The sequence below is a fragment of the Vulpes lagopus genome, chromosome 12, assembly GCF_018345385.1.
Source record: "Vulpes lagopus strain Blue_001 chromosome 12, ASM1834538v1, whole genome shotgun sequence".
NCBI classification, from domain to species: domain Eukaryota; kingdom Metazoa; phylum Chordata; class Mammalia; order Carnivora; family Canidae; genus Vulpes; species Vulpes lagopus.
Window position 1 is genome coordinate 56246023 of NC_054835.1, and position 141233 is coordinate 56387255.

At 54.2% G+C, this 141233-nt stretch overlaps 1 protein-coding gene across 2 annotated transcripts; it reads left to right on the plus strand.

Moving 5' to 3' along the window:
* The first annotated feature begins 18767 nt into the window (after positions 1-18767).
* On the plus strand, positions 18768-89948 carry MGAT5B (alpha-1,6-mannosylglycoprotein 6-beta-N-acetylglucosaminyltransferase B). 2 transcript variants are annotated; one of them, XM_041726433.1, is made up of 18 exons: positions 18768-19191; positions 22927-23039; positions 31271-31418; positions 45264-45379; positions 45887-45960; positions 46971-47141; positions 47893-48057; positions 48873-49042; positions 66194-66325; positions 67778-67911; positions 71663-71793; positions 72246-72251; positions 79495-79650; positions 80798-80944; positions 81094-81210; positions 86384-86458; positions 87675-87931; positions 88407-89948. In XM_041726433.1, exons 1-18 carry the CDS (start codon positions 19124-19126, stop codon positions 88603-88605), a joined length of 2379 nt encoding a protein of 792 aa, XP_041582367.1. In that variant the 5' UTR covers positions 18768-19123; the 3' UTR covers positions 88606-89948. The 2 variants fall into 2 exon arrangements, with proteins under 2 accessions (XP_041582367.1, XP_041582368.1); XM_041726434.1 differs by lacking the exon at positions 72246-72251.
* Positions 89949-141233: the final 51285 nt, after the last annotated feature.

A 141233-nucleotide genomic window follows, 5' to 3' on the forward strand; every position in this document is an offset into this window, starting at 1 on the left:
CACAAGGTTGCCTGCAGGATTCAGCTCCTTGCCGGCTACCGGTCAGAAGCTGCCCTCAGTTTTCTGACACACGGGCCTTTTCATAGAGCGGCTCACAACACGGCAGCTAGCCTCCCTCAGAGCGCCAGAAAGGATCAGGCAAGACAGAAGCCGCAGATTTTTTTTTGTAGCCCAGTCTTGGGAGTGACATCCCACCACTATCATATATTCCATATGTTGGAAGCAGGTCATTAGGTCCAGCCTACACTCAAGCAAAGGAGATCCCAGTAGGACGCAGAGGTGAGGGTCGCTCGGGCCATCTTGGAGGCTTCCTAGAGTCTCCACTATTTATGGGAACGCGCACGTGTCAGGGGAGCTATTAACACCCACACATTAATAGATCGGGAACATTCTCTTTCTGGCTATCTGGAAGGGATAGGCCTCCTCTGCGGTCTATTAATTTATTTGACTTTATCAAATTTTACACTTTGTGAACAACTTGCTTCTGTCGATGATAGAGCATCCAGTTAAAAACCACAAATTACAGCTATATGTAACAGCAGGTAGCAGCGTGGATATGAAAATGCCAGCTCTATCATGTCAGCATGAAAAGATGTTTTGCCAAAGGTTGTACTTTGCAGATGGGGGCTGTGCCTGAGAGGCAAGGGGAGCGCGACTGTCTTCCGAGGCAGCTGGGCCGGACCTGCGTTAACGCTTCCTCGTGATCACACTTCCCCTAGTGTCATCAAGGTCCTAGGACATAGCGTGCTCTCCACTTCCACTGCTGGTGAAAACAACGTGGCAAGCCTCAGCTCTGGCCCAAGGGGACGTCCTCACCGAGCGGCCCACGTCAGTTCCTTTGGCCACCGAGGGAGGGTGAGCAGGAATTAGGCCTCTTCTCTTTCCTAAAGAAGTATGTACTTTAAAAAAAAAAAAAAGATTTTACTTATTTATTCATGAGAGACACAGAGAGGGAGGCAGAGACACAGGCAGAGGGAGAAGCAGGCTCCATGCAGGGAGCCCAACATGGGACTCGATCCCGGGTCTCCAGGATCACGCCCTGGGCTGCAGGCGGCGCCAAACCGCCGCACCACCGGGGCTGCCCGACAAGTATGTACAACTTAGAATCCAAAGGATTCACAGGCTGTGCTAAATTCAATTTAACTAAAGCCCCCCCGCCCCCAAGAATGACCACTTCTGGTCAGGACCATCAGCCAGACTCTATGTCTGTTCCCCTCCCACCTCAATAATCTATTGCCCCTTGGGGGAGCCCCCCTCAACGTGGGGAAGTCTCTGGTTCTTCTGGGAGTGTGATGTGGTGGAAAGGACGTGGTTTGGGGGTAGGACAGACCCTTTAGGGTCCTGGCTTCTTGACATCCCACATCCCAGCTGTGAGAACTCAGTTTTCCTGTCTATAAAGCAGGGATCATACCACCTACTAGTGAGGTTGTGTGAAGATTAAATGATTTATGCAGAGAGCCTGGCACGATGACAGACACTCCAGGGTCACATGGAATATCAAGTCTCTCCTCTCTTTTCCCCAGCCCCTGAAGCAATGCTTCCCGATAGGGAAGGAACCTAGGACGGTCAGGACCTCCTGTTGCAGGGGGCCTGCTGCATTGATGGAGCCCCCTCCCCGGTGACAGCCCTGGTCCCTTCCTCTGCAGTGAGTTTTACGGTCTGGCCCTCTGTGGCGGGGGAAGTGGAGAAGGAGCGTCACAGAGTGTTATGGACTGCTTGTGTCCCCCCGACTTCATAGAGAAGTGCTAACCCCCAGTGTGACGGTATTGGGAGATGGGGTTTTGGGATGAATTAGTTAGATGAGGTCATGATGACGGAGCCCTCCATGATGGGAGTACTGTCCTTGTAAAGGAGATACCAGGGAGCTTGCTTTCTCCCCCGTCATGTGAGGACAGCGAGAAGGCGGACGTCTACAAGCCGGGGCGAGGACTCTCATCAGAGGTCCCTGACTGCTGGTACCCTGATCTCAGACTTCCAGCCTCCAGAACTGTGAGAAAATATCTTTCTGTTTAAGCCACTCAGTGTGTGGTATTTTATTATGACAGCTGAGCAGAGAGCCTTCCAAACTGTCCCTCTGGAAGCTTCTGCCTTGCATGGCGGGAGCTACCATCCAGTGTAGTTACAAAACGTCCCTTTCCGCTGGAGGCTGGGGCCCAGAGTCTTGGATGGAGGAGAAGCATCCTTCTTGTCGTCGAGCAGGGGTTAGAGGTGGTGCAGGGACAGTAACTGATTGACATTTGGTGGCCTCTTACGATGGAGAGCAAGGCACCAGGTCCATTCTGAGCCAGGGCAAGACTAAGTGTCTCTGGGCAGTGATTGGATTATGCTCTTCCAATAGCCAGTTGCAAATTCTGTTCCTGCAGAGATCTTGAGGGCGGTTTGGGAGGACACTCACCCATCCCTGACCAAAAACGGGTCTTCTCTAACCTGAGGCTGCCCCACAGATCCCTGCAGCTGCAGCAAGAACCCCCCCCTCGCCCCGAGAATGGTTGGATTCCAGCTCATTGCCTTCAGGTATGCCCCTACCCCACCCAGCCTCTGTCATCCCATGGCCTTTGTGGACCCAGGGGTTAGGCGGGTGGGCACCCCAGGGTGCTGCTCCCTGGGGGAAACTATCCCCTACCCGCAATGTGGCCGAATCATCTCTGAACCTCCTTAAAAGATAGTCTCTTTGTTGTTAAACTTAACTTTTGTCTCATCTGTGCTGAATTGCGCTTATTTTCTTCCTTTGCTTGCCTCTGAGCAGGGATAGGGAAGGAGAACAAAAAAAAAAAAAAAAAAGGGAAAAGGATTTGCTCTCATTGTGTCCGCAGAGCACACATTTTCTTTGTGTGTTTGAAATGTCTGGGAGTCTGAGCTTTGAAAGCTTGTCTTAAATGGTCTAATTGCACGATCTCAATCCTGGCTTGGCGCCTTGCATTTGGCTTTTTTTGTGGATTTGAATTGGGAGGGGCAGCTGCGGGGGGCGGGGGGCAGCTGCCTAACCGATGGATATTTTTAGTAAATCAAAGTTTGCTTTTCTAGGTCGATTCTATCCTCTCTCATCAACCTCCCGACCCTCCCGTTGTTTGTCTCTAATCTTGTCACTTCCCTTTGTCTCTGGGACCTGGTATAAGGCCACCTCTGTGCGGCTGAATTAGCAACAGGGTCAGTGTCCATGAGGGACCCAAACCCCAGGGCACCCGCCTATTCACAGCTCCTGTTTTTGCTGGACACTGGGTGCCAGAGCCTTCATGCACCAGCACTTCTTAACCTGGGGTCCCCATGAGGCTTTCTTTTCTTTTCTTTCTTTTCTTTTTTTTTTTTTTTTTTTTTTAAGGTTTTATTTATTTATTCATGAGAGGGAGAGGCAGAGACACAGGCAGAGGAAGAAGCAGGCTCCTCATGGAGCCCGATGTGGAACTTGATCCTGGGACTCCAGGTTCAGGATCACACCCTGAGCCCAAAGGCAGAGGCACAACCCCTGAGCCACCCAGGCATCTCACCCATGAGGCTTTCTTTACACGCTTCCTTCGAAACTGGCCAAATGCAGAGACACCAGAATCCACCTGGCTTCCATTAAGCCAGACATAGAAGGGAATCGCATGAATGTAAAACAATACCTTTCTTTTCACTAAAATTGTGTTTTGGAAACTAGAATTTTTTTCACTAAAAAATGTTACTTATGGTAACATACACTAGTTTATTGCGTTGCACTTACTATTTTTGAGTTAGACAAAAATTCACAATTTCTCAATTTTATTTTCTTATATAGTTGATCAATACCATGCATATAAACAAAAGCTCTTTGGGATCTTCAATCATCTTTAAGAAGGTAAAAGGGATTCTGGGAGAAAATGGTTGAGAACCGCTGACATAATATCATATAATTATGGGGCAGCCCGGGTGGCTCAGCAGTTTAGCGCTGCCTTCGGCCCAGGGTGTGATCCTGGAGACCCGGGATTGAGTCCCACGTCGGGCTCCCCGCATGGAGCCTGCTTCTCCCTCTGCCTGTGTCTCTGCCTCTCTCTCTCTGTCTCTCATGAATAAAGAAATAAAATCTTAAAAAAATATATCATATAATTATCCAGCCACTTATCTGGGAAGCAGTATTACCCTGATTTCACAGATGGAAAAAGGAAGCCCCCGACAAGGGGTGAGAAGGTGACACCCTGCCCGCGCCTGGACCTTGGACTTGCAGCCTCCAGGAGCTCAACAGAATCAAGGCCTGGTTAGGCAACCCCAGGCCGCAGGACTTTGTGCAGCAGCCCCAGCAAGCTCACACACTGGGCCTGATCCCCACTGTGGGAACAGGGGTACGAGTGCGGTGGGGCCTTCGGCTGACCCGGGCTGCTTCCCCGGGGCAATCTGTGGGGTGATGGCTCTGATGCCACAAGAGGCAGCAGGGGCCCAGCCTTAGAACCCCTGCCCAGGGCTTGCCCCTACCCTCCGCTCGGCCTGCTGGGGGATGGGGACCCCCTTTGCCCTGAGCTCAAGCAGCTCAGAGCCTGCCAGGCACGGGGCCGGGAGCGGGTCCTCCGCAAGCCCTGACCTTGCACAAATGGCTCCGGTGGCCTAGACCCCTGGGAGCAGCTGTGTCCCCACTGAAGAGCTCAGCCTGGCCTCGGGAGTGTGCCAGTAAAACCTGGGTCCGGGATCAGCAGAAAGCAGAGCAGGGCAGCCAGCCCGGGGGTGGGACAGGGTGCCCCTGCCCTTGCTGACTCCCAGCCTCTCGAGGACACCTGGGAAAAGGCACCGTCAGCTGCTGGACATTGTCCCTGCTCCCCGTCCTGCCTCCTTAATGACCACATTGACCGGAGCGTCCTTCCTGCCTCCTGGCGTTGCGCTCTGCCCATTTCTTCCCCCTTCTGGCTACACTGCTGCGTCTCCCACTCTCTCCCCAACCTGCTGCAATCCACTTCGGGGGCTGGCCTCTGGCCCGTGGACTCCTGCCTCTAGGGCACCACGTTTTCTGGGTTCCCTTGCTGGCCACGCCCTCCTTCCGTGGTCCCCAGGGCTGGCTGCCCCAGACTCGGCCCCTGGCTGTCCCCTCCACCCCCCAGCATTGCCCCATAGAACTTTCTACAATGGTGGGGAGGAGATGTCTTCTGTCCACACTGTGGGGTGCGGGACGTGTGCACCTGCTGAGTGGCCGGCCGCTGAGGTTTCCTTCTCATTTCATTTGAATTAATGTAAATGTAATTAGCCACCGTGGCTGTGGCTACCCTGGTTCTGGGCTGTGCTACCCTAGGGCTCTTGAAACATCTGCTGCTGTCTCCGAGATCTCGACTCCCTGCACTGACACCTGCTCTGGGCTCCAGAACCATCTCGGGCTGCCTTCCTGGCAGCCCAGCAGTGTGCCTGGCAGGCACACCCTGTTTACTGTGCCAAAACTCTTGATCTCAGCCCCCTGTCTCAGATAAGCCACCCAAGCACCGTACTGCTCAGCCCCCACGCTCAGGAGGCATATTCGCTTCCTTCTCTTGCTCTAAACATCTCAGCCCTGAGATGGGCTCTTCCTTCCAGACATTTCCCCAAGCAACACCTCCGGCCACCTCAGCTCCCCAACTCTCTTGCATACTCTCCTCTACCCAACAGCCTGAGTGATCCATTTAGGGCAAGAATCCTAGAACCTTGCTCCCTGCAACTCCAAAGGCCCCAGAAAATCCACCTTTGGGCCATGGCCTCCAAGCCCCACCTGTGATCCTGCTTGCCTGCTTCTCACCCCACCCCCACCTCCTTTTAAGCCCCCCTCTGGTGCTGTGGCCTCTCTGGGCCAGCTCAGCCTCATGGCCAGGGCTCCTGCTGCTCCTCCCACCTTTGCATGGTCTCCTCCTCTCACTTGAGTCTGAGTTCACCTCCTCAGGGAGGTCTTGTCCTCCAAACACAGCCTATGGCCTTTAGAGAACACACAAGGCTCTGAGATGGGACGTGTGCCTGGCTGCCCTCTGGGAACCTAAGCCTGAGCTCATCTGGCTCATCTTTGGGCTCCCAGTAAAAATACTTGAGTAGCCTTGGGTCCAGCTCACACACTCTCACGCCTGCTGGCTTGGCTCTGCTCTCACCACCCCTGGACACTCCCCCTTTCCCCCCCTCTTTTGGGCAGAGGGTAGGAGGAAGCGCAGCAGCTGGGATTCCTGAGTGAGAGATGTCCATGTCACATCATTGGTGTCCCAAGCTGAAGTTGGGACTTGCTGCTCATGTCGGCTCCTGCAAGGGGGTCCCACTCTGCTCGATTACTTGGCCTGGTCCCACCCCCCACCAGACACATCCTTGGGAGTATTTCCTGCTAGACCCAGGGGGTCCGGGGTGCCTGGATTCGTCCTTTGGTATCTTTAGGTTTCAAACGCCTCCTCTTCAAACTAGAGGATCATAGGGGAAGAGAGGAAAAAATAGAACAAGACGAAATCAGAGAGGGAGACAAACCATAAGGGCTTCTTAACCATAGGAAACAAACAGGGTCTCTGGAGGGGAGAAGGGGGCAGGGGACGGGGTAACTGGGTGATGGGCGTTAAGGAGGCTGCGTGATGTAATGAGCACTGGGTGTTACATGCATCTGCTGAATCATTGAACTCTACCTCTAAAACCAATAATATATGTTAATTAATTGAATTTTAAAAAAATTAAAACACAAACACCTCCTCTTCTGGCTCAGAGAGCGAATTCAGCTGTTCTTGGGGAGCAGGGTTGACCTGCCCTCACCAGGTTGGAGCTGGTGCCCAGCTCTCCTTTGTTAGAAGGCAGAGGGAGGATGCTTTGACCAGGGGTCATCCAGGGGCTTCGGGATAGTGTCTCCCCTTGACCCAGGTCTGTCCTGAGCCAAATGTGAATGTCTTTGGCTGGGGTCTGCCTACTTCTGCTGCCCCCTCCCCTTATCACAGAGCCCCGTAGCAGCAAACCCAGACTTCTCTGTGAGCACAGCCTCATCCTAATTATAAGGCAAGAGAGCGCCTGCTCTCGTCAGCCCTGACTTTAATTTCTCTAATTATAGCTGAGCCTCTGAGCAGTATTTCCCCCTTAATCTGCTTAATGCAGGCACACACTCCCCCCTCCCTAGCCCCCATCCTTGGCTTCTCACTTTAACCCTCTGCAGCTGAGTGGGGGGAGGGGGAGTTTCCCCGAGTGGGCACCTGTTATGGACTGAATGGTGCCCGTCCTCCAACTCACCTATTGAAGCCCTAACCCCCAGCACTTCGGGATGTGGCTGTATTTGGCGATGGGTTGTTGTTTTTTTTTTTTTTTTTTTAAAGAAGAGATTAAGTTAAAATGAGATAATTAGGGTGGGCCCTAATCCAATATGACTCATGTCCTTGTAAGAAGAGAAATTAGGACAAAGACACAGAGAGCAGAACCTGGGAAGGTCCTACAAACCAAGGACAGAGGCCTTAGAAGAAACCAACCCTGCCCACACCTTGATTTCAGACTCTGGCTTCCAGAAGTATGAGAAAATAGATTTCTGTCATTTAAGCCGCCTTGTGTGCAATTCTTTGTTAGGGTGGCCCTAGGAGACCGATCCAGCCCTGGATCAGGCCCAGGAGGGGTCAGGCTTTCAGGACCCACCTGTGGCCAGGTGGTCAGATGGAGCTGGGCTTTCTCCTCCGGCCTGGCCTCAAAGTGTTGGAACATCCAGTGGCATCTGGGGGAGAGGTTCAGTTATGCAGCCCCGCTGGTCCACGCGGGTGGGTGTGAGGTGTGCCCGCGGGAATCCTCAAACAGCGTGTGTGTTCCTTTGTGCGTCTCATGTTGGTCTGTGTACAAACGGGAAACATCGATCAGGCTTAGCGTTAAGACTGAATTACACCCCCTCCACCCCATGGAGCACACAGTATGCTCTTGCTTTCTTAAAAAAAAAAAATCAGCTTTATTGAAATATAGCTTTCAAAATGTAAATGCACAACTTGTAAGTGTGTCGACCAATGTATTTGCCTTGTCACTGACACCATAATCAAGACATACATATATATATTTTTTAGTCTTATTGAGGTATAATTGCCAAATAAAATGGTGATATTTTTAGAGTGTGTAGTGTAGTGATTTGATGTATGTGCACATTGTGAAAGACTTCTCATTATCCAGTTAATTAACAAATTCATCCCCTCACGTTTACTTTCTTTATTTTTATTTTTTTAAGTTTTAAAAAATCTAATTATTTGACAGAGAGAGTGAGAGCACAAGCAGGGGATGGGCAGAGGGAGAGGGAGAAGGAGAAGCAGATTCCCCACTGAGCAGGGAGCCTGATGCGGGGCTCGATCCCATGACTCCGGGATCATGACCTGAACCAAAGGCAGATGCTTAACCAACTGAGCCAGTCAGGTGCTCCTGTTTATCTTTTTAATGTAAGAATCCTTAACTTTTAATCTTCCCATAGCAATTTCAACTACACAAGACCGTATTATCCACCATAGTCACCAGGTTATACGTTAGATTCTCAGGCCTTATGACTTACTCATCTTACCACTGGAACTTTGTACCTTGTACCAACCTCTCCCTGTTCCTCACGCCCTAGGCTCTGGCATCCACCTGTCCCCTCTCCCTTTCTATGAATTCAATTTCTTGCTTGTTCTTTTCTAGATGCTACATATGAGCGATACCATGCAGTATTTGTCTTTCTCTGTTTGCTTATGTCATTTAGTGTAACGCCCCATAGGTGCATCCATATTGTTGCAAATGGCCTGATTTCCTTCTGTTTTAAAGGCTGAATCATATTCCATTGTGTGTGTGTGTGTGTGTAGATATATTTCCTTTCCCTTCATCCGCTGATTGACACTTAGGATGCTTCCATACCTTGGCTATTGTGATTAGCGCTGTGGTGAACATGGGAGGTTCGCTATCTCTCCCAGACAGCGATTTCATTCTCTTTGGGTAGACACCCAGAAGTGGGATGCTGGATCATGTGGTAGAAATGTTTAACTTCTTAAGGACGCTCCATCCTGTTTTCCACAATTGGCATTCCCACCAGCAGCGCACAGGGCTTCCTTTTCCCCACCTCCTGCCCAGCATTTGTTATCTCTTGTCTTGTGGATGTTGATCATCCTAACAGGCCTGAGGCGATGTCTCATTGAGGTTTTGATTTTCGTTTCCTTGATGATGAGGGGTGCTGAGCACCTTTTCATGTACCTGTTGGCCATCTGTGTGTCTGTTCGGGTCCTTTGCTCATTTTTAAATTGTGTTATTTTTAAGTTGAGTTTTAAAATGTTCTTTTTTGCTCTTGAGCTGTCGGAGTCCCCTGTGTGTTTTGGATGTTAACTCCTTCTCCGATGTGTGGTTTGCAAATATTCTCTCCCATTGTCTAGGTTGTCTTTTCTCTTTGTTGACGTTTCCTTCCCTGTGCAGAAGCTGTTTGGATTGCTGTGGGCTCCCTTGCTTATTTTTGCTTTTGCTGCCTTTGCTCTGACAGCATGGCGTTCTACAGGGATGTCAGAAAATCAATCCATCTCTGGTCAGGGCCGGAGCGGCCGAGCTTGGCTTGCGTTCCTTGCGTTTCCTTGCCTGTGACTGTCCCAAACAATCTGTGCTGTGCTGTGATGAGAGAGTGAGGAAGCAGAGATTGGATGGACGAGCTCCAGCACCCTGCAGGCCAGGTGCTCTCTGGGACTCTGAGTCACACTGTGGCCACCATTCCCCATGGTCACAGTCATGCCTACCGGGTACTCTCATTGTCGGAGACCTTCTGGAGGTCGCTGCCAAGTTGTGATGCCCTATGTGCATTGTGGGTCAAGAGGAGAGGAGGTGAGTCTCACCCTGGACAGTGCACTACCCAGTGGAGTCCCCCTGAAGAGGGATCACAGGTGACCAAACATATTACAGAGGCAGGAAGGGGTACAGCCGCAGAGACAAATTACCAGAAAGATCTTCCGTGGGACAGGTTGGAATCCACAGCCGTGGAAGAGGGTGGCAGGGAAGGCCCACAGAGAATGGCTGTGGTCAGGCCCCGTGGCCTGGAGCTGCCCAAAGTTACCATTGGGGGGGGGGGTGGATGACACAATTTCTGACCTGGGGCATTCCTATCCTAACAGTGGAGAATGGCTGGGTGTCCCCCAAGAATAGACTGTCTCCCTCATGCCTGACAACTCACTGGGGCGTTGGACAGTGCTGTGAGGGCTTGATTCCCTATGATGCCCTTCCTTTTTTTTTTTTTTTTAATTTTATTTATTTATTTGAGAGAAAGAGAGAGAGCACATGAGCTGGGAGGAGAAGGAGAAGCAGATTCTCTGTTGAGCAGGGAGCCCCACATGGGGCTCGATTCCAGGGCCCCAGGATCATGACCTGAGCCGAAGGCAGATGCTTAACCGCCTGAGCCCCCCAGGCGCCCCACTCTGATGCCCTACTGAGGTGCTACTGTGCCTTCTGCCGCTGCAGCCCTCACCTGGACAGCCCCTTCCAGTTTCCATGACGGTTCTGCTAAAGGAGTTCTAAGTTTTCAGACCACTGGCAGCCAAGGCAACCCATAAATATAGCACAAACCTATTCCTGTTTTGGATCCAGACAGTTTTTATTGGGTTCCCATTTAGTCTTCTTCTTTCTCCATGAGTTCCCTGGGGTTTTGGGGTCCCTGAGACTGCCCCCACATTTGGCGATTCACTGGAAGGACTCGCAGGACTCAGCACGTAGTTGTACCTGTAGCTAAGGAATTTTTATAGCAAAAGGACATGCCACAGCATCAGCAGAGGAAAAAGATGCAGGCAGAGTCCCAAGAAATGTGTGCACGGGCTTCTGATGCTCCCTTGCTCCTGTGAGGGGCACAGAGCAACAAAGGACGCAGTGATGTATGCGATGTGTCTGCCCAGGGATATCTGTTAAAGACTCAGCTCCAGGGACTGGTCACGTCAGCATCTCTGCTGAGCAATTGCCAAAATTCCAGGCTCCTTTAAGCAAAGCAGGTGTTCATGATAAACCACATTGTCTGGGACACCTGGGTGGCTCAGTGGTTGAGCATCTGCCTTCGGCTCAGGGCATGATTCCAGGGTCCTGGAATTGAATTCCGCATCAGGCTTCCGAGGGGAGCCTGTTCTCCGTCTGCCTGTGTCTCTGTCTCTCTCTCTGTGTCTCTCATGAATCAATAAATAAAATCTTAAAAAAAAAATAAACTACATTGTACAAACAAGTGTAGGCACATTAAAGCATCCTTATGAGTTAGGGAAGGAATGGTTCAAGGGCTCAGTGCCCAGATGCCAGCTCCAAACCAACTTTGCAAGCAGGACCTTCTAGAGATAGCAGCCAGGACCTAGTGAGACGTCTCAGATGGCTAATGTCACCTGCCCTAGTCTTCTTTCCCTAACAACTTACCGAACCTCAGTTCCCTCTCTTCTTCGACCAGCCGGGACCCCGGCTGCCCTGCTCTCTGCCAGAGAAACTTCCATCGTACTTCAGACAGAGCTGTTGAATGGGGATTGCAGAATCTGCCTCGAAACGCTCCTCCTTCACTAGTTATTCTTCTCTCTTCTCTGCCGGCTGTTAACTTACAGCTGTATTCATAACATTTCTACCACCCTGGATACATTTTCCTAACTAATCCCCCATAACAGGGTCTTTGCTTTCAGGGTTTGGAGTCTTTCTTGAGGGAGGTTCTAGCCTGTGAGAGAATGCCCCCTTTCTGGCTAAATACTTCTTCCAATTACCTTCTGCAAACCTTTCAGAGATAGATAGAGTTATAGGTGCCTGTTTTCAAAAAAAAAAAAAAAATAGGTGCCTGTTTTCTATTGCTGTGGTTACAAACACTGTGCAGAATGGAAGGAGACACAAGAAACTGGTAACAATAGTTGTCTCCATGGAGGGCAGAGGATGGCTAGGGGGCAGGGGAGGAAGGGAGACAATGTACCATATGCCCTTTGAGATAGTTTTAAATTTTGTACCACATGCAAGTATTACTTTTCCAAACAAAATCTTAAGTACAATAAATAAGAGGAAGAGGAGGAGGGAAAGAGGAGGAGAATAAGTAGGGGAAGGGGAGGAGGAGGAGGAAGAGGAGGGAGAGCCAGAGCAGCACTATTCTCAGTAGCCAAAAGGTGGAAGCAGCCCAAGTGTCCATCAACGAATGAATGGATCAGCAAAATGTGGTCCATCCACACAATGGCATATTTTTCAGCCGTAAAAAGGAATGGCATTTTAATACATGCTACCGTATGGATGAATCTTGAAAACATGGTGAGTGGGACAGCCCGGGTGGCTCAGCGGTTTGGCGTCGACTTTGGCCCCCAGCATGATCCTGGAGACCTGGGATCGCGTCCCACGTCAGGCTCCCTGCGTAGAGCCTGCTTCTCCCTCTGCCTGTGTGTGTCTGCGTCTCTCACAAATGAATAAATAAAAAATATTTTTAAAAAAATGGTGAGCAAAAGAAGCCAGTCACCAAAGACCACGTGTTGTATGATTCTGCTTATATAAAATATCCAGAATAGGCAAATCCACGGAGACAGGAAGCAGATCAGTGGCTCCCAAGGGCTGGGGGAGGACAGGATGGAAAGTGACTGCTTAGTGGATACGGGCTCTCCTTTTGGGGTGATGAAGTGTTTGGGAACAAGGCAGAGATGGTGTTTGCACAACAAAGCGCATGTGCTAAGTGCCACCGGATTGTGTATTTGGTACAATTAGAAGTGGCTGATTTTATATTATGTGAGTTTTCACTTTGATTTCAAAAAGAAAAGAACATAAGCCAGAAAGATCCAGCTCAGCAGGAAGGGCTCTGTCCATATACTGCGGATTCTGGAAGGTCAGGAGTCCTGGGTGCCCTGGCCAAGTGCACGCTGCTGTCCCGTGTCTCTGTTCATTGCCCGTTGGGGATCTGGCTTTCCTGGGTTCCAGGGGCAAAGTGGGGGGAACGTCAACAGGACACCTACCCCGAGCAGGTCAGCGGTACACCACAGTCAACGAAAATAGCACCTAGGGGCAAACTCTGAACAATGCCTACAAATAACTATTTTCGAAATGCGCGAGGAAACGGCAAGGTCTGTCATTAACCTCAGCCTTGCGGCATCTTCAGGCTGGGTGGCTCGCAGATGAGGAGGTGCCAGCATCGCTCAAGGAGCCCACTGCAAGTCTGAGCCTACCTCTGGTCCCCCGGCTCAGTGCCTGCTTTCTCTAAGAGACAGGAAGAAAGAGTATATTCATCTCCATTGGTCAGGCTTGAGGACTACGCTGAACCTGGCTGATAAATGGATCAAATTAGGGGAACGGGGCCATCAACGCCAGGTGGACAGACCCTGTTGGCTGCAAGAAGGTCTCCTGCCATCTAGGTTTAGGTCCTAGCTGTTCAGGGGGACAGATGGCCCTAGAGCCCTGGGGCCCCATGGTCATGTTGACTCCTCCTCTGGCCAAGGACAAAGGTACTCTCAGGACACCCTGGGACAGGGCTACATTTTTTTGTGGGGGCTCTGGGGAGAGTCCATTTCCTTGCTTTTTTTAATCTTCTAGAAGCCACCTGCATCCCTTGGCTCGTGGTCCCATCCTCCATCTGCAAAACCAGCAATGGCCAGTCCGATCTTTCTCATGTCTCATCACTGCCTCCCCCTTGCATATTTAAGGACCCTGATTACATTAGGTCCACCCAGATAATCCAGGATGGTCAGCTGATTAATAACCTTAATTCCATCTGCAATCTAAATCCCCCTCTGCCCTGTCATGTGACATAATCACAGATTCTGGGGATCAGGACGTGACCATCTTTGGGAGACCACGGTCCTGCTAACCCTGCATGGCTGCTCCCATATTCCTGCACTGATCTGGGGTCTAGGGGGAAACTGTCTAGAAAGACAAAGGGTCTTTTTTTTTTTTTCCCCCAAGTTGCCCTATTAAAACAAATTTAAGTAAAATAGCGACTTCAACTTAGTAACGTATTTAAAATCCCCGGGGCATTTCCTGGCACATAGTAGATGTTCGGTCAATGAGATCTCATGACTATGTTCAATGAAGAGGTCGCCTGTGCCCCCAGTTCTGGGATGGGGCCACATGGGAGGGTCCCCTGTCTCATCTGTCCCTGGCTTCTCTGCCGCCCAGCCCCCACGCACACGTGCGCACACACTCACACACGCACATGCATGCAAAACACAGACACAGACGCAGACATTAGCCCCTAACTTCCCTGCAGAACAGGGAAAGAACCATAGCTGTGCTTCCAGCTCCCACAAGCTGTGTGGCAGAGTGGCCTTCTGGCATAAATAAAAATAAACCCCAGACGCTGCTTTTCAATCAGAGGATTAGCCTAAATGTTGTGAAACAGAAAGCATGAAATATGCATTGGAGAAACAGCTCTCCCCACTTCTCGGCCTCCTTGCATGGCTCCAGGCGGCTGGCGTCTGTGTGGGGCTGCTTGTTCCCACCCGGTGAGGCCGTTGATGATTTGTGCCCAGTGTCAGTAAATGCTGTTATGACATTATTAATGCTCCGCACTCCGGCGAAGGACAATGGCCTATTGCCTCTTAATGTGCTGTCTGCGGCGGCAATCGGAGCGCATTAAGTGAGGATTTCAAGCACCGTAAACGGTTTCCTTCTTTCCTCTTCCCACCCAGGCCCTGTCTGTGAGCTTCAGAAGCAACCTTGAACCTTGAGGAGGTGGGGATGGCAGTCAAGGCTCTGATGCCCAAGAGGCTTCAGGGGGGCTGGTGAGGGGGTGGGGGCCCTGTGGGGGGGCCCTTGAAGGCACCTGGAGTGTTGATCTTCCTGGCGGGGGGGGGGTTGGGGGGGGGGAGTTGTTCACAGTGGGGGCTGGCCCAGAGAAGCTGGGCTTGCTGGGTGGGCAGGGCTGGTGGGCTCCCTGCTTTGCCCTGGGCTGACACCCCAGGGGACCCGGATGGCTGCCCTTCGGTGGATTTTATTGGTCTTGCATAATGTTCTAAAAATATTGTGTCCACATTTTACAATTATGTGACTGCACGTGGGAAGTCCAGATTCCTGATTCTTGAAATAACTGGGCCTGTATTCACACAAAGCAATGGTGCATGTCCCCTTTGAGGACCTCTGGTTCTTGGCACTGCCTGGCCACTGTGGCCCCTTCCCACTAGGTCCCTGTAGTAGGCTGAACAGGGTGCCCCTGCCCCCCCCACCCCCAATTCAGGTCCACCTGGAACCTCAGAACATAATCTTGTTTGGAAATAGGATCTGTGCAGTAGTTTGTTCAGATGAGGACATATTGGAGTGGGGTGGACCCTAATCCAATGACTGGTGTCCTTCTAAGAAGAGGAGAGACACACACAGAGACACACAGAGACACACACAGAGAAGGCCACGTGATGATGGAGGAGATACTGGGTAATGCAGCTGCCAGCCAAGGAAAGCCAAGGATCACTGGCCCCCTCCGGATGCCAGGAGAGAGGCCTGGGCCAGACTCTCCCCCAGGGCCAGCACAAGGAACCGAGTCTGCCAAACCCTTGATTGAGAACTTCTGGCCACCAGAACCGGGAGAGAATTAATTGTTCTTGTTTTAAGTGCCCCGCCTGTGCTGGGCCTAGGAGACTACTAGAGCCCCTTCCCTTCTGTGCCTGGCCTATCCCTGGGTATTTTGAGTATGACATCCCTGCCAGGGAGTGCATCACCCATTTTCCCCAAATCCCTTCCCCCTGAGTCCTACTCCCCATTTTTGGACAGAGGCCCTCCAGCCTGGTCAGGGCCTCCTGCTGCTCTGGGCTTCTGAGCCTCCGGGCAGGCCTTGGGCTGAGAGCCAGGAAGTGCCACATTCAGAGTGCCCAAGCTAGGGCAGTCTGTGCCCTGATGCCCAAATGGGCTGGCCCGTGGTTCTGTTTGTAGCCTCTGAGAGAGAAAAAGAGTGGAGAGGGGATGTTTCTGGAATCTGATATGACCTGTCGCGTCATTCCTTGGATGTGCCCCCCAGCAACATGCCCCCAATTCCTGCTCCCCTGATCTCTTCTAGCTTGCTTAGGGTGACTCTGGTTCCTTCTCAGAAGGCCATGGGTATTATTCTAGAACAGTGGTTCCCCATCCCAGCCGGTTATGTTGGCATCCCACCTGAGCGACAGGGAAATGGGTATCTGTTCATTCCTCAAGGGCTGCTTCTGGAGCACCGATTCCTGGCATTTCTGTCTTGCTCTTGCGTATCCTAGCGTATTCCCACAGCCGGAAACAAAGCCTCAGGCAGTGTTGCCTGTATCGTCAGCAATCTGCCTTTTGGCCTGCAGAGGTGGATGCCCAGAGAAAGGGTGGCATCCGCTGCAGGTAGACAGTAACAGGAAAAATTGTAACTGCCGCACCGTGAGGGCTCATAGGCGCCAGGCAGCGGGCTGCTTATGTGCATCAACGGGCTCATCTTCACGTCCTCCTGGGAGACAGGCTCTAAGGGCCGGATTGACTGTCAAGGAAACTGAGGCACGCGTATCCGAGGTTGCAGGACTATGGATTCAGAAACTTCCTCCTCATGTCTACAACAGACAGCAAACAGGACCACTCACGCGGATCTCTCCTGTAGACGAGAGGTCGTCAAGAGGGCGACAGTCTGAGAGGAGGCGGCTGGGTGGTCTGGCTCGGAGAGAATCTTCCACTGTCTGCGCCACGCCTCCCTGCCTGGCCACAGCCTGCTCATCAAATGGCAGGGGGCACTTTCCCCTGCCGACCTCAAAGCGCGCGTGTTAGAGGGCAAGGCCCAGAGGGGATGCAGGAGACTCCTACCTTCTGAGCCAAACCAGACAGCGCTGGGTCTCTCTTCCCCTTTGGCCTGAAGTACCAAAAGCACAAATGCCCCGAGCTTATGGGGGGGACACGCAATGGGAAGGGCCACTTCATTCCCAAGTGTAGATAGATAAGGCTTTCACCTCCACATCAGGGCTTATATTAGTGTCCGGGTTTGTGGGCCTGGTCGAGACCCCTGCCCTCGCAGGGCCAACCTGCCACGGTGCCTTTTCCCACCACCATTCGTCACTTCTCTGCACAGAGGCACAGTCAGCATGTCCTTGTTCAATGCAAATTTGTTACCTAGCCGGAGTAACGCATTAATCCGCCAACACCAATTCATCATCGGTTTTCACATTAGCAGAGAGCAAGGCGAGATAATGGAACACAGGACAGGTGAATTTTGATGAAGAAGGAGCAAGAAAAGCAGAAGCATGAGTCACCGCTGGTGAGAAATGGCTCAGCCGTGGGGCTGGGAGGTGGGGTAGCAGAGGGGATGCGGGTGAGGGCCGCAGGCGGGACAGGACCTGGGCCGAGTGGCTGAAGACAAAGGTTTTCTCCTCTTCAAAGCCAGGCTGCAGAATCACTGCCAGGGGTGGAAAGATCCTCGGGGTCATCCCCGTCCTCATACACATGGCCTGAAGCCTGGGCCTCTTCCTAGCAAGGTGCTTCCATGTCTGTGTTGGTCAATGTCGGGTCCAGCAGGTGCTGTTTCTGTCCAAGTGCTCTTTTGGGTCTGGCTCAGGTGGCTGCCCTGGCTTGGTGCGCGGGGAGGAGCCGCTGACCGCCTCTCTCTGCAGTGGCAGACACATGTCCAAAGTCAAGAAGAGGAGGGGGTTGGGGAAAGGGGCGTGTAGATGCTTTGGCCTTAGCCTTAGCCAGCTTCAGGTCACTCTCATTTCACAGTGGAGAAATCGAGGCTCTGGAGTGTCCGCCACTTGCAGGTGTCAGTCACTGGTTAATGGAGGATCTGAGACTGGGACCTCGGTCCACACCGCGCGCCCAAGCTTCTGGGCCCAGTGGGTTCTGAGACTGGGACCTCGGTCCACACTGCGTGCCCGAGCTTCTGGGCTCAGTGGGTTCTGAGACTGGGACCTCGGTCCACACCGCGCGCCTAAGCTTCTGGGTTCAGTGGGATCTGAGACTGGGACCTCGGTCCACACCGCGCGCCCAAGCTTCTGGGCTCAGTGGGATCTGAGACTGGGACCTTGGTCCGTGCGCCCAAGCTTCTGGGCTCAGTGGGATCTGAGACTGGGACCTCGGTCCACACCGCGCGCCCAAGCTTCTGGGCCCAGTGGGGTCTGAGACTGGGACCTTGGTCCGTGCGCCCAAGCTTCTGGGCCCAGTGGGATCTGAGACTGGGACCTCGGTCCACACCGCGCGCCCAAGCTTCTGGGCCCAGTGGGATCTGAGACTGGGACCTCGGTCCACACCGCGCGCCCAAGCTTCTGGGCCCAGTGGGATCTGAGACTGGGACCTCGGTCCACACCGCGTGCCCGAGCTTCTGGGCCCAGTGGGATCTGAGACTGGGACCTCGGTCCACACCGCGCGCCCAAGCTTCTGGGCCCAGTGGGTTCTGAGACTGGGACCTCGGTGCACACCGCGCGCCCCATCGCAGGAGGCGGAGTTGGAACTCGCTCGGCCAAGGGGAGCCAGGGCAGTTTGCGCCCCAGAGGGCCACAGGAGGGGTGAGGGCTGCGGGGCGACATCAGAGCTCCCACCGGGAGAGGGGCCGAGCGCGGCGGCCAGGGGAAGGGGCGTCTTGGCGCAGCGCCCCCTCGCCGTGGCCCTCGGCCCTGGGGGGCCCGGGGCTGGCGGAGGCGCAGGGACCCCGCCCCCGCGCACCGGGCCGGGAGCGCGCGCTGCGGGGCCGCAGCCGCGAGGTGGCGCCGGCGCCACGAGGAAGCGCGGCGGCCGCTCCCGGGCCGCCCCAGCCGCCGCTCGGCCGCCTCCTCCGAGGACAATGCGGCGCCTCCCGGCGTAGCGCGGCGCGGGCCGGAGCCCGCCTCCCTCCCTCCCGCCTCCCTCCGCCTCCCGAGCGCGGGCCGCCGGCGAGCGGGCGCAGAGCGGCGCGGGGCCCCGCCGAGAGCCATGGGCGCGGCGCGCTGCGGGGCCGGGGAGCGGCGCGGCCCGGAGGCGCGGGGGGCCGGGGCGCGGGCGCGGGCGCGGGGCCGCCTGTAGCCGGCACCGGGGGCGCGGGCCGGGGATGAGGGCGCCCGCGGCGGGGAGCCCGTCTGCGCGCCGCGGCGCCGTCCCGCCCAGCGAGCGAGCCCCAGCAGGCAGACGCGCGGCCGGCGGTCGGGGGGCGCGGCGGCCCCGGGCCCCGGGGACGTGAGGCGGGAGGGCGGAGGCGCAGCCACGGCCGGCCCCGCGCCCGCGCCCTCGGCCCCGCCCGCCCGCCCGGCCTCGGCCTCGGCCCGCAGCGGGTTCGCGGCTCCCACGCGGCTCCCACGCGGCTCCCACGCGGCGGGAGCGGGGCCCGGGACGGTGCGTCCGGCCTCGCCCGCCGCCCGCCCCCAGACAAGTTTGCACGATGCTGACAGTCAGCCCGGATGGGAAGATAATGGTCAGAAGATGCCTGGTCACCCTGAGACCCTTTCGGTAAAGTTCTCTCCCCGGCGGCGCGGGCGGCTCCGTCCCTCCGAGGGGGCGCGGGGCAGGCGGGGGCGGGCGAGGTCACCCCGACCCCCCAGGGCGCCTTCCCGGTGGCCGAGGGGGCGTTCGCGCTCGACCCTAGTGACGGCCGGTGGGGCCGCGGGGCCGGAGCCGAGGTTCGGGTTCGGGTTCGGGTTCGGGTGCGCGCGCGAGCAGCCCGGACACGTCCCGAGTTGGTCTGGCGGGGAGAGGACTCGGGATGCGAGGGTGGGAGGGGGCAGAGGCACCCAGGCTGTGATCCTGAGCCCGGGAAGTCGCCTCGGCCAGGGCGCCCCTTTCCTGCCCCTCGGGGGCCTCCCCACTTTGCAGACGCCCCACCCCCGGGGCCAAGTGAGGGCGCCGAGCAGGGAGCAGGGCGCCGCGAGCCCTGGGTTCAGTCCTGCACCCGCGCCGCCCGGTTGCCGCCGCCCTCTGCTCGCACCCCCCTCCTCCCCACGGGGTGCGGGCCTGGCTCCAAGGGAAGGTCCCCAGATTGGAGCAAGGATCGCCCCCCCCCCCACCCTTCAGCTGGGAATTGGACCCTCGGTCACCGCCAGTGGGGAGTTGGTGGCCCGGGAGGCGCTGTGGAGCACAGGGCAGCGGAGCCCGGACCTCCCGGAACCTTGGGGCAGGATGGAAGTGAGGACTGACTCCATCACCCCAACCTCCGGCGGCCAAGGCTAGGCAGGGCTGGGGCCAGGCAGGGCTGGCTTGTCCGCTGACCCCAGTCCAGGGACCCCCAGAGCCCAGCAGGACCGGGGCAGCTCCCTCCTCTCCCTGGAGCCCATGGAGCCCACCTGCTGCCCCGGTCGGGGAGGAGATGCTAAGTGACGTGTACCTGGCAGGGTGCTGGGCAGCAGGCAGAGGGCACCTAGGGAGGGGCGGGGGTCGCACTCCGGATGTGGCCACAGGTGGGGTGTGGATGCTGCTGTGCTCCGCTTGAGAAGGAACTGGGCAGACAGAGGCCCTCCCCCCCCAGGCTTGGACTGCCAGAGGGAGCAGGTGTTGAGCCACCGCCCCCGCCAGGCCCTGGCTGATCCCCCTCCCAGCCCCTGACCGGGAGACCCTGGTGTCTCCGGGCCTCCCAGCACCTCCTCGGTGGGCCTGCCTGTTGTGTGGAGCTGAGGAGACCGCTTTCCCGACGGCAGGGCTCAGGATGGACCACCGCCTCCGGAGGACGTGGGAAGGGAGGGTCGTAGAGCTGGCGGTGCCAAGGGTAGGGCCTTGGGCAGGCGACAGGGAGGTGGCTGGAGCCCCGACAGAGGGTTCCCATGGGAAGCAGGGGGGTAAGCAGGCGTCTCTGGAAAGGGCCTTACTCCTCCAGGGAAATCCTCGAGTCCCTGGCTGATGCTGACCGGTCAGAGTGTCCCCTTCCCGTGTCGAGCCCGCCGTCCACGTCAGGGGAGGACCAGCCAACTGACCGAGCTGTGGCTGGACATTTTCTGGTGCAATTGGAGGCGGCGGGAGCCAGCACCACGGACAGCGCCCGCTCCCCGTGCTGTGTCCCTCTGGGGTCCTGGTTCTTTCAGGCTCTTATCTGAAGGCGGGATTTTGAGGTGGGATTGCAGAGGTTCCCCTGCCCTCAAGTTGTGTATCTTCACCTAGGGTGTCCCTAGGCTGCCCAGAGACCCACAGCCACCAGTGGAGTCTTTGTGTCCCCTTCAGATGGAGGGGGGCTGGCCTCCAACCTCAGCACCTCTACTTGTTAGTTTTTAACTAACAGGGGGCCCTGTTCCTTCTCTTTTTCCAGAGCCTCTGGCAGGACCCTTATTCTGTAGTTGCTCCTGGAATGTTGCCTCAATAGATACATGGGGGACGGAACCATTTTAACTCGAATCTGCTCTAAATGGCCCTAGGATTGAGGTCTGGCAGAGAAGTTTGTCGATGATGTGTGTCGAGGACTTCAGATTCTGGCCTAAAAGTATAAGATCCCTTTCTCATAACAGGTGTTCGGACCCTGCGGCCCAGGCCTCTAGCTCTAAATATGATTCCATAGCTGCAGAGGGGGTTTGGGGAAGTGAGGGACAATAAATTTGAGGCTTCTGTCCTTGTCGTCAAGCTGGGAGGACAAAGAGCTGATTCCCTCAGGATCTTCCTGGGTGTGCAACCACCGGCCTCCTCCACCGTTTCTCTGGCTGCTGTCCTGAGACCAGCCTGGCTTCATCTGGGGATCCCAGGGCCCCAGCCCCGAGCTTGGTGGAATTCAGTGAGAGGTCCCTCGGAGGTGAGGGAGCAGTGTCTCTCGTGCAGTCTCTCCTGTCCTCGCTGTCATCTCCTGGGGAAGCCCTCACTGCTTTCTCTACTTTGGGGTTCAGCACCCTCTCTGATTTAATCTCTAACAGTTTCATTTAAATACGGGGTGAGAATTTTTGTTGTGCTTTTATTTTCTTTTGCAATTGTGTGTTTTCTTTAATGGGCCAAGTTTTAATTAAATACTGCTCTGCCAGCTTCAAATAATGAAGATTAAAATGCATAAAGCAAGTCTTGCGTGGAGATAAAAATGAATGTGGGGTTGAGGGTGGTGGGGGGAGGTGAGAGGGCTGGAGGCCTCTAGCATGACTTGTGGGGCTCTGTGGGGTGAGGCTGGCTCCACAGGAGATGGGCTTCTTCATCCTGACCAGGGCGAGGGGCTCCCCATTCAGCCCTGCCAGTTCTGCAAGTCCTCTGACACATTCAAGGTTCCAGAACAGCTCCCCAAAGCTGGGCTGGTTAGCTCAGTTCTCCTGTTTGGGGCCCAGAACCTAGTATGAAAGCAGTAGGAGCCTGGGGTTCCCTGCTGTCTTCCTGGGGCTACTCCCGTGCCTGGCACCTGGGAAATAAGCAACTATGTGTTGAAGGAATGAGCAAGAGTCCTGTTTGGGCCCGTGCCCCAGACGGCACCCCATGCACAGGGGTCCACTGACTCTGACCAGTCCAGTGCTGACAACTATTGTGTGCCTGCCTGGTGAAGATATGAGTTAGGAAGAGTCTGGGCATGGAACGTGGCCACATGGCCACACGGCCCTGCGCTTGTAGATCTTACCCTCTGGTAGGGATGGGGGCACATGCCACACCCCCTCGAACATGATAAGGAGGTGTTCAAGCCAACTCATGACTGATTGTGGTGGCAAGACCTGTGAGCACAGCGCTGAGCCGGGCCCAGGTGATTGATGGGATCCAGGTGGGTTTTGTCTGGACCAATTCCTTGCCCTCTGGCTGGCACCAGCTCCTGCTGTTTCCATCTATACCAGCGCTTCTCAAACTTAAGCATGTATCAGGATTGCCTGGAGAGCTTGTTAATACGCGGTGCTTGTGCCACCCCCAGAGTGTCTGATTTGGCAAGCCTAGGATTGGAGCCCAAGATTTTGCATTTCTAACAATTCCGAGGTGATGCCGGTGCTGCTGGTCTGGGGAATCACACACTGAGGACCTCTGCTCATGAGCCAGGCTCTCTCTGAAGGCTAGAACTTGCCTGAGCTATGCCTGTGTCATTGTCCCTTGGGGTTTTGTGTGAGGCTCACGGCCAGCCCCTTGTAGTCGAGCTCTCTTTATTCTGTAGCGATGAGGGACGTGGTCCAGGAGCTCAGCCCTGGATCTCTTGTTCCCACATCCATCCCTTCCATCCTCACTCCCTCACCCATTCCTTTGTACAGAGCCCTTGCTGGTTGGGGGCGGGGGGCATTCCAGTGACCTGTTTCTGACCTGCCTTGTTGCTCTCCACAGGCTCTTTGTCCTGGGCATCGGCTTCTTCTCACTCTGCTTCCTGATGACGTCTTTGGGAGGCCAGTTCTCTGCCCGGCGCCCGGGGGACTCCCCCTTCACCATCCGCACAGAAGGTATCTTGGTGGGGAAAGGGGAGTCAGGGGTGGATGCAGGTGTTTGTGGGTTGAGGAGAAGGAGGCCTCTGAACCAAGCGACTCAAGAAACTCTCTGGGACTCTGTCCCAGGGATCCTGGCCACCTCATCAATGGATGTGTGAATGGAGAGGGGCCTTGGCTTAGGCTGTGTGACCTTGAATGGTGCTTTGCCTTTGGTCCTGGCTATGATCATCAGGCTTCTTCTGGCCAACTGTCAGTCCAGGGAAGGGCCTTGAGTCAGGGCTTCCCAGGCATCAGAAGAGGCTGCTTGAGTGGCTTCTTTACTGTGTGTGTGTGTTGGGGGGAGTGTCTCTGAATACTTGTCCCTCTGAGACACACCCACTCTGTGCTTTTGACTCAGGCTGCGGCCACAGCCAAGGGGGCAGAGGGGAAAGTCAGAGGGCAGTCCTGGCCATGGGCTCACATGTCTTATCTCTGAGCTTTTGGGACACAGTTCAGACCTTTGTGGCTCCTTGCCCACATGATACTTGTGAGGCGGTGGAAAGGGGTTCAGAGCATGGGCTTTGGGGGCCGGATGGACCTGGTTTGTACCCTGGTTCATTACCTACCAGCTGTGTGCCCTTGGCCAAGTCACTTAACTCATTCACAGAGAAGAAAAGTAATGACCATCTTCAGGCATGGGATTGAATGAGCTCCCAGCAGGTGGTATGGCGGGGTTCAGACCTAGGAGACCTCCTAAAAGATGGGCCCTCCTCCCTTCTCTTTCTACTCAGTGAAGAATGGCAAACGGTGCAGAGTCCTGGTCAGTGTGTCGTGGGGGCTCTTCTGGTAACAGTGGGAAGGAGGACCTCAGGGTAGTGGGGCAGCTGAGGCACATAGGGTTTCTGGAGCTCTTCAGCAGGCTGGCTCGATGGGCTTTCTCCTGCTGCTCTGGGGAAGTCTCTGTTTGAAGTCCACTATCTCAAACCCCCACAGCTCGGCTGTGTGGCTCCCCTGTTCCCAATGGCAAATATACCGTCAAGTAGAATGGGCTGTCACCTAGGGTGGATGCTCTGAGGGGCACTTGTTCTGCCATCTGGCATCTCATCATTAGGTTTATTCCTTTGGTTTCACATGTACTCTAAACTTGCAAAGCTCCTGGCAGCAATTTCACATTTATTAGTCATTCAAGCCTACATGTAAATGAACGTATCCCACCTCTGACTCGCAGAGATGCTTTGGTCTCTGAGCTCCTGTTTTCTCCTCTGATAAATGGGGATAATACCTGTGTGCCCAGGATTGTCACGTGTGGTGTTGCTATAACACATATGAAGGGGCTTGAGCAGCATCTGGCAAATAGGACAAGCTCCATCAATATTTATTGGATGTATTCAGTCTGAGATGGGGACACTGCAGAAAAGGCTGTTTTAGGGAAGAGGGTGGAGGAGATGCAGGGATTTCTGCACAGGAGATGGGTGTGCATTGAGGCTAGAAGAGGGGGTGGGCTAGTTGTGGAGGTGCACTTGCGGGGAAGCTCAGGGAGGGATACTGGAGGTCATGGTGGGGGGATGATGGGGATGTGGAGAGTACGGAGATGGGTTGTAGGGAGCGATACTCAAGCTACCTGGTTGCCACTCCTGCAAAGGGGATGTGTCTGCATGGGTGACTGCTACGGGGGGCTTAAGGAAGCTGGACCTTCAGAAAGGTCAGGGATCCAAGAGATGGGAACTGGGGGCTGGAAGAGGAGGAGTGTGGTTCTGGTTCTTGCTCATCTCCCTGGCATGACCTTGTGGGAGCCCTGCCGTGCCATGCATTGGGCATTTCTGTCTGGAGAGGTGGTAGGAGTCCAACTCCAACCAGATCTGTGTCTTAGTGGTGGGCAGAGCCCTAAAGGGGAGGGGACTTGCCCAAGGTCATGCAATTAGATTAGAGGCATGTGTGTGTCTGTGTGTGTGTGTGCGCACGCAGTCATGCACACGCTTAAGCTTTCTTTTTTTTTTAAGATTTTATTTATTTACTTATGAGACACACACACACACACAGAGAGAGAGAGAGAGAGAGAGAGAGAGGCAGAGACACAGGCAGAAGGAGAAGCAGGCTCCATGCAGGGAGCCCGACGTGGGACTCGATCCCAGGTCTCCAGGATCAGGCCCTGGGCTGAAGGCAGCGCTAAACCGCTGAGCCACCCAGGCTGCCCCACGCTTAGGCTTTCCATTGGAGCGTAATATCCATAAACTGAATGCATCCATGCAACCAGCATCAAGATCAAGAAACAGAACGTGATCAGCCCCCAGAAGTGCCCTCATGCCTCCTCCCACCCATTACTTCCCCAGGGATGTCAGGACCCTGACTTCTCATAGCACAGGGTTTTGCCTGTTTTTCAGACTTTATGAGAATGGAATCACATAGTGGATATGGTTTTGTGTATGTCTTTTTTTCCCTCCCATTATTACATCTGGGAGAGTCATCCGTGTCATGGTGTGTGGTTGTAGACATTTGTCTTCACTGCTGTGAATTCCATTGTGTGAACGCACCACATGATGTTTATCTCTCTAACTGGTGGTGGACATTGGGTTTCTTCCAGTTTGGGGCTGTGTGGATAGTGCTGCTGGGAACATTCTGGTACCTGTCTTCTGGGGGACACATGCAGGCATCGCGGTTGGGTACACACAGGGCGAGGTTGCTGGGTCTCCTGTCTGTTGTGACATCAGTTCTCAGAGCAAGTTCAGCCAAGTCAAAGCCTTTTCACATTTCCTGAGCCCCTGGGCTGGAGACTAGGCACCTAAAATGTGGAACTAAAGGTGGGGAGGAGGGGACGGATGAGGAGGGAGGCCTCAGAGCTCTGGAAAACTGACCCGGACTCCATTCATATCCCAATTCTCTTTGTCCCTCCCCGTTTCTTTCATGTCATTGGATTAAGTTGATTCTTTTGGAAAGACCCAAAGCAGGGACTTGGAGGAGCCCCAAGTTTACACTGTGGGTTTAAAATCCTGATCCTGCAAAACACACCTCCTCAAAAGACACCCCCACACTGTGCCTGGAGGCGCCCTGCAGGAAGCCGCCCTGCAGGAAACCTAGGAGGTGCCAGCGTTTCTGCCTAGGAGCCACCTGAGCCATGCACTGGGGCTGGAAGGGGGGCAGGCGGGAGGGGCCTGGGGAGGGATCCTGGAGGTCATGGGAGGGGGTTGGGTGTTTGCATTGCAGGGGCATCCCCGTGTCTGTGCAGCCCTGGGGCAGAATCTGGAGAAGGAAACTCAGGAAGGCAGTGCCATTTAAGGAAAAAATAAAAATCCTTGCTTTGGTCAACAAAACCATGTGAGCACACAAGCGGGAGACAGTCTGTCCTGTCCTGGCCTGTCAAGCCTGTGGGGGAAGGAGGTCCCCCCAGGATGAGGCTGCGGAGGGGTGAGGAGAAGAAGGAGTGTTCTCTAAAACGAGGAGGGCCCTACTGGAGCCTCTGTGGGCTGTGGTCTCTCGGAGGAGGCTCTGGGCTCCCCTCTGGGCCGGTTTATATTTTGTGATAAAGTTCTCTAGTTTGGGGATCATGTCCTTCTAGTTCTGAGCACTCATCTTAAGATTCAGGAGGGGGAAGGAGGCTGAAGGAAGCACTTCATGGAGAAGTCTAACCTAATACCCTCTTGCTTCAGGTGGGCCTGACTTGGGCCTTGGGGGAGGGTTGCGTGCTCCCTGCAGACCCCACGCCCTCCTCCCTGCCTCCTGGCTCCACTTCCCCTCTCTTGTCCTAGGGACAGTGGGGGGTGGGGGGTGAAGTTGTAGCTGAGGCCTCTCTGCTGATGCTGCTGTGGCTGCAGATTCCTCAAGCGTGTGTGGCTGGCTGTTCTCCGCTGTTCCCCAGCTCTCTATCTTGTCTTGAAGAAGTAGAGGCCAGAGGCTGTCTCTGGGGAGAGGCCTGGAGGCAGAAGGGCCTTGGTTCAGCTGCCTGTAGCCGCCCTGAGGTTACCCTGTGGCTTGGCCCTGCTAGACCTTCCTGCCCCCCAGCTGGGATTCGATCCTAGGGAATATCAGAAAAATATTTCCCTGCTCCGTGGCTGTCTCTGGCCTTGGACCTGGGTGCCAGGAGCCCTTCCTCGCAGAGGCTGGTGATGGCTGGGGACCCAGGGCCTGCCCTTGTCTCCTCCCGGCCACCCAGAGCCCAGAGCTCCAGGGGCCTCAGCTGGTTTCTGCGGGGCGGCTGTGTGCGGAGGGACAAATGTACTCGTGTCTCCAGCTGTGCAAACACGAAGTCACAGTCTCTGTCTCAAGGGCCGGGGGTGGGGGGGTCTCTTATCTGGCGAGGTGGGGGCTCCTTCAGTTTCGAGGGACCAGGGAGAAAGGGTTGGGGTGGGGATAAGAAAGGAGGACAAGGCGGGGACAGGGAGGATGGGAGAGACAGACACGGAAACCGTGTGCTTGTGGGGGGGGAGGGAAAGGGAGGGGGGAAGGGAAGGGAGGGGAGCGGAGAGCAGGGGAGGGGAGAGAAGGGAAGGGGAGGAGACAGGAGGGGAGGGGTGGGGAGGGGCCTGGGTGGGTAATAAAGCGCCTCTGTCTGTAACCCTGAGAAGCCATTTGTATCTCTCGCATCCCGCATCCCCACGTTCCTTATTTATATGGAAATATGGGGGACCTCGCCTGAGACGGGTGTCGCTGGGCCTTCACATTAAATACATTTCAACTGAGCCCACACCCGGAGCGGAGCAGTGAGGTGACTCAGGGCAAGCTGGCGGGAGCTTGCTCGCTGCCAGTCCCCGGGTGGGTGGGGGCAGCCAGTGTGTGCCACCTGCAGGCAGCAGGGCCAGCCTGGAGCCCGGGTCTGAGTCCAGTGTGATGGATGCTTCCTTAGGGACCCATCTGGGAGGGGCCATGTGTCTCCTTAGCCACGTCCCTAAGCCCTGCGGTCTTCTGGGGTCACTCTGTTGACATTAAGGAATTGGCTAATCCTTCCTATGAGGCGCCATCCAGAACCCCCCATCTCCAAGGACTCTCTGGGGTGGGGCTTAGGTCTCCCCGGCCCCCTCTTGGTCTGATCTCCTGCTTCTGCGAATTATCCTGCTCCTGCGTGCGACACTGACCTAGCGGGAAGGGCACCTGCTCCCCTGAGTCCCTGCCCAGAGTAGGGTGATGGCGTGGGGGCTGGGACCGCTGCTCGGGCACAGTAAGTGGATGACAGTTACCTCTGGCCTCCCTGCAGCTGGAGCCCCCCCTCACCCCACATCACCCGTCTGGCTGCCCTGCCGCCCCCGCCTCTGAGCCCCTGGGCCTCCTTCTCTCTCCTCTTCTCCCAGACCTAACGAGGAATCTCCAGTCTCCTTCCTACTTGAATATGCAGAGTCATTTAGCTTTCTCTTTGTCTCACTGCTCTGGGCACCTCACTCCTCTGCTCTGGCCCACCCAGGGTTTAGGAAAACAGAACTGAGCTCTCTCCCCAAGGGGATTGTGGCAGCTTCTAGAGGAACAGTTCTTGCCTCTCCTGGTGCCCTAATCTCGAGAAGCAGGTTGCAAGCACCAAGCCAGGAGTCCCAGCCCACAGAACCTCAGGGTGCAGTAAGTCTGACACCCTCATTTTATAGGAGGAGAAATTAAGGCCCAGAGAAGGACGCCGACATGCCCACCCATCCCGTGTCCATGTGGCCGGTGACGGAGCAGGTGGAGGGCGGGCTTTGTCACCCCCTCCCAGCCTGTCCCAAGCCACGGGGCTGCCCCAGCTCTGCTTGGCTCCTGGGGTCTTGCAGCTCTTGGCCAGATGGTGCAGTTTTTCCAGGAGGGGCTCAGGCAGTGAGGAGGAGCAAAGGAAGCTTGAGATGAGCTCAGACACAGGGGCAGCAGTGTGACAGGGCAGGGTGCCAGGCCTGAGGCATTCCGGGGAGCAGAGCACTGCTCCAGGAGCCGTGATGTGGGCTCAGCGTCGCTGGGGCGCCGCATCTGCACGAGGCAGCTGCTGCCTGGGCTCTGTGGTCCAGGTGGCCCTGGGTGCCCTGGCCAGGTCATGGTTGGAGGGCCTTGTTAACAGGCTCTGACTTAGGGTGTCCCCAGCTGTGGTCTGTCTCCTTGGTTTCATCCCATGCTTTTGGGGAAGGGGCCACCCCAGCCTGAGCTGTGAGCATTGGCTCATCAGGGCTGCCCAGGGAGGGCGGGCAGGCTGTGCACCGCACAATTCCAGGAGTAGGTACCAAGCAGCGGCCCGGTCAGATCCTCTGATGTTCCCCTATTTTTCTAGCTGAGATGATGGGAACCTTCCCCTTGTTCTACTCTGTGCTCTAAGCACCAGTTGAAAGTCGGGTATTACATTTGGATGGATGATGGGCTTGGGTAGGAGGGTGGGGGGTCCCAGGGATGAGAATGATTTGAAAGACCCACCATCACCCCAGCTCTATGGAGTTGAAAAGAGAGCGGGAGCTATTTATATCTTCTTGGATTGATTGACTAACCCATGGAGTACTGAGTGAGTGGGGTGGAGCAGAGCGGGGGGAGAAACCTGCTTCGCTTGACACAGCGGTGAAATTTCCCAATCCCAACTGGTTTGTTAAAAACCCACCCAGTTTTCTGGGAAGGCGAAGTGGGAAGGCTGCTCGTTACTTCAGCGACTGGTGTGGAGATGGGGTAGAGGCAGTTTTTCTTTCTTTCCTTCCTCTAGATGTGCATTTTTCACCAACACCCCACCCCGAGCCTTCTCATTCTCAGGCGACTCCGTGTGTGTGAGCATGCGTGTGCGCCTTGGCCCCCCTCTTCAGCTCTGTCCTAAGGTTGGAGCAGCCCCTCCTCCAGCCTCCTCTCTTCTCCCCACCTCTGCCCCTGGTTCTCTGCCATTCTCTGTTCCGCCCCCTCCTGGCTCTGTGACCATGGATGGCAGATGGGACCCGGTACTGTTGACTTGAGTTGGGGACACCGAAGCTGATAGTGTTGCCATGACTGTCCCTTGGCCACATGGCCACATGGGTGGGGGTGGCAGAGGCAGGTGAGAGCCTCTCTGAGCTCCCTGGGCCTTGGCCCTTTCTTTCCTGAGAAGCACATGCTGCTGGTGCCCCTTGGCCTTCGGGATTTCCATGCTCATGTGCAGACTTGCACCTGCTGGTTTCCCCAGTGTGGTGGCTCACCCTCTCTGGGCCGCCTCCCCTCCCCTGTGTCACCTCCTCACTCCCTGACCAAGATTTTCCTACAGCTCCCAAATAAACGACTTGCCCTCCAACCCTTGTCTTGAGGTTTGCTTCTGGGAAACCCAACCCAAGGCCCTCCTGTGCCCCGGAAGCCCCTGGAAGCATTCAGGTCTCCGTGACTTGGCTCATTTGCTGTGAGAGGTTCAGAGCCAGCCCTTGGGGGTTTTGGGGAGCCAAGTTGGGGATTGCAGAGCCTGGAACCTGAGTATCTGTAGACCTCTGGAGGGGCTGTTAAAACCTTCATGTGATTTGATTGAAAAGAGAGGCAGGAACCACTCTCCCCTCCAGCATGTGTGGCCCCAAAATGCGGGAATCACTAGAAGGGAAATCTTGGGGAAGCCCAGCTGGTTAATGGGATCTTGGGTGAAGTGCCTTGTTTTCATTTAATTTTATTCTTCACAAAGTCTCCCTTGCCCCTCAGCCCAGGAGTGGATCCTCGGGAACCTGAAAGCCAGCTGAGAGTCGGGATTAATTCACGATGGTCTCCTATGGCGGGGTCTGGGAGAGTGGAGTGGGGCAGGGGTCTGCTCGGGCCCCGAGCCCCTTGAACACAGGCTCACAATGTCTCATGTACATGCACACCACGTGGGGGGCAAGCAGAGTGCAGGTTCCTGGGCCGCCCTAGAGGTGTGAATCAGCTGATCGAGACTAGGGCCTGAGAATCTGGATTTTAACAGCCTGGCCAGGAGATTCAGGCATGGAGTGGCTGGTTGACTGCACTTTCGAGAGGCCTGATCCACAAGACCTGTCTGGAACTCGGTGCTGGGGGGCCCTGGGGTTCCGCACCCCCACCCCTGGCCTTTTCCTGTCTTTTCACAGACTTGGGATTAGGTCTAAAGCTCCATTTTGAATGTAACCAAACAGAGGCCCAGAGGCATTAGGATGATCTCCGTGTCCCCCAGCTGGTAGGGAGCAGAGTCGGCCCAGGGCTCTGTACCCCCACACAACGAAGTGAGGGGATTTCCTGTCCTACAGGGGTGAGGGGTGAGGTGGGCTCACTCTCCTGCCCAACTCCTTTGCCTGGGAAGTGCGCGTGGGGCTGCAGTCTGAGCCACCAGGTGGCTTCAGGTGGCCTGCAGGCTGCGGCTGAGCCTGACGGCGCCCGCGCTCTGTCTGCAGTGTTGGGTGGGCCCGAGTCCCGCGGCGTCCTCCGCAAGATGAGCGACCTGCTGGAGCTGATGGTGAAGCGAATGGACACGCTGGCCAGACTGGAGAACAGCAGTGAGCTGCACCGGGCTGCTGGCAATGGGCACTTTGCTGTGGACAGGTAAGGGGTCCGTGGGGGCGGGGGGGGGGGCGCGGACCAGGCGGCGTGCCCGGCACTGGGGCGCAGCCTCAACGTGCACTCCCGGAGCTGGCGGGGGCACTCTCGGTCAGCCCCCTTCTCTGCTAACCCGGACAAAACTTAGAAGCATGCAGGAGCCACACAGTAATACAACCCAGAGCTCATTTCCACCCCCGGATTTCACAGCTGCTAACGTTTTGTCATATCGATGGCCTGACGTCCTTTTTCCTTTTTAATAAAAATCACAGATGAGAGCTGGAGGGCCCTTTACCTGCCTCCCCATGGAGACAAGTGCCTTCCTGAGTTAGGTGTCAGTGCTTCCAGTCCAGAGTAACCTTTTGCGTAGACGTATTTTTATACGCACACGCTGTCACTACCCGGCGTGTGGCGTTTGCCGGCAGCACACGAGTGGCATCCCGCAGGGCATTTCCCCCACCTGCTTCTCACTCAACCTGGCAATTTGAGCTCTGTCCACGTGGATTGTCACATGTGGATGTGCATATGGACAGGATGACCCCAGTGGTGGTTACCTGTCCTCTGCCGACGGGCCTGGACCATTTTTGCCTTGGTTTATTCATTCTAAATATTCCCCTACGGAGCCTGGAATGTCCAGAGGCCTCCTTCCAGGTAGCTCAGGAGCGGCCCCCCGGAGCCCACGCTGTGAAACCGAATCGTGTGTGTTAGGTGCGTAAGTGATCTGGAACCCAGAGGAGGAGGGAGTGTGAAGTCAGGCCCATCCGGACGGGGGGTGTTGGCCCTCAGACTGTGGAGGGAGGTGCTTGCTGCCCACCCGTCCCAGGCGGACGAGCGCCCCCTGATCTCTTTTCAACACTGAGGTTCTTTGTGAGGTGGATTTGCTCGATGCTGTTCTAACTGCTAAAAACTAAGTTTGAAACCCACACTTGACACAACTTCGGAAAAGCTGTATATCTTGGCCAGTGTGATTTGCTGAAAGCGTCCTGCTGCTGAAAACTAGAGTTGTGATCCACACTTCTAGACAATTTGTAGGAAAGCGGTAGCTCAGCCAATACGTGAAATGTAAAAGCCAAGGCTCCAGGCATTTCCTGTTTGGAGTTTGGCAGAGTCAAAGTCAGAGTGCAGGCGGTCAGTCCTGGTTATGGGGGCGCCCCGGCGGCTGCAGGAAGGGGTGTGTGTGACGGACCCCTCCTTTGGACCGCTGTGGGGTCCTTTGCCCCGTAGCCCGCCTAGGCTGGGCTGCTGGCCACGGCGCCCGCCTCACACTGGCCTTGCTGATCGAATGTCCTGGATGCCCAGTCGGGTCATCTGGTGTCGGCGTGCCTGCTGCATATTCAGTGGCATTTATGGACAGCTCACCGGGTGCCCGGCATCGTCCTTACCGCGTCCCCTCAGTGGTGGGGTCAGCCCCACCTTATGGGTGCTTCAATCTCCGTCACATTGAGGAGGACACCGAGGCACAGAGAAAATCAGGAAGTCACCCCGAGGTACGCAGCTGTTCGGGAGCTGGCCTGGCTCTGGGCCTTGGCCAGCGAACGCCGGAGCCCACGCTTTTCTTTTTCTTTCTTTCTTTCTTTCTTTCTTTCTTTCTTTCTTTCTTTCTTTCTTTCTTTTCTTTCTTTCTTTCTTTCTTTCTTTCTTTCTTTCTTTCTTTCTTTCCTTCTTTCTTTCTTTCTTTTTTTTCTTTCTCCTTCTTCTTTTTCTTCTTCTTCTCTTCTTTTTAAGATTTTTTACTTATTTATTTGAGAGAGAGCACATGAGAGAGAGAGGGAGAAGCAGACTCCCCGTTGAGCAGGGAGCCCGATGCAGGGCCCGATCCCAGGATCCCAGGATCAGGACCTGAGCTGAAGGCAGATGCTTCGCTGACTGAGCCCCCCAGGCGCCCCTCAGAGCCCACGTTTCTCACCACTGCGCACTTGGTAGCCATTCATTAAACATGGGGCTGCGTGCGGGTTAGTTTTTATTCCTTTGCAAGACTTTTCATATCAATTAACTCACAGCTCAGGGGAAGAGTATCCTTCATCAGATCTCTGTCTTGATGTTTTTGTTTTTGTTTTTTTGGTTTGGAAAACGTAGGCAGTAAAATGACAGTCCTGGAGTCTGGGATTACACGTGATGGTAGTGCAAGGAGCCTGCCACAGTGCTTGGCTCCTGAGTGGGCTGCGTGGCCGTGTGCTGGGTGCCCAGTTGGATGCCCTCTCGCCAACCCGGGATCAGTATCTGACAGAGCAAACGAAACGGATCCACTCATGAAACATGTTTTGGACCTACTGAGCGCCTGGCACTGCTGCTGGTGCTGGGGCCCCAGTGTTGAGCCCTTGTCCTCACTCCTATGGGAGGAGACGGGTAGCAACCAAGAAACAGAAATAAGTGAGACTACGTCGGATACTGATGCATGCTCTGAAGGGTTAGGGGTGGGTGCCGAGGAAGGATCTATTTACTCAGGGTGGTCTAGGAAGCCTCTACTGAGTTGGTGATAGTTAAGCTTAATTCTGAATAGTGGGAAGGAGCTGGGAGTAGAGAATTTGAAGCAGAGAGAGCAACAAGTACAAAGGCCCTGGGGTAGGAATAAGCTTGGTATGTTGGAAGAAAGGAACCAATGAGAAAGCCGACATGGCAAAGCATGTGAGGGACAGGAGAGGCCAACAGGGCAGGTGGCATGGAGCTTTGTGGTATTTGGGACATTCTTCTGAGACGTGTGGGAGTTTGTCAGAGAGCTCACAACCCCAGGGGGGATAGGATCTGGCTTTTTTTTTTTTTTTAAAGAGTTCCAACTGCTGTGTGGAAAAGGGAAACAGGGGAGCTGGTGGCAAAAATGGGGAGAGGGAGGTTAAGGTGAGTTCCCGCTGGGGCATGAGATCCTTTTCTACTCTGTGTGCGTGGAGTGCATCTTCTCTAATCCAGCCCCACTCCCATGTCATCCTTTCCCCTCTTCTGCCTGCCCCCAGGTGTGCTGCCTCCCCTCTGGGCTGCAGACCCAGCCTCTGTCCATGCAGCTGTGCACCAGGGTGAGGGCAGAGGACCAGCCTGGCCCTCCCTCTGCTGAGCAGCCTGCCGTGGGCGCCAGGGTGAGGGTCAGGTCGCCTGCCTTTTGGGGGCGGGACTGGGTGGGGGAGCCACTGTCAGCTCCTTCAACACCTCTCTGGTTTCCTCCAGTCCTGGCTTCTCCCTCCCTCCCCTGCCCTGCCCTTCCTCTCCTCCTGGGGGGGAGTAGTCCGTGCCACCTCCTAGTTCCATCCCGGGAAATAGCAACAATCCATCAAGACCAGCAGAGCCCATCAAACCCCATAGGCAGAGCCATAAATTTCAGGGACATTGTTGCTTCTGGTTTCAGGGGACAGAAATGGTGGGTGTGTCCAGGACATGCGGGGGTGTGGGGGGGCGGGCTGCTTGCTCACGTCTCCCCTCTGCACAAACACTGCAGCCCCTGCCCCACCTTAACCCCCTGAACCGACCCACCTGGGCCAGACAGGTGGGAGTCCTGCGGACGTGCATGCTGCTGTGTCTCCAGCAAACTCTGTTCATCTCACTTCGAAATGATCTGTGGCCTGAACAGCCCCCCACTGTACTCCTGCCCTGCTGGAAGCTTCTGGACTGTTGCCTCCCACCCGTGTCCTCAGGGAAAGCAAATTTGCTTTTTTAGCCTAGGAAAACCTAATTAGGGGTTATTTGCAGATTTGCTGCAAATGGCATCATATTATGTATCCTAAAGCCAAACAGTAATGATCTCTGAATTTCCCAGAAGGCTTCTCTGCCGCAGCAAAGACGACCAACATTCTGGGCTGTTTTCATTCGAGTCAAATACGAGGCCGTATCTGCTGGACCTGTACCGTGTGTGGCGTCCGGGCCGGGGTTTCTAGAATGGGTGGAGCGGGCACAGGGGGACCAAAATTGGAGCCCTGTTCTCAGAGTGGCCCTGCTGGGGGTGGGGGGGCAACTGGCCCCCGGCCGTGCGCACAGCTGGAGAGTCAGGACCGCAGGGCTGGGTTGGAAGCGCCAGGAGCCCACTGCGGGTGAGCCCTGCAGTGAGGGGCAGACTCGGGCCTGGGACTCAGCCTTGACCCTTCTGTCTCTCACTTGTATCCAGCCCATCGGCAATCTGTCCCCACCCTCCGAGTGTGCCCAGAACCCCAGCTCTCCCCCTTGCCCACCGCCCTTGCCCTCCGACTGTTTATTTTAAAGAGAGATTATTTTAAAATACTTATTTGGTCAAGAGCCGCCTCTGTTCCCCACCTCCCCCAGGCTCCCAGTCACTCACCAGTGGCCTGTGACCCCCATGTGCCCAGCCCTGCTATCTTCCCACTTGCTCCCTGAGCTTCAGCCCACCAGCCTCCTCTCTATTCCTGTCGCACAGTGGTCTCCCTCTGGCCACAGGGCCTTTGCACAGGCCATGCCCTCTGCCTGGAATGCTCTTTCCTCAGATCTGGCCAGGTGAAAGAATTCATTTTCTCCCTCCCCTTCCTCCAGTTTTTACTCAGATGTCACCAATGAGTCCTTCCCTGGGGACCTATTTCAAATTGTACCCAGTCTCCCAGATTCCACCTCACCCTATGTATTTTCATGATTTGCTTGTTCACTGTCTGTCTCCCAAGCTGGAACATATGCTCCGTGAGGGCAGAGATTTTGGATTTCATTTCTGGATCCCAGGGTTCAATAAGTACTTGCTGGAGGAAGGAAGGAAAGGCGGGAGTGCTGTGAGTGCCCTTGGTGCTCTGTTACGTGTGAATCTGGGGACTTAGGCATGTGGACTGTGTGCGACAGGACAGGGAGACAGAAGCCAGGTGTGTCCTGGCCACCCCCGCCCTGGACGAGTTCCCGTTCTGGACCCCGAGGAGTCAGCCCGCCTGGGAATGCCCGGTCACCGCCTTGTGGCCTGTAACGACTTGGTCGTTTCATTCTGGGAATCTGCCTCAGGAGAAATTATTGAAATTGAAATTGAAATTATTTCAATTTTCAAAAGATTTTATTTATTTATTCATGAGAGACACAGAGAAAAAGGCAGAGACACAGGCAGAGGGAGAAGCAGGCTCCATGCAGGGAGCCCGAAGTGGGACTTGATCCCAGGACCCCGGGATCACGCCCTGAGCCACAGGCAGACGCGCAACCATTGAGCCACCCAGGCGTCCCAATACCTTTTTTATAGTGTCAAAAAGTTGGAGCAACGTGGTGCCTGGCTGGCTCAGTCGGTGGAGTGTGCAAATGTTGATTTCGGGATTGTGAGTTCGAGCCCTATGTTGGGTGTAGAGATGACTTCAAATAAAATCTTACCAAAACCCACAAAGTTTGAGCAACAATTTAAATGTCCACCGGCGAGGGCACAGTACGCAGACCGTGGTGCCTCTGCTGGGTGCGGCTTATGCTGCCATGAAACAGGAGGTTGACAGGGACATGTGGGGATTTTAGTGATAAGTGACAATGTGAAGAGGAGGTTATATAATTATGAACAGAGTTGGTTTACCAGTGTGCAGAAATCAATAAAAATAAAGTAACAATAAACAGCAGCAGATCAAGATTCTTGTTTGCAGGTAAAGAGATGAAGGGTTTTTCGGTTTTTTTTAAAAAAAAAAAACCTCAAAAATGCTTCTAGACATTCTCGGCCACCTGCAGCCTGAGCGAGGAGCCTCGGGGGTCTGCGTGTGAGTGTGGGGGGCAGGTGAGGGGACCCGAAACCTGGGAAGACAACTTTGGGGGCTTCTTTTAAAGGGTTGCCTTAGGGCACCTGGGAGCTCAGTTCAGCATCTGCCTTCGGCTCAGGTCATGATCTCGGGGGCGGCCCTGGGATCGAGGCCTGTGTCGGGCTGTCCGCTCTATCAGCGCAAGTCGGCTTCCCCCCTCCCTCTTCATCTCCCTCTGTGATCTCTCACTCTCTCTCGAATAAATAAAATCTGTAAAGAATAAATAACTAAAAGGCTTACCTCACCTATGGCCCTGACAGGACAGCTCCCGGTGGATGAGATCGGGGCGCTTGTCTGGCCCCAAGGCTGGAGGGAGGCCAGACTGGGTGGGAAGGGACGCAGGTAGCTGGGTGACAAGGTCAGGGCAGGAACCTAGCAAACGTGAGGATAAGTGTGAACGGGTTAAGCATCCTAACAAAGACAAAGGTTTTCAACCTCGTTTGCTGTGGGTAAGACGGGCAAGGTACACCTCTACAGTAGGATCTCAACGGGTCTTAAATAAAAGATACATAGGGGATGTTTTTTTTTTTTAAATCCTCCGGGTAAAAGCCAGGTCCTGGGGTGTAGGAGTGGGAGCTGGACTCGGGCTCCTGTGTCCCCCAGTCCAGCTTCCACACCCCGGCCTTGCTGTGTGCACGGGGCACCGATCCCTTCGCCCAGTGTGGAAACCACACACCGCTCGACGCTGACTGCGCTCCTGTCAGTGGTGGGGAGATTATCCATCCGTCTGTCTGTCTGTCTATCTGCTATAAATGCACATATATTTCTTGGTGCAAGAGAGACAAATGCTCTCTGCTCTTGCTTGAGGAGGGGTTGGCAGGTCCTCAGTGTCGTCCGGATCCCCCACAGCATCCGGGGCTCTGGATGGGGTGACTGGGGCCAGAGAAGCCGAGGAGGAGACTGGGCCCTGGGCAGGGGTTCCTTACATCCATGCGGTGTGTGAGAGACGGGGGGACAGACGGACAGTCACAAAGCAGCTCCCCGTCCGTGACGCTCGCGTCTCTGGCCATACGTGTCCGTGCGTCTCGGTCAGCGTGCGTGTGGGCCCCCGTGTGCAGAGTCTCCCCGTGTTTTAAAAGGAAAGCGGCTGGTTTGATAATAAAATAACAACTCCCAGCCAGCGTGCGGCCAGCTGCGCGGAATCGATACTCTGTTAATTGAATGCAACCCTCATAAATCATGGGAGGAACATGAAATTAAACCTCCTTCCCTGGGCGGGCGTCCGGGAGAGCTTGTTCAAGGGGCCAGGGAATGAGGGCCAAGTGGGTGACTGCCTCAGGGGCTGAGGGGAGGGGCTGGGGCCTTGGGGGGCCTCTTGGGGGCCTGGACTGATGGGATGGATGCTGGAGCCGGGCCCAAGGGGAAGTGGCTGCGGGGCCCTGACCCCAGGTGGGAGAGGGAACAGAGCATCCTGTGACCGGCTGCCTCTTTGGGGGGCAGAGGCAGGCTGCCAGGGGGCTCCCGGAGGCCACTGGTGCTCGGGCAGGAGGGGCTGGAGGTCCGTCTGTGGGTGCAAGATAAGGGGTGCTTGGGCAGGAGAACTTTAGATACCAGGGATACCAGAGCCTCTCCAAGTGGCTCCCCGGGGGTGGGAGTGGGCTGACCAGAGGCCTGGCTTGGCCTTCTTTCACTTCTCAAGTGGGAAATGACTGGTGGGATGCCTGGTGCTTAGTAGGTGTGCAGAAATCACAGGGCCACGCGTGTGGCTCACTGGGTGTGCTTCACTGTTCTGCAAACGCTGCAGGAAGCTCTGGGTGTGCTTCACTGTTTTGCAAACGCTGCAGGAAGGAGCAAGGCCTGGCACAGAGGGCCAGGGTCTGAGTCCCTTGCCCCATCCCCAGCCCAAATGCGACCTCGGGGACGTCACTGATGTCATTTTGTCTTTTCCTGGCCAGTTTCCCCTCTGTGCAGTAAGAGGCAGGGCTGGCAGGGCTCTGAGGTGTGCTACTTCCTAACCCCGGGCAGGTTCTCAGGGCCGCCGTGTCCCCAGAGAGGCAACGTGATGGGTCTGGGCCCACTGGGGCAGGGCACCTAGGAGCCCCCGGTGTGGGGGGCACCTGTTGGCTCTTTTCCTGTGCGACAAGAGCAGTGGTGGCCTCAGGAGGTGCCAGCGGATCCCGGGACATTGCTTCCCCTCTTCCCATTTCTGTCCTGTCGGCTCTTGGCCAACTTGGTGTCTCAGGCCGGCTCGGGCCACTCGGGCACGTTTGCTGGGAGACAGGGCAGGGCCTCTCCAGCCAGTGCCACGCGGGGTGGCCCTCAGGCCCGAGGACTGTGCCCTGGCTTCCAGCGGACTCTCGCGGAGCTGGCTGAAACAGCAGTGCTAATAGTTAATGATGATCAATAGTGAAAGCAGCTCCTCCATTGGACGCTGATTATGTACGTTGACCTTGACCAGCGGCCCAGTGAGATAAGGCCCACCCAGGCCTGTGATTCCCTGATTCCCGGGTGAGGGAACTGGCTCAGGCAAGGAAAGGCCTGGCCCAGATGGCAAACCTGGAGGGGACGGGGCCCGGCCTGCGTGGTCTGCGTGGCCCTGTGGTCCTGAGAGCCGCGGTAACCACGTGACCACGCCACGTTTGTCAGGGGTGACAAGGGACAAGGTCTCATGATGCTTCATGGAGTGTCTGCCCAGCTGGGAGGGATGGTGGCACCCATCTGACCCGAAGTCCCGCTGGCCCTGAGAGCTTCCTGATAATGCAGAAGGCCCCCTTCCTTCCTGCCCCCGCCTGGCAGCCACAGCCTACAGGGTGGGGCCAAGAACCTCACCCTCCTCTTGCTGATCATGCCGTGGGGAGCCGTGGGAGCTGTGGGGAGCCGTGGGAGCTGCCGGGCCTGGCCCAGGAGTAACCCGCTGCTACAGGGTGAGGGGCAAAGGCGCCTCCGTCCAGGGCCTCTCCCAAATCTCTGGGTGGCCGTCTTCCCACCCCACCCTGACGTGGCCCTGGGTCTCCCACTCCCACTCAGGCCGTGCCTCACAAGGCCATCGGGTCAGGCGCCTCTGGCTTGACCACCAAATGCACGCACCAAATATAAAAAAGGAAAGGAATAAAAATAAGCAACCAGTAGGGAGGATTAAAGAGCCTGCCATCACTTGCACCAGCAGCAGGGAGACGGGGTGCTCAGGTGGGAAAGGCTGCGGGCATCTGTCCCCGAGGTCCCCCTGCCTGGCACCCACAACCCCAGGTCTGTACCCTGGTAACAGATCCTACGGGGTTAGGATTCGTGCTGACAGGGAGAAGCCTCCTGCTACAGCTCTTTCAGCCTTCGCCAGTGGCCAGGGGTGGGAGTGCGGGTGCAAAACTGTACTGAGGGGGACGCCTGGGTGGCTCAGCAGGTTGAGCATCTGCCTTCATTCAGCTCAGGGTGTGACCCGGGGTCCCAGGATCGGGTCCCTCATCGGGCTCCCTACAGGGAGTCTGCTTCTCCCTCTGCCTGTGTATCTGCCTCTCTCTCTCTGTGTCTCATGAATAAATAAAATGTTAAAAAAAAAAACCACAATAAAACCATACTGAGGGGTTCACCCCCATGATGTCGCTCCCTAGATCAAGGCCTTGGTCCTGAAGTCCTGCCCTCACGCCCACCCCTAGGCACAGACCCCTTGCAGGTGAACTGATAGCTGATTTTTCCACATAGTAGCCATGTGGCCCTGAGCAAGTAACTCAGCCTTGCTGGGCCTTGGTTTCCTCCTCTGTACAAAGGGCTGTTCAGAAGAACCGTGATGTTGTCCGGAGGATTGTCTGGCGCCCCGCCGGCGGGAGCACCCTGACTTCCCGCTCTCCTCCCCTTCTTCACGCTTCCCCGGCCACGGCCCTGCTGTGGTCTGCGGTCTCCTGAGGCATCTATTTTCACTGTCAGTTTTTAAAGAGCACCCAGGGAGAGAGGGCTAATCATAGATTATTTGAAAATAGAAAGTACCGCACGGAAGCTAAGTCCAGTTTAACACCAGTGACGCCGAGTCATTCTGTTTTGAACACGCTGAGCTTGGGAAATCAGACCGAAGCCACCTGCCCTCTTCAGAGCCCCCACTGGTGATGCTCCCCAGGAAACGCTTATCGTATGAACGTCCTCCAAAAAGTGAAGTGCCCTGTTCTGTGGTCGGACACATGGTCCTTCCTTTGGGGGATGGAGTGGTGGCTGTGGCTGGGACATGAAAGCGTCTCGAGCATTTACTGAGTGTCTACTATATGCTGAGCACGTGACCCTCGGCCTTGTGTCTCATCCTCGGAGGTAGTTGAGGTTCTTCAGCTGTTACAGGAGCTGCCCCCCGGAGTTCACACAGCTGTCTGGTGGAGTCAGGATGTGAGTCCAAGACCTCTGACTCTGAGGCCCTCGCTCTTCCCAATCTCTGAATAACATGGGGAGTCACCCGCCCGGGGCTCGAGATGTCACGCGTGGTCTCCAGCTGCTCATCTCTGGTCAAAGTAGCTGCAGGCTCACTTGGGCTTCAGGGAGAGGAGCATGGGTTGGAGAGACGTTCCTGACACAGAGGCCCAGGAGAACCCAGACTGTCCTTTTGGGACGGTCTAAAACCCATTTCCCCTTAGTGCTGCAGACAGTGATACATCAATTTCCTAGGGCTGCCATAAAAAAAAAAAAAAAATGACCACAAACCGGATGGCTTAAAACAATAAAAATTATTTCTTCTCTCAGTTCTGGGGGCTGAAGTTTGCAATCCAGGCATCAGCAGGGCCTTGTTCCTTCTGAAGCCTCCAGGGATCCTTCTTTGCGCACCCAGGTCCTTGCGGTCTCTGCCTCCGCCGTCCCATGGTGGCCTTCTGCAGCACGTCTTCCCGTGGCCTTCTCCTGAGGACACCAGGGACTGCACTGAGGCCCCATCTCATTCAGCATGACCTCATCTCAACTAATTACACTTAGAAAGACCCTATTTCCAAATAAGGTCACATTTTTCGGTTTTTGGTGGATGTGAATCTTGCGGGGGGGGGGGGGGGCGGGGGCGGGAAAGGCTACTCAGCCCAGCTCAGGGATGGAGCTCTGGGCATGTGGCCCATGCTGGGCAGTGCCAGGCTCCATCCAGAAGCACGTTCCTGTCCTTGAGGATGCAGGACTCGACTGGGGGTTTCTTTTATTTCCTTTTTCTTTCTTTCTTTCAAAGATTTTATTTTGGGGGCACCTGGGTGGCTCAGTCAGTTAAGCATCTGCCTTTAGCTCAGGTCATGATCCTGGGGTCCTGGGATCAAACTACTCAACAGAGGAGCCTGCTTCTCCCTCTCCCTCTGCCCCTGCTTGTGTGCTGTCTCTCACTCCCTCTCAAATATATAAAATCTAAAAAAAAAAAAAGATTTTATTTTTAAGTAATCTCTACATGCAGCGTGAGACTCCAGCCTACAACCCCAAGATCAACAGTCACGTGCTCTACTGACTGAGCCGGGCAGGAGCCCCGGGCCTCCAGGGGGTTGCAAGCCAGCCACTTGCCACCTCAGCCCAGCATGTAGGGGGCTCGGAGGAGCAATCTGGCTCCCGAAGGGTGGATGGAGCAGAGCCTTGAGGGAGAGGCACCTTCCTGGAGGCCTGAAGTGGGGTGAGGTCCCTTTTAAAGTCCAGCAGGACCTGCGGGGGTCCTGCTCGATCCCTGACAAGGGTTGTTTGTGCCCTGGGGTCTCTGGTTAGAGGTTGAGGGGGGCGTACCTGGCCCTTCCCTGCCCGGGAGCACCCCCTGAGCTCCTCGGCCGCCCATGCTCAGCACCAGCCCTGGCCCAGCAGCCACGAGCTTCTGGCCTCCCACACGGTGGCCACCTCCTGGTGTCGGCTGAACGTCCCTTCCGGGCAGAGGGGTGTCCGTCCTGTCCCCGCAGGTCAGCGGGGAAGGCAACTCCAGGAGGCTCCCTGGAACGGACTGCGGAGCCCAACCCAGACGTCAGGTCCTTGGGCTCCTTCTCTGCTTAAGGGGGGCATCCTCCGGGGGTACCTGTCACCCCCCCGCCAGGGGTGAAGCCTCCTGGTTCTTGAGAAGGAAATGATCTTAGACATGTGGCCCCCTGCAGACCGCAGTGTGTAAACAGAACAGCAGCGTGTCCCTGGTTTGAACTTTTCTTTTTTTAAAAGATTTTATTTATTTATTCATGAGAGACACACACACACACAGAGAAAGAGAGAGAGAGAGAGAGAGAGAGAGAGGCAGAGGGAGGAGCAGGCTCCATGCCGGGAGCCCGATGTGGGACTCGATCCTGGGACCTCCAGGATCACGCCCTGGGCCGAAGGCAGGTGCTAAACCGCTGAGCCACCCAGGGATCCCCTGGTTTGAACTTTTCACAGAGGACAGTGAGTGGGGGGAAAGTGTCTACAAAGGCTCCTTCGGGGTCAGAGGGTAGAGAAGAGCCACCGGCCCGGCCCCAGCCCCTTCGGCCTTGGCGTCAGCCACACCACGCCGCCAGCAACAGCGGCCTCCGCGTGCAGGCCTACGTTTTTAAAGAGAATGACCCTGAGGCACAGAGAGGCCAAGTGACTCGCCCAAGGTCACGCAGCTCCTAAGAGGCGGATCTTCAGCTCTTTTTCTGGTTCACCGTAAAGGGCGATGCCCACCGCGCTCTTCCCCACGGCCTTCCTCGGCCACCTGAAGACCGAGGAGGACTGTTCCTACTCCCCTGCTGTCTGGGGACTCTTTGAGCAAAAGGAGCATCATCGCTTAGCCCCTCCCTCTTATCTGTAATCTAACCGAAGGCCAGGTGTGTCCTCCAGAAAGATAAGTCGACGCCTGAAGCCCGCTGCCTCTGAATGTGATCTGACTTGAAAATAGGCCTTGGCAGATGTGATCAGATTAAGACGGGGTCACACTGGATGGTGGGGAGGGGGGTGCTAGTCCAGTGACCGGGTCCCTGCACCACGGGAGAATCTGGACACGCACAGGAGGCCGAGTGATAGCACGCAGAGGCTGGGTGATGCGCCCAGAAGTTGAGGGAGTCTCCCTCGGGGCCCCCAGACGGAACCCACCCTGCTGACATGTTGATTTTGGACTTCCGGCCTCCAGAACTGCGAGAGGATGGATTTGTGGTGCCGTTACGGTGGCCACAGGTTGCCGAGAGAGGCATGCCACCTTCCAGTAGTTTGGTTTTGAGAGAGTTGACAGGATTGATGTGTGTGTACATACATGTGTGTGCATCGAGGGCTCGTCTGCCCCTTCCTGCCACCCTCCCCGTGCCCACGTCTGCCTTGCCCCCACCGGTCTCCCACACCCTCTGGGATGGGGCCACAGCTCGTCCTCTCCTTGCAGGAGGTGACAGTGGTGGCGGGAGGAGAGGGTGGCCCGAGGGGACAGGTGGACAGATCACCCGAGGGGACACCTCCTTCCTATAATTCCCAATTTGTGGGGCAGTAAAGCCCCCGTCCTCATAACAGGGTGGATGGAGCTTAAACAGGGTGCGCAGAGCCCGAGGGCCGAGTGCCAAGTGCGAAGGAACAGAATTAACGTGTCGGGGAGAGCGAGCGACGTGTGGAGGAAGCCCCCGCCCGGCCGGGGGGGTCCATCTCCGCGCAGGCCTCTGCAATGAGATAAATCCTGCGGGTGGTGTCGCGTAAACTTCTCTGAGGGTTGGGTAGTAATCAACCGCAGGAAATAAATTCTCCAAAAATAAAGGCAAGGCGAGTATTGGAGGGTGGAGGGCTGTGATGTTAGTGGCAGTAAATGCGTTTAAGATCCTGGGAAGGATTCATGCCCAGGAGCCCAACGATAATTTACTAGAGGCTTAATAGTTGGCAAGTCCCCAGGCTGCTTTGGGTGGAATTTATTTGGGCACAATGTAGCCCCCCCGGGAGGAAATAGGGAAACAGACTCGGGGCCGCGGGCCATGCCCAGGAAAGGGCCCCCATCGCCTGGGGGTCCCGGGCCAGGTCCCCTCCGGGCTCTGGCACGAACCCCTCTGCTTGCTATAGCCGCAGTCGTTGCCCCTTGATGCGCGGGGGGCGCACACACGTGGGCATGAACGTGCAACATGCCTGGCCTGCGCGGCTGCGCGTGTGCCATGGATGGTTCGAGAATCCCCCAGCCGGGGTGGAGCGTGCACACGCCTCCGCGTCCACGCCCAGCGCTGTCCGGCTCGGCGTTTCGGTTCATCCTGGGGCGGCCTCCGGGTGCCAGGAGCGCTGCCTGGCGGCTGCCCTTGCCCATGCACCAGGGCCTCCCAAAGGCCACCGACTCCGCCCCGGCTTCTGTCCCTAGGTTTGCCCCTGGGGCCGGCCTCATGGAGCGGATCCAGGCCATCGCCCAGAACGTCTCGGACATCGCCGTGAAGGTGGACCAGATCCTGCGCCACAGCCTGCTCCTGCACAGCAAAGGTGGGGGCCCGGGCCCCTCTGCCCCCGGGAGGCCGGCGTGCGGGTGGCCCTGCCCGCCCCCTGTAGCCGCTCTCCTGGCTCCTGCCTCAGGCCCTAAGCCGGGTGACTTGGGGTTCACCCCACCGTGACCTGCTCTGAGAAGTCCTGGAATCTCCGGGTGGCCCCCTCCATTTTTCTTGATGTGGGGAGCAGCAGGCTGGGGGCCCCCCCAGAGGGTTACATTTGGGCAGGTGCTTGAGGTCTGCCTATCGAGACCCTGGTCATAGCCATTCAGGCCAGCTCCTCACTGGTTCCAAAGCCCGTGTGGAGGGTGGTGGCCAGTGGCAGAGGTGGGGAGGGAGCTCAGGCTTGGGGACCCCCTGGCAGGTGGCCTTTTAGGTGAGAAGACTCAAGGGAGAGGTGCTCCCGAGCTAACCCCTCCCCCTGCAGACCAGGCCTCTCTCACCCGTCACTGGGCTCCTCGCTAGACCCAGGTCGTCAGCAAGCTGACCTTCTCTCCCCCTGCAGTGTCGGAAGGCCGGCGGGACCAGTGCGAGGCGCCCAGTGACCCCAAGTTCCCTGACTGCTCAGGGAAGGTGGAGGTGAGGCCCGGGGCTGAGGACGGGGGTAGAAGTGACCCAGGGGCAGCCTCCTCTTTGGGGACCCTGCCCCAGACTAGCTCTGAGGTTCTGCTCCTGGCAGGGATGTCTCTGCTAGTGAGGACTCCTCTGCCCGGCCCCCGGCCCCTGACTCTGGTACCCGCTGGCATAGGCCAGCCTCAGGGGGGTGACCCCCTCTCTGCTTGGGCCGTCCGCCTGGCCCACCAACCCAAGTTACCTCGGATGGTCATGTTTCAGGGTTTTCAGTAAACAGATTTCCTGCAAACAAACGGTTAATAACCCGTCCAGCAGCCTGCGCCCCAACACATTCAGACAAAGCCTAGATCTCTTGAGTGGGCCTGTCTCCCCATCCCTCCCCATCCTTGCAACCAGCTGGACTGAGATAGCCCCCCCCCACTGCTCCGCCTCTGGGGGCTCCCTTCCAGGGGCCCATGGCTGCATGGAGCCCGTCCATCTGGGAATGCAGTCCACACCATAGAAGCCAGCTCCTCACTGGTTCTGAACCCCCTCAGAGGGTAGAGCAGTGGCCCCAGCAGGCCCCTTCCTCGGTGACATGTGGGGATCACTGTGGGCGGGGCCCGCTCTGGCTCCAGCCCTCCTGTCCTTGGAGGCTCCTCCTGACCTTGGCCTCAATGGAACCTGCTCCCAGTGGAGACCAGCCAGGCCCTGAGCTGCTGGGTCTCCGCTGTTTGCCCTGGAGCTTTCCCTGAGTGTGTGGGGACCTGGGCTTTTTCTCCCAGGGTCCTCCTCTTTCTGGGCCTGGGGGACGGTGGTCCTGCTCGGCCTTCCCTGAGGTTCCCAGTGACCAGGACACAGGGCCAGGTCCAGTCTCTGTCTTCTCTGTTTCTGGCCCTTGCTGCATCTCTAAATGTGTGCCCCAGAGGCCCTGTGCTGAGGGACCTCGGGTCCCCAAGGACGTGCCTGCCAAGAGCCTGCCGAGGAGGGGTGGGGTTGGTGCCAGCACCCTGGTCCTAGGCTGGCCCTCTCCACAGTGGATGCGTGCCCGCTGGACCTCTGACCCCTGCTACGCCTTTTTCGGGGTGGACGGCACGGAGTGCTCCTTCCTCATCTACCTCAGCGAGGTTGAGTGGTTCTGTCCCCCACTGCCCTGGAGGAACCAGACGGCCACCCAGACGGCCCCCAAGCCCCTCCCCAAAGTCCAGGTAGGCCTGGGAAGTGGGTGGGCCCATGAGGGGCTAGTGGACAGGTCATCTGGCCTCCTCAGGCGGGGCATCCTTAAGAGACAGCAGGAGGACCCCTTTGCCCCTGGTAAAATGAGGCCGGCCCCTGTGCCTGGTGGGGGGGCACGTCCCAGCCTGCCAGCCTGACTGTGCCGTCCCACCTTCTGGCGATGTTGCAGAACTTGGCCTACCTGAGGGGCCAGCTGGGGCCCTGGAGGCACCCCCTGAACGGACTAGAATAATAGTAACGATAGCTGTGGTTCCTGGAAGGCTTCCAGACACTTCATTTGTACGTAAACCTCCCAGCAGTCCCTTATGTGACCACACTGAACAGATGGCAACTCTGAGGTCTAGGGAGTGCAGTTAATTTGTTCAAGGCATCCAGTTACTCCAGCTCCACTCAGAGGGGCCCGGCCTCCGTGTAGCAGCTGAGACCCCTGGGAACTGTCATTGCTGACTACCCACCCCCCACACACATACACAAAAGGGCTCAGGACGGAAGGATGACCAGGGCTGGGCTGAGACAGGCTTGGCTGGGGGGTTGGTGCTGGTGGGTGAGAGCAGGGCTCCCCGACTGTGGGGGCTGGCAGGCCCTTATACAGGGCAGGAGAAGCTAGAGTACACCCCAGCCTCCCAGGGAGGGTGCCGGCCCCTGCCCCCAGGCAGCAGGTGACCATGGTGGCGTGGCTGTGGGGCTGAGGGCTGGAGAACCCATGTCTGGGCCCCCCTCCAGGCAGTTTTCCGGAGCAACCTGTCCCACCTCCTGGAGCTGATGGGCAGTGGAAAGGAGTCTCTAATCTTCATGAAGAAACGGACCAAGCGGCTCACGGCCCAGTGGGCACTGGCTGCCCAGCGGCTGGCACGGAAGCTGGGAAGCGCCTGGAGGGACCAGAAGCAGGTACTACTTCTCTGTGCTTTCAGGTTGCTGAGCCCAGAGAGCTTAGGAAATGAGCTCAGGGCCCCAGGCCTCCAAGTGGGCACCGGGTCTGCCCTTGAAAAGGTTTTATGGAATTTATTTGGATTTCAGCTGGGGCAAGGGAGGCAGAGTCCAGGATAGATGCATGTGGTGGCCCTTGGCCCTTTTCAGGTTTGGGGTAGAATGACAAACCCTCCGCTCCACCACTTAGGGGCTCTGTGTTCTGTAGATGTCTTGTTCTATTCAGGCAGAAAAATCATGCCATTTGCCTGGAATATTGGGAATAATGTAGCCTGTTTGGGGGAGGTTGTAGGTTCATCCATCCATCTGTCCACCTACCCATCCATCTACCCATCTGTCCATCTACCCGTCTATTCACCCACCCATCTCTCCATTCACATCCATCCATCTGTCCACCCACCCATTCATCATCCATCCATCCACCCATCCATCATCCATCCATCCATCCATCCAATAAATATTTACCTGACTTTCACATCACCTGTTTATTTCTTTCAGAGTCCCTCTCATTTCATGAATATATCTCTTGTCTGTGTTTACTGTTGTCTACCTCTTCCATCTGGAACGTAAGCGCCTTGAAGGCGGGACGTGACCATCTTGTTCACTTTGATCCCCAGAGCCCAGTGTGGTCACTCTGCCTCTTGGTCCCCCTGCTGATGCCAGAAAGCGCCTGCCCAGGCCCAGCCTGGAGACAGCGACCGCTGCTGGCCGGGTCTCCCTGGGGGTGGCAGGGCAAGTGCTACTGCTCCTCCACGCTGACCCTGTGTCCTTCCCAGATCCTCGTTCACATCGGCTTCCTGACGGAGGAGTCTGGTGATGTGTTCAGCCCAAGGGTGCTAAAGGGCGGGCCTCTGGGGGAGATGGTGCAGTGGGCAGACATCTTGGCCACTCTCTATGTCCTGGGCCATGGCCTGCGGATCACAGTGTCCCTGAAGGAGCTGCAGAGGTGAGTGCCGGGGGAGGGGAGGGGAGGGGAGGAAGGGGAAGCTGTCTCCCAGGAGCCCCTGCTCCACCTGCAGGGCCCTGGGAGGCTTCCTGTGGTATACAGTGGATAGTGACATTCCTAATTTCCTCCTCCTCCTCCTCCACATTGGTACCTGGTCATGTTTGGGATGCACCAAGGAGGCATATTTGCATGGTGCTGTTCAAAGGTCCGTGTCTCCATCTTGGGCCAACAGGTGTCCCAGCATTTGCACTCAGTGGCTGACAAATATTGGTGTGGGGAAGTGAGCCGTGTCATGTAGATGGTGTCTTATATGCCTGTCATCCTGGTGGCAGGAAAAACCCTTGGGGTTTTTCTTCTGGAACTGGGCTCCTTCCTGGGCCTATTCTGGGGGCTAGTAAGACCTGCAGGGTGGTGAGGTGGGCCAATGATGCCTGTCCCTTCCCCGACGCTTCCCTTTCCAGAGTCCCCCTGATGTTCTTGGAGGAACTTGGGAAATAGTGACGAGAGGGTGTGGGATTGTGTGGGTGTGGGTGTGGGTGTGGGTGTGGGTGTGTGTGCATGCCTGCATGCGAGTCTGATTAGGTTTAACTGCTGCATTTGTGGGATATAGAAATATAGACCGTTTTCCTTCATTTATTTATCGTTTCTTCTATGATATTTGATACACACAATAATGTCTGTAACAGATGTTATTACGAAGTGTTAGGATGGGGTGTTCTCCCATGATTCTGTGATCCAATCTAAAGAAAAAATATTCCCAGGACTCTTGTGTCCACCTGGTGCCCCTTCTCTCATGAATCCCTCTGCTTCCCCCTAGAGGAAACTTGCAACTTGGATTTTGTGTTTATTATTTCTTTGTTTTTACATCAGAATTTTTTTCTTTTGTTTTCATACTCAGGTTTATTCATAAATAGTATATGGTTTAGTTTTATTTGCTTTGGGCTTTGTGTCAATGGCATCTACTGTATGTAATGCTTGAGACTTGCTTTCTTCACCCACTATTATGTTTCAAAGATTCATCCATGTTGTTCCATGGGGCTCTCTTTTGTTCAATTTCACTGCTGTATGAGATTTCTTTTTTTTTTTTAATCTTCTTTTTTTTTTTAAATTTATGATAGTCACACACACAGAGAGAGAGAGGCAGAGACATAGGCAGAGGGAGAAGCAGGCTCCATGCACCGGGAGCCCGATGTGGGATTCGATCCCGGGTCTCCAGGATCGCGCCCTGGGCCAAAGGCAGGCGCCAAACTGCTGCACCACCCAGGGATCCCTGAGATTTCATTATATGGATGGTCCATAATTATTTTTCAGTGTTTACACTGTGGGCATGTTCTCCCTGCTTTTTGTAAGTTGTTTTGAGTGATGCTATGGTAGATGTTCTTGTACGTGGGGTACCTGTGTCACAGTCCTGGGTGTAGACTGAGTTTCTCTTCAGCATAGACTAAAGTGTACAATTGCTGGAACTGATTTTGTGTGAAAATTCAGCTTTGTAAGGTAATGCCAGTTGTTTTCCTGAGTGATGGCACCAATTTAGCCCCACTCATTGGAGATTCCCAGGGGCCAGGTTGTCACCCATATGTAGGGGTATTAGATTTCCTAATTGAGGGTGTCGGGTGGTGTCATGATACCTTGTTAGGTTCTTAACTTGCATTTCCCTGACAACTAATGAAGCTGAGCATTCTGTCATTTGCTTATCCTTCTCTCCTCTTGATGAAATGCCCACTCATGTCATCTGCCCATCTTTCTGCTCGGTCGTGTATGTTTTCTTTATTGAGTTGTAGATGTTCTTTATATATGGTGGATATAAAGCCCATGCAATTTATCTTTTTAAAAATATTCTGCTAATTTGTGGCTTGTCTTTGTCATTTCTTTCTCCACCCCACTCCCTGGTGGAGCCCAAGGAACAGAAGCCTTAATTTAATGTAATTAAAGCCAGTGATCTTTTTCTTTTTCTTTATGGTTAGGGGTTTGTGCTTTGTGGATTTCTATTCCTCTTTCTCATAAGACATGACTAAGAAAGGCCCCAGAGTTGTTGCCTACAAATCGACTTTTCTTCACCAGCCTATTAACTTACTCTGAGGGTGGCTTTCTTTTTTTTTTTCTTTTTCTTTTTTTTTTAAGATTTTATTTATTTATTCATGAAAGACACACACACACACACACACACACACAGAGAGAAAGAGAGAGAGGCAGAGATAAAGGCAGAGGGAGAAGCAAGCTCCATGCAGAGAGCCTGATGTGGGACTCGATCCTGGGACTCCAGGATCACACCCTGAGCCGAAGGCAGGCGCCAAACTGCTGAGCCACCCAGAGATTCCCTGAGGGTGGTTTTCAAGCTAAAATGTCATTCTTGTCCAGAGCCCACCCATCATCTTGAAGGTCTGTTGCTTCTAGATGTCTCTCTCTGATCAGCATTTTGTCCTGGCCATGAATGCTGGTGCTCCATAGCACAGGAGTGTTGGAGAGAGGATGATGCTGATGGGGACAAAGCCATTGACAGTCTTAGGTCAGCGTGGTCTCGGGCAGCTACTCAGCCCCTGCAGTTTTCCCCTGCAACTTGGAGCCTGCCAGTAAATCAAGGAGTGCTTCTCATGACCTTGATCGGAGGGCAGTACTAGGACCAGCTGTATTGAGTAGGGGGAGACCACTAAATAACCTACTGGTTTGAAGGTTTTTATGCCCATGGCTTGCAATTCACACCACTGGAGTCATTCTTATAGGCTGATGAACTTTTCCAGTAGGCCTAGGAAAGTTGAAAAGTGTCTTCAGAGAGGAACAGTGTATAGAGAAGGAGAAGGTGACGGGAGTAATGATGGGGCGGCACGATTGTGGCAGTGTTGGGAAGCACAATCCCAGATTGCAGGCAGTGGGTTCTGGGGGAAGTGGTGCCACCTGGGAAGAGAAACCTCCCCCCCTCCCAAATCTGGCTGAATGTCCCCGCAGTGGGAAGGACCTGGGTGGGGAGCTGTCCCCTGAGTGCTGGTGCTGAACCCGTAGATGAGCTTCTCAGCGCTGGGAGGGAACCAGGGAATCACTCTGGCTCTCACCCTGGTGGCATTTTATCGTCAGACCAAGCTGTTCACATTGTGCGGGCCACTTCAGGGTTGTGTGTGCCCACTCGCCACCCGCCAGCACACATTGCTGCTCACCCCCAGCTCCTTCTGAACAGAAGACATAGATGCATCAACACTGTGGAGCAGAATACTGCTAATGTTTGCAAATGATGAAAAGAACCATCTTTGCCTGGCCTTGAAACTTCCTACAGGAAAGTCAAATGGGGGGATGATGGTGGTGGTAAGGAGGAGGAAGGAGAAAAAGGACCCAGTGTCTTGGAAGTCAAAGAAGTCTTGGGCAGTTTGTGGATGGCACAGTCAAGGGCTGTGGGTAGTCGTGAGCCAGACCTGCCTAGGGCAGAGCAGCAAGCAAGGGTCTAGGGGCTCTTTTCCCCTACATTACCAGAGACCCCAAGATGCAGTGGGAAGACTCCTGGGCATGAAGTCTGTCTGGACTCGTCATCCCAGGCTCTGCCACACACACAAAGTCCCCCGTGAGTGTGGAGCATCCCATCAGCATTGCTGACACCTTGACCTGCCTCAAAGATTAGATGAATTCATGTTTATCAAACGGTGTTCAGCTTGATTCCTCCCTCCTGGCTGTGCATCTTCTGGGGCCAGAGACATGAGAACTTCCTTCCTTTATTGCTCCCTGAGGGAAGGCCTCTCCCATGCATTTGTGACGGCCAACAACCACGCTGAGAGAATCATCCTTTCATGAGAGAGCAAGTGTTTGACAAGTCTCCTTAAGAGATGGGAGTTTAACTCAGTTGCTCTGCTTCTCAACCCATGCTGGGGTGTCTCCTGCCTCAGTCTTCATCCTGACTCCTTACCTGCCCAGAGCACTTCCTCCTCTGGCCACTTCTTGGGCCTGGTACTGAGCCTGTGTTTGCTGAGGCTGCCATTGCTCATAATAGGGCCAGAGCAGTGAAGGGGGAGGTCACTGCACTGAGGAGGTCTTGAAAGTGAGACCCTAGTGTAAAGTATCAAGATCTCAAATACCTCCTGCTGCCTTTTCTTTCACTACATACACGGACCCACATATATGCACACATGTGCATGTGTGTATGCCCCAGCATACAACCACATATGCACGCCCATGCCTGTGTGCACAGCTCATGCACGTATACACACATGCACATTTCTATGCATAAGTTCACACCACCACACACAGGCGAACACACCCTTGCACATGTGCATGCACACACCCCTGTGGACGACATGCAGCGCACTACACATGCATGCACAGGTGTGCACACACACACACATTCACACACCCCGCAGAGACTCCATATCCTCCGGCCAACATGTCACTTCATGTCAGGCTCATGTGGGTCTGAAATTCCCAGAAGCAGGGGCTCCGGGGAGAGGTTACCTCATCTCTGATTTGCAGTTTGTTAAATGGGCAGGCCCAGGACTGTACTCAGACAGCTCTGTCCTTGGTCCCCAGTGGGGTGTAGGTGCAAGTGAATGCTCTTGCTCAGACAGGGCAGAGCTGTTGTAAACAGCCCAGACACCCCAGGGAATAGCCTCATGAAGGGGCTTTCTAAATCTGTTATCAGAAACAATTTTGAAACAACTAAAAGGATAAAAACAGAAAAAAGAAAACCACCTTCCCCGGGAGAGGTAATACAGTTATGTCTACAAAATTAAGAGCATCAGCTGTGGTTGGAATACATTTCAGGTGGGGATTCTTACCCTCCTGCCCCCCACCCCTCTGGCTGCAGAGCAGCCTTAGAAAATGTACCAACATTTGGGCCCATTCTTGGTGTGTCTATTTAATTGGTCTGGGGGAGGTGAGTGGCTCCAAGTATCAAGTTCTCAAAGCTCCCAAGGTGATCTAATGAGCAGTGAAGGTTGACAAGTGGAAAAGGTGGGGCTGTGGCTTTTCTGAGCTTCCCCTGGAGTCCCCCACTGCCAGGATCTGGGCTGCTGTGGGGTTGGGACATTGACCTTCATGGCTTGTTCACAAGAGCTGTCCTCTGTCCCCAGTGCAGGTCCCGAGGGCAGGGTGAGGGCCTGGGGTTCAGTCTCAGGTCCCTAGAAGACTAGTCAAAAGTGTGTGCAGATTCTTCCCAGGCTCACATATGCATACCTGAAAGCCCCCGTGATACCCTCGGTTGCAGGGGTGGGCTGAGGAGGCACCCCTTGGAAGTGGCCCCGATGGCGGGGCCTCTCATGCCTCACCCACGGCATCAGGTGGGAACCTGCTGACCCAGAATGTCCCTCGTTCCATGCCCTCTCTTGCATGTACTTTGCCCCTGTGACAGACAGATGGAGGCCAGGGCCGTGAGCTCCTCGAGCTCATTCTGCCAGGACCACCCCAATGCGACCTAAATGCGGGCCTTCCCTTCCAACGGAGATTTCAATCCAGATGTGTGTCAGTTGGCTGGGGCAGCTGGAGCAAAGCGCCACACACTGGGTGCGTAAACAACAGACATGGGTTGTCTCACAACCTGGAGGCCAAAAGGCCAAGACTGAGGTGTCAGTAGGGTTGTTCCTTCTGGGGCTGTGAGGGAGAATCTGTCAGACTGTCCCCTGGCTTCTGGTGGTTTGCTGGTGACCCGTGATGTTCATTGGCTTGTGAAGCATCATCCCACTCTCTGTCCTCGCCTTCACGTGGCCTTCTCTCTGTGTATGTGTCTGTGTCCAGCGTTCCCCCCTCTTCTAAGAGCGCCAGTCACAGTGGATTAGGACACATCCTAATGGCCTTATTTCAATTTTATGACCTCTTTAACGGCCCCGTCTCCAGATAAAGCCACATTCTGAGATACTAGGGCTTAGGACTCCAACATGAATTCTAGGGGGGACGTGATGCAACCCATAACAAGATGGTGACCGACTGAGCCTGGAAAGGAGTCACGGGCAGAAATCCCATTGGACACACTCGTGGCGTGGCTGTGGGCTCTGCAGGGAGGAGGAGAATCATCCGGGTCACCTCCCCTCCCAGCCTTAGGGAGCCATTCCTTGTGGGCAGCACCTGGTTACCTGGAAAGTAGGTCAATGAGATGTGAAGGCGATCCCAACTGGGAGTCGCGGGGTGGCTTCTGTGACAGAGCGCCTTCCTGGTCTGGCTAAATGACCCGCGTGGGGAAGGGAACGGGACAGAGATGCTGCCGCTTGGATGCGGTTTGTCACAGATGTTCACGGCAGATGTCTTCACCACTGACTAAGCAACAAGGCTGGACGGATGAGCCGCTTTTCTCTGCTCCTCGTGTTTTGGTGTTTTAATTAACCAGCTCACTGGAGTGATGTTTGGGGTAATGCGTAGAGCCCACATCTAGTTTTGTGGCTGCAGGAAGTTTCCTGGGATGAGGGGTGCTGGGCAAGAGCCTGGAGGGGGCCTCACAGCCCCATCGCACCACTGCGCTCCCGGGGAGGGGAAGCAGGGCCAGAGCCTCCATGGGCTGCACCTGCACCCGCCTCCATCCTCCTGAATGCCCAATCCTCCTTGGGTATTTTATTTATTATTTATTATTTATTTATTTATTTATTTTTATTTATTTTTTTTTAAAGACTGATTTGACAGAAAGAGAGAGCTCAAGCAGGGGGAGCGGCGGGCAGGGGCAGAGGGAAAAGCAGACTCCCCCCTGAGCAGGGAGCCGGACGTGGGGCTCGATCCCAGGACCCTGGGATCATGACCTGAGCCGAAGGCAGAGCTTCACCGACTGAGCCACCCCAGTGCCCCAACCAGGGACATTTTGAATTAAGCCTTTCCCTCCCTCCCTGGCCAGAATCGGCAGTGCTCATTAATTTTATTTGCATAATTTCAAGCATCATTAATAGTACATGGCATGAGGAAAAATTACCGAGCTCTTCCTCCATCCATGAGTGAAATTGGGTTTAGTCGAAAATTAGTTGACTTAACTGGCAAATGATGAAAGCTTGAGAGGAGGATGTTTAAATAGGAGGACGAGGAGGGGCAACGCTTGGCCGTCAAGCTCGGGGACTTGGTGGAAATCAATCTTCTGGCTTTTTTGTTTGATCAGCATTGTTGGTGTCTGAGGGGAGTGCTGGGGAGGGTCCCCGAGACTGAGGGAGGCAGGGCCCACGTCCCCACAGCCCTCCGGGAGCCAGGTGGGGCGGGCCTCAGGGCGCTACCGGCTCTGACTGGCTCTGACTGGCTCTGACTGGCCTGAACCGGGCCGAACTAGCCGGCCCAGCCGCCCCCCCTCGTGACCAGCCACGATCCTCTGAGGGGAGAAGAAGAGAACACACAGGGAAGGCCTGGAGTTTGGGTTCAGACCCGCCGAAGCAGAGGCGCCGTGTGGAGGCACCTGTGCGAGGGGCCGCGGCTCGGCGGGGCGATGGTGCACTGGCGGGTGGCGTCGCGGAGCGCAAGTGCGACTGAGCTGCCGAGCGACGGGAGGCCTGGGAGCAAAGCCCTCCTGAACGGCAGCAGCGAGAGGCCTCTTGGGGAAGGAGGTTCTGGCAGAGGAGACGGGGGTGGCCAGGAGGGCTTGGAGCCATGGGCGCCCATGGAGAAGATGCCTCTAGAAGGAGGGTGTGGCCAGTGATGTCAGATGCTCACCAGAAGGAGACTGAAAATTGCCCAACGAGGTTGGCCACATGAAAATCGTTGTTGACCCTAGAAAGACTCAGTTTGGGGACACACGACAGAGATAGGTGGGCTGTAGGCCGAGGGGGAGGCTGCTGAGGTAGCAGCAAGTGTGAGGAGAAGCCTTGGCCTCTGCGGGGAGTGTGGCTGTGAGGGGAGCAGAGGGTGTGAGGGGAGCAGAGGCCTGAGGGAAACGGAGGCTGTGAGGGGAGCAGAGGCCATGAGGGGAGCAGGGGCAGGCAACAGCAGAAACACAGGGAGGTGTGTGAGTTTCGGGGCTGCCGAAACCAAGTCCCACAAAGTCGGTTATTGTGTCAGGGTTGTGGAGGCCCGACGTCTGCCTCCTGCCTCGCTCGGCCGCTGGGGAGGCCGCTCCGGAGGGGAGGCCGCGAGGAGAACCTGCCCGCGCCGCTCGCTCCCCTAGCCTTGGTGCCGCCGTGGGCCTCAGCTCCTCGGTGGCCTCCCTCTCCTGTGCCTTCAGGCCGCCTTCCCCGCGCGTGTCTGGGCGCCAGCGGCTCTGACAGAGACCCCCCCTCCTGGGTGCGGGCCCAACATAACGACCTCATCTGAACCTCCTCCTCTGCAAAGACTTATTTCCAATAAGGTCACATTCCCGGGTCCTGGGGTTCGGACTTCCACGTTTCGGGGGAACACAGCTCACCCCATAGCAGGCGTGCTGGTTCACCTTCCAAGGCGGGAGAGCGTTGGCCTGTTTAAATGCTCTCCCGAAGGAGCCAGAAAAGGGAGCAGCTGAAGGTACAGTAGGGGGTAGTGTGGTGCTTTCGGCCCCAGAGGATGACTCCAGAGGATGACCCCAGAGGATGACCCCAGAGGACGACCCCAGAGGATGACCCCAGAGGATGACCCCAGAGGATGACCCCAGAGGATGACCCCAGAGGATGACCCCAGAGGATGACCCCAGAGGATGACCCCAGAGGACGACCCCAGAGGACGACCCCAGAGGATGACCCCAGAGGACGACCCTAGAGGACCACTCCAGAGGATGACCCCAGAGGATGACCCCAGAGGACGACCCCAGAGGACGACCCCAGAGGATGACCCCAGAGGACGACCCTAGAGGACGACCCCAGAGGATGACCCCAGAGGATGACTCCAGAGGATGACCCCAGAGGACGACCCCAGAGGACGACCCCAGAGGATGACCCCAGAGGATGACCCTAGAGGACCACTCCAGAGGATGACCCCAGAGGATGACCCCAGAGGACGACCCCAGAGGATGACCCCAGAGGATGACCCCAGAGGATGACCCCAGAGGACGACCCCAGAGGACGACTCCAGAAGATGACTCCAAAGGATGACCCTAGAGGACGACCCCAGAGGACGACCCCAGAGGATGACCCCAGAGGACGACCCTAGAGGACGACCCCAGAGGACGACCCCAGAGGACGACCCCAGAGGATGACCCCAGAGGATGACCTCAGGAAGGGAAGAGCACAGGCCGGGGTTGGGGCCGCCCAGGGTGGCGACCGTGAGGACAGTGGACAAGACAGACACACCCCCGGCTCCGCCCAGATTTGTGATGTGCTATCCCTTGGGGGAAGGAAAGAAAAGATTTGAACCAAATATGGCAAAATGTTAAGACTTAACGAGGCTGGGAAGGAGGAACACAGGGTATTCATTATGTCATTACGTTATTTTCTATAATTTTCTGGATCCTTGAAACGCTGTAGAACACATGAAGCACATGGATTAGAAAGAGGGAGGACGAGCCCACCTAGCAGGGGTGGCACTTAGCGGACTCTTGTGAGCAGTGGTCGTTTCTCCTGCCACACGTTCCAGCCACACATCCCAAGATGAGAGGCAAATGATTAATTTATGCTTAAAAAAAAAAAAAAGGTCCGTCTCCTCTCCTCTCCTCTCTCCTTTTTTCCTTCTCCTTCCTTGGATTCCAAGGAGGTGTTTTTGTTTTGTTTTGTTTTGTTTTGTTTGGTTTGGTTTTGTTTTGTTTTGTTTTCCAAGGAGGTGTTTGAATCTCCTGTGCCGTGGGATCCGGGTCTGCACCGCTGATCGCCGGGCAAGGTCGGGGACCTTGCTGGGGGCCCCGAGCCGCGCCGGCCCCTGCCTTCAGCCCCCCTCAGAGTCCAGGAGAGACGTCTCCTCCCAGGCCACCCCTCGCCTCCCGCTCCATGCCGCTCTGAGCCCCCGGGGGGGATCTGTTTCTTGCAAGTGTCACCGAGCCTGGACATTGGCCGACAAACAGGACGGCACCGACGCGGTGGCCGGGGCACCTCTACCAGCTCCGGCCTGGTCCACACCGGGGCCAGAGGGCTGCGGAGGAGACGTTTAAAGGAGGCCCAGGTGGGGTGGAGGACCTCGGGGAGTGAGGTCAGAAACGAGGCGCAGGCTGCCTTCTGAAGCTCTGGAAGGAAGGGTAACGAGGCAGGATTTGGTCCTGGGAGGAAGCATGAGCGTGTCCTCAAGTCCTGGGGGCCACGGGTTCTCGCAAGGGGAGGACGGGTTCACTGTTCTCTCCCCACCAAGTACAGAGAAAAGGGAGATCTTGTCACATGGTGGCTGGAGAACAGGTAGGTGGACAGGGGCACGGGCTTCCTGGAGCCCACGGCCCCCACAGAATGGGCAACACCCCGCTGCCCCGGCCTCAGAACCAGGCTGGGACTGGCTTGGAGCTTATTTAGTCCAGTGAAGCTGGCAGAAACCTAGGGTGGTACAGGTGCCCCCTGGGGCTGGCTGGTCAGTTCTCAAAGGCTTGTGGAACTGGATAGAATCGTGAGAGCCAGGGCTCCTGGGGGGCTCAGTGGTTGAGCATCTGCCTTCGGCTCAGGGCGTGATCCCGGGGCCTCAGGATCGAGTCCCACGTCGGGCTCCTCGCAGGGAGCCTGCTTCTCCCTCTGCCTGTGTCTCTGTCTCTCTCTCTGTGACTCTCATGAATAAATAAATAAATAAGGTCTTTATTAAAAAAAAAAAAAAAAAAAGAATCGTGAGAGCCCCAGGGGCATGAGAGTCACCTGAGGGCCTAGACACCCGCATCCTGACGCCCAGGCCGCAGCCCTGAGTGACGAGGCAGGACCTGGGCATCAGGAGCTGTCAGGGGTCTCGGTGATTGTGACGTGCACCGGGCCTGGAGCCACCGTCCTGCCACCGTGAAAGCATAGCTTAGATGAGAAAAGCTGGCTTTGCGCTCAGCGTTCAGGGACATCCATTATGTAAACTGGGGCCTGTCTGCAAGGAAGGAGACGGAACAGCAAAGGGATGTGTTGTTCCTCCTCCTCTGACCACTTCCTCGCCTCGCGGAGCTGGAGGGAGTCTGGTTTCATGTAGCTCTCCTGGGAGCCACGGCCCTATTCTTAGCCTGAGTTTGCATAGTCGGAAGGAATGCTGGGGGGAAGTGTCGCCTTGGACCCTGGTCCCTGGTCCCTGGTCCCTTTGCAGGCTGCCCAGCGGGTGTGGGGGAGGCTGCTCCCTATACTTCCCTTTTAGAAACCTCCGGCCCCTGCTCCTTTTTGGCTTTTGACTAAGGAGCATATTCTGGCGGTGTGGCCGCTCCAGAAAGCAAAAACACATTCTGGGCGAGCGAAGAAAATGCCGCAGGACAATAGAATTCCTTCCCTTCCCAAGCAGTTCCTTAGACGCCCGGTTAACTCTCTGGGGTCCTTTCTTTCTGCCCCCTTTGCTCTTGGGAAGAGGCGGTGGCCTGCTCCAGAAACAGGCCATGGGAGAGAGACGGGGCGGGAGACAGGTGCTGGCCGGGGTCAGAGGGATACCAGGCCCCCGGGGAGGCAGAAAGGCCCTGCGCTGCCCCAGCCAGTGTGCTCCCCGCAATGAGACGAGTCTAGGAAAAAAGGAAAAGTTCCCTGTGTGCACTGAGCACCTGGAGCCAAAGATCTCTGAGCACTTTGTGAGAATTCTTTTTAATTAGGTCCTTCCCACACAGCGAGGAGAGGGAGGGAGAGAGGATACTTTGTTCTGGAATTTGAGCCCTACCTGGAGAGATTATTTCCAGCCACAAACCAAAGGCACAGGGAGAAATCAAACCAGAGAATTTTTAGCCTGGAAGGGATGGTGGAGATCTGTCCGAGCTTCATATCAGGGGAGTGGAGGCGGACAGCAGAACAATCTGATGTCTGTGCAAGGCCACCGGCAAGTTCGCCACGGAGCTCATGCCCAGGAGTGCTTTTCATTGTGCCAGAACTCAGCAGTAGGATTCCCAGAGGGATTTTTCTTCCTTCCTTCCTTCCTTTCTTTCTTCCTTCCTTTCTTTCTTTCTTTCTTTCTTTCTTTCTTTCTTTCTTTCTTTCTATCTTAGAAAAAGAGAGAGAGCGGGGGAGGGACAGAGGGAGAGGGACCTCCAGCTGACTTCCCGCAGAGCACAGTGCCCCCTTGCAGGGCTCGATCCCACGACCCTAAGATCATGAGCTGAGCCAAAATCAAGAGTCGGATGTTCAACTGGCTGCACCATCTAGGCACCCTGAGGATTTTTTTTCCCCCTAATTGACCATAGATCATTGTTTTCATTGTCTCCTTGTCCCATCTACCCATCCTACCTTTTGATCCTTTAGCTGAGAGTAAACTGAGTCTCCTCCCCTTCTCTGGATATTTGCTGTCCCTACATGATGGCCAGCTGGGAGTCCAGGGGGTGCTAGAGAAGATGGGGATGCGGGCACGCCTAGGAGGCAGAGTACTGGGCATATATATCCCTGTGGGGCTGGGCACGGTTCACTGAGTGTGAACAGTTTGGCTTTTAAAAAAATTTATAGTAAAATACCCAAAACAAAATTTACTGTCCTAACCATTTTTAAGTGTGCGGTTCAGTGGTATTATGTGCATCCACTGGGTTATGCAACCATCACTGCCATCTGTCTCCAGGACTTTTTCATCATCCCAGGCTGAAACTCTGTCCCCGTTAAACACTAACTCTCCATTGCCCTCCCACCAGGGTGGCTTTTATGGGTGGATGAATTTGGGTTGGGTGTGGGGGCCCCAATTAGCCAGGTGAGCTGTAGAAAAACACTGTTTCCCTAGGTCACCCCCTTCCCCACCCCTTTCATCCTGGATTCAGACTCCCATTCAGATGGCTTGGGGACACTTAGAAATATACTCCAGCCACCAAATTTGGCGATTCCATGTAGACTCCCCATCCTTCCCACGCACTTGTACGGTAGCGGGCGGTGCTGAGTGGCCGTGTGTGAAGTCCCTGCGTGGGAAGCTGCTGTCTCTCCCTATAGACTGACACCCCACCCCCCACCACCCACCCCTGCGGCCCCGCCGGAGGCTCCACGATGTCTCCTCTGCCCCTGACACAGCCCTGGGCCAAGAATCCAAAGAGGAACGAGGGACTTGGCATTGGAAATAAGCAGCCATCTGGACAGGGGCCTTAAGAGGAGTCAGCCCGGAAGGTGGGATTGTGCCGCCGAGCCTCCGAGGGCACCTTCGGCCGAAGGCTGTCGGGAGCCAGCATTCTTCAGCTCATGTCACCGCTCCCACCAACCACTTAGCATAAAATTGCCCATAAAAGCGAGCTGACACTACAAGCCATGAAGGCACAGGCCCCTCCCCGCGCTGACCCTCTCCGCTGTCCTCCCGGCGGCCCCCAGGCCCTGTGACCAGAGTCATGAGCAGCTGCAGACGCTTCTCTCCAGTAAAGTCGCTTGGAATGGAAAAGCCTTGTGTTCTAGGGCTGGGGAGCCCCGGCGGCCCCTCATTAGCTCCTCCTGGGAGGGGGACCCGCGGGCTCGGGCGGGTTTCTCTCCTCTCCTTCCTGTGGGATGGCTCTGGCACTGGCAGGGCACGCAGGGCCAGTGCTGTCCCTGGCCCGAGGTGTCCCAGGAGCCTGCTCCCCTCCCCTCCGGAGAGCCGAGAGCCAAGACGCCCGTCAGCCTTGGGACTGTCTCTCTCTCTCTCTCCCCGGAGATGCTTTCTTTCCTTGGCCTCATTTTCAGTCTTGAAGCCAATTCTTCCTAAGACGGTTCACCTGATTCATGGGTTTGTTTACTTGTCCCTGAACAGCAGGAGCTTGTTGGCCAGATCCTGTCCCAGCTCTGGGCTTCCAAAGAGGCCCTGTCCCTGTCCTCATGCCTCATGGGCCCCGGGGGGCAGGGGTGGGTATGGAGGTGACTCAGGACAGTGCAGGGCAGGGGTTGAAGCAGGCAGTGGGGGAGCACAGAGGCAGCACCTCTCTCTGTCCAGGGGTCCCAGGAAGGCTTCCTGGAGGAGGAGGCAAGGACCAGGAGGTGAGAAGTCTTCTGGGAGGGGTTAGAACCGGCTTTACATTGTGGAAAGATCTTTCTAGAAAGGAGTCAAGATTGAAGGGACACAGCAGAGAGGAAATTATCTCAAGACTCGCTCAAGGTGAGAGACGACAGGGCCTTAAGTGAGGGGGTCGTGCATCCAGAAGTGATGACAAGAGGAAATGATAATCAGTGGGACTTGCACTCGCCTTGCCTTAGTTGCTCCTACCAGGAACCCTGTGAGGGGGTCATTTTTATTGGTCTGTTGCTGGGGAGAAAAGTGAGACTCCGGGAGGCTTATGACTCCTCCCGGGCTTAGCAATGGAACTGGGCCTGGAGCCCACTCTCTGCTGGCAGCTGGGGCTCGGATTTCAGGGATGTCGCAGTGGTCCTACCATCCACTGTCATGCAGTCTGCCGCCTGGGGAGGCAGGAGAGCTGAGCGGGTGGGAGTGTGGGCTCTGGGTTCCAGTCCCGGCTCCACAGCTTCCTGGCTGTGCAGTCCTCGGCCCACCGCTCAGCCTCTTTGTTTCCTAATCTGTAAAGAGAGGGAGCAGGATAAGAATGGGTCTGACCTCACAGGGTTGTTGCCCGGATGAAAGGGTTTAATGAATCAATAAACCATAAAGCCTGCAGGATGGTTCCTGTGTTCAAGATTGTAGCCCCCTGACCCCCCCAGGATGAAGGTGTCATCATGTGCCTTAGAGCATCAGGGAGTCTTTCTCCCAGGGGAGAGCTGCGAGCTGCCCCGCTGGCCTCTTAGTGGTCCTGGGGTTTGGGGCAGAGGCCGGGGCCGTGAGCAGTGTTGAGGCAACAAAAGGAAGACCCCCCCCCCCGCCCCCCGTGACTTTGTTGGCATCACACGTGGCCACAGGGGGACACGTTGCCTGGAAACCAACCAGAAATGCAACGTGGACAAAGCGTCCTGCAGAGCAGACCCACCTACAGTTCATACTTTCAGGATTGTTCATTAATTTTCCCAGGCCCCAATTCCACGTGGGAGGAGCATCCACCCCCTTCCCTGGCTTCTGCGAGGAAGGGACGGAGGAATCATCACTTTATCCTTCCGTCCGCGGCTCTCCGGGGAGCACAGGGGAGTGAGGAGGGGTGACGGTGGCTGTCTAGGCCCGGAGCTGCTGTAGCCCAGAACGAAAGCTTCTTTGTGGGTCATTAGTCCTGCCGGAGGAGTTCAGGGGGTGAGAGAAAGCTTGTGCTTGAAAGGAAACAACAGGGATGCCCGGGTGGCTCAGCGGTTTAGTGCCTGCCTTCGGCCCAGGGCGTGATCCTGGAGTCCTGGGATCGAGTCCCACGTCGGGCTCCCTGCATGGGGCCTGCTTCTCCCTCTGCCTGTGTCTCTGCCCTTCTCTCTCTCTCTGTCTCCCATGAATAAATAAATAAAATCTTTAAAAAAGAAATGAAACAACAGGGATGTCCCACAGAGTGGGAAGGCAAAATCTGCTCTGCACTTAAAAATACCACCAAATATTTCACGAGGTGTCCAGGCTGTGGGAGCCGTGATCCGTGATGGTTCCCGACCCCCGGGGTCTGTGCTCCTTCTCCTTTTGCTTACAGAGCCTGCTCTCTGTCTTATAAGTCCTGGTTTTTGAGCATCGATCTCGTGGGATGGTCCGGTGGGACGGAGGGGCCGCGTGGGAGCTGGACGCGTTGGGGAGGGAACCCTTGGCCCCTGTTCTGGATGTAGGTTAGAGACCTGGAGATGCTGGTCGTTAGGTTTTTGTGTTCTCCTCTCGGCGCTTAGCACCTGGCGTGGGGCGGCTGGGTGAGGCTGGGGGCACTGGCTGGTGGGGAGCAGGCACAGGGAAAGCCCCTCCCCTCTTGCCACCCTTCTCTGCAGGGCACAGCCGAGCCCTGATGCCCCGATCCCCACCACAGGTCACACGCAGCCTCTCCTGACATCGTTCCATCATGGCCCTGTCATCTGGTTTCCCTAATTCATTGCAAAGGCACTGCTTCTGGCAGTGGGCTCAGGGGACATGTAGGCACGGCCCCCTCCCCGGCTTCCGAAGGCAGCGTGGCTGGTACTTTTCCACCTGGCTTGCACAGGCTCTCGGAGCTGGAGATGTGACCCGGGGAGCTCATCCATCGCGGCCCTTCTCCGCCGTTGAGCCAGTGACCTTGCTCGAGAGAGCTCCTCACCTACCTTGCCCGAGCCTGCTCTTCACACGGGTCCCCGAAGGGGCCCACGGGGAGGTCTCCCAGACCCCTCCCAGCGCAGACATCTGGGCCACGAATCTGAGGGAGATGGGAATTCAGGGGAGGTGGGTGGCTGCTGCGGGCTCCCCAAAGAAAGGGGGGTTTTCTGCTCCCTGCCTGGCTCAGGGGCTCGGGTCAGACTTACTGAATGAGCGATGTAAGTGCCTCCCCCCACCCCGTGGAGGAGGACTGGGTGGTCAGCCCAAGCCGGGGCTTCCGGGTGGTGGGCGGGGAGGGTCCCAGGCAAAGGAACTTGCACTGGCAGCCGTGGCCGTGTCCTCTGGGCTCCAGAGAGATGACCCAAAGGCCCTGGCCCTGGGTCACCAGAGGAAAACTTTTGTGTGAATGCTCTGGCAGGCAGGGTGACCCCGTGGGACGGGGCTGGCAGCTCTGAGGGCCATGAGCCGGTCAGCAGAGCGGATTTATATCTTCCGAGGCAGGACTTTCTGCTCCAAACACTGAAGCTCCACTGAGGACCATAGCGAGCACTTATGGCAATTTGCTAACGCTAGATAAAGGTGCCCCCTCTGGGTGGACACAGCCCTGCAGGGAGCGCATTTGTGCAAATTAGCAAAAGGTGCCTCTTCCACCTGGCCGGTCACCCAGGCCGGGGGCACAGCTTGGCAAGCGAGCCCAGGCTGGGTGTCAGTCCTACTTCCTCTCATTGGAATCTCTTGTGCAGTGAAAAACGTGTGCAACTGGACATGGCCACCCTGTTCACTTCGTTTTCAAGTCTGCCAGCACTCATGTGCCAACCTCACCGTCCTTTACAATGCCCCGTCCCCCGTGTTTATCCTGGGCTGTAAGAACTGGGGTGGGGGATCCCTGGGTGGTGCAGCGGTTTGGCGCCTGCCTTTGGCCCAGGGCGCGGTCCTGGAGACCTGGGATCGAATCCCACGTCGGGCTCCCGGTGCATGGAGCCTGCTTCTCCCTCTGCCTGTGTCTCTGCCTCTCTCTCTGCGTGACTATCATAAATAAATAAAAATTAAAAAAAAGAAAAAAGAAAAAAAAAGAACTGGGGTGGCTCCAGGGGCCCTAGACGCAGGGCTGGTTGGGAGGGTGGGTTTCTGCTGCCCCTGGGTCCCTCCTGGGGCTCAGACTCTGAAGGGCTCTTCTCTCAGTAACTTAGGGGTGCCGCCAGGCCGGGGGAACTGCCCGCTCACCATGCCCCTGCCTTTTGACCTCATCTACACCGACTACCACGGCCTACAGCAGATGAAGCAGCACATGGGACTGTCCTTCAAGAAGTACCGGTAAGGGGGTGCGGGCGGGCGGGTGGGGGTGGTGCCGGCACGTGGCAGCCCCACCCCGGGTCCCGTAGAAGGCCTCCCCTCACGCCCTGCCGGCTGGTCCCCAGGGTGGGGGCACTGCCCTGTCCCGGGTTCTGCAGTGGGTGGGGGGAGGCTCACCCTGCCTCTGTTTCCCCTCCCCTATTACTGTCCTCAGCGTGGGGGTCTCTTTAATGCTCCTCTGCTGCAGGGCAGACCGGGGTGGGGCTCACAGGTGACCTGGAAGGGGCTGGGGTGGGGGGAGATACGCAGGGGAATTGCCGGGAGCAGTGGAAGGAATGGGACACTGCTTGGGGCCGTGACCTCGGCTTGTGGGGGCTCAGCACCCCCCATCCTCCCCCCCTCCATGCCCCAGGGTTTGGAGGAAGGCCGGTGCCATCTCTCCCCGTCTCTGCAGCCAGCAGGATACGGGGTTTAATTTAGCACAGAGAGCCCTGCTATTTATTACATTTGCTCCGGTCCCGTTGACTATCCCACATGATTTTATTAGGGGAAAAAAAAGTGACAGGCGGTGTTATTGCTTTTATTATTAATGCGTGTTCTTCATGCACTCGTTGCCTCCGCCTCCCACCCCGTGCCCCTTCTCTGGGGGAATAGTGCCGACCTCAGCAGTCTGTGGACAATTCCGGGTCGCCGGGAAGGATGTGGGGCGAGGAGGGAGCTCCTTGGGGTGGGGGGAGCGGGGCGTCTGAGTCTCAGCCGTTTCCTTCGGGTGCCCACGCCCGGGGCTGGCATGCACGGACCGAGGGGGAGGTTTGGCGGCTGCGACAGCGCCTCTGCCCAGCCGGGAGGTGCGTGTGAAGTGGCCAAGCTTGCATTGCCCAGGAGGCTTCAGAGCACCGCCTTCCCAAGGGTGGGCCCGTGGCCGGGGCTGGTCGGTCCCCCAGGGCCCTGCCCCTCTGCATCGCGGCCCAGATAGGCCCGGGGCGTCCTGGAGGTGTCGGGCTCCTGGGCAGGGGGGCTGTGAACTCAAATGACTGCTGCTGCCTGGAGACGCTGGTCCTTAGGTTTTTGTGTTCTCTTAGGGTTTGTGTCTGGGAAAGTGCAGACCCTACAGGTGACCCCCGGGGCAGCGGGGAAGGACCCCCACTCCAGGCAGTGCTCCCTCCTGGCTGCCTTGGGGCAGCCGTAATAACTAACCTATTCTGAGCCTTGGTCTGCAGTTCAGGCGTAGCCCTACAACCCCGAGACGGCTGGGCTGTTACCCTCACTTGACAGGCAGTGGAGCTGACCCAGAGAGGTTAAGGCACCTGCCTGTGGTCACACAGCTTGGTGATGGCTGAGCCCAAGCTCCGACCACACATCCCAGTACCCAGCTGGTTACAGCGCCCACCCTGGGGGGACCCCAGCCCGGGGAGACACAGAGGGTTGCTGACCCTGGTTCCTGGTACCCCCTCACCCCGGGGCGGGGAGCAGGTGCCGAATCCGAGTCATTGACACCTTCGGGACAGAGCCTGCGTACAACCACGAGGAGTACGCCACGCTGCACGGCTACCGGACCAACTGGGGTTATTGGAACCTCAACCCCAAGCAGTTCATGACCATGTTTCGTGAGTGTCCCGGCCGCAGGGCCTGGGGGGCAGGGGATCAGGGGCAGGTGGGGCCTCCTCGGGGTCCTGGGGGTGCATGGGAGGAGGCAGGGTCTGGTTCCTGCCTGGCTCTCCTTCCCCGGCAGGTATGGGAGTGGGGCCGACCGGGCATCTGCTTGTTCCCGGAAAGCCTCATTCGCCCTTCAGCAAGTGTGTGAGCCAGAGAGGAAGTCTCTTGGGGTGTCTGGGGAGCAGGAAGCGTGGAGGGAGCCGCCCGGGTGGGGGCTTCCAGCCTGGCTTCCCAGAAATCCGGTGACCTTTCCAACACGGAGGATGTGGCCTTTGCCTCCAAAATCACACACCGCTCTCTGAGAGCTGCTGAGCACATGTTCCAGAACAAAGCAGATTTGGTGGCCTTGTAGAGAGTGGCCTGAAGTACACTGGAGAGCTTTAGGGGGTGACAAAAGGGATGGGCAGGCTCCTACAAGCAGGGGGTGGGGGCAGATGGAGTGGAGACAGATGTGGAAAGCGCTGGAAGGTTCTGGAAATACAAGAGCTCCAGCAGGCTCCAACATGGGAGAGACTGGGAAGTGAGGCTGGGGGCCCCCGTGGAAACCCTCCGATGGTGGACGTCAGGCAAGGAACGCGGTTAGAGCCGAGCCTCAGCTATTTCTAATGAGTCTCTAAAATATATACACACGCCGACCTGCCCCTTACGTGCAGCGTGGTGAAAATAACTTAATCCTTTTTCACGACGACGACGACGACGGGTCGTTTCTCTCCGAGCCTGCCCTTTGGGGACAGCAGAGGTGTGCGGAGCCGTGTGCCCTTGCTAAGTGGCCCCTTCTCCTGTCACTGATGTGGTGCTTTTTCTCCTCGTTTGGGAGGCTATCAGCTGTCACATTTAATTGTCGTCAGTGTATCTGCCTCCAGCAGCGTCTTGCACATCTAATTTGTGGCTCTTTGAAGGCTCTGGGTCAGAAAGCCAGCGAAGCACCTTTGTTGGGATGCATCTAAATTAAGAGCAAACTGACTAAGGTCCCAAGGAACTTGCTCAGAAGTAAAGTATCCAGTCTTTATTTAGCCTGTCAAATTAATGCACCTCTTTGGGATGCTTAGGGCTCTTTTTTTTTTTTTTTTTATTCTTACTCGGCAGGTTCTAGGACATCCTAGAGGCAGATGCAATTTCTGGACACATAAGTAATGGCTTGATTGGATCCCAGAAGCGTAGGGGAGCAGGGGCAGGGAGCGGGCAGGTTCCTTGGAGCCCAGAGGAGGGAATGGAGGCCCAGAGGACCCAGGTCACCTGGCTGTCTGGGCATCCGACTCTGGAGGGAGGGCAGGTGCGGGTAGCGGTGGGGAGGCTCCAGGCTACGGAAGCAGCATGTGTGATAGTAGGGAGCAGAGGCGGGTGCAGAGCTAGGGCAGTTAGCTCAGTCAGAAGGGAGGCATCGGGATGTGAGGCTGGTAAAAGGGACATGGAGGATCTGGGGGCACAGGGTGGGGTCTTCCGGCACCGCTTCCTGAATTTACGCCAAATATCGTGATTCAAGGATCACTGTAGATTCTTGAGGTAGGGAATGTCATGTAGAAAAAGAGTTTGTCTGTTTAAAGATTCTGTTTATTTATTTGAGAGGCAGGGGGAGGAGCAGAGGGAGGGGGACAAGCAGACTCCATGCTGAGCCTGGCGAGGGGCTCAAGCCCAGGACCCCAAGATCACGACTCGAGCCTTTTAAATCCACTTCTATAAAACCGTATGTTGCAGTATATTAGAGTTATTTGCTTTTACATTTATTACTCCCCGAAAGATTATGAACCACTCAAAAAGGGGGCCACTGATTGATTTATCTTTATCTCCCTGGAGCCTGTCAGGGTCCTCAGTAAATGTTAATTGGTTGAATAAATTAAAGAAATTTAAAAGCAAAAAAAGGAAGAGAGAGGCTTGCAGGTTTTAATGATGTACCAAGTCCAGGAGGGAATTCACGAGCAGACCTGTTTCCCCGTCTAGCCAGGTGTTTCCCCCACTCCAGGAGCTAAGTGGGAGGGTGAGGCCTGGAGAGGCGGGTGAGGGAGGGTCTGGTCTCCTCCCTCCAGGGCCGCTCCCCAACCTGAGCCTCCTGAAACAGGGGAGCTGCACACGCCCTGACCACTGCAGAAATAACTCCAGGCCATCGGGCCCCTCCTTTTGTTCCAGATGCTCTGGAAGAAAGATCATTTTGTTCTGCAGTCAGCAAAGGCCCGTCCTTATGGTTGGACTTTCAGACCCGAGAATCCCAAGAGCTTTCTGGGGCACTTGGGCAGGAAACCTTCACTTCCCCTGCGATGCTCCCCAGGGGTTGATGACCTTTTGTGGGTAGAAATAATATGTTAACTCTGTACGTTTGATCGAAGCACATACACCTCGATTTTAGAAGTGCTAAAATGTGAAAACGTGCATCAGAAATGAAGAAATAGGGTGCTTGGCATCAGGGCTGTTCCGGGAATTCAAGGACATGTGGCCTCCGCCAGCCTCCTTGCCGTAGTCTCCCAACCCGGGAGGGCGGAGCAGACTTCACTGGGTTCCGCACACATTCAGCTCAAGGTCCTGCACACAGAGGGGAGGGACCCCGTGCCTTGCAAACCTCCGGCAGGTGTATGGTGGCAGACAGAGCTCGTTAGCACGGCCGGGGAACAGGAGGATGAGCTGAAACGCATTCCCTGCCCCTGGTGCCCCGGGTTCTGGGGACAAGTGAGCAGGTCAGAGTGGGGGCCACACTGAAGCAAGACAGATCCATGGGGTGGAGCCACAAAGGGAGGGCCCTGGCTCTGTGTGGAGTATTTTCTCATCCAAGCAGAGGGCAGAGGGCGCTCCAGGCAGAGGGGACAGCAGGTGTGTCCTCACACGCTCAGGAGCCAGGACGCCGGGCATGCCCAGGTGCTGAGGCCCTGCAAGGGAGCAGATCAGAGGCGCTTGTGCGGCTTATATTCTGACACCAATAAATGATCAATTAAATACACAGCATCGCATCTGGTCAGAGAGTGCAGGGTAAGGGACAGAGAGTGACCAGGGCCGGGGAGGACCTCTCGGCAGGACTCTGTGAGCAAAGCCTGGACGGAGAGAGGGAGTGCACCTGCCAGGGTCGCAGGAGGTAGTAAGAGAAGCTGCCAAAACGGGGGTTGGGGCAGATCCTGTAGATGGTTGTAGGGACTTGGGCTTCGGGGCCGCTGAAGGGTTTTGGGCAGAGGGACCTGGTCGGATGTTAGTCTGGAAGGATTGCTCTGGAGAAAAGGCACTGCCAGGAGAATGGCAGAAATGGGGGTGGCCGCAGGTCACAGTGGCCCAGGACAGAGAGGATGGTACCCGGGCCAGGGCGGCTGTGATGGAGGCCAGGCGGGAAGTCCCGCTAGGGTACCAGGCTCTGAGGATGGGTGTCGGCAGTGCGAGAAAAGGGGAGCAGCAAGCTTGGGCCCCAAGCCAACTGGGGCGGGAGGACCAGCGCAGGGCCCTGACTGTGCCTGCCTGCAAACGAACAAGGGGGCCGACCAGGTGACCTTGTGGCTTTCCCGCTGCTCAGGCCTTTGGGACCATCTCTGGGAGAAGGAGCTGCCCGGGGCGGAGACACACACTGATGGGTGCTCTCCCTCCTCCTCCACCAGACCCCTTTGCTTTCCAAGCCCCCTATCCCCATCCCTGTCACATGTCCCCCCCCCCCATGGGGCAGGTCCAGGTAGACCCGGGGTGTGTCCTTGGCTGTGTGGCGGCCCCCGTCCTGACTCCGTGGTCTGGCTGCAGCTCACACCCCGGACAACTCCTTCATGGGTTTCGTGTCCGAGGAGCTCAACGAGACAGAGAAGCAGCTCATCAGAGGCGGCAAGGCCAGCAACATGGCCGTGGTGTACGGCAAGGAGGCGAGCATCTGGAAGGTGAGTGTGCCCCCCGGGGCCCCCCACCTCCAGGATCTGGCTCTGTCTACCACCCCCAGCTCTGGATGCGGAAACGTCCCCCGCTGATGGGTCAGAAAAGAGAGGTCCCTAACTGCCAGTGAAAATACCCAAACTGGGGGCTGCGCACCTGCCCCCCTCGGCTCCCCTGCTCTGCAACAAACCCAGATGTGCTTTATCGAGGACTGTGGCCTAACCCCCCTCCCTCCCTGGGAACATATCGATGGGCACTGGGCACTGTAAGCCTGGGAAGGGGGGCTTAGGCTAGCCTTAGGGCCTCTGAGGGGTGGGGGGCAGTGCAGAAGGCAGGAGAGGCTAAGGATTGGAACCCCCTCTTCAGGGAGAAGCGGTCCCCACGCGGGAGGTTGTGTGCTCACTGCTCACTGACCTGTTCTCTCTTCTCTTTCCTCTGTGCCCTCCTGGCAACGAGGCAGCTCCAGGTATGGTGCCTGCTTGCCACACGCTCCTCCTGCTGCCCTCTGCTCTCAGTAGGGGGTCCCCTGACCCTGCGGGGTGCGGGGAGGCGGGGAGGGATGGGAGGTCATTCTCGAGTGATGCACAAGGAGCAGGCTGCCGGGGAGCCTGAGGCGCTGGGGAGGGGGTGGCACACACTGCATCTGCTTTTACCAGAAGACACCGCTGAGGAGCTGCCCCAAGACACTGGGCAGTTATGAATCCGGGAGGGAAAGGCTTCATCTGGAGCTCAGGCGCCTCGGTGGTAGGCGGGAGCACCGCTGCTCTGCGCGAGCCCTCCAAGAAACTGCTCCCCCAAAAAGACATCATTGCTCTGGTCTTTGCGACTGGAGGATGAAGAGGATGAGGGATGAGGGAGCATCCCGGGACCGGTGCAGCCCAGAGTTCAGGGGACCAGGTGGCAGAAAAGCGGAGGAGGCCAGATGTGCGAGGTCCTCACGGGAGCAGCCGCGGGGGTCAGGGCGAGCATTTGGGGGAATTTCGTGCCACGGGGGCCTGTCTTACTCTGGGTCCCCGGAAAGCGGGCCTTGAGGTTCAGGCCTGGGTGCGACTTTATGAGAGCCTGGGGCCTAGGGGGGAGGAATGGGGGACAGGAGAGAGGCCAACAGGGCAGTCCCACCCTTGCCGCTGGAGGAAACAGGCCCGACTTCGGAAGGGCCGACTTGGGGGGCCTTTCGGTCGGCAGGTTGCAGCCGGCAGATAAATAGTGAAATGAGCTCAGAGCTCTGCGTCTTTTTCTCCTCGGCTTTCCTGAGGTATAGTCGGCAGGGAAAATTGGGTATCTTTAAGGTGTATGACATGATGGCTCCATATACATATATGTATATCGTGAAATGATCGTTTCTTCTCACCATGATCAAGCTACCAAACACACCATCGCCTCACATAGTCATCTGTGTGCGCGTGTGCACGTATGTGGTGAGAACACCGAAGACCTAATAATGTTCTCTCGGCAAATTTCAAGTGTACGGTACAGTAGGATTAACCACGATCACCGTGCTGTCCGTGAGATCCCTGAGCATGCTCTTCATGCACCTGAAAGTTTGTCCCTTTGACCAGCCTCTCCCCATTTCCGCACCCCCAGCCCCTGGCGACCAACGCTCTACTGTTTCTGTGAGTTCCACTCTTTTAGATCCCACGTGTAAGTGGGACCATGCCGTATTTATGTTTTTCTAACTCAGAGAGTCCCAGTTAGCCTTTGAACTGAAATAGAATATCAGAAGGAATATCAGAAGAACTTATGTGTATTAAGGGTAAATACTGTTTTAAGATTTTATTTTTCTTAAGGAATCTCTACAACCCAACGTGGGGCTTGCACTCACAGTCCCCGAGATCAAGAGTTGCACGCTCCACCAGCTGAGCCAGCCAGGTGCCCCAAGAGTAAATATTGTTTTGTGAAACTGGAAGTTTACATATATGCATGCGTGCATACACACATGCCTACGTACACGCACACACATACATGCGTGCTTACATACAAACGTGTGTGGGGGTAGAAAAAGGTTGCTGGGGACGCCTGGGTGGCTTAGCGGTTGAGCATCTGCCTTCGGCTCAGGGTGTGATCCTGGGGTCCTGGGATCGAGTCCCACATTGGGCTCCCTGCAGGGAACCTGCTTCTCCTCCCCCTGCCTATGTCTCTGCCTCTCTCTCACTCTGTGTCTCTCATGAATAAAAAATAAATACATAAAAATAAATTAAAAAAAAAGAAAATGGTTGCTGAACAGTATATGTAACATGAACCCACTTGTGCATGTGTTGTAAGGAAGATGTAAATATGCTTTGAATGCATGAAAGGTCTGAGAAGGCACGAGAAACTGTGAACAACCGCTGTCTCCTGTGACGGGGTAAGGACGCTGACGTGATGGGGGCGTGGAGCCATTCTCTCCACACTTTACATCCTTGGTTTGATTTTTCTTCTGTGAGCCTATTTGGTCCTTTTACATTTAGTGTGGTTTCTGATATCTTTGGCTTCGAATCTACCATTTCACTAGCGGATCTCTGTTTCTTTTTCTTGCCCATTCTGCATTCTTTTCTCTCTTGTGCCTTCTCTCACACTGATCTGTGTTTTGAAGTTCACCCCCCTTTCGCTGACTCAATATACTCTCTCCTAGTCTTGTCGCGGCTGCTCTAAAGATGACAAGGTGCATCCCTGACTTACCAAAGTCGAGTCTAAATCAATACCTTTCCCCATTATTGGATAATAAAAGAACCTTAGAAAGCTTTAATTACATCCCCCCAACTTGTGTGCTCTCGTTTCATGTTGATTTCCTGAAAATGCCTTTACTTCAGCCTTATTCTTAGTGGATGTGCTCACGGAGTACAGAATTCTAGCTTGGCGGTTACTTTCTTTCAGTGTTATGAAAATACTCTCTTGCCTTCTGGGTTTTGTCATTGCTTTGAGCCTTGTTTTTTCCTTAAAGGTAATTTGTCTTCTTTCTCTGATCACTTTTAAGACCTCTGTGTGTTTGGTTTTCGGTAGACTTACTATGGCATGCCTCCGTGTGGTTCTCTCTGGATTTATCCTACATGGCATGTGTAGGTATTTTTGAATTTGTGGTTTGATCTGTCATTAGCCTTAGAAGATCCTCACCTAGTGTCTCTCTATGTATTACTTCTGCTTCTGTGTCCTTCTTGTGCTTCTGGGGCTCTGCTTCTGCATACATTAGACTCCAACATATACCCTTATCTCTTACATTCTTTTCCGTGACTTCCACCCTGTGCTCCATCCTGGATGTTTTCTTTCGTTTTTTCATTAAATGAATTCTCTCTTCTGCAGGATCCAGTCTGCTGTGAAAATCTGTCCACTCAGTTCTTAATTTCAGCCACTAGATTTCTTACTCCTAGCATTTCCATTTGGTTTCCAACCTTATCTTCTATTTCCTTGACTACATTCAGCAGATTTATCTTGAAGTCTGCATCTGATAACTCCAGCTTTTAGATCTCCCATGGGTCTGTTTTTATTGTCCATGTCTCTTGGGTTTGTTTCTTGTTTTTTAAGTTTATTTATTTGCTTTAGAGAGAGAGCACATGCAAGCTGGGTGAGGGGCAGAGGGAGAAGAAGAGAGAGGATCCATGAGCAGAGTCCCTACTGAGCCTGGAGTCCAATGTGGGGCTTCATCCCAGGACCCTGAGATCATGACCTGAGCTGAAACCAAGAGTCAGATCCTTATCTGACTGAGCCACTCAGGCACCCTTTCGTCTCGGGTTTTGATCATATTGTCATGTGCCTGATTTTTCTAAAAATCAAGGTGTTTAGGGTGCCTGGGTGGCTCAGTTGGTGAAGCATCTTCCTTCAGCTCAGGTTATGATCCCAGGGTCCTGGAATCGAGCCCCATGTTGGGCTCCCTGCTCAGTGGGAGAACCTGCTTCTCCCTCTTCCTCTGCCCCCTCCTTCCCCTTGTGTTCTCTCCAGCTTAATCTGCTGTCTCTCTCTCTCTCTCTCTCTCTCTCTCTCTCTCTCAAATAAGTAAATAATCTTTTTTAAAAATCAGGTTGTTTAAATATTTCTTAAAAATAAATCTATTTTTAACAGACTTTTCTGAGACCTAATTGACATGCAGTAAACTACAGGTGTTTCAAATATATAATTTATAAGTTCTGACCTACATACATACCTGTGAAACCATTGCCACAGTCAGGATGGTGCATCCACTGCCCCCAGGTTCGCTTCCTCCCACCGCTCCCCTCCTCCCAGCCAGACAGCTCATAATCTCCTTTCTGTCACCACAGATTAGTCTTCATTTTCTATAATTTTATACAAATGGATTCATATGGTATATACTCGGTTTTTTTTGTCTGAATTTTCTCTGAGTATAATTATTTCGAGATTCATCTGTGTTGTTGCACATATCAATTGTTGATTCCTTTTTATGGCTGAATACTTATTCTATTGCATGGGATTCCATTGTATGCCACCACACTGTTTGCATCTGTTCCCCTGTTAGTGGACCTTGGGGTTGTTTCCAGTATTTGGCCATTCTGAACAAAGCTGTTATGAACATTCGTGTACAAACATTTGTACAGACATATGCTTTCATTTCTCTTGGGTAAATACCTAGGCATGGAATGGCTGGATCATATGGTAGAAATAGGTCTAACATTTTAGGAAAAGTAGTTGTAATATTTTCTGATTCTACCAGCCATATATGAGAAGTCCAGTTCCCTTACAAGGTCATCAATACTTGCGTGGTCCGTCTTTTCAATTTGAGCCATTCTACAGATGTGCGATGGTATCTAGGATTTCGACTAGTAGTTCCCTGTGACTAATGATGGCGAAGATATTTTTGTGTACTTATTTGTTTTTCCTATGTCTTTTTTTGGGGTAAAGTGTCTTTCAAAAAGTTTGTCCCTTTAAAGAAGTGGGCTATTTGTTTTCTTATTATTGAGTTGTTAGAGGGATTTTTGTTTTGTTTTGTTTTTGTTTTGTATTTTTAGGGATTTCATTTATTTATTAGAGAGAGAGCGCGCACAAGCAGGGTGAGCAGCAGGCAGAGGGAGAGGGAGAAGCAGGCTCCCCACTGAGCAGGGACCCCGACACGGGGCTCAATCCCAGGACACCAGAATCATGAGCCAAAGGCAGACACATAACCAACTGAGCCACCGAGGTGCCCTAAGTTGTTAGAGTTCTTTACACATTCTGAATATCAGTCCTTTATCAAATATATGCTTGGCAAATATCTTCTGTCTTTGGCTTGTCTTTCTCTTAATAGCATCGTTCAAAGAGCAAAGTTCCTTATCTTAATGAAGTCCAGTGTTTTATGGATTATGTTTCTGGTGTCGTATCTAACAAATCTTTGCTTAACCTCAAGTCACAAGAGATTTTTTTCTCCTGTTCTTTCTTCTTCACGTTTTATAATTTGGCATTTTGTGTTTAAGTCTATGGTCCATTTTCTTTTCCTATGGTCCATTTTGAATTAACTTTTATATATGATACGAAGTACAGATTGAAGTTCTAATTCGTTTCCCTTTTTTGCATGTGGATACATGATATTCTGTGACCATTGTTTGAAAAAACTATCCTTCCTCCACTGAAATGTCTTTGTACCTTTGTCAAAAATCAATTGGCCACGCATGTGTGGGTCTATTTCTGGAATCTCTGTTCTATTCCATTGATCTGCCTGTCTTGATGCCGATAGCACACCAGCTTGATTACTGTAGGTTTACAGTTAAGTCTTAAAATCAGGGAACAGAGGTCGGCCTGCTTTCTTCTTTCTCAAACTTGCTTCTTCTAAGCCTCCTGGGGTTTAGACTGGGATTTCATTGTTGTTTGTTTTCTTTTGTTTTGTTTTGGAGTTCTGGAAAATGAATATAAAAATTTTAAAAATAATCTAAGGGTGATGCCCTCTTCTTCCGGAGAGGATTTTATTTTTATTTTTATTTATTTATTTATTTATTTTAGGATTTTATTTTTAGCTTGTGGGTGGGGCTCCAACAATCTCGGATCACCTTAAGCAATGATAGGGATTGAGACTATTTAAAACAGATTCAGCCCCTGGGGTGCCTGGGTGGCTCCAGAGTTCAGCTCAGGTCCTGATCTCAGGGTCCTGGGATCCAGCCCCATGTTGGGGCTCAGTGGGGAGTCTGCCTGGGATTCTGTCTCCCTCTGTCCCTCCTGCTTGTGTTCATAGTCACTGTCTCTCTAAAATAAATAAAATTAAAAATAATAATAATAATAAAGACACTCCTCCCCCCAAATACCAATTGAGCCCCTATAGAGACTTTTCTAGCTCTGGTCCATCTTTCCTTCCAGCGTGTAATTCCTCAGAGTTCCAACCCAAAGCCTGGGTTTTCCAGCAGGGACGCCCCCTTGGCCAACCCTGAGCTCTCACTTGTCCCTCAGCTCTACAAGGCGACTGGAAGCTCTGCTTAGTCTCCTCGATGCTGACCCTGGAATCGGCAGGTGTCCCCAGGGGGGAATGCTGACCCCAGCCCCAGCCTCAATGCTCTCCTTCCCTTCTTCTCCCAAATCTTGGTCTTGTAATTCTTCATGCTTTGTTAGACTTTTCACTACCTTCACAGAAGTTTTTCTATTTCCCCACCTTTCCTGGTTGTTCTCAGAGGCAGGGCTGGTGTGCATCACCGAGAACACCATTCCCCCAAAAAGGAAGGCCTCCTTATGAAAAATGTATGCTGTTGGAGTTTCAAGATGTGAATTGTTAATTATTTTGATGTCCATTGATAACATTCTTCAAGAGAATGGTTTACAGTGCGGGCCGAAGGTCCTTGCTGTCCCACGTCGGGCTAGCCAGCAGCACAGCGAGAACCTGGCTTCTTTGTTCCTGACCTGAGGGCCTGCAGGGGTCTAGCCCTCCCTGAAGAAAACCCCTCCCGCCCCAGCCTTCTCTGTGATCTTGAAGCTCCTTTCTTGTCAGCCTATCCCTTCTCCTCTGTGAGTCTCAAAAGCCTCCAGGAAGTAGAGCCCAGTGGCGGACCTCATGCCTACCCCTACTGAGGTCCTACACTGACCACAGCTCCTGGCCCAGGGCCCTGGCCCTGGAGTCAGATGGGTGCCCAGGGGAGGAGCTGTTATCTACTGTCTGTGCCCTGCCTCCCGTTGTCCCCTTCCCCCAAAGCTGGGCCTGTTTCCCTCCCTCTTAGACTGGGTGGGCAGAAAGCAGAGCCTGGATGTGGGACTCGAGTCTGGAGGGGCTGAGCCTTTGCTAGTTTGGGGGGGTTTGCCCCCAGGTGTCCTCTCAAGGATGCGGGTTCCATCATGTCCTTGCTATGCTCCCAGCAGCGAGCTCAGTTCCAACACATAGCAAGTGCTCTATAAAAATGTGCCACGTGGCTGGAGGGAGGAGAGGGAGAGGAGAGGGGTGAGTGGGTAGATGGAAGGAGAGGATGAGTGGACAGACGGAGGGATGGAGGGATGGAGGGATGGGATAACCTTGGCCCCACAGCTCCTCAGATGCTCTTAGAGATACCAGGAGTTCGGGGGATTTAATGCCTTTAAATATGCGTCCCCATAGGATTTCTTTGCAAAGAAAACAGTTCCATGGCTAAAAATAGTCCAGTCCAACCTCCACAACTCACAGATGAAGAGAACGAGGACCAGAGGGGAGGGGCCTCACCCAGGGTCACGCAGCTGGTTGATGGCTGACCTAAGACTGGCCCCACATTTTCTGACTTCCAGACCAGGGGTGTTTCTTCGGACAGCTCTGCCTTCCACAGTTGGGGCGAGGCTCCCATCTCCACCTCCTCCTCTTCCAGGGGAAGGAGAAGTTCCTGGGCATCTTGAACAAGTATATGGAGATTCATGGCACCGTGTACTACGAGAGCCAGCGGCCCCCCGAGGTCCCGGCCTTCGTGAAGAACCACGGCCTCTTGCCACAGCCTGAGTTCCAGCAGCTGCTGCGCAAGGCCAAGGTGAGCCCCACCGTGGCCCTGACCATCCTCACTCTGGCCTGGCCACAGACACCGAAGGGGGGCATCCCAAGTGCCCCTGCTCCGGGCCCACCGTGCCTGCCACCATTGTTTGTGGCCCCTTCCATGTGTCGATGTACCCCAGCATGCTCTGCTCCCCTGAGGCTCCTGTCCAGGCCTCATGCCCTCCTACCCTGAGCCTCCTGTCCGGGCCTTATGCTCTGCTCCCTTGAGCCTCCTGTCCAAGTCTCCGGGGGCCTGGAAAGAGCTGGGGACAGAGCTGGGAGTGCTCACCAAGGAGGGACCTGGGCAGGGCCAGCGGAGCCGAGCCCAGCAATGGGGGAGAGGAAGTGGGCTGCCCTCCTCACCCCATCAGTACCAGGGCAGCCCAGTGGACTCCTGGGCCAGGCCTAGCTCTGAGAGCCACTGAAGGGATGCAGGGCAGGCTGAGGGCACATCCTGGCTGGAGTTCCCTGGGGCTCCTGTTCTGACTGCTTCTGGAAGTCCTGTGCTATATTCCTGGAGCTGCAGCTGGTGCAGCGGGCGAGACTGCTGCTGGGCCCTGAGGCGTCACCTGAGGCTGGGGGGTCTCCAGCCAGCGTCCAGGTCCTCTCCTGATCTAGCCACAGCTCTTTCCTCAGGCTTCCTGGACGTGTGTGTGTGTGTGTGTGTGTGTGTGTGTGTGTGTGTGTGTTGGGGCAGCAGGAGAGGCTTTGTGCAGTGAATAACCTGAACAACCTTACACAGCAGCCCGGGGTTCAGAATCCTTTATCGATTGCCTTCTGGGGCCCAGCCCCATGAGCACCCCTGGCACAAGTTAGGCGCCAAATGATTGTTTCCAGGATGAGTAAAGGTCCTTCCAGTTCAGCTGTGGCTGTGGGTGAAGCCTTCCGAGCTTCAGACCCTCAGTTTTCTCTTTCCTCCCCTCCAGAACCATAGCCCCCGGGAGCAGGAAAGGCCACTGATATTACCTAATCGGACCTCCTCGTTTCACAAACGGGGAAACTGAGGCCCGGAGAGGGGAAGCACATGCCACGGCACCCAGATGGTCTGGGCCGTCTTGACACCCCCCCCCCAAGGCCGCCTCCCTCAATGTCCCGACCCCGGCTTGCGGGGGCCCTCCCTGACCATTGCGCCCCTCGCCCCTCAGCTCTTCATAGGCTTCGGCTTCCCGTACGAGGGCCCCGCGCCCCTGGAGGCCATCGCCAACGGCTGCGTGTTCCTGCAGTCGCGCTTCAGCCCGCCCCACAGCTCCCTCAACCACGAGTTCTTCCGCGGCAAGCCCACCTCCAGAGAGGTGAGCGGGGAGGGCCTGGGGGGTCCCTGCCGGTCCTGGAAGAGGGGCACCGGGCGAGGGCGTGGGGGGACCGGAGGGCGGGGGCGCCTCCCCGTCGCCCAGGCTGGCCTGGCGGGCAGGGGGAGAAGCTGCTGCTCCCTGCGCCCCAGGTGTTCTCCCAGCATCCCTACGCGGAGAACTTCATCGGCAAGCCCCACGTGTGGACCGTCGACTACAACAACTCGGAGGAGTTCGAGGCAGCCATCAAGGCCATCATGAGAACGCAGGTGAGGTTCAGACCCCTCGGGGCTGCCACTAGCTGCTGGGGCGGGTGTTCGCTGTGGTTAGGAAGAGGTGGCCCTCCTGGTGAATTCAGACTCGCAGGCCTGGGTTGGCAAATTTGACCCGGTGGGGAGGGTGGGGAGAGGGGCAGGGAAATGCCTTTGTGCCGTGAACAACCTGCACAACCTTACATGGCCGCGCTGGGTCGGGAATCACGTTTTAAGCACCGTCGGAGGCTAAGCCCCGTGGGTACCCCCAGAGTTGGGGCTGAGCAAATGTTCTCAGTATTAGGGCCCGCAAGGTCTCTGAACTCTGCTGGCGTGTGGGCCTGTGGCCTGTCGACAGCGTATCTCAAACTCTAAACGTGCACACAGGTCGCCTGGGGATCTTGGTAAAACGCAGGTTTGGATTCAGCAGGTCTGGGTTGGGGCTGAAATCCTGCATTTCTCTCACGGTCAGGGGTGGTGGCAGGCCTAGGGCCACCCCTTGAGTAGCAAGGGGAAGAACTTTCTGGGTTTCCTTCAGCAGGTATGTGAGCCCTGGCAGGGCGCGGGAAGGGAGGAGAGCCACGGGGGGCTTGACAGGTCGCCTCGCAGTTCGGTTCGCGGCCTCCTACGGCCCCGTGCTCCTCTGGGCCCCTCACTTTGGAAAGGGGGTCAGACCATGCAGGCGGCGCTCTGCTCACCGTGACCCCCCACCCTCGGGCCCCACTTCTTGCTGTAGCCTGGACGCGAGGCAGAACGACAATAAGCAGCCCAGCTGCTGTCCCCTTCGTTGCCCAACACCACGTTCACCGGGTGCCCCCCCCGGGGGTGCGTACCGCTCAGGGTGGGCTTCGGGGGCTGGGGGGGCCTGCAGAGCCTTGGCCTCGGCAGGAGTGACATGATAGGCTCCTTCTGCAGGGGACGCAGCTGGACCCTGGGAGCTGGGGGCGCTGCCAGGCTCGAGGGCAGAGCCTAGAGGGATGGCCACCCCACAGGGGGACCCCCGGGCTCAGCTTCGGGCCCACGGCCCTGCCTGGTTGTCCTTGCATTTTTTTTCTGTAACACGCCCCTGCGTTCGCTATCACTCGCTCCCAGCGTTTGTTCGGACCCCCAGCGTTTGTTCCCCGCCTCTGCAGATGCCCCCCTCCCCCCGAAAATCCCTACCTCCCTCGCCTGCTCCATTCCTCCACTGGCCACACCCTCGTCCTTCCGTTCTTCAGTCCGGGAGTGAGTGTTTGTCTAGGGAAGTGCCCAGAAGAACACTGCTGTGTCTTAGCCTAGTTGTGGCAGACGGATGGATGGATGGATGGACGCGGCCGGGTTGACCTGCAGGGTGGCTGAGCCCCTGGCCCCACCCCGAGCCGTGGTGGGGAGCCCCCCACTCCTTAAGCATCAGCGTGAGCGAATGTCTACTGTGAGCCCCCCCTCCCAGGTCTTGGGCCGTCTCTGATGGGGCTCCTCCAGGAGGTGACCCCCAAGGCACAAGCTGCTGGTTTGGGAAGTCATCCCAGGAAGGAGGAAGGTCCTGGAATGACCAAGTGAGATGGTGTGTTATGGGGTAGGTCACCCCTGCTGGCACCTGGTGCTCACTGCCTGCCGGGGGGGGGGGGGGGGGGGGACACTGACAGGTGGGTAGATTGTCCTACCTGAGAGTCGAGTAAACCAGGGGGAGGGTTTATCCGCCAGCTCCATCCATCATGGGCTGAGGGCTGCACCTGGGGACCCTTGAGCAAGCCGAGATGGCCCTTGGGTGAGGGACGCTCTGGGTGGCCTCAGTCCAGAAGAAAGGAGGCACTGCCAAAACCTGACCGACCCCAGCCCCAAGTGGTGGCACAGCACTCTACATCCCAGGTGACCGCTGCATCAGAAGGCCCCCCAGCAAGGCACAGGGCTACCCTGGAGGGGACCCCCCTGCCCCTCCACATTCTCCTCCTGCTCCTTCCCCCCTCCCCCTGGTAAAGCAATCCTCCAGGGCTTCTGTCACAGGGGACAAGGACAGGGGTTGAAGGGGAGGCCCGCAAGGCCTGTGCCCACCCCCAGAGCTCAGGTCAGGCCCAACCTGCAAGATCTAGTGCCGAGCAAAAGGAGCGAGATAGTGGCTGGACCCTCCAGAAGCTGGTGGCAGCGTCTCCCCGGGGTGAAGGGCCTGGATGTCTGCCGAGGGAGGGAAACTTACTTTTGATCGTTTTTCCTTGTGATTTTTTTTTTTTTTTACACAAACACCTGTTTAATTTTGTTAATTAAAAGATCACAGTAACCAAAGGGTCCGGGAACCAAGGTTTGGCCAAGCTGGCACTGGCAGGTGGGCCCCAAACCCTGCCCACCTGCTGCCTTTAGCCCCTTCAAGGGTCCCATCCCACCTCCTGGGCAGTTCACCCCCTGACCCAAGAATCACCTGGGAGGTGTTTAAAATGCAGGTCCTGGGCCTGTCTTCTGATTTTAAAGATTTTTTTTTTTTTTTGAGAGAGAGAGAAAGAGAGAGAGAGAATGAGCAGGGGAGGGGGGCAGAGGGAGGTGAAGCAGGTGCCCTCCCGTGAGAAGAGGGGACATCGCGGCTGACACTATCCAATGTCCCAGAAGAAGGGGGCCGAGCAGGGAGCCCGTTGGACGTGGGGCTCCATCCCAGGACCCCGGGATCATGACCTGAGCTGAAGGCACTTAACCGCCTGAGCCCCCCAGCCTTCTCCACCCCATCCCCAGGTCCTGTGATTTTAAAGGACCAGGTGTGGCCTTGGCATCTGCATTTTCGACGAGCACCCTGGGCCGCTCTCATAATCCTATTTTAGAGAACTGATTGAGGGTGCAGCTTGTTCTGTGAGTCTTGGGGCCTTTCACGGGGAGGGGGAGACAAGAGGAACAAAGAGGAGCTAGAAGAGACTCCGAGTGGGTGGGTTTGCCAGTGGCACCTCCGCTGGGGGGGAGGCCGGGCTTGCACCTGCCCACCCCCCCCTCCCTCCCACGCTCATTGCAGCGCGGGACCAGCACCTGCCAGCCCGTCGAGACTGATTACTGTGCGCACCTGTAACGAGGCCTAATGAGGGTAATTTCCAGGCAGGCTGGCTCCTCCGGCGAGATTCATGGCAGGTGGGACGTGGCTGGCTGATGCGAATTAGCGGGTGACGTGGGCTTCAAGGGGGGGGGCGGTGATGGAGGGAGGGGTGCTGCTGCAGAGCAGGAAGAGTGACATCTGGAGGGGAACTCTGTCCCCTGGGGGGGTGTATAACCAGGGCTGGAAGTCTTGTACCCCAAGGGTGTCCGGGGAACCGGGGAACCCCGGCCGTGGAGGGCGTAGACCCGGGAGGGCTGCGCAGCGGCTGGGCTGTGTGGTGGCGGCCAGAGGTGGGTGCTGGGGTTCTCGGGGATCCCGAGCCGCCCCTGGATTAAGAATAGCCGCTCACAGTGGGAACTGAGGGCAGAGCCGGATGGGCGGGCTCTTGTCCCAAGAATCTTCTGGTGGCCTGAACCCATGCGCCCCTGGGGCGCTCCTCAGCCTGACGGTCAGGGGTGCCCCTAGGCAGAGGGCCCAGGATGGGCCTCCAGCCCTTAGAGGTGGGGTCTGCAGGGAGCAGGACCGCACGGCGCACCCAGTGGGCTCGACGAGGGGGGACGGAGGCCACTCCCCCTTGGGCACAGGTGTCAGCCCACACTGCCTGGGCTGCTGGCAGGAAAAGGGCAAGAATCAGGATCCAGCCGGGTCAGGTGGGTGCCCAGCCCCACACATACAACGCAGATATGTGCAGATTCGCACAGCACACACACACAGGTTTGTACACACGTGCGCACACTACACAATACACACGTATACACAAAACATAGATGCACACACACAATATGTCACATACGCACACGTGCACACACATGTATACACTGTACACGTAGATACACATATGCACACATATACACACAAAACACATGCCTACACACAATACATCATATACACACGTGTATGCACACTTGCACAGATATGTACACAGTGCACACAGCACATACATATGCACATGTATACACAATATACACATACATCATATACACACATGTGCACACACTTGCACACATATATACACAATGCACACAGCACATACATGTACACACATATACACAATGCAAAACATACGCATACATACATATGTGCTCATGTACATGCGGTGCACACACGCACATGCACACACAACAGTCACGCATACATACAATATGTCATATACACACATGTACACACACTTGCACACACACGGGACAAGGGAGGTCAAAGGCCCCTGTGCGTCTGGGATGGGTCATCCACACCCCCCCCCCCCCAGCCCTCGGTTTCCTCTGAGGGGCCGTGTGCTAGGTGGGGTAAACGGGGCGGGCTTGGTCAGGTTAGAAGAGTGGAGAGGAGGTGCGGTACCCCCCCACAGGAGGTGGGCACCGCCTTTCAGGCTTCTCCCCATTCCCCTTGCTCCTCACCCCGTCTGCTCCCAGCCACCCCCCGTGCAGGTGCTTTGTAACCGTTGGCTATTTAGACAGATGGCCTGTGGCCTCTCCTGGGGGCAGGTGCCCTCCATAGTTCCCAGGTGCCTGGCCCAGGCAGGAAGCCTTACAGATCCGTCTCATTCCATCTGACCGGGAGCTGCCCCTGTGTCCCTTTTCGTGAACATTCTATGTTCTGGGCAGAATGCGGGCAGAGCTGGAGGTGCTGTTTCCTGAGCACCTACTGTATACAGGCACTATGCCAGGCGGTGGACTCGATGGTGGACGAGTCCTAGTCCAGTTCTCAAGGGACCTGTAACCTGAGAGACACAAGGGAGAAATCAGAAATGATGACAGGTGCTGGAGGAATTCTCAGGTGCCACGAAGGAAAGTGGTCCTGTCACGGGTGGGGCTGGGGCTCAGGGACCCCTTCCTGGAGGAGGGATCACCCAAGAGGGGAGGGTCGATCCATCTGGCTTGGCTGTGGGAAGAGCAGGCATCAGAGCCCAGGAGGGGATGGGGATGGGAGCTGTGCAGCTGGGAAGGGGCAGAGGGAGTGGGGCCACCTCCAGGACCACGGGAGGGGTCACCAGAGATCTGAGTGGAGGGCCAGGTAGATGCGGTGGTGGGCTCCCTGGGCACAGCAGATTTCTGCCCCCCAATGCTGAGCCTGGCCGGCCCCCAGCAGCCAGGCCTAGTGGGGCCCGGGGCTCCTCCTGCCCCATGTGTCTGCCCGTCTCTCCCACAGGTAGACCCCTACCTGCCCTACGAGTACACCTGTGAGGGGATGCTGGAGCGAATCCACGCCTACATCCAGCACCAAGTAGGTGGGCCCTCTGCTCTCTGCCCCAGGGATGGGGGGCTGGGGACTACCCCAAACCCCATCAGACCAGAGGAGGGGGTCTAGCCAGCTCCATCATCTGGGGAAGCTCTCTCCACGCAGGGCTCTGTGCCCTGTAAACTCCTGCTTCTGCTCCTCTCAGTTTCCTTTTCCTGCAGATGCTGGGAAGGGGGGGGGGCGGGGGAGTTGGGAGATGCAGGGGCATCCTGCTCTCCTCCTGCTCCGAGTCCAGGCCTGGGGGGCCCCTGGGGTCGCCAGCTCTAGAGCCCAGCCCCCTACCACCACACAGAAGCATGGACCGTTATTTTTATTTTGATAAAGAACTTGCTTGAAAGTTTGGTGCCTGATTGAGTGGCAGGTACAGAAGGCGTCCACCCCCATCCCACCCCCAGGGATGAGGACTCTGCTGAGAACCCAGGGGACGGGGCTGCTGGAGAAGCAGGGGATCTGAGCCTCCCGAGGGCTGGCAGGTGGCCTTCCAGGCTCGGGGTTTCTGGGGCGGGTGGCCGGGAGTGGCAGGGCCCCGGCTGGGCCGCGGGACTGGGTGTAAGGGGCTTTATAACTACTTGATATTCAGACGGAGCACATGTGGCCTGTGTCTGCGCCTTGTCCCCAAACATCCAGGGCTGGAGAGAGGTTCTAGACCATTAGCTTTACGGACAGGGATACTGAGACCTGGGACTCTCAGCCCCCAGCCTCCCACAGGGATGTCACCATGAGGCTCACGGAAACATTTGTCGGGCCCTGCAGATGGTCCCTGGAGCTGACCCCGGCGAGGAGCGCCCCTCCGGTCAGCCCCAGCCCCCCTACCTCCCCTCCCCGGCCCCACCGCAGGTAGGGCACATGAGCCTCAGGGCGGAAACTCTGAGCCCAGCTGAAGTGTGACCAGCAGTGAGGCGGTGCAGGGGGGTCGGCACCCAGGCTGGCCGCTGCCATCCAGCTGTGAGGCCGGCACAGGGCCCGTGACCTCTCTGAGCCCCATAAAATAGCGGGGGACGTGTTAGGACACTTCTGCTGGGGCTGCCTCCAGGCATAAATGACATAATGTGCGGAAGTCTGCCTGGCGTTCAGGGAGCTCCCCAGGTGGTGTGGCTGCTGTGGTGGCAAGGCCATGCCCCCAAGTGTCAGCCGGTGCCATCTGGGTCCCATTTCCCCGTCTAATGCTGCTTCCCCCCCACCCCTGCTCCCTGCCGGCCAGGACTTCTGTGCAGCCCCCGGCCCTGCCCCAGGAGGGGCCCGAGCCCCACAGAGCCCCTTCGTCCTGGCCCCCAATGCCACCCACCTGGAGTGGGCCCAGAATGCCAGCGTGGCCCCCGGGGCCTGGCCCCCAGCACACTCCCTCCGGGCCTGGCTGGCCACCGCCGGGAGGGCCTGCACCGACGCCTGCCTGGACCATGGGCTGATTTGCGAGCCGTCCTTCTTCCCCTTCCTCAACAGCCAGGACGCCTTCCAGAAGTAAGTGAGCCCCGCCCGCCCGCCCACCTCCTGGGCTGACCCAGCCTCGCTCCCCTGCAGCTCCTCGCCCCGTAACTGCCCTGTCACCGCCCTGCCAACATGTGGAGGGGGGCTGATGCTCTCCTGCGAGTCAGGAAGAACCCAGAAGGGACCACGGACAGGTGTCCATGTCACGGGTGCCCCCGCCCCGCCGTGGTGAAGCCTCAGCCCCAAACCACCAGCACAGGAGCCGCTGCCAGTCCCTCCCCGCCCCACCCCTCGCTCAGCCTCTGTCCAGCCTGTCTGGGCATCTCCTAGGTCCAGGCCAGGAAAGCGGCCCAGGGTTCCTCCCAGCCCAGCCACCCCCCTGTCCCCCTCTCCCCCAGCGGGGATGCGGCCCGGGGTTTGTCCTGCCGTCCCCTAGAATCATCTTCCCTGGTTGGGGCCGGGCCGGGCCGGGCTGGGGCCGTGACCGCCGCCCGCGGTGCCCGTCCAGGCTGCGGGTGCCCTGTGACAGCACGGAGTCGGAGATGAACCACCTGTACCCGGCCTTCGCCCAGCCCGGCCGCGAGTGCTTCCTGCAGAAGGAGCCCCTGCTCTTCAGCTGCGCGGGCTCCAGCACCAAGTACCACCGGCTCTGTCCCTGCCGAGACTTCCGCAAGGGCCAAGTGGCCCTGTGCCAGGACTGTCTGTGAGGGCACCCACCCGTCCGGCCCTCCCTGCGCGGAGAAAGCACCAGCAGATTCTGACCTCCAGCGCCCTGCCCTCCCCTCGACTCCTCCCACGCTGGAGCTTCCTTCCTTGGCCAGGAAGCGGGCAGAGCAGATACACGCACAGGGCTGCGGGCCCAGGGCTACGGGCCGGCCACTCATCCAGGTGCCGGGTGCCCACCTGGCCGGCTCCTCGACCTCCTCCCGGGGCTCGTGGCAGCGTCGTGGCTGAGCTGCTGTGGGACCGGTCAGAGGGCCGCCCGGCAGGAGCAGGTGCTCGGAGGCCCCTTGCTTCCGTGCCAGGCCAGTTCTGGACCAGACTGACGGCCCTGGCCCTTCGTAGGCCCAGGATGGGGCTCCAGAATGTACGAGGAGGGAGCAGGGGCAGTGCTCGCCCGCCCCCCGCCCCCACCAAGGGTCTGGGGAGAGGGCAGTGACGTGTGAGGGATCAGCCTCATTCCTCTATGGTTGTTTGGATGTGGACCAAAAGGACCAGGGAGTGGGGGAAGGCCAGGCGGGGTACCCTGTTCCTGCCTCCTCTCAGCCCCACCCCCACCCCCGCCTTTGCAAACTCCCCTTCCGTCCTATATTGGGGAGCACAGCGAGAGTGTGGGGACCACCTAGCCCCCTGGGTTGAACTCTTTCTGTCTCCTGCTTGCTCCAGCTCTCTCCACTTTGGGCTTCTCCCAAAACTCATCCTGGCATGACTGCAATTCCAGGCCGTGGATTTGTCCCCAGAGCCTCTGTCCCCACCCCAGCAGGCTTGGGAACCCGCCCCCTCCCCTCCCCTCCAGCGTCTCTTGTAGGCAAAGGCTTGGGATGGAGCTTCAGCCTCGTGGCACGTCCAGCCCAGCCCCTGGCTTCCCAGGCCCGCTTGCCCCCAGGTAGCCCCCCCTCCGATGCTGCCCGTCCTTTGCCTCGAGCTTCCTCCAGCCTCAAACCACCTTTGGACCCACCCATCATCTCTGTGTGGCATGCCTGCCCCTGCCCCGTGATGTCCCCTTCCCCTCCTCCCCCTGCACAGAGCCCTTCCTGGTTAAGCCGGTGGGGCCTTCAGAGACACTGCCACCCCACCCCCGTTTTATAATCCCACCTCCCACCCCCACCCAGGCCTGCCCCTCCACCCTGCTGGGGAGCCCTGAGAGCTGGGAGAGGGGAGGAGCCCATCCAAGACCGCCCCCCTGTGGCCACAGATGCTCCATGGCCACCAGGGACCTGACCTGTCGAGGGCAAGCAATAGAGACACTCTTTTCTCTCTCTCTCTTTTTTTAAAGATTTATTTCTTGAAATAATAAATATTTTATTGGGATGTGAGGTGCAGAGGAGGAGCATGCTGTTTCTCGTCTTTTCCTGGGATGCCCAGGGCGAGGGGCTGGCTATGTTGGGGCCCCAGGCCCCTGCTGCCCCTTGTCACTTGCTGCACACAGGGTGCTTGGGGCCCCAGAGCTGGCGCTCTCTGGGTCAAGGCTGCGCCGCACTGAGACTCTGCACCCGGCTCTGTTCACCTCGGCCTGGCCTCTGGGAGGTCAGAGAGCACACATGTATTTTGATAAGAGCCTGAGGCAGATCATGAGAAATACTAGCTAACGCTTACTGGGTCTTTGCCGTCCTTCAGACACGGGGCAGAGTGTTGGCCACACAATTTGTCATTTTTTGTTGTTCAGCTGTCTCATCAGGTAGGTACTGTTATATTCCCATTTTTAAAAATATTTTATTTATATATTTATGAGAGACACCCAGAGAGAGAGGCAGAGACACAGGCAGAGGGAGGAACACACTCCATGCAAGGATGTGGGACTTGATCCCAGGACCCCAGGATCATGCCCTGAGCCGAAGGCAGAAGCCACCCAGGTGTCGCTTACTGTTGGGTTTTAAGAGTTCTCTGTGTAGGAGCCTGCTTCTGGATCCTGGCAGGCTTTGAACTCAGGTGGGGTGGAGGCGGAGGGTGTGGGGGCACTGGCTGGTAGGAAGAGAAGAAGCAGACCCCAGGAAGGCTGTGGGTTCTCAGCCCTCCCCCGCTGGACGGCGCCGGGCCCCCACTCAGCGAGCTGCCCCCCACCCACCACCGAATATCAGAGGCGATAACTGGCCCAGGCCTGCCTCCCCCAACCCTGCAAGGTGACGTCATCCTGCCCGCTTACAGGTGGTGGAACTGGTGTGATGAAGCCCCTCACAGCCTTGGGAATCACCCGGGGAGGTGGGCCATCCCGCATCCAGGCCGCCCCCAGACCCATGAAACCATCTCTGCGCAGGGCCTGGCCTCCACTGTTTTAAAGAGCTCCCCTCTGGGTGCCTCTGCTGAGCATCCGACGTGAACCACTGGGCTGCCAACAAGACGGGCAGCTCCTGTCTGCTCCTCGACCCCCCGGCTCTGCTCTGTGAGGGTCTCATCAGGCTGAGGACCCACCTGCAGGAGGCATTTGAAGCCCTGCCTCGCCCTCCCATCTCCAGGGCCCAGGGCCCCCAGGGCTGCAGCCAATGAGCCTGGGAACGAGGAGGCAGGAGGCTGGGGCCAGCCTGCAGCGAAGAAGGCACATGGGCCCCAGCCCGAGTCCCAAGTTCAAGGGCAGGAGCGAGCGCTGGAAGCTGTTGACAAGCACCCTTCCCTAGACCCCGGGGGGCTGGCGGGCGGAGAGGGGGCAGGGTCCCCTCTGGGATCTGCAGGGGCCTGGGAGGCATGGCCAGTTGGATTTCTTCTCTTGGTCACCGAGGGCGCTCTCAGCTGGGGCTGGGCCGGGCGGCGCTGCGGGGGTTGGCCTTCCCTGTGTCCTGGCGCCCAGGCCCCCCCCTTCCCTTTGACTACCTCCAAAGGCCCCTCAGGCCCCCCACCTGCTACCGCAGGACCCCACCTGACTTTGCACTTCGGTGCCTCCTGCGTGAGATGACGGAGAGGATCCTAGGATGCGGCGGGGTTGAGGTCGGGCAGGTCCAGGTCCGGGTGCAAGGAGGGAGACAAGCAGGTGTGAGCGGCCGGGGCGGCTGGGCTGTGAGGCTCAGGACCCCCTCCAGCTGCTCGAGGTTCAAGGAGCTCCTCGCCGCCTCTGGGCAGGTGGGAACCATGAGGACGCCAGGTGTGCTGACCCCGAGCCTGGAGGGCCTTCTCCCACCACAGCTGCTGACGGGGGTGCAGCTGTACTTGGGGAGGGCGGGATGGAAAGTGTTGTGGGTCGAACTGTGTCCCCCAAAAGATATGTGGAAGTCCTGACCTCCAGCACCTGTGAATGTGACCTTAATTGCAAAGGGAGCCTTTGCAGGTGGGATCAGTTAAGACGACCAAGTCCTACTGGATGGGGGTGGGCCCTGAGCCCAACGCAGGGGTCCTTATGGTGAGAAGGACACTTGGACCGAGACACACACTGGGACAAGGCCATGTGCAGACAGGGACAGAGACAGAGGCAGGGGCGAGGTAGCTACAGGGCAGGCGGTGCCACGGGCTGCTGGCGACACCAGAGGCAGGAGAGGCCAGGAAGGAGCCTCCCCTCCAGCCTCCCGGGGGAGCAGACCCGGGCATCCAGAACTGGAAAAATAGGTTTCTGTTGTGTTAAGCCACCGAGTTTGTGATCATTTGTCACCAGGGCCATGGGAACCAATACCGAAGGGGCCAGATTTCTGGTGCCTTTAAGGACACTCACCGAAGAGGAAGGTAACCCCCAGACCAGAGGCCAGAGCCAAGGGTCCCCCTGGCCAGGCCGTGGGCCCAGACCATCTTTTCTCAGAACAGCGTGCCAGTGCTCGCTCTCTAAGTTCCAAGAAGGCCCCAGGGCTGCAGGCCGAGTGTGGAGCCCACCGCCCTCCCCCCAGCCTCCCCCAGACACCCGGACACAGGCCCTGGGAGCGGAGGGCACTGGGCCTGGAGCCTGACTTCCCAGGTGGATCCCGGGACTGTCACCCTCCTGCGGATTCCGCCTTAGATCACCTCCCTCTGACTCTGCTAAAAATAGCCCAGCCCTGACTTCTGCACATATTTGAATATTGGGCTCAAGAGACTCGTTCGTGATGCTGGGGAAGCAGCGCGGCTGATAATTCGCGTGTTGAGTGTCAAGCGAGCAGCACCGAGACCGGGCGCCCTCCTGGTCAGCTCCCAGCCGCCCAGGCCCGGCCAGCAGCCACCTCTGCCTTCTAGACGCTTTGCTGGGGTCTCCGGGGCCGGCGTGGGCTTGGGCATGTGGCTTCTGGAGTTTCAGGCTGGGGCAAGGCGGTGAGGGGTCCTCGGGATCACACTGGACACCCCTGGATGCTCATCGCCCTTGCCCTAGGCCCCCCTCACCTGTGCCCACCCGTTCCGGGTCCCCCGGAGATAGGAGTGGGGGGGCGGCTAGAGGTGGTGAATTCCCAGCCCCGTCTAAAGCTGGATCTGCGGCTCATTTCCCTTCTTCCTTCTCCCCATCGTTCATGCAACAAACATTTAACAAACATTCCCCCAGCCCGAGGGCTTTGCTGCGACGCTTGGCCCAGACGGTGCGGAGTCTCCCATCCAGAGCCTGTGTCTTGGGCACCAGTGTCCAGCCTGGCGTTCACTGGCCTTCCTGAATCTGATGCTTCCTTTTTCATCAATTCTGGAAACACCTCAGCCTCCACCTCTCCCTGTTACGCCTCTTCCACCCAAACGGACTAGCCTCCTCGCCTCTCTGTTCTGGAACTCAATGTGTCTTCCACTTTCTTCTCTCGTAAATCAAGGCCACACCTCTAGTCCCCAAGGAGGGATCAACATCCAAACCCCTGGTCCCAGGGCCTGCGCGGCCACACTCGCACGCTCACCATCTGGCTTTCAAATCTCTGGCTTCCTTCGGGCCTCTGGGGGGACCCGTGCCTTCCTGCAAGCCCAGCTCCGCCTTCGCCTGGACACTGCTGTTTGTGATGTTTCTTTTCTTTTCTGGCGTTTTATGAAGAAAAGCTTCCCATGGGGTGCCCGGCTGGCTCGGTTAGTATAACGTGCGACTCTTGATCTCAGGGTTGTGAGTTCGAACCCCATGTTGGGTGTAGAGATCATTTAAAAATAAAATCTTATATTATTTTTTTTAAAGATTTTTCTTTATTTATTCACGAGAGACCCAGAGAGAGAGAGGCAGAGGCACAGGCAGAGGGAGAGGCAGGCTACCTGTGGGGAGCCCAATGTGGGACTCGATCCCAGGACCCCAGGATTCACGACCCAAGTTGAGCCCAAGGCAAGACACTCAACTACTGAGCCACCCAGTGCCCCCCACATAAAATCTTTTAAAAAAGGGGGAAAAAAAAGGAAAACTTTCCTGTTACCTAGGCTGATATGGATTAAGTTGGCAGGCCTTCCAGAGAGGTGCTTACATTTAAAAAGTGGCTTCTCTCGTGGAAAAAACACACGTGTGTGCACACACACACTACCCACACGCACCTGGACCTTGGAATCAGCTGGCCCTGGGCTCACACCCTGTCTTTGACCTGAGTGACCCTGAGCGACCAACCTGAGCTTTAGCCCCTCGTGTAGGGAAGTGCAGATACCGCGTATTCGTATTAATTCCCTATCGCTGCAGTAATCCGTGGCCACAAACTTAGTGGCATAAGACAACACGCATTTATGATTTTCTTCTTATTATATATTCCTCTTCAGCCAAAGTCCAAAACGGGTCTCACCGCTAGAACAAGGGGTCAGCAGGGCCACGCTCCTTCTGGAGACTCTTGGGGAGAATCTGTGTCCCTGCCTTTTCCACCTGCCCGAGACACCTGTGTCCTTCGGCTTGTGGAACCCCCTCCTCCATCTTCAAAGCTGACAACGGCCGGCAAGTCTCCCACATCTCATCGCTCTGACGCTGACCCTCCTGCCTCATCCTGCTGCATAGTCTACCTGTGATGGGTAGACTCCATCCTACCCACCAGATAATCTAGGATAATCTCCCTATTCTCAGGTCAGCTGATGAACAATTTCAATTCTGCAACCTTAATTCTTCCCTGCCATGTGCATTAGTCTGGATCCTCCAGAGAAACAGGTGTGTAGACACATATAGACGTCTACATATACACAGAGAGAGAAAGAGATTTATTTTAGGAAATCGGCTTACATGGTTATGGAGACTGGCTCGTACAGAAACCTGAAGACTAGGCTCTCAGGCTGGAGACCCAGGGAAGAGCTGATGTTGCAGTTCAAGTCTCAAGGCCATCCGCCGAGAATTTTTTTTTGTCTCAGGGGACATCGGTCTTTTGGTCTACTCAGGCCTTCAACTGATTGGATGAGGCCCACCCACATCCTGCAGGTCAATCTGCTTTACTCAAAGGCTACCTATCGAAATGTCAGTTGCATCCAAAAACACCCTCATAGAAACATCCAGAATCATGTTTGACCACATATCTGGGCACTGTGGCCCAGTAAAGTCGACATGCAAAATTAACCATCCCACAATCTAACACAACATATTCACAGGTTCCAGGGATTAGGATTTAGACATCTTTGCGGGGCCGTTATTCTGGTGACTACAAATATCTCTATTAGGGTTCTCTAGAGAAACAGAACCAATGAAATTGGAGAATATATATATTCTCTGTCAGAACCCCAAAAGGTGAGAACCAGGTGAGTGTAAGTTTCGGTCCAAAATCAGCACACTCGGGAGGCCTGGGGGGCTCAGCAGTTAAGCACGTCTGCCTTCGACTCAGGGCATGATCCTGGGGTCCTGGGATGGACTCCCACATCAGGTTCCCTGCATGGAGCCCTCTTCTCCCTCTGCCTATGTGTCTGCCTCTCTCTGCGGCTCTCATGAATAAATAAATAAAAATCTTTGAAAAAAAACAAAACAAAATAAAACAAAAATCCCCCAAATCAGCAGACTCAAAACCCAAGAAGAGGTAATGTTTCAGTGCAAGTCTGAAGGCAGAAAAAAGCCAGCATCCCAGCTGAAGGCAGTCAGTCAGGAGGGGTCCCCCCCTTACTCACAGAACGGTCAACCTTTCTGTTCTTCTCAGGTCCTCAACTGATTGGATGAGGCCCATCGGCATTGGCGGAGGGCCATTTGCCTTACTCAGTTTACCAATTCAAATATCAACCTCACCCACAAGCACCCTCACAGGCACACCCAGAATGATTCTCGACCAAAAATCTGGGCACCCTGTGGCCCAGGCAAGTTGACACATAAAATTAACCCACGTACCTCCTCGCAGGGAAGTTTTGAATCCCCCCACATGCCAGGGCGCTGGGGCTTGCTCCCATCGGCCTGCAGAGATGGTTGTTAGATTTTTCAGGGCTTTTACCAACCAGTTGCTAAATTGGTGGTATCTTGAAACCAGCCATGGTGGGAAAATTTATACTGTGGAAATAGGCATATGCTACAAATCAAGGGCTTTTATGTCTTATTTGCATCTTGTTTTCCTGAGACACGCAAGGCACTTCAGCCCCCGGTTCAGCAGGTGGCAACTCTCTTCTCTTTCCCTTTCTGGCCGAGGCCAAGAATCCTCACTTTACCCAGGGAAGCAGCTCTCTGCAGGTGGAGTCTCACCCTGGCAGAGCCAGTGGTTTTGCCAGCCCGGCCGTCCCCACTCCTACTCTGCCTTCTTTCCTCCCGTGGTTTGGAGGCCCCTGCAGCACTTGGCCTGCTTCCTCTCCCACCGCAGGCCCAGGCTGGTCAGGGGTGACACGGGCAGCTTCTCAGAGCCCTGCTCAGCCGAGGGGTAGACAGGCAACATGCCACTACAGGCCGAGCGGGACCCTGCCTCCCCCTGCCTCCCCCACTGACCCCCCACCCCAGCCACACTCAAGAAAATAATTAATAATAATTAATGAATAAACTGTGTTTATTGAGAGCCCTTTACCACAAAAAGCCTCGGGGTACATTGCACTCAAACATAATTAAAAGTGGCATCTTTAAATATTGATTTGAAAAAAAATAAGCTGGCTCTGTTGCCCAGTGAGGGTGCTCCCATATCTCCCTCTGATCCCAACTTTGCAGATGAGCCTTGAAAGGTGGCAGCGAGGGTCCTCATTGTGGGGGTAAAAGTGCAGCCAGAAAGTGTGGGTCTTCAGAGTGGGTCTTCAGGTCTGAGAGGGCTGGCAGCTGTAGTCACCAGCAGGGATGGAACCAGATGCCCTAAAAGCAGGTGGCCACGCTCCACGCAGGGGCAGGACAAGGCCCCTGGTGCCAGGCTCAGACCACTGGGTTCCCATGGCCAGCTGAGTACAAAGGGAGGTTTTCCCATCTCAGACCCAATCCCTGTGCTCCTTCTCTAGCCAGTGATTCATTCACTCATCATGCAACTGTTGAGAACCTACTAGATGTCGAGCATGGTTCTGGGAATGTGGCTGCCACAGAAGAAGGTGCCTGCTGTCCCAGAGCATTGGGTAGAACACGGACAACAAACTGATATTTAAGACCCATTATAGAGAAAATCTCTAGCAAGGAGGAGAGGGAGGATGGAAGATGGGAAGGTGGTTATAGGTTGATAAGAAGACCCACAGTGGGATGGCATTTGGGCAGGAAGTGAGCCAAAAGGAAGAGCATCCCAGGAAGAAGGAACAGCCTATGCAAAGGCCCTGAGGCAGCTGCAAGATGGAGGAAAGAGACTAGTGTGGGTGCAGGAGAGTCAGAGAGAGGGAGAAGAGTGAGCAGACTGTTGTCTCTACCCACCGTCTGAAATCCCAGCCCTGTGCTGGCTCGAGATGAGACCCTTGAGATGCAGTGGGTGATCCCCAGATGCAGAGGTATTTGAAAGGCAGGGAGAATGCTGTACTAGAGCCCTTGCCAGGACTTCTGACAATTGATTTGGTGGGGGACCGCACCCTAACAACCTGGCCATCCCAGGCTTCAACAAGAACAGGTGGAGCGTGGACAGCCCTTCCCTCTTCATCGCCCACCCCTCTATCAGCCCCCAAGGTCGGTCTGGGAGGCAGCTTTCCCTCCATCTCTCCATCTCTCTCCAACGGGGTCCTCGGCTCGCTTCCCTGGCTGCATCAGCCTTATTCTTTTCTGCTGAGGCCCCCTTGGGAAAATCAACTACATGAGGCCATGAGTCACTCTGGATAATGATTGCATCCTTTCCCTTCTCTTGGGGGAAAGGATGGAATTAACAGGAAACATGAGGGTACCAGGGCCCCTCCCAGAGATCAGCCATGAGAATGTGGGCCATCTGCAGCTGCCCTGCTCCCTTGCTCATTCTGATTCTCTAAATTCAGGAGATGCTTATTCCTCTGAGTCCCAAATAAAGCTAATGAAAGTTTGTTGGGGTGACACTGAGGACCTGCAAGTTCTGCCAGGAGTGGGAGAAGTAGTAAAAGGGTGTCCACACCTGCTAGAATGGTCCCTTGCCTGTGCCCTGATGGGGCTGTGCTGAGGGCTGCAGACCCAACCTCTCTGCTTCCCTCTCATCAGTAAACACCCTACTGGGCCCAGGACAGGCTGTGGTTTTAAGAATTCCCCCCTCTCAGAGAAGGCTGGAAGCAGGACAGGTGACATCTAGTTGGAAGGTGCTGTGGTGTCAGGAAATAAAGGAAAAGCAAAACCTTTTTGGCCAGATTCTCTGCCTTTCACTGTCCTGCAATTTCAATTACCCTTTGACAAAAGAAACAAAGTTGGTTCCAGCCCAGAAAGTAGTTAAGGGTCATCTCTAATTTTGGAAGCTTCTAAACGGCTTGCTTGCCCTTTGGGGTCCTTGTTTCCATTCATCATACTATCCATCCATCCATTGGTTGATTCATCCATCCATCCTTCCATCGTCCATCCACCCACCCATTCATTCATTGATCCAACCATCCATCCATCCATCCATCCATCCATCCATCCATCCACCCACCCATCCATCCACCCATCCATTCATTGATCCATCCATTCATCCACCTATCCATTCATCCATTCATTGACCCATTCATCCATCCATCCATCCATCCATCCACCCACACATCCATCCATCCACCCATCCATCCACCCATTCATTGACCCATCCACCCACCCATCCATCCATCCACCCATCCATTCATTGATCCATCCATCCATCCATCCATCCATCCATTCATTCATTGACCCATCCATCCATCCATCCACCCATCCATCCATCCATCCATCCATCCATCCATCCACCCACCCATCCATCCATCCATCCACCCATCCATTCATTGATCCATCCATCCAACCATCCATCCATCCATCCATCCATCCATTGATCCATCCATCCATCCATCCATCCACCCACCCATTCATCCATCCATCCATCCATCCACCCACCCACCCATCCATCCACCCATCCATTCATTGATCCATCCATCCATCCATCCATCCATCCACCCATCCATTCACCCATCCATCCATCCTTCCACTAACAAAAAAGCAATGAATGAGTGCACAGCCAGAGGCAAACACTGTGTGTTAAGCCCTCAAGACGTAGCTTTGTCCCCCCTGTCTCTGGAGAAGGGAGGCTCACTCGAATGGTTAATGCTCCAGCAGAATTACAATTATGAAAAGCACACACTGAAATTCAGGTTTAAGCTGAAAGTATTAATTTCCTGGTTTTAATTATTCAATAGAAATTAATGAAAATGGGAGAGGATTCTCAAAGGAGCCTCTCACCGGCTGGGGCGGGCAGAGGCAAGTTGCACAAAGCAGAGTCTAGGGAATTGGGTGAACTCAAAGGCCGCGGGCCCCAGTACCTGTCCCTAATCCAGCCAGGCTATGAGCTTCCCAAGGGCGGGGACCTTCTTGCCCCAACCCAAGAGTTGGAGTTTGCTCATTCATTTGGGGGTGGGCACTGTGCTCCATATGTGCTGTGCCAGATGTTGGGAGATGAAGACCCAGCCCTGCCTCAGGGAGGGACAGATGAGTGGCTTTCCCATCTCACCAAAAGGGCTGCAGTCCTGGTATGATGGCAACACAGAGCAGGGTGGCTCAGCTGGCTGGGGGTGGCCCCAGGAGTGGGGAAAGGAAAGTCTTTTGCCCCAGTGGGTGGCTCCTGTGGGAGAATTCCAGGGTCTCTCCCTCTTGGATGAACTCAGAAAGGTCTCCTTTGACCTGATTTATCGGGTCCCTCTTCCTCTCTGGGTTTATTTGGGGCTGAGCTTTGCGGGGTAAAGTTGCCTCCACCAGGGTCCCATTGCGGTCTGCCTTCAGATCTGGTATGTGGGCCCCTGGGCTCCCCAGTACTTCACCATCTGGTCCCGGCCTCCCCAATTTGGCCACAACGACTCAGTCCCTTGACTTAGGAGAGCCTGGAGACCTGGCACAGGCTGACACCCATGGCTGATCTCCCCACCTGTCCCCCAAACTTGAAAATCTGCTAATTATCTTGAGAGGGCCAGAGCCCAGTCTCCTGGGCCTTGGCAAGGGGAGGCATAGGGTCAGGGGGTCAGGGATCAGAGTGTCTCTCTCAGGCTTCATCTGTCTACCAGAGACTCTCAAGATGATTGAAATGAGCCAAATAGCTGCAGGGGTGGGGTCAGGGCTGCCAAGTCCTTGGGCTCCCTGGCCTGGCTGCTGTGTTATGAGGTATTAGCGTGGAAAAAAACACTGGAGAAGCTGCTTCGTTTGCAAGGGAAATGACTTGACAGGGGCCCAGCATTTGCAATCTTTGGGCTCAGAGGTTTTGATTAGCTCTGAGGCAAAGGTCCCTCCTGTTTTATGCATGAGGAGCTGTGTTGGGGGCACCAGGGGATCCAATCAGCCCCAGGCCCACTCCCACCCCTTTCTTCTCCCTCTCTCAGGGGTGAAAGGAAGCAGAGGGGTCAGGATGAGGCTTCCCAGAGGAGCCTCCTCCTCTTGGTGGTGAGGATGGAAATTTCCCAGAGCAAGGCTTCCCCCTGCTTGTCTGTAAAGTGGGAACTACAAGATCTCCATCCTGAAGCTTAGGGGGAATTTAATGAGCTCAGCAGCGGTGTGGAGGTGCCTGGCTTGGAGCAGGAGCTCCTTTTTTGGTGTCAACCACCCACCCAGTGACTCTGTGGAAGCCCCTACCCACCCCTAACCTGCTGCCCCGTCCCCTTCCCCCAGCTCCTCCTTGTGCTACTTCTGTCCCAGACCACCAACACCCCTTTGCACCTTGGGGACATACTTTTCTGCTGGCAAAGTGAGAGAGGCGGGGGCACTGAGCTAGGTGCTTGTCCAAAGCCATCTCTCTGACCATTTGTAGGGACATATGCCTTTAAAAGTTGGACATTATTTCCTGGTCCTTTTCTTTTCTCTCTTCCTTGGGTTTTTTCCACCTCCTGTGAGGCTGCATTTGCTAGACCCCCTGCTCTGCAAATGTGATAAAATGCTGCATTAAGCCCTGCTTGCCCTGCTTGGCGGCACTGCGAGGGCTGGAGACTGCACGCCTGGCTGGGGCAGCAGCACAGAGTTAGGCAGTCAGCAGGGCCAGGCAGATGAGGAAGGACTGATCCAGAAATTTGACCAACAATAATGTGTTTGTGTCTTAGGCAGTGGCGGGGGGGGGGGGGGGGGGGGATGGGTAGGCGGGCGGCGCGCAGGATTCACCCTCCAAAATTCCTGAGGGTCACAACCATGGCCTTGGGAATGCCCAGGCTGGGGGTCTCGTGAGCTCAGCCTCTGGGGCTTGGCTGCCTCTCAGGGACATCTCAGGCTATGACAGAGGGAGAAGTCCCATCATGGTGTGGGCACCCTGCTGGGCACAACTTCCAGACCTGGGTTAAAATCCACTTACCAAAAAATAAATAAATAAAATAAAATAAAATAAAATAAAATAAAATAAAATCCACTTACCAATTGGTGGTCTTGGACAACTTCCTTAACCTTGACACTCAGTTTTCTCATTAGAAGATTGGGAATGGGGACCCTTAGGTGGCTCAGTGGTTGAACATCTGTCTTTGGCTCAGGGCATGATCCCGGGGTCCTGGGAGCAAGTCTCACATTGGGCTCCCTGCATGGAGCTGGTTTTTCCCTCTGCCTATGTCTCGACCTCTCTCTCTCTGTGTGTCTTTTGTGAACAAATAAATAAAATCTAAAAAAAAAAAAGAAGAAGGAGAAGAAGAAGAAGAAGAAGAAGAAGAAGAAGAAGAAGAAGAAGAAAGAAGAAGAAGAAGAAGGAGGAGGAGGAGGAGGAGGAGGAGAAGGTTGGAGATGATCACCCCTACCTGAAGGGGTTATTGGGAAAGTAGATGATGCAGTTAGTGCACATGATCACCATGGGCCTTCAATGCACAGTAGCCACCACTCTGACACTCATCAGATAGTGTTTCCTGCTGATGGGGTGAGGAATGGTGGGGAACACCACTGCAGAAGATCTCATTTCCTTCCTCCTACAGCACCGAGTGAGGTTCTAACTGAGACATATTGATGACCTGGAAGAGAGGAAGGAGCCAGTTGCAGCCCTGCAGCTATCCCAGGATTGGTCAGATTGTTTCCCAGGAGCCCCTCTCAGAGGGCATTGAGACCCCTGGAGTAAGCCCAGTGTTCACAATTTTCCTAGAACATAAACATGGGTATGGATCAAGGACATGGAGCCTGGGTGTTCCATCTCCCCTGCTGCCTGGTGGGGGCTTCACTGGTTTCTGAAGGCTGGACTGTGTTGCCCAATGATGATGGTCTTGCAGGGCCTTGGGGTGCTGCAGAACTCTTAGCATCTGGACCTTCAAGCTAAAAGGGCAGAAAGTTGGAATTCTGGTCCTACCTTTCCCAGGCCACACAAATGGGAGCAAGTCTCAGTTTTAAACTATAAGGTGGGGATAAGAGAAATAAAAAATAAATGAGATAAAACATATGAATAACTGTGCCTGGTGTGTTGTGAGCATCAATAAATGTTCAATCTCATTTGTGTTATGAGAGCCTCTACTTCCTGCCAAGCCCCTGTTCAATCTTGGGGTGAGGCTTCCATTCTGAGGACTGTGATGTGAGCATCTCCCAAGTCCTCACTGAAATGCATATGTATGAGCATAAAAGGAATATAACCACAGGGGCAAAGGGCCTTGGGTGATGGGTGCCACTGATCCTTGGCAGAGACAGTTTAGTTGGGCTACACTGGCAGAAGGCACTACAGCCCAGACTATGCTGTGATGGAGCTGTGGGGGGGGGGGGGGCAGGCAGCTGACCACAGAGAGAGCCCCTCCAGAGACTCTGGGCTCAGGTTGACAAACTCAAGAGAAATGGTTGCTGAGGACAGGGGAGAGTCACAGAAGGTCTGTTTAAGAGACACCACACCAGTGGTAGCTGATCCTTCCATCCCCTGTACCTTTCACCCAAGCCAATCATAGAAGCCTCCTTGATGAAGAAGTTGAAACAATTATCAGGGAAGCTAAAGCCACTGAGCTGCAAAGCCACCAGTGGGATGGTAGCACCCAAGAGGGTATTGTAGAGCCCTCCCATCCAGCACTGGGAGGTAGTGGTGGGGCTTTAATAAATAAAGGCTGCCCTTACCCTGACCTGTACAGAATTCTCACTCCAGAGCTGATAGGAAAGCACAGTGACCCAGTAGCAGAGGAAACATCAACCTGCCACGCAGACCTTTTCTGTTCTACGTGATGAGCCATGGAGTGTCATCACACATTTGAGGAGGGCCATTAGCCTGAAGGGAGACTCAGAAAAACAACAAAGACACTGGCTGGAGGAAGCAGAGATGATTCACAGGCAGGCAGAGAGCATTCAAAACCTCTGCTGAGGGACACCTGGGTGGCTCAGCAATAAAGCATCTACCTTCAGCCCAGGGTGTGATCCCAGGGTCCTGGGATCGAGTCCCACATCGGGCTCCCTGCATGGAACCTGCTTCTCCCTCTGCCTGTGTCTCTGCCTCTCTCTCTGTGTATCCCATTAATAAATAAATAAAATCTTTTTAAAAAACCCCTTAACTTCTAAACAAAAAAACCCAAACACCACAAAACCTCTGCTGAATATATACAGAGAGATTAGAGAAGATGTTCTATTTATATAACAAGGACTCAATTTGGTTAGGGAGAAAAAGACCAGAGAACAACTAAAGACCTCTTGAGACTTAAAAAATATATATATATATGCTTGCTAAAATTAAAAGTCCAATAGAAGCACTAGAAAATAAATCATCTAAAAATGCAGAGCCAGTGGAAATAGGTGGAGAACATAAAAGCAAAGAGAAACAGGCTCAATAAAGAAAGGAGACTCAGACTAACACCTTACTATCTATCAGTGAAACCAGGTGCTTGGAGAAAATGAAACATTCCTTCCAAGTCAGAAGGGAAAATTATCCCCAACCTAGAATTCTATACCTAGCTAAACTATCTGTCAATAACCCTTAGAGCAGAATAAAGACATTTCAGACACAGAAGGACACAACTTATCTTCAGCATACCCTTTCTTCAAAAGTTTCTGGATGATATAATTCAGAGAAATCAGGAAATAAATAAAGAGGAACATACAAGCTCCAGAAAACTGGACCCAACCTAGAAGAAGAATTAAGGGAAGTTTCAAGGTTAGAGTGACCAACTCATTCCAGGAAGCTTTCTTGTTTTTAGCACTAAAAGGGCTTACGTCCTTTATGCCTGAAAACCAGGACAGTTGGTTACTCTAGGCCTAGAGACAATCAGTCAAGATTGCTGCTCAAGGAACCAAGATTCTGAGATTGGGGGAAGGGGCGCTCTGTAGAATTTATAGTATGATACAGACATGATTAAAGTCAAGCTATGGATCAAGCAGACAATATTTGGTTGTAGTTCAGAGACAGAGTATAGATGTTAAGGATTTTGTAAAAATTAAGATGTAGTTATCAGAAGGAGTGGGAAAGATTATGGGGAGGAGGAGGTGGGGTGAGTGTGCAAAATCCTTGTGACAACGTAGGATCGAGAGATACTGTTGACCGTGATGCAACACAAAACAGGTGCACGTGTTAGAGTTAGAAGGTGCTTAACAGAGCCAAAACAATAATGATGATGATAGCAATAAAACAACGAAAATTGCTTTCAAACTTTGAGAGGCAGAGGGGAAAGAGAAGGAGATGAGTTAAATCCCTCATGTTGGTTGTAGAAAGCCAACAAAGTCTTCAAAGAAGTCATGAAACAGACTTGGAGAAAATATCTGTGAAGCACATATCTGATAAAGAACTTGTATCCAGGATAAACACAAAGAACTCTCATAAGAAAACAATTAGGCAATAAAAAATGGCAAACGTTTTGAACAGACACTTCACCAGAGAAGCAGATGGCCAACAAGCAGATGAAGACGCTCAAATCATAAGTCATCACAGAAATTCAGATCAAAACTGCAATGAGGTACCCTTACACACTTATTAGGATGGCTAAAGTTAACAGTAATGACAAAACCAGGTTTTGGTGAGGACACAGAGCAATGGGAACTCTCATGCACAGCTGGCAGGAGTGCAAGAAGGTACCACTGCTCTGGAAACCATCTGGCCATTTTTTATGGAGTTAAGCGCATGTTTAGCATAAAATTGACACCCTACTGCTAGGTATCTATTCGAGAAAAATGAAAATCTATGTTTGCATAGATACTCGTATGAGAATGTTTACAAGCAGCTTTTGTTCGTAGTCACTCCCAAAGGGAAACAATGCCAAAGCCCATCAAGTGGAGAACGAAGCAATAAAGGGTGGTATATTCACCCAATGGAATCCTATACAGCCATAAAAAGGCAAGAATGCCCGTCTTCTTCGACAATAATGTAGATGAGCCTCCAAAGCACTATGCTCTATATCTTGGTGGTGGTAGTAGTTTACTGCATATACTTGTCAAAACTCATAGAACAGGACATGTAAAAAAACATGTGAATTTTGCTGTATTTAGCTATACTTCAACAAATCTGTCTTAGGAAAAGAAGCCATAATAGACTTAATCCCACATCTAGAGAAAGCCAGTCCTTGGAGGCTCTGGGCTCCAGCCCTCTGTCCTGTCCTAATACATGCTGACTGTTGTGCTCCGTCCTGGACAGCTTTTTCCCTAGTTGTCCATGTAAAGGGTTATTAATTTGTTGGAATAAATAATACATGTAAATGATATACAATTCAACAGGTACAAAGGTTGTGCAGTAAAAAGTATGTCTTCCTGCTCCCCTCTTCCCCATAACCCATCCTCTCTGGAAAGATGTTAAGAAATAACAGTGTTATGCTTTTTTACCAGCATTTTATGTAGATTTCCAGAGGCGCACTTAGAGAGAATGTGTTTGTGTGTGTGTGTGTAGATACAGAGATATGATAGATGTCTATCTCTGAATAGATCTTTCTTCTTTCTTTTTCTTTTCTTTTCTTTTCTTTTCTTTTTTTTTCTCTCTTTCTCTTTCTTTTACCCAAATGAGGTCAAGGTTGTTCCGCAACCTTGCTGTTTTTTTTTTTTTTTAAGATTGTATTTAGTTATTTGAGAGAGAGAGAGAGAGAATGAGCACATGGGCAGAGGGGAGGGGCAGAGGCAGAGAGAGAAGTAGTCTCCTCACTGAGCAGGGAGCCTTCGCAGGACTTGATCCCAAGACCCTAGGGTCATGACCTGAGCCCAAGGCAGACACTTAATTGACTGAGCCACCCAAGCACCTCATCAACCTTGTTATTTTTATTTTTTTTATTTATTTTTTTTTAATTTTTATTTATTTATGATAGTCACAGAGAGAGAGAGAAAGAGGCAGAGACACAGGCAGAGGGAGAAGCAGGCTCCATGCGCTGGGAGCCCGATGTAGGATTCGATCCCGGGTCTCCAGGATCACACCCTGGGCCAAAGGCAGGCACTAAACCGCTGCGCCACCCAGGGATCCCAACCTTGTTATTTTTAAATTTAAGATTAAATTTCAGAGATTGCTGGGGTGCCTGAGTGGCTCATTCGGTTAAGTACTGACTCTTGATTTTGGCTCTGATCATGATCTCAGGGTCCTAGGATTCAGCCCTGCGTCAGGCTGTGCACTCAGTGGGGAGTCTGCGTGGATTCTCTCCTCCCTCTGCCACACCTCCCACTTGTATACTTTTTCTCTCTAAAATAAATAAATAAATAAATATTTTAAAAAGAAATCTCAGAGGGACGCCTGGGTGGCTCAGTGGTTGAACATCCGCCTTCAGCTCAGGTCCTGATCCTGCGGTACTGGGATCGAGTCCCACATCGGACTCCCTGCATGGAGCCTGCTTCTCCCTCTGCCTCTGTCTCTGCCTGTGTGTGTGTGCATTTGTGTGTGTGTGTCTCATGAATAAATAAACAAAATCTTTAAAAAAAAATCTCAGAGGGCTCCTGGGTAGCTCAGTTGATTGAGCGTCTGCCTTCAGCTCAGGTTGTGATCCCAGGGTCCTGGGATGGAGCTGCATCCTGCTCAGCAGGGAATCTGCTCCTCCCTCTCTCTCTGCACCTCCCTCCTGCTCATGTGCTCTCTCTCTCTCTCTCTCTCTCAAATAAATAAATAAAATCTTAAAAAAAGAAATCTCAGAGATTTCTCCATACAAATACATCCATGGTTTCCCCATCCTTCCTAAAAGTTGCATATCATGTCATGGTGTCCATGTATCATAATTAACTTCCCCAGTTCCTTACTGATCAACATAGGTTTCCAGTAGTTTTTCTCTTACAAGTAACAACGCCACAGATGCCTTTGTGTATCCGTGTGCTAGGTATCGAAGCTTAATTTTTGAAAAGTGAAAGGCATGATTCTTATACCAATATAAAGTGATTATGTGGGGCACCTGGGTGGCTCCGTCAGTGAAGCGTCTGCCCTCTGCTGAGGTCATGATCCCAGGCTCCTGGGATCCAGCCCCACGTCAGGCTCTCTGCTCTGTGGGGAGCCTACTTCTCCCTCCACCTCTCCCTGGGCTTGTGCTCTGTCGCTCTCTCACTCACTCTCTCTCTCAAATAAATAAAATCTCTTAAAAAAAATAAAGTGATTATGTATCTACAGCTTATTGAACTCATTAACGAGGGAACTAGCAGGCTGGTAAAGTTGGTTCAAAGAGAATTCAAGAGCCTGGATACATTTAGGCACGGAGAGAAATCTGGAATAAGACAGCCGTGTTAGGTACAAAGCTAGTTAACATCCTCGGGGTAATGAAACTGTAACCTCTGGGATTAGCTTTTCTACAGGACAGGAATCATTTGCATATCTCCCAGACAAAATTCATTTGAATTGTTATTAGACAAGAATCATTTGCATACCTAACAGTTTTCTACAAGTTGACATCTGCCCTTCAGAGTTGCAAAATACCCTAATCAGTAGTAAAAAGTAGGTCAAAGCAAGGTGCAAATAAATGTTCTAGATAATTAGATGATCTTTGAGTGGGTGTGGCATGTGTCCCAGCAGGAACTGAAAGGACATTTCCCAGTTTTGAATTCTTTTTCTTAACGTAGGACAGCTATAGGACACACTGCCAGTAGACTTGCTGGGTCCAAGCGTGCATGCGTTTATAATTTCCATAGATATGGCCTGGAGGCCCCCAGGGAGCTTGCACCAGACAGGCCACCCCTGTGATCGATCTCCATCTCCGGGCTCCCTCTGCTGATTGCATCCATCACATGGTGAGGGTTAGGTGCTGCTCCCAGGCTTCTGGTTTTTGTTTTTGTTTTTTTTAAGATTTTATTAATTTAATCCTGAGAGACCCACAGAGAGAGAGGAAGAGACAAAGACAGAGGGAGAAGCAGGCTCCCTGCAGGGAGCCTGATGTGGGACTGGATCCCAGGACCCCGGGATCATGCCCTGGGCCCAAGGCAGATGCTTAACCGCTGAGTCACCCAGGTGTCCCTGTTTTGTGGAGGGAAGGGGTGGGAGTGGAGGGAGGGGATGGGGAGTGGAGGGTGGGGTGCCCCCTTCCACCCCACTGCTGCCAACTCCGCCACTGGGGCAGCGGCACTTCCCACCACCAGCCCTGGCTCACAGAGAAGCCACCACTGCACCTTCCAGGGACGCTGCTGTCCTCTTGCCAGCACCTTCCTCCCGCTCTGTGAAACCATGTGTCTTCTGGGCCCTGATGCGGATCCCACTCACCTAGTGGCTTTCTATCTTCACGTGGTGTTATCTCTTCAAGCAAGCCCAGGTCTCTGGCTCTTGGCCCCTCCTTCCTTGTCCGCAGGGAATTCCGGCATTTCTAGCTCGAGTGGCGTGGACTGGCTGTGCTTCTGGCCCTGTCCCAGTAGTGTTTGCCCCTCCTGGGCCCCTTGCTGTGGGGTTGATCCCCAAGTCCTGGAAGAGTGCTCCCTCCCCAGTGACGTGTTCCACCCACTTGATCAGATGTCCCTGGCACCTCTTTCTGGCTCCTGCAGGGACAGGCTGGCTGGCCTCCCCAGTTCCTCTGGGGTGGGAGCCTTTTCCTCTGTGCCCCCCGCGGAGCTGGACTGCAACTTTACCCCACCTGTGGGTGGCCAGGAGGAGGGGGGCAGTTTCTGAAAGGGATGCAGCCGTTTTGCAGAGGGGAGGCCTCTACATGGCCTTCGAGTCCAGGGGTGGAGGTGGGTGGTGTGTGGGCCCCTCTGCAGGCTCACAGAGCTTGGGAGAAGGGAACATCAATCCAAATGTGCCTTTCCCGTGTATCAGGGTCCCATTATTCCCAACCAGGCCCTGACCTCGGCATGGCAGATCTTTCTGGATTGAGAGTTTAGCCTTCTCTGGACTTCTGCTACTTGTAAGGTTAAGTCTTGGGTGTTCTGAGGTCTTAACCCAAGAGATGAGAGCCTCTTAATGTCTCCCCAAGAAGGCCCTCCACCATGTACATTTAGCTTTTCTCTGTTTTTTTTTTTTTCCCAAAGCACCCCTGTCTCTGTCTGATAAATGGCTCCTCCGTGTTTATCAAATGACAGATACATTATCCCAGTGGGCGCATTCTCTCCCCTGACTATGCCCGTTCACCACGGGTAAGATTTTAACAAGTTTTGCTACCTGTGCCAAGATCTGTCTGTGCTCCACCCACTAGCACTGTTGGGGTCCGTGTTGCCAACCAGATGGTAAATGACCAAGCTCCAAAATCCAGCCTAATGTGGATGGTTTGGGGACCACTTCTGGTGCCCACCGTCACTGGGGGGGGGGTTCCCCAGGAGGCTGACTTTGAATCAGAGATTAGTCTCGCATGGGTAATCTGGGGTGCTCTTCAGATCTCCAGGATGTGATGGTTTTTGGAGGGGGGGCCTTTGGGAAGTAATCAGGTCATGAAGGTGGGGCCTCCCATGAAGGTGGGATTAGCACTCTTAAGAGGAGGCCAAAGAGCTCATTTTCTGTATTGTGAAGACATAAGAAGGAGGCCTTCTGCAACCTGCAAGAGGGTCCTCCCCAGAACCCTCCCCAGCTGGCACCCTGATCTCTGACTTCTGGCCTCCCAGAGCCTTGAAAATAAGTTTTGTGGATAACCCGCCCAGTCTATGGAAATTTGTGATAGCGGCTGGAACAGACCAATGGACAGGGTGGGCCCAGAGGAATCAGGGTGAGGACCCCTCTAAGGATGAAGGACAGTGCGAGGAAACCAGGCTCTGGGGAGGAGGATTTGGCCTTCATCATTGGCAAAGAGCCCCAGCTGATGGCACACCCAGGGGCTGTCTGACAGCACACAGCAGGTGGGGCTTCCTGCAAACAGTCTGTCCCAGTCCCCAGAACATTTGTCACATGGCGTACACTGGTGTGTGTGCTCACAGCAGGGCCTGTGTAAACAGGGAGAGTATGTGCCTGGTTCCTGCACACAGGTGGGGGGGCGGTGCACAGGTGGCAGGCAACCCCCCACCCACACGCCCTGGGGAGACCCCAGCCCCAGCTCTGCCCTCAGCACCTCATGCTCAGAGGGTAGGCTGGGAGAGCCAAGGCCCTTTAGAGAGGGTTTCTCAGCCCAGGTAGGGGAGGGAATGGCCCTTGCACGGGCTAAACTTTCACGTGTGTTCGCAAACGGGTGATCAGGAAAGGTATTTTCACGAACAATTCCTGTTCAAAGAAGTACCAGGCAGGCTTTTGCAAAACAGCCTTCCTGAGAAGGCAGGGAAAGAGGCCCACCGGCCGCCTCGCTGGGCAGAGAGGGACACGGGGCCCCACAGTGACCAGGTCACTAAGGGACATTCAGCCCTCAAGGGCAATAGCAGTCGGATTCCAGGTGTGTGGGACCAATTGGATCCTGGCTGGAAAGAGACTTCAAGACATCTCGGGGAAGGCAGAGAACAGGCAGGAAAAACAAACCCCCAAATCTCTATGCTTTTTGAACCAAAAATTATGGCCCTGGATTCCCTCCTTCAATTTGAAGATGCATTTAAATGAAAAAGATGGAAGGGGCCCCGGATCCCATGGCTTGCCCCCCGCCAGCTCTCCCCAGCCTGGGGGTTCCACTATTCCTGGGTCCTTCTTCTAACCCTCCCCCCTTCCCCCCTCCTGGCCGACGTGCCGCAGCCACAGCGCATCTCTGGAGCTCCGCCAAGACAGCTATAAACGTTAAGTCACATTCTGTTATGCATTTAACAACTCTCCTTTATTGAAAAGAATAAAAGCTCATGAGCAGAAATAGAAAATGCTGCAAATATATATATTCGTTAATATAATAGTTGAAATTGCAACAGTTTCACAAAACCTGGGAAGAACAATGTCATCTTGGGGACCCTGCCTCAGGGCCCCGGGTCTGATGGGTCAGACGCAAGCGGCTTCCGCCTCCACCCCCCCACGCCCCCCCAAATCATTTTGAGTCCAGGTTGACTCCACCAGTGCAGAACAGGGGCGGGGGGTGGGGGTTGTCCCCTGAAACCTGGGAGTGAGTCAGGATTTTGTGAATTGAATTCAATTTCCGATGGCCCGGGGGTGCTCACTATTAACAGGAAAATTTAGGCATGGCAGGAAGAAATTATTATAATGCAAATAAGCCTTCTCCAGTCTATCTTTCTTTCTTTCTTTTTTAAATCTGATTTTTGCTTTTCTCTGTATTTAGAGCTGCGGAAGAGTGTCAGTGAGAGAAAGCAGGGGCCTAGGTGGGTCACAATCCAGCTGAACACTCCAGGGCAACAGGCAGCTCCCTATCTGCACTTCTGGGGGGAAGGTGCTGCAGGGCTTTGCTGTCCGAAGCCCTCGGGTCACAGGAACCGAGGCTACCCCCAGAAAATGGCCTTTGCCCTGTGACCCCAGGTTACTCTGAGGGCAGCAGAGCCACGGTGCTTCCCTTAGCATCCCTCCTGTCTACACTGACTGTCCTTGTCCAGAGTCCTACTAGCCATCAGGGACCAGCTCGCTGCCTCCCAGTCCCATCCGTGTGCTGCCCCAAATAAGCCATCCTTTGCAACTCAGCACCACCCTTAGACCCAGGCAAGAGGGCCCCCTTCCCTGGGCCCCAGTTTTAGAAGGCGCCACTCTGATCCTTCTCTGGGGAAACTCCCCTGGGACAAGGAGTCTACCCAGAGTTGTACCAAATTTTACAGGTTAAGGGCCTGTCCTCTGCAAGAATGCCCTCACTTCAGACACCAGCTGCAGATCTGGGGGGGTCACCAGGCCACCTTCACTTCTTTTTTTTTTTTTAAGATTTATTTAAGAGAGAAAGAGAGCATGTGAGAGTGTGAAAGGCAGGGGCAGAAGGAGAGGGAGAGAGAGTCTCAAGCAGACTGAGCTGAGGGCAGAACCAGGCACAGGGCTCGATCTCACGACCCTGAGATCACAACTGAGCCAAAAGCCAAGAGTCAGACACTCAACCGACTGAGCCATCCCAATGCCACCTCCAGTTAGCTGGCTGCCAACTCCAGGGCTCCAATACCCCTAGTTTTTAATAATTCATTAGAAAGGCTTGCAGAACTCGGGAAAGCGCTGAACTTCTGTTTATAGTCTAATTATAGCAAAAGGATGCAAATCGGAACCAACCACAGGGAGAGACAGTTAGGGTGAAGTCTCTGAGGTCCCAGATGTGAAGCTTCTGTTACCCTCCAGAACATGTTACCCCCCCGCCCCCCGGATACATGACGGACGTTATGCAGAGCATTGCCAGCCAGGGATGCTCACTTGAGCTTCAGTGTCCAAAGTTTTTATTGAAATCTCATTTCGGAGGTAGAGCTCCATCTCGGGCCCTCCCCTTCCCAGAAGCGGGGCCCTAATCTTGGTGACACGACCAGCCTCCATCCTGAGGCATCCTGTTGGAAAAGACTCTCCGATGTGGTTGGAGGGACCACCCCACAAATCACAGAGGCACTTCCACCCCTTGGAATATTCCAAGGTCTTATAGGTGACCTCCCAAGAACCGAGGACAAAGGCCAGAGGAGTCTTTCTTACACACAGTCCATGGGACCAAGAGGACATGCCTGCTGCCCCCCATCTAGACCGTGCTCCGGAACTTGGGGCCCCAGAGTCTCTGTCACCCCCAGGCCTGGCCTTCTGCAGAAGGTCGGCACCAGGGCGTAGGCAGCACTGGTTGCAGGGGGCATGGACCCAGCTGGGATGTGGGGTTGGGATGTGGGAAGGCAAAGGGGGAAGGCCCAGCTGCCTCTCCCAGGGACACCACGTTCCAGCCCGGCAGTCCGAAAATTCTGACCTTCAATCTGCCCTTTGTGGTCTTATAAAGGCCCGTCATCAAGGTAGGAAAATAGACCAGAACATACTTCATTGAAAGGTTTGTTAGCTTGGGACGCGTGGGTGGCTCAGCGGTTGAGCGTGTGCCTTCGGCTCAGGGCGTGACCCCGGCGTCTCGGGATCAAGTCCCACATCAGGGTCCCCCCGGGGAGCCTGCTTCTCCCTCTGCCTGTGTGTCTGCCTCTCTGTGTCTCTCATGAATAAATAAATTAAATCTTAAAAAAAAAAAAAAAAAGGAAAGAAAGAAAAAGAAAGGTTTGTTAGCTTGACTTAGAGTTTGTAAGTGCTCAGACCTGACATGTGGTACGTGCACCTCCCTCTAATTCTCTGGTCCTGGGGTGCCCCAAACGGTAGGGCTGGGCCTGGCAAACCTTTCAGTGGTTCCCTTTGCCCCGGGTTGTGTCCAAGCCCTGGGGGAGACACCAAGCTCCAGCTGTTCTTCCCGGCCCCTCTCCTGCCACCCCTGCCGCCCCCACCCCCCGCTCCCACCCTAGCTCCGGCCTCACCCGCTGTCTGACAGCTTCCCCAAAGGGCTGAGATACCAAAGCTCCTACGTTTGCTCACATCCGACCCTAAGAAGCCTCCGGCCACCCGTGGGCCGCACACAGAGGCAGCTGCCCCCCCCCCCCCCCCCGGGCTCTGGCCTCCCTTCGCGTCTCCTGTCCCACCAGCTCCCAGACCAGTGATACCTGGGGACAGAAGTCGCCTCCTTCACCTGTGTGTCCCCCACCCCACGGGGTGCTCTCTGGAGGTGCTCTGGACCCTTGGCTTCATGGTGATGAAGTTTTGGGAGTACAGGTGAGGTTTGGGGGGGCGAGGTCCAGAGCTGACGACCAAGAAAGAATTCTTGAGACATCTTTGGTGCAAAACGGTGGTTTTATGAAAGCCCGGGGACAGGCCCCGTGGGGAAGGCTGCCCGGCCTGTGAGGGGTGGCTGATTATATCCCGGAGCCGGAGCCGGGAGGGGGTTAGGGAGAGCGCAAGCCTCTAAGGAATCTTGGAAGCAAGGTTCCCAGGACCGTGGGGGGCGGGGGGCTGGCTAATGTTGGGAAAAGGTCACTCATTACCGCCTAATAAAACCTGAGTCATGAGACCTTCAGATGTACATCAGTGGGTCATGTGCCTGGGGGGTGATCGCCAACAAGTACATTGGGGGTTTAGAGATAAAGGAAATTTCTGAAGGAAATTTATATGTTAAAGTAGATTCACAGAATCCTGGGGTTGGGCTAGGATTGCCTTTGCCCTCAGCAAAGTATGAACATCGAGGCAGTTGGTCCCTAGAGGAAGGTCCCTCTGCCTGTCTCGAGGACTTGTCAGTGTGCTTTGTCCTCTGCTTTGTCCATCAATGGGGAGCAGAGGGGAGAAGCTGTTAGAAGTTGGTGTGGACATCTTTCGGGGTCATTGCCGATGACACCCCACGACTGGCCTTGGGCTTTTCTGGAATCAGGACTGGGTGTGATTCAAGTTTTATGGGTTCTGGGGATGGAGGGCACAGACCATGCACCCCGGCAGGCCCCAGGTCCCGGGATGGGGGTGCTGGAGGCTGCGAAGTGGGAGGCCCTTTGGGTTCCGTGAGCACAGTTGGGCCTCAGGCCCCACAGAGGTGGGCTTGGGGCTTCATCTGGGCTCCCCTTTGCCGCTGTGCTTCTCCTTCCTGCTCCGCATCTTGCTCAGATCAAAGGAAAATCACCATCAGTTTTGCAGAACTGTGAAGGCTCCAGGATGCCAGAAAATCCTTCCGAGGCCACCCAGCCCCCCTCCTCCCAGCCTTAGGGAGCTAGTCGGTCTCCCCACCCCATCCACCCCCAGTTTGTTCTTCGGAGTTGGTGGATGTTTGTTTGTTTAAACGCACAGCCTCTAAAAAATAAAAAATTTTAAAAAATGAACGCACAGCCCCCACATGTGCGGCGGCTCCCGGGAGAGCTGCAAACGGGATGCATCATGCAAACACATTTGCAGAGAACTAGGAGCAGGGAACCCACAGGTCCCCAGAAGTCGGGGCAATTTTCTTACCTCGCGCTGGCACCGACTGGGCCCCCCATGGCCCCATCACCGGGACAGGGCGGGAGGGGAATGGAAGAGACCTTGGTCATTTCAACCTGGGACTTCCTGCCGCGGGTCAGCGACCTCCACCATCCTTCCCTATAAATTAATAGTGTGACCCCATCCCTGTCACCGTAGCAACCACACCCTCCTCCCCCAATGTTTTTGTGATTCCATTTATGGATGTGCCGTTCAGTGAACTCCTCTCCAGACAAATAGGTCCTGGAAAGAAATTACTGGAAGCCCAGCACCTCCGAACGAGTCTTTGTTTCCAGGAGAACATTTCAATTGTCTGATCAGGGACCCGGAAACCACTGCAGAAAAGGACAGATATTAATTAAAGAGTGTTCCAGAAGTTGCCGGGGCCACGGCGGAGGAGTGGGCTTTGTAGATCCCACACACGGTTCCTGGCACCCCAGTTAACCCAGAGCCCTCCAGAAATCTCCCAGACAATGAGGTTTTATTTTCCTCCTCCTCTCCCACGATCTTGGGCCCACTTCAGATCACCTTACTGGGCTCCTGCCCTGGGGAGGGATCCAGGTGCAGAGCAAATGCAGCTCAAAAAGAGAGAATCCCGGTGCCCCACAGGGGGGCTGCCCGGGGGTCAAGGAGGCCCCCCCAGCAAGCAGGATGGTAACCACGCTTTGCCCCTTTGGTGGTGGCAACACTCTAGGATTGGCCGCACAGAAAAACCTCCCTATTCTGCAGGCATACTTTTTGCACAATTAAAAAAAGAAAAAGTATTTTTTTCCCAATTATGTAAGTAATGCAGATTCCCCAGTAGAAAAAAGTCACAAAATAGAGAAAAACAGACAGAATAAAGCAAAGCCAATTATCAGACGTACCCTGGCCCAAATAACCACCGCTCGTGCTTGGGGGGATAACCCCAGTCCTCCTTCTAGATGTAATGTGCCTGCTGACTCTTGTCAAGGCAGAGCTTCCTCATTTGTGTCTCCCTCTGCCCCTTAGCCATTGTCCCCCATCCCTCAGAGAAAAAGGCTGGCAAATGCCAAGGCCTTTTTCAGATGGTAAGATGGTAGCCCCATGGCCACTTCAGGTCACGGACACAGCCCATAATATTAGTCACATCCCCCAACTGAACTTGGTTGTCTTTTTTTTCTTTTTTTTTTTTTTTATTTGCAGGAGGAGTTGAAACAAATTTTAAAGGTGTTTTCATTTTTTTTCCCCTTAAACATGAATCATTCAAGTAAAACCAACTTAACTATAGAAATGCAGCAAAGTAAGGGGAAAGAAGCACAACAACCCAAGAGGCAAAGGTTGGGGGGGGCGGCGAGGTGGGTGCAGTCCGCATATAACATATGCATAAATGCCATATGATTCACCTGCTCAGGACCGCCTCCCCAGAAGGCAAGCACAAGGACCCATTTTAAGAGGATGTTTTCCCCCCAAACATCCAAGAATGTTTCAACTTAAAGCTTATGGTTAATTAAAAAAAAAAGAAAAGAAAACACAAACCCCCACAAACCACCTTCCCCAGCCATAACCACCTTCCTTAATCGATCATAGGAGTTTCATTTTATAAAAAGATGAAACTGGATGGCAGTTCCTGGTCTGTTTTCTAAGAAACTTCTGAATTGTATTATCTTTACAAATATAAGATGAAAAAATAATTTTTTCAATATTTTTTATTAATCTTTTTAAAAATGAAATGAACTTGGTTGTTTTTCCCTTCCCTCAGCTCAGACTGGGGTGCGGGGTGGGAAGTGGGGGTGTGGGTAGCCCACGCAATGGATGGTTCAAGGGACCTTTCTGGGGTCTCTTCTAGAAGGACACACATCCCATTCACGGGGGCTCCACCCTCATGACCTACTGGGTTCCTAAAGGCCTCACTTTCAAACACCATCTCTTTGGGATTGGGCTTACAACAGAGGAGTTTTGGAGAGACACAGGCATTCTCTACCCCAGTTCCAACGTGGCTTTCGCTCTGTATCTAAAATTGGGACACGGAGGCACCTGGGTGGATCAGTGGTTGAGCATCTGCCTTTGGCTCAGGGCATGATCCTGGGGTCCTGGAATTGATTCCCATATGGGGATCCCCGCAGGGAGCCTGCTTCTCCCTGTGTCTCTGCCTCTCCCTGTGTGTCTCTCATGAATAAATAAATAAATAAGATCTTAAAAATACAAATAAAAATAAAATAAAATAAAATAAAATAAATAAAATTGGGACACAATGGCAGCTACACTTACTGAGCGCTCACTCTGTGTCAGGCACCACACTACGGGATTAGCTCCCTGCATCCTCACCACCCAGGAATTAGGTACAGTGTAGAGAAGCATTCACCTCACCCAGCGAGGGGTCTGGCCTCTGCCCTCAAGGCTTCCTGGAGGTGATCTCTAGGCTCTTACAATGTCCTGCCTCGTGGGCCTATTTCTTTCTAAAAATGGCCATAGCAATATTTTGGGTCCCCTGTGCTCTTCCAGAACCTGGCCACCCTGCATCAGGAGGTGAGATCTAAGTCTCCCTCCCTTTGGACCTGGGCGAGCCTGGCAGCAGAATGAGTCCAAAATGATGCTGTGTGACTTCTGAGACTAGATCAGTAAAGGCTACCTGGCTCCCCCTTGGCCTGGTGCACTGTCTCGCAGTCACGGTAGCCCCCAAGAAAACTTGAAATGTGGCTGGGATGCCTCAGCAGCCGAACTTTAAATTTTATCTAATTTTAATTGAATTCCATCAAAATACCACATATGTTGCTCTCTTGCTCGCTCTCTCTCCATTGACCTGTGGAGCCCTGAGCTGCCCAGGAAGAGGTGCCATGCTGTAGAAAGCACATGGAGAAACACAAAAACATAAGGAAGCCAGGGAGCCAGTGGCTAGTCTAGACCTGCGAACCTGAGTGAGCTTTCTGATGCTTGCAGCTCCAGCCACTGCCTGACAACCACCATATGACAGACCCCAGTAAGAGCCCCCTCCCTGGGCCCAGTCAGCCCCCAGGACTGTGAGAGACGATGCTAAGTGTGGATGTTGTTCTGAGCCACTGAGTCTTGGGGTGATTTGCTACACAGCAAGCGTTAACCAGAAGAGGAAGTAAAAAACACAAAGGAATGTGTGCTAGATTGTCCCATTACTCAGCAATGTCCACTGCCCCTTCCTTCAGCAGAATATGGCCCGCTGCCTGGTTTTATAAATAAAGTTTTATTGGTGCACACATACATTTATTTATATTCATCTACCCCTGCTTTCTCATGAAAATGGTAGAATTGAGTGGCTATAACAGTGACCATGCAGCCCACAGTATAAAATACTTACCATGTGGCCTTATACAGAAGTTTGCCAAATTCTGAGGTAGGGGATTACATTTCCCTATTTCTTTTCTTTTTTTCTTTTTCTTTTTTTAAGATTTTATTTATTTATTCATGAGAGACACACAGAGAGAGGCAGAGGCACAGGAGAGGGAGAAGCAGGCTCCATGCAGGGAGCCCGATGTGGGACTCGATCCCGGGTCTCCAGGATCAGGTCCTGGGCTGAAGGCGGCACTAAACTGCTGGGCCACCCCGGCTGCCCCATTTCCCTATTTCTTGAACGCTTAGGTCTCCAGGAGACCTGTTGCAGCCTGTGAAACGTGAGCAGAATGATTGGGTCAGCTTTGTGTGGAAGCCTTGAGAACCAGCCCCTGCGCTGTGCCTTGTCTTCTTTCCCTTTGATGAAAACTCCCAGTGGTCTGGGTAGAGGCTGCTCCATCAGCCTGAGTCCTGGAGCAAAGATAAAATCTGTATTAGTTTTCTGTGCTTGAGGTAACAAAGCACCACAAACTTAAGATAGCAGAATTTATTTTCTCACACTTCTGGAGGCCGGAAGTCAGAAATCAGGGTGTCACAGGACTGTGTCAGCTCTGAAGGTTCTAGGGAAGACCCCTTCCAGCTCTTGGGGTCTCCTGACTCTAGTCTCTGCCTCCATCACCTCCTGGGGCACCGCTGGAGCTGACTGTGATGGACGTTCAGTGTGAGCTAAACACAAACCTTGCTCCCCATGAGCCACTGACAGTCCACGGAGAGTCGGGGGGTAGTTTGCACCATAACACAGCACAGCCTTGCTGAGTGACAGTAAACGTGAAGTGACACCCTGGAGACGCAGCCTGCACGTCTCCAAGCACATAGGCCCTGGGTGTGGCCAGTGACCTGGTGACTCGAATGGTGACAAGGGGACACAGCACACCGCTGAGGAATGCCTGGCTGTGAAAAGGCTTTGCTTTGCAATATCTGAAACAATTTTATTTTCTTCCACCCGTGTTTTTTTTTTTCCAAGTGTCAATAACAAGAACCGAAATCGAGCTGTAAGCTGGGGCTCTCTGGGACAAAGCAGAGGCCATTTGACAGGGCTTTGGGAAGAAACCTTGACCTCACTCTTCCTGTCCTACCTGAACAGCAAACCGTCGCCCTGCCAGTTCCTGCTCTGAACCACACTCTGGACCAGCTTTGTCTTATCTGAGCTTGGGACCTGGCTGGAGACCAAGACCCTGCCACAGGAACACTGCAGATGGGCCTGAATTTACATATAGATTTCCCAGGGCAGGTAGGTGCCCGGCTCTTTCCTGATGAGGCAAGTTTGTTCTTGATTTTCTGATTACCCAGAGGTTGGGTTGATTGGGCAGGTTTTTTGCAGAGCAGCTTTCCGGGTTTGGGAAAGTGGCACCGGGTGAGAATTTAACAATGGAAGTTGGTGATCTTCGGGGCGTACTGGTCAGATGCGTTGACTGGGGATTCCTTCTAGCAATCTGCTCCGCCGAGTCAAAATGTTGTGAGGAACAGGGAAGAAGACGAGCTTCCCATCCCTTCCCTTCCACGTTCCAGAATCACCACCTGGAAGACAAGCTTCTTCACTCCACCTCCTTCCAGTGCCTTCCTACCTCTTCCTTCCTCTGGCTAATTTTGCATCCCTCTTCAGGAGCTGGGCTGGTCAGCTTAATGAACCTCACAGATCTGCCACCGGATGAATGGTTTACCATTAGCTGCCTGTTTAACGACCATATTTCTTGTCCTGATGAGGGCTCAATATCTCTCCCATGAAATATTGCTTAAAGAGCCCCCATCCCGGACTTGAAGTACCCAGCAATTACTCAGCAGTGATTCTGGAGATGTGGCAGCTTGGCGACAGCCGCCACTTCTGTCTCCTTTGCTTGATTGGAGATCGGAAGTGGGCAGCTTTCCATTTTATGAGAGATTGATGCCTTCTCCCTAGCACTTTTCTGGCTCTCTGTGAAACTCTCCCTCTGGTGTCCTCTTTCCAGCCCCAATTCTAGAGCTGTGGGCCTCCGTGTGCCCACTGGGGGCCAGGATGCTCTGCAGGTTGGGTCTCTGGGGGAGGGAGGTGGCTCCCCCTGGCCACACGTGGTGCTGACCTAAGGTAACCACCGTTCTGATTCCCACGAGGTTGTGCTACAGTTGAAGAGGTACCAGTTAGACACAGGGCATCTACAGTTTGGAAGGGGCCCCTCAGATCGCCCTGCCTGAGTTGCCTATGTAAGTAAGCCCTTCTCTGGCCCCAAACTGGGCCTCCCCAAATCCACCCTAGAGATTGCCCCTGTGGCCACTCAGCCCATGAGTCCCTCCCTCATTACCTACTCTTTTTCTCCCTGGATGGTCCCAATCCCTGCCTCCGACTTCTTCCATCTAAAGGGTCTTTGAAACGTGTGTCTGTGTTAAAACCAGGTAGAGGACAGGTGAGTGGAAGAGAGACAGGCTTCCAGCCACATGGCAGACCAAGTGCAGACATGAGTAGAACAAAATACGCCGCCACCACCAAATGGTTTTCATAATAAATATTCACACTCAAAAGAAAGAGAGGAAAGTCCTCAGGATGGGAGACTGAGAGTTAAAGGTTAGAGCAGGAAAGCAGAGGTCAACACGCCAACACTGCTCAGATCTGGAGATGGAGAGCTGAGGTTCCAGCACAGGGACCTGAGGTGACATCTGGAGCTCACGCAAGGTGAAGCAGCCTGAACAGAGCCCCAACTCAAAGCTTGGAGTCTTCAGAGCTGCTGGTTGCTGCTCTGAAGACGGCACAAAGGGGGCCAGCAAAACTCCAATTCCTGAGCCAAGGATTTAGGGATTTGGAAAGAAAATAAACTTGTCCATCAGGAATCTAAACCATGGGCCTGTCCCAGAAAGAGGAGCAAGGTGTGATGTCACACTGAGAGGTGGAAAAAGCCCAAGTCACAGAGCAACATAAAAACCATTCCCAAGCCATTAAAGCACCTGAGACCTGGCAGAAGCAGATATGAAATCGCTCCACGGGGACAATTCTGCGGCCTAAAGCACACCAGATTCCCACAGGGCTGGGGCACTCTCATATGAACCCACAATGGAGAATTTACAAGACCTGTACATAAACCACCATAAACAGGAGACATTAGAAGTAACAGGACAAAAATTACCTCCGTGATAGCTGGAGTTTGTAGAAAATCTTGTTACCCTTAAAAAATAAAACTGCCAGTCACTTAACCAGCAGAAATGGGTTTATTCTGAAATAGCAGAGAGACACATTTCAGGAAACAGAAGCCAGGACACACCCACAGGCAGGTGCAAAGAGCAAGCAGAGTTGGTTCTTTTATAGAGGAGAGAGGATGCTCGGAGGGCTGTTGTAAACAGAAAGTCCATTGGAGGACACTGAGAATTGAAAGTATCAGGGCTTCTCATTGGCTGGGCTGTGACTGTCTCTCACCACCTGGGCTGTTGCTAGGGAAGGAGAAAAACCTCCTCTCTCCTGCTGGGATAGCAAAGTAGTGGCTAAGGTAGTAAGTACTTGTGCCCCCAGTCTTTTCCTGCTGGGCTGACAGTGGACAAGAGTGGTAGAAAGTGAGAGCTTTCCCTGTGGTCTCTAGGCTCCATTCTAAAGGAGGTTTCCTTTTTTTTTTTTTTTAAGATTTTATTTATTTAATCATGAGAGACACAGAGAGAGGCAGAGACATAGGCAGAGGGAGAAGCAGGCTCCTTACGGGGAGCCGGATCCAAGACTCGATCCCAGGACCCCAGGATCAGGACCTGAGCCAAAGGCAGACACTCAACCACTGAGCCACCAGGTGCTCAAAGGTTTCCTTTTATTAATTTTCACAGTCTGGACACCTGAAATATAATTAAAGTGGATTTAAAATGATATGGGAAGTAAAAGGAGGAATTGGAGAGAATCGGACATTTTGAAAAGAATAAGTGGACATAAAAAATAATGAAGTAGTCATAGAAGTAAAAATAGCTTCATTGAAATTATAAACTAAATGTATGAGATAAATAGAAGTAACAACACCAAAGAGAGAATTCAAGAAATAGAAGAAAAGGGACGCCTGGGTGGCTCAGTGGTTGAGCTTCTCTCTTCCACTCAGGGTGTGATCCTGGATCCATGATTGAGTCCCATGTCAGGCTCCCTGCATGAAGCCTGCTTCTCCCTCTGCCTATGTCTCTGCCTCTCTCTCTCTGTCTCTCATGAATAAATAAATAAAATCTTAAAAAAAAAAAAAAGAAATAGAAGGAAATCATCCAAAATGCAGCACAAAGATATGAAGAGATGAAGAAAAAGAAAAACACAATAAAAAAATGTGGAAAATAAAATCAGTAGGTGGAATATCTATCTTATAGATGGTCTAGAAGAAGAAGATAAAGACGGGGGTGGGGGCAAATACAAAATGAAAACATAATGAGATTTTTCCATAATCAAAAGACCGAGTCATTAGAGTGAAGTGTCACATTATCCCAACAGGATAAGTAAAGGTAAACACGCATTGAGATACATGGTGGAGAAACCAGAAAACATCAAAGACACAGAAATCTTAAAAGCAACCAAAAAGATAAGATTATCTACCTGGAAAGAAATGACAACTGGATTGATGGAATGCTCAGCATCACCAATAGATGCCAGAAGACAATGCTAGCCTGTTGGTCAAGGACTGAGGGGGTGTATCTGTTATCCCAAATTATATGTCCAGGGCAGCCCCTGTGGTGCAGCAGTTTAGCGCTGCCTGCAACCCGCAGTGTGATCCTGGAGACCCAGGATCGAGTCCCACGTCAGGCTCCCTGCATGGAGCCTGCTTCTCCCTCTGCCTGTGTCTCTGCCTCTCTCACTCTCTCTGAATAAATAAATAAATAAATCTTAAAAAAAAAAAAAAACAAATTATATGTCCAGCTAAGCTGTCCTCCAAAAGTGAGGGCTGTCCTAGAGAGATTTTCAGATAGAAATAAAAGAGAGCCTACTGAGGCTCCCCTCCACCTACTAGGTGGGATGCCGCCTGACTCATGAATCACATGATAAAGCCAATTAGATCTTCAAATAAAAAAGAAAATAAAGAGTCTACTATTCATGGATCCTCACTGAAAGAACTTCAGTTGTAGTGGTTTTTAAATCCAGAAGGGTTTAAATGATAGTCAACCTAATAAAAAATTGACTGTAATTAATAGTAATAATAATTATAATCAGTCTGAATCAAGGGGGTTAAAAACAAAGTGAAACGAAAATGCTAGTGGACAAAGATACACAAGATGGGAGGGGAAATTGGAGAAAAGACATAAGTAAGATAATAATGTAAGTCCAAATGTATCGATTAAGTCCAAATATGTTAGTAACTATGATAATAGTAAATGTATTAAACTTACCTATTAATTACAGAGACTAACTGATTGGATGAAAAAAATCTATCTATACAAAAGATTTGTAGATACAGTAGAAACCACAGAGAGGTTGAAAAAATGCATATAAAAAATGCTGATATGTATACCTAAAATATATACAAAAGAAAGTAAAAGCAATATTACTAACAAAGGGGTCATTAAGACAAAATGCGTGGGGCACTTGGGGGGTTCAGTCTACTAAGCATCTGCCCTCGGCTTGGGTCATGATCTCTAGGTCCAGGGATCCAACCCTGAGTTGGGCTCCCTGCTCAGCAGGGAGTCTACTTTTCCCTCTGCCTCTCCCCACCGGCTTGTGCTCTCTCTCTCACTCACTGTCTCTCCTTCAAATAAATAAATTAAGTCTGTTTTAAAAAAAAGACAGAAAGTGTTTACTCACTAATAAACTAATTCTTTAAGAAAACACGCCAATGCTGAAACTCCATGCCTTTAACCATTCGGTCTCAAATATAGAAAATAAAACTGCAAAAGAAACCAACAACTCACATCCACAGGGGAAAATTTTAGCATGTGTCTGTCAGAAAATCATAGCTTAATTTGAACCTCATAATTAACAAGCTTGAGCTAGACGTACATAGGCGCTAAATATTCCTTTCAAACTCGAATCTGACATTTAACAATACTGAATTTGATATTAGGTTGCAAAGGAGGTTTCAACTGATATCATACAGATCACCCCCTAACACTAAATAATAAAATGAGAAATCCCAAATGTTTGCAAGCTAAAAAGCATACTTCTAAGTAATTCAGAAAATAAAGCATAATATAAAAAGTCTCAAGTATTTACAATTAAGACAGTGAAAGGATAAGATTTCCAAAAAAAGACAGTCATAAGAGCAAACCGTCATTAGGAAGTAATAGTGAAAATTAATAAAGGAAGTATTTAAGACAAGAAATTGGGGGAAAAATACCGGAAAGAAATGTTTAATAGGAGGAAGGAAATACTAAAGATAAGTAGAGAAGGTAACAAAACAGGAAATATACAAAAGAAAGAATTGACAAATGCACAGTTAATTCTCCAAGAAGGCAAAGTGAAAAGACTATTGGAAATAAAGATTGAAAAAAAGAAAAGAAATCAAATGAATTTTATCAGGAACGCAAAGAAAGACGTAAACACACAGTAGAATTCTTTAGCAAAATAAGCACTATGAACAACTTTATGTCAAAAAGATTTAAGAGTTGTAAGAGATGAAATAGACAAATGCATAGAAAAAAAATAAAAAATGATCAAAATGATCTCAAAAAGTAATAGAAAACCTGGAAGCATTTAGGACATTAAATCAGCAGTCATAAATCTACTTGCAAAAAAAGCATCAGACCAGACAGTATTACAAGCAAGTTTTACCAAGCCTTCAAGGAATACATAACCCCTATTCAACACAAATTGTTCCATAGAAATTTCCTTTGGGGAAATATAGGACAAGGGCAGGAGGAGGGACTCCCCAGCTCCTTTTATAAGGGTAGCTGAGTTTTGATGCCCGAAACAGGCAGAAACAGTACCTACAGGGAAAATAGGAACACAGATGCACAAATCCTATATCAAAATTAGCAAACCAAATCCAGTAGTCTATATATAAATACTTTATCGTGAGCGCACAGTCTCTAACTCAGGAATATAAGACAGTTTAACACTGAAATTTCTGCTAAAGTAATTCATCACATTAAAAAGATTAAAGGAGAAAGTCCATATATATAATCATCTTATTCGATGCAGGGAAGCCATTTGATAAAATGCAGTATCCACTTGTGATTTTTTTTTTTAAGGAAAATTCTGAGCCAACTGAGAATAGACAGAAATTTTCTTAAACTGATAAGACACACCTACCTAAAAGCATCACACTTCATGATAAACCATTAGAATTATTTTCCTTAAAGCCAAGAAGAACATGAGGATTCCTGTTCTGTCATTTTGATTCAGTATTTTACCAGGATACTAATCTATAAGAAAAAAAATGACTTGGGGTAAATACGTGGCCGCATTGAATTGGTATCAAGGCAAATTGAATGTGACCTCAACGAAAATGGATGTTTCTTGCTCACATGAGCTTCTGGAGGTGCTCCAGGGCCAACACTGGTGATCCGTGAGGTTGTCCAGAGACCCAGACCCCGTTTATCTGGATGTGTCACCATCCGTGGAGCACCGTCCTCCTCCCGCGGTCCACATGCCTGCCACCGTGTCTGCAGATGAAAGTCCAAGAACTGCCAACACTATTTTGAAAGAGATGATGAGACATTTGCCCTTCCAGACGTACATCCTCATTACGAAGAGCTACGTGGTAATAAGACAGTGCGGTTTAGATCTAAGAAAAATAGACCAACAGGGTGGAATGGGGACCCGAGAAGCAGATGATCAGTTTGTGGAAACTGAGCAAGTGGAAGTACGATCAGTTGGGGGGAGGGGGAGAGTGAGCCATCATACCATAAGGGCTGTTGGGACACCCGTCCATCCACCAAGGCAAACATAAAATGGGTATTTACCTTATACGACGCATGAAAATAAGAGTCAGATGAATTAAAGACCTAAATGTGAAAAAAAGCCAAACTCTAAATCTTTTTGGAGAAGATACACAACATCTTTATGACGCCGAGATAGAGAAGGCCTTCCGATCCCCAGAGCGTAAATTATACAGAATCAGAGAAATATCTTTGACGTCGCTGAAATTTAAGGACAGTGTGACAAAGTAAAAGGACAAGCTTCACTCCGGGAGATGTTTTACAAGCACCATATTGCTCAATAAATATTGGACGAGTATGTACATGGATGGACCGTTGGAAAGAGGCATCTGTTTACTTCTCCTGCTTCTCCGCGCGGTGGGCAAGGAGCCTGAGTGTTACTGGGGTTTTTTTTGTTTTGTTTTTTTTTGTTTTTTTTTAGTGTTACTGTTCTTAAAATAGAGTGTATGAATAGAGAGTTTGAGCTATGGGAAGGAAACAGTTCAGATGACCACCGTCGGGACGCTAGCTCATTACTCACAGGCCCCGGGAGAGGAGGGACACGCCGCGCCAGGGGAGCCACACGGGGAGCACCAGGCCCGGTGAGGAGGTACAAGGAGAGGGGGGGCCTCTGCCTCTATGGTGGTTACCCACCGAAAGGAACTAGCGACGCAGGGTGAGCAGGTTTGGGATGGGCTGTTCTGAATAATCTCAGCAGGCCCCAGGGGGTCGGAGCCAGTCTGGAGGCGTCTGACACCTGGTGCTAGAGGGATTAGGGCAGGTGTACGGTGACCTGGTGACCTGGAGTGTGAGCCTGATAGGGAAGGAGCTTGGCGGGAGGTGGGGTGTCTCTGGATGGATTGATATGTCCCTGAGGAGGAGGACTCCCCTCTGACCAGGGGACAAGGTAGAAGAAGGAGGGCAGGGCAGCCCCAGTGGTGCAGCGGCTTAGGGCCGCCTTCGGCCCAGGGCCTGATCCTGGAGACCATGGATCGAGTCCCACCTCGGGCTCCCTGCTCCTCTGCCTGTGTCCCCTCCGCCTCTCTCTCTCTCTCTCTCTGTGTCACTCATGAATAAATAAATAAAATATTTAGGAAAAAAAAAGATTTTATTTATTTGTTCATGAGCGACACAGAGAGAGAGAGAGACGGAGACACAGGCAGAGGAAGAAACAGGCTCCATGCAGGGAGCCCCACATGGGACTCGATCCCGGGTCTCCAGGATCACGACCTGGACTGAAGCCACTGAGCCACCTGGGCTGCCCAATAAATATAATCTTAAAAAAAAAAAAAAAAAAGGAGGAGGCAGGCAGAAGCTGGCAAGGGAGCAGGAGGGTCCAGGAGGAGGTGGGTCTGGCATATGCACGCAGGGCAGACGTTCCGGGCCCGGAGTCTTCCAGAAACTGGAAATGCAGCGGGTACGGTCACACGCCGCTTACTGCTCCCTATCTTGGGAACTTTTTTATTACCTTGCTCTGAATGTCCTTTCCTGGTACACAGCTGCTCAGTCTGGAGCTTCAGGAGAAAAGGATGAAATTAGAGTGTCAAAACCACAAATTTATTCGTTTGTGCCTTATTTTTGGCGCCTGGCACACAGAGCCTGGCAGACATGCCAAAGCCCCGGCTTCTTACCTTCACCTGCTTCGCCTGCTGGGAAGGCCGGGCCTGTCCCCATCTGCCGACGGCGGGACACATGGCTGCCCCTTCTGGGCCCGGCCCCTCTGTTTGGATCAGCTCGCTCTCTCGCCCACACGCCTCACGCACCCAGCCCGCTTTGTTCCCCGAATGTTTTTCTGCCAAGCTCACTACATGAGCAAAGTGATGCTTCATTTGCATGAGTGAAAATCTACCCTAGATTAATCTCATAGTATCGATTTTAGGATATTTCACTGTGAACCCAGCTGCCAAATTCTCCCCCAGGAGCAGAGTTCAAACCACTGACCTGGAACCACAAGAAGGGGTTCCCCTCCGATCTGTTGGAGGCGGGAGGGTGCTGGCTTTGAATCTGTCTGAGACCTGACCTGGTCTCTGCTGCTTGGAGAGCTCATCCATTCGGCATCACACTCACCAGTTCCCATAATAGACTAGGTGCTTCCTGGGAACTGGGTGTAGATAAAACAGGGACTTGAGGGTCATGTGCCTGCAGAAGGAGACACAGCCAAGAAAGCCAAAAATTCCCAGACTGGGTGCATATCAGAATATGCAAGGAGCAGGACCGGCTACATAATTCTCAGCCCCCCTGAATGAAAACGTGGGGTCCCTTGTTCAAATATTATTAAGGGTTTCAGGTGGGCACCAGTGGGGCATTAAACACCAGGGGCCCCCCAGGAAGCCAGGCGTCTTGTACCTGGAAGGGAGGAGCAACCTTTGTCACTGGAGATGGGGATGGCCAGGATGAGTCCACATGAACAAATCCTCACCAAGCAACCCTATCTTCCATTAGTTCCCCCCACATGTTTACCTTCTGCCCCTAGAAGCTCAAAGAGCTTTCCTTTGTCTTGTCTCTTCTCTGTGACCTGTTTATGGTCTTCTGTTAAAATGATGCATAAGTGCCCTGAGTCTCACTGCCTCTTCGGGCCTTTGACTTCTTATTCTGATGTCATTTGCACCCAGAACAATGAAAATATTCACATCAAATAACATTTGTGTGCCCTTTCTTCCATGAAATGCCCTTGTCAGCCCAGCTCCCGGGCCCTGGTCATGGACAGAGGACATGAGGACAGAGGGAAGCTTCTCTTCCCCTGAGACCCGCACAAGTGGAGACGCTTTCCCTGCTATGATGGGAAAGAAGGCTTATAGTGACATGACATCGCTGCCTTAGAAGATGGAGGAAGGGGCCAGGAGCCAGGGAATGTGGTGGCCTCCGACAGATGAGAGCAAGCCTCAGTTGACAGCCAGCAAGAAACAAGGGACCTCAGTCCTACAACCACAAGGGACCGAATTCTAGCATAAGAATGAACAAGGACATGGGTTCTCCTCAGAGCCTCCAGAACAGAACCCACCTTGATTTGAGCCCAGTGAGACCTGCATCTGACTTACGACCTACAGAACTGTCAGGTGACACATTTGTGTTGTTTAAGCCACTGAGCCACCTGTCACAGCAGCCACAGTAAAGGAAAAACGGACAGGAACATTCAAAGCATGCTGTCTAATAAAGAAGTATCTCCACTGGTTTGGAGCCCAGAACATAGAGACCAGGAGCTGGGGGTGATGGGGGTGAGAAGGCCCAAGGTCAAAGGGCATATGACAGTGAGAATGGAGCCCTGGCCCTGCCCAGAGGGGCACCATCTTTCAAGCATGACCATTAACACTAGTGAGCGTTGGCCTCACCCTGGAAAGTGAGCACTGAGTGCAGATTCCCCAAGAGATGCAGGTCCAGGAGGGGCCTGGGAATCTGCATATTTAAATGGCTGGGCCAATCCTGACGGATGTTTATACCAAGAGGTTCATGTCATCGAATTCACCAGCCCCGGGTCTTCTCTAGCAGCTGGGTTACAAGTTACAGAGAAGCCCCCCAAACCTTTCTTGACTTTTACTGGGCTCCCCGCCTCACCCCAGGCTCCCTCCCAGACACCACTCGAACCTACCCCATCAACAGTAGCATGTGACTACTTTACCAAAGTCTGTCCCCCATCTAGCTAGTGGCCTTGAAGGGGGATAGGGTACCATCTGGTGCTCTGATGTCAGAGACCCCAGGCCAGTTGCTCAGTCCCCTGTCAGCCCTAGTGCCCACCACTGACTGTGATCTTCAAGTGCCCAGGTACCAGGTGAGCAGCCGGGTGGGCCAGGTCGAGACAAACAGACATGCCGGACTGTGCGGGAGTAACTGGAAAGAGTGTGCTAATTAATTCACAGGGTGCTTTGTGATTGTGGAACCGTTTTTTGGGCATGAACTGGTTAAGGCAGTTCTGGGCCAGTCTCGGGCTGCAGTGATGCGTGTCCTGCTGTCATTGTGCATATTCTTCCAGAATTAATGCTCTAGGCCATGACCTCAGAAAGGCCTTTGCAAAAAGCATTCACCCAAACGTGGGCCACGGGTAGTAAATCCTGGTATTTTAGCGCGGTGGAAGGAGGCACAGAGATCAAACGTCAAAACGTGCACGCAGGAATATTTAGGTGAAATAATACAGACTCTGCTTTTATCGGTGTGCCAGCAAGGCGCATCGGCTAATCTCGCTTATTTCCAAAGTGTATAAATGCACATCAATCAATATTGTAAGAATTTGGAGTCATTTAAATCATGTAGGAATCCATGCTGATTAAGTTCTTTTATTTGTTCAGGGATTAGTGAAAGTAGGAACCAAATTCACAGAAATGTGCCCAGAGGCAGGAGGGAGTCTGGCCAAAACAGGTATGAGACCTCGCTCATCTTTGCTGGATCTCAAAACAGAAATCCTTTCCCCAGGATGTGGGGTGGACAGATTCTATAGTCTACCTGTAGGTCGGTGGCTCCAGCCCTGAACCCTCCCAGAATCAACCACCTTGTCTCCAACGGCCCCCAGAACTGGTACCTGAGCGGAGGCCCATGACGTCCCGAGGGCACAGGCTCTGGCCGGGCCAGAGAGAACCAGCCAGATTCTCTGGCAGCACCCAGAGGGTTGCCTCCTGCCCCCACCCCAGCCCACAAGGGCCGATGCTTGGGGCTGCAAGTCTGGTCTGCCCTGGGTAAGCTCATTCTTCACGGCAGAGTGTCCACAGGCCACACGGGTCCCTCTCTGGCCAACAGCGCTGACCTCACCGGCAGAGCTTCCTGCTGGGAGATGCCAGAGGGACCCTGCAGCCGGGCTCCTGGGGGCTGCTTAACAGAGCACCACAGACCTGGAGCCTAAGACAGCACAGATCTCCACCCTCGCCCTTCTGGAAATCAAGGTGTCAGCAGAATCGGTTCTTTCAGAGGCTCGAGGGCAGCCAAGACTCAGAGCCCCCCCAGCTAAGGACAGTCCAGAGCCAGCAGGCCGGGGAACCAGGCTCCTGGGTCCAGAGTCTGCAACCTTGACCCTTCCGTGCAGAGCCCCAGGCCTGTGGGCTCTCCCCCCACACCCCCCTACTCTCACACCTGCCTCCTAGGCGGGGCCTGAGAACACTCCGCACTCACACACAACTGAGAGTTTAAGAATCTTTGCATCCCAGTGGCAACTGCATCCCCCAGGACAAGAGTCTTTGGGAAATCGGGGACTCTGGCCAGCTTGGTGAGGGAGGGATTCGGGGGCAAGGGATCTGCCATAGGGACTGCCCACTTATTGCAGATTTGGAGGATTCTGGGGGTTGTTGGCTCCCCTGCTCTACACCAAAGGGAAGATTCTGCAAAGCAACTGCAGTGTTGAATACGAAGGGGGAGGATGGCTAATCTTCCTGACACCTCAAGTGTTTCTACCATTAATGCTCAGCAGGGCTGCTCCAAAAGAGTGCCCACGGATGGCTTTCCCAGCTGCCTTTCTGGAACCAGAAGCTAGGCCTGTCTAGCCTCCCTGTAACCACTCTCCTTCCCAGGGTTTCCGTGTGTCCCAGGCAGCTCCACAGGTGCGTGGCGGGGAGGGCAGGAGCCAGGCTGAGAACCATCTGTCCCCGCTTGCATTTGATAGGAACATGTCAGATTCATTCAGACGCCTCCTGCCAACAGCTGGCTGGTGGGGGGGCTCCAAGAGTCTGGGGGGACTAACAAGATAGGCTGCCCCAAGGATCAGACCCTTCTCTGCCACCTGCCAGCTGTGAAATCTGGGCCGGGCACTTAAGACTGACAAGGCCTACTGTTCTCAAGTGTGAAAACGTGCAGTGATGCTTCCTGCAAGGTGTGTGTGTGTGTGTGTGATGTGGCCCTTGGTCAAGCTCCCCAGGGCAGGAGCTGCATCCACCTGTTCATCCTTGTGTCTCTATTACAGAAGTCAGGGCCTGGGCTTCAGCAGGCACTCAGTGCTCATGGGATAAATGAAGCCTCATAACTGAATGAGTAATAAGAGAAAAAATCATAATAATTAAAGAATGGGGCCACAATAAATAAATACTGAGTGAATGGCCAATTATAATTTCACAAACATTTAGGCAGAGCGTTCTCTGGGCCAGACATTAGTCTACGAACTTTACAATCATTCCTTCATCAAATGTTTACAACCACCTTGCAAAGCTGGCGCCGTTATTATGGTCATTTTATAGGTGTGGAAACTGAGGCACGGAAGGGACCTGTTCAAGGCCCCACAGTCAAGAGTGGGCAGAGGCCAGGACTGGAAGCAGACTGATGGGCACTCTTCCCACCAGGTCCCACTGCCCAGCAAGCCTTAGGGTGGCTGCAGCCTCCCGCTCCCAGGGAGCAAGGGGAGGGACCGTGGATCGAGGTCACCCCAAGCGCTGCAAGATCATCTCCGAGGAGGGGACCGGGGCAGCAGGAGATCCCCTCCGTAGCTGTCGGCTCGCATCTTCCAAAACCGGCCCTGATGTAGACGCGCTGGGGCCGAGCTGTCTTACTAAGGGAAAAGGCTGAATTACACACTGTCGGACAATCTTTCAAAGAACTTTTTAAACCCACACGGCAACACAGCTAACAAAATAGAATTTGCCTACTCCCATTTCTTGCTGACTTCTGGAATGAATGGAAAGAGACAATTTGCAATCAGCATCTCCATCATGTACGAATGAGATGCTTGGGGATGATGGAGAAGCGAACGCTCATTCGTCTCCCTGGCACCCAAGCCCCACCGAGAGCTCCGTCCTTCCTCAGAAATGGAAACGGCCTTGCCACTTCCACCAGGCACCTTCTAGGACCGGGATCCAACTCCTGCTCTCACATCTTCCCGCGCCTCATCAGGTGCGATTTCTCCCTCCTCCGAACTCACAGGGCTCACCTACACCACCTTTCTGCCGGTGATCTGTGGCTGTCTTGTAGGATTCACACTAACTCGTCTCTCCTGAGCACTTACTGTGTACCAGGCACTCTGCACATGATCCCTTCTAATCTCTAGAACACCTCTGGTTTTACCGGTGGGGATCCGAAAGGTTAGGTCATTTATTATGGACAGTGCTAACGTAACCGCCTGTCTGGCCTTCTCTTACTTCCCCCAAATTCCAGATGAGTGATGTGTGAATCAGCGGGTACACTTATTTGGGGAAGGGGGAGAGCTTGCTTCATGCAGGCTGGGATGTGTTCATTTATTGTTCAGCCAACTCCCTTCCTTCATAACATGTATTCTGTAGGCATCAGATGGTGTGCCAAGGATTGGAATTTCAAACACGAGTAGACTGAGGCACCCGGGAAGCTCTCAGCTCCTGAGGGAGTTGGTGTGGCTGTGAAACAGTCAGCACGACGCGCCCACAGAGGAGCGAGTCATGGGAGCGGCCAATACTCTCTGGAGGCACCATTAGTCATAGGTGGGCTGGGATTTGAAGGATGGCCAGGAGCTTCCTGGAAGGCAAGGGGAAAAGGTCATAGCTGGGAAGGAGAGAGTGGAGCGGGCCGGTCAGGGGGCAGGGGTTAGGAGGCGAGTTGAGTTGCTCGGACATCACGCCCACAGTGGGAGGTAGTAGGTAAATGGACACCTGGACCCCTACTGAAGGATGGTAAGAATGAACTATTTACTACCAGGACCCCCTCCAAGCAGACAACTTCCAATTATATTGAAATACAGTTATCAAAATATTTACAAACCAGCAGAAAAGCTGTGTTTGGGTTTTTTTTTTTTTTTTCACTAGTGCATTAAATAGCACTACCCAGCGGATGGCTTAAGCACCACAGTCATTTTGTGGTAGTCAACCACTATAGAAGTTTTGCCAACCACCCCCAAATCCAGATAACTGAGGGATAACCGTCTTACCCCATCCTGTGCCCACAGTCTGAGGCCTGTGCCCACCACACTCATGCACGCATGGTTACCACCTGGGCGCAGACTCAAGACCCAGAGCAAAACCGAGGGACAGAGGGGTGTGGAAGTTTCAAATGTGCCCACAAATCCTTTGATCCCCTCCTCCCTCTCCCAGAAGTGGAGCTTTGTTCTCTTCCCTTTGAGTCTGGGCTAGACTTGGGGACTCACTTCTAATGGACAGAATGAGGTAAAAGGGTTGAAGTGTCATCGTCAAGATGAGTCACAAAAGGCACTGTGGCTTCCTCCTGGTTCTCTCCCCTGGATCACTTGCTCTGTGGAAGTCAGGACCACATTGTCGGGGCACCCATTCAGCTCCTCACAGAGCTCCACATGCCAGGGGACTGGGGCATCCTGCCAACAACCAGCAAGGAATCGAGGCCTCCGATGTATTAACTATGTGAGGGGCCCCCTTGGAATCGGGTCCTCCAGCCACAGTCAAACCTTCAGATGACCGCAGCCTTGGCTGATGGTTTGACCAGAGCCTCATCAGGGAACCTGAGCTAGAACCCAGGCCAGCTAAGCCTCCTCCAGATCCTGACCCTCTGATGCTGTGAGATAGTGAATTTCTGTTGTTTTAAGCTGCTACGCTTTGCAGTATTTTGTTAAGCCATAGTAGCTGATGAATACAGGATGTATGAGAAAGAGAAATCCTGTTCCTCTCTAGAGGGCTGGAGCTGAGGTGCTGGGGAAGGGAGGCCAAGAATGACTTTCCCCGAGGCAGCCCTCCTGAGGGTGAGACCTCCCAGGGTGCGCGGCACACACTCAGTGCATATGTCCAACAGGTCTGCTGACAGACCCGGCACCTGCTGGCCACCCACCGACAAGTTGCACAACGCCTCCCATGTCAGTCCCCTGGGCGTCGAAGGAGAGTCACAAACCAACCTCTAGCTGCTGCAAGGGTTGAAGGAGATGATACATGAAGAGAGTTCCAGATGCACAGTACCCACTCAATAAACGGTGGCTCTTTGCGGTGAACTCACTGGGCGCCCCCCACCACCAGGCCCGACGCCCAGGCATGACATCCCCAAGAGAAGCCCACTCTCCTCTGACACCCAGAAGGCCCTGGTCCCCAAGAGGACACCAGCATGGGAACCAGAGACACTAGCACAGCCCCAGCTCAGCCCCTTCATCCTGTCCCCCCGTCACCACCCTCAGGTTTGGAGGTCACCCTGAAGAGCATCTAAAGCATGAGAAGCAGCTCAGCCTCGCCCATGTCCAGGGAAAGGGAGGTTAAAACTACACTGAAATGGAAACAACCCAAAAGTCTACCAGCGGATGGAGAGATCCACAAAATGTGGCCTGGCCGTATCACTGACCGGTCCTCAGCCACAGGGAGTGTCGTACAAACATGAGTAGAAACACTACAGTACAAACACTACAACACGATGGACCTTGGAAACTCCACACTTAAGAGGAGGAAATTATTTAAAAAGGGCCACATATTATATGATTCCATTTATATGAAATGCCCAGAAAAGACAAATCTATAGCGGCAGAAAGCAGATTGGTGGTTGCCAGGGGCCGGGGTGGGGGAGGGGGATGGGGAGTGAGTGCTGATGGGTATGGAGGTTTATTTTGGGGTGATGACAACGTTTTGGAACTAGTTGGAGGTGGTGGTTGCACAACACTGCGAATGTATGAAATGCCACGGAGTTGTTCACTTTAAAAGGGCTAATTTGGGCAAAACTATGGAGACCATGAAAAGATCCGTCGTTGGGGGGTAGGGCGGGGAGGGAGGGATGAACAGGGGGGCACAGAGAATGTTTTGGGCAGTGAAATTCCTGCATGGCACTGTGATGGCACCAGGTCATATTTGTCCAAACCCCCAGCATGCCCAACTCCGGGAGGAGGCCTCACGTACCCTGTGGACTCCAGGGGTGACGTGTTCGTGCAGGTTCATGCCGAGTAACAAGCATGCCCTCTGATGGAGGGGCCGGCTGGGCACGCGGCAGGGGCAGGCCAGGGGAAATCTCTGCACCTTCTGCTCAAGTTTGCTCTGAACCTAAAACTGCTCTGAAAAATAAAATCTTTGATTAAAAGATGGTGACTTTAGGGGCGTCTGGGTGGCTCAGTCAGTTGAGCATCTACCTTGGGCTCGGGTCACGATCCCAGGGTCCCGCTCAGCAGGAGGCCAGCTGCTCCTTCTCCTCCCTCTGCTCCCGCTCCCCCTGCTTGTGCTCCCTCTCTCTTTCTCTCTAATAAATAAATAAAATACTTTTTAAAAAATGGTTAACGTTAGCGTTCTGCGATTTTTACTTCACTTGCAAAAAACGACACCAAGATACCATTTTTTCCACCAATGACACCGAGACACCGTGTTTTGTTTTGTTTTTTTACCAATCGGACTGGCCGGAGTAACTGGGTTGATGGCCGTGGCAGCCGGTGTCCATCAGCAAGGCTGCGGGCAAGAGGCCCTCCGGCACAGGCTTTGCAGGAGTATGAATGAGACAGAGAAGGTCTAGAAGAACAAGTACGTGACCAGACAGCATCAGTCTCGGGCTCAGAGCTCCTGGCCCAGCGCGGGTGCAGCAGGTGTCACCCTATAAATCCGCCCGCACACACGAGGCCGACACAGTGCATGAATATTTGTCGTAGCGTCACGTGCGATGGGAAAATATGGGAAGCAACGCACACAGCCCGAGGGCCGGTTAAATAAACGGCAGCCAGTGACGCAGAGAGCGGGCGAGTAGGACAGGAGCGAGCAGCTCTTCGCAGACCGGCTGGGTGGGGAGCGCGAGGTGCAGAAGGACGGCGTATACCCATGTGCGTGTGTGCGAAAGACGTGCACACACGCAGCTGCACACACACCCACACACACGTCTACAGTAGCCCCAGAAACACACACAAGAACTAGTAAGAGATCCCCTTGGGGGCGGGGGGAGAAGCCTCCGAGATGTCCCCCGTGCGCCCCACCTTCTGGTATTCACCCCCTCGTCCGGTTCCACTTTGCCCACCGACCTCACTGCAGCAGGATTGGTCTGTGCGCCCCAGAGAAGACTTTCCTATTCTGGGAACAGAACTTCTGAGGCTACGTCACAGGCCTAAGGGTGTCCCCTCCGAACCTCACGTGTTGAAGTCCTAACCCCCAGCTGCTGGGAATGTGACTGTACTTTGAGGGAGGCCTTTAAAATAAGGGGGTTCAGTCGGTTAAGCGTGTGTCAGGGTCCTGGGATCAAGTCCCGCATCGGGCTCCCTGCTCGGCGGGGAGCCTGCTTCTCCCTCTGCCTGTATCTCTGCCTCCCTCTCTCTCTCTGTCTCTCATGAATAAATAAATAAAATCTTTGAAAAATAAAAAAAAACGGGCAGCCCGGGTGGCTCAGCAGTTTAGTGCCTGCCTTTAGCCCGGGGCGTGATCCTGGAGACCTGGGATCGAGTCCCACGTCGGGGTCCCTGCATGGGGCCTGCTTCTCCCTCTGCCTGTGTCTGTGTGTGTGTGTGTGTGTGTGTGTGTGTGTGTGTGTGTGTGTCTCATGAATAAATAAATAAAATCTTAAAAAAAAAAAAAAAAAAGAAATGTGCACCCAGGAGAAGCACACAGAAGGAAGACCGTGTGAAGACACAGGGCGAAGGTGGCCATCTGCAAGCCAAGGACGGAGTCGCAGGGGGCACCAGCCCTGCCGACACCCTGATCTCAGATTTCTCACCTCCAGAACAGTGACAAAGGATTATTTCTGTCTTGGTGTCACAGCAGCAGTAGCAGCAAATAAAGGCAGGCTAGCTCCGAAGAGGCCCTGTGGCTTCCAGCCTGCTCTCCCTGCCTCCCAACACCCGGTGTGGGGGAAGCCAGCCCACCGCCATGGTGTGAGGACACTCAAGCGCCCTTCCAGAGAAGCCCCCATGGTGAGGACCCGGGGCCTCCTGCCAACACTTCCTGACCGAGCCTACCTCAGAGTGGCTTTGTCAAGCCTGGACATGAACCACCGCCCTGGCTGACAGCCTGACCACCCAAGAGACCCCAGCCCAGAACCACCCAGCTAAGCGACTCCAAAATACCGGACCCACAGAAATTGTGTGAGATGGTAAATGTTTGCTGTTTCAAGCCACTGAATTTGGGGATAATTTGTTATACAGCAGTAGGTAACTATTACAGGGGCTGTACACTGTTGTGCCTACGAAAGGCTGAATCATGGTTCCCCAAAACATCCAGCTCCTAATCCCTGGATCTGGTGAACAGAACCTTATTTGGCCAAAAAGGGTTTTTGGCCAATGTGATGAAGTCAATGATCTTTCTTTCTTTCTTTCTTTCTCTCTTTCTTTCTAAGATTTTATTTATTTATTCATGAGAGACACACAGAGAGAGTCAGAGACACAGGCAGAGGGAGAAGCAGGCTCCCCTCAGGGAGCTGGATGTGGGGCTCGAAGTGGGACCTGGGGATCACAACCTGAGCTGAAGGCAGATGCTCAACCTCTGAGCCACTCAGGCGTCCCTGAAGTCACTGATCTTGAGATGCGGAGATTATCCTGGATTTTCTGAATGGGACTTATCTGTAATCACAAGTGCCCTCATGAGAGGGAGGCAGAGGGAGATTTGACCCTAAGGGAAAGACAAGGTGTGGGGAACCTCAGCAGAGGCAGGGGTATGAAGACGCCACCCGCTCCTTTGAAGACAGGAGAAGGGTCACAAGGAAGGCAGCTCTAGAGGCCTGAATAGCAAGGAGACGGATTCCCTCTGAGCCTCCCGAGGGAAGCTAGGCCCTGCCAACTCCTTGACTGCAGCTCATTGGAACTGGTTTTGGGTTCCTGAGCTCCAGAACAAGAGATCAAGTGTGCATTGCTTTAAAGCACCAGGCTTGTGTAAATTTTCCTGGCAGCCTTAGGAAGCCTCCCCAGTAGCTTTGAGTTTTGTCAGGAATCTATGGGTCTGACCAGGTCAGTATTGGCCCAGTCCACCCCCAGATCCATTGCTCACCTTCTGGGGGCTGAGCTCTGGGGGTCGGGGCCCTACTGGCTTTTTCTGGGGCTTCCATGTATCGGTGGGCTTCCGACTGGTTCCAGGCCACGGGAGGTGCTGGTGGCAAATGAGAGGGCGTCTGCATGCAGCAGAAACCACTCTGCTTCTCCACGTGGCCCACCAGTGACCTGGTCCAGAGGTCCTGGTAGCTCCGTGTCTGTCGGTTCCTCCAACCCCTAGGGTGGGAGCCGCTCCTTCTAGGTCCCCTACAGCCCCCCCTGGGTCCTCAACTCTTCTCCCTTCCCTGCCACTATTAACACCTGGAACACCTGTTCCACGTCCCCCAGGGGAGAGCCCACAGCTGGAGGACCCGCCACCAGGAGCAGCAGCCCCAGGGTGTCAGCACCACTCGCAGGTGTTGGGCTCGCCAGGCCGACAGGCTCTCGCACACGCGGGGTGCAGCACGGCGGACTCACGCAGAGCACCGACGGCACCGGGCCCAGCCTCCGGAGCGAGCCCTGGGTCCCGGGGCCACGGGTCCGGCCCGCGGGCAGCCCGAGGCGCACGTCTGCACACAGCCCTGTCCTGTGAGGGACCCGACGCCCCCCACCAGGAGCAGACACAGCAGGGCGGCCGCACAAGCAGAATGACGTGCAACGGAGCCCAGGACAGGGAGACACTCTCCCAGAGAGACAGGGGCCCGCACAGGCCCTGAGGGCTCCGTCTCCCTGTGAGGCCTCGTCGGGCCCAAGGCCTGCTTCTCTGCAGGCGGGTGTGGAAAGGACGCACGTCGTGACCACCTTTCCTGGCATGGCCTGGAGAACCTGTGTGTTCTCCTCGTGCCTGCCGGGCCCTCATCGGTACTCACACAATATAACAAGTGGAAGAAAAAGGTCACAGAGGGGCAGCCCCGGTGGCTTAGCGGCTTCGTGCCCCCTTCAGCTGGGGGTGTGATCCTGAGACCCGGGATCGAGTCCCACGTCGGGCTCCCTGCATGGAGCCTGCTTCTCTCTCTGCCTGTGTCTCTGTCTCTGTCTCTCTCTCTGTCTCTCATGAATAAACAAAATCTTTTTAAAAAAAAAAACAGTCACAGAAGTGAAACGGTTAAGAGTATTTGGTGCAGTCCAAGCTGGGGCCTTGAACCCCAGCTCTGGCACCCTCGGGACGGGGCTGCCTGTGGGTGCTTCGGTTCCCCCACTCTGGGCACTCACGGCCTCGCCCCCTGGGCCCCGCCAGGTGCCTGCATCTTCCCTAGAGGCCATTCTAGCGGCTACACCTGATTCCTGCCTCACAAGGGCCAGGTGGGGCGGGGAGGTGGGGACCCCAAAGGCAGCCCCACGTGGCCCCAGTGGGAGCCGCAGAGACACGGAAAGTAGGAGAGGGCCAGACGTCGCTAAACCCGTGTCTGCCCGTCTCCGCAGGGCCTGCTGGGGCCCAGTGCAGGTGAGCTGGTGCCCCCCCACCTCCTGAGCTGCTCCCCAGCCAGGGCAGCCCCAGACTTCGAGGCTGCGGCCTGAGGGAGGTCTTGGGCGGCGCACGAAGCCGGGGCAGGCAACCCACTTTCAGAGCAGGAGTGATGTTCCCTTGTGGGCCCGGTATTTCGTTTTTAGCGTCTGACTCGGGAGCATTGCTAGGTGACCATATTTTTCAAAGCTCCAGTTGAGACAGATGGTCTGCCCAGAGATGTTTTCCTGATTTAGCCATTTACTTATATAAAAAGCCTTATGAAAAAGCGGGCATGCCAATTTGCATTTGATTGTCCATTTAATGAGTCACCTTTCAGGAGCAGGATTGAGCCTCCACCACTGGGGGACGCTGCCTGGCCTGGGTGGGGGATGAGGGAGGTGTAGAGGATGAGGGGGGAGTCTTCTGAGAAAGGCAATGCCAGGGCTGGGGTCCCAGGTTGCAGGGCACGCAGAGCAGCTCAGTCCGGGCCTGGGGGTGACAAATATTTGGGAGAGGCTCATAGTCTCTGCCTCCTTAGTGGTCCTTCGGCCCAAACTAGGACCTTCCTCCCAGCCCCGGGGAACCTGGGGGAGACTGACAGGGAGCCCACCCTCAGCTCAGGGCGCCTCCCACTCCCTGGGCCCCTGCCAGGCTGGGGGGATTGGCCTATCGGCACCCCAGGGCCCCAGTGCCACACATCAAGGGGGCATCCCATCTGCCAGGTGCCTGGTCAGTCCTCTACTCGGTGCTGCAGACACTAGCCCTGGGGTCCTCATGGTGCCCCGTGAGGAACAAAGAGGCACAGAGAAGGCAGTGACTTGACCGAGGCTGCACAGCTAGTAGGCGGTGGCGAGGGGACTGAAACCCCACTCATGGGACCCAGGCCCCCCGCACAGGCACCTCCCCCTGCTGTGCTCCACCTGCCGCGCGTCTTCTACTGCCTGTGGGTCTGGCCTGGCCCGCTCTAGGTGCTCGGGTGAGGGCACTCTT

Excerpts from the sequence above, each read along its gene's own strand:
- MGAT5B (XM_041726433.1), top strand. The coding sequence starts at position 19,124 with ATGCTGACAGTCAGCCCGGATGGGAAGATAATGGTCAGAAGATGCCTG. Across the intron at positions 23,040-31,270 it reads CTTCACCATCCGCACAGAAG|TGTTGGGTGGGCCCGAGTCC; the intron begins GTATCTTGGTGG and ends CTCTGTCTGCAG. Across the intron at positions 86,459-87,674 it reads ACGCCTACATCCAGCACCAA|GACTTCTGTGCAGCCCCCGG; the intron begins GTAGGTGGGCCC and ends CCTGCCGGCCAG.